The 117,097-nt window shown below is 47.7% G+C and overlaps 26 protein-coding genes across 26 annotated transcripts; 15 read left to right on the top strand and 11 right to left on the bottom strand.

Moving 5' to 3' along the window:
• Window positions 1–6,925: 6,925 nt before the first annotated feature.
• H6S33_002910 (uncharacterized protein) lies at window positions 6,926–8,825 on the top strand (the record flags this gene model as incomplete). Its single annotated transcript, XM_044834501.1, has 6 exons — window positions 6,926–7,119; window positions 7,194–7,284; window positions 7,339–7,465; window positions 7,529–7,681; window positions 7,740–8,084; window positions 8,164–8,825. 6 exons carry the CDS (start codon window positions 6,926–6,928, stop codon window positions 8,823–8,825), a joined length of 1,572 nt encoding a protein of 523 aa, XP_044692117.1.
• A 2,638-nt stretch (window positions 8,826–11,463) lies between these two features.
• H6S33_002909 (uncharacterized protein) lies at window positions 11,464–13,508 on the bottom strand (the record flags this gene model as incomplete). Its single annotated transcript, XM_044834490.1, has 3 exons — window positions 11,464–12,497; window positions 12,554–13,009; window positions 13,079–13,508. 3 exons carry the CDS (start codon window positions 13,506–13,508, stop codon window positions 11,464–11,466), a joined length of 1,920 nt encoding a protein of 639 aa, XP_044692116.1.
• Window positions 13,509–17,017: 3,509 nt separating this feature from the next.
• On the bottom strand, window positions 17,018–18,946 carry H6S33_002908 (uncharacterized protein; the record flags this gene model as incomplete). The annotated part of the gene is made up of 7 exons (XM_044834479.1): window positions 17,018–17,554; window positions 17,773–17,780; window positions 17,837–18,191; window positions 18,257–18,363; window positions 18,424–18,693; window positions 18,746–18,836; window positions 18,884–18,946. 7 exons carry the CDS (start codon window positions 18,944–18,946, stop codon window positions 17,018–17,020), a joined length of 1,431 nt encoding a protein of 476 aa, XP_044692115.1.
• A 969-nt stretch (window positions 18,947–19,915) lies between these two features.
• Window positions 19,916–22,726, top strand: H6S33_002907 (uncharacterized protein; the record flags this gene model as incomplete). The annotated part of the gene is made up of 7 exons (XM_044834468.1): window positions 19,916–20,026; window positions 20,202–20,681; window positions 20,790–21,281; window positions 21,362–21,478; window positions 21,527–21,628; window positions 21,676–22,074; window positions 22,127–22,726. 7 exons carry the CDS (start codon window positions 19,916–19,918, stop codon window positions 22,724–22,726), a joined length of 2,301 nt encoding a protein of 766 aa, XP_044692114.1.
• An 11,210-nt stretch (window positions 22,727–33,936) lies between these two features.
• Window positions 33,937–34,269, top strand: H6S33_002906 (uncharacterized protein; the record flags this gene model as incomplete). The annotated part of the gene is made up of 1 exon (XM_044834457.1): window positions 33,937–34,269. One exon carries the CDS (start codon window positions 33,937–33,939, stop codon window positions 34,267–34,269), a length of 333 nt encoding a protein of 110 aa, XP_044692113.1.
• Window positions 34,270–40,362: 6,093 nt separating this feature from the next.
• H6S33_002905 (uncharacterized protein) lies at window positions 40,363–40,635 on the bottom strand (the record flags this gene model as incomplete). The annotated part of the gene is made up of 1 exon (XM_044834446.1): window positions 40,363–40,635. One exon carries the CDS (start codon window positions 40,633–40,635, stop codon window positions 40,363–40,365), a length of 273 nt encoding a protein of 90 aa, XP_044692112.1.
• Window positions 40,636–42,509: 1,874 nt separating this feature from the next.
• H6S33_002904 (uncharacterized protein) lies at window positions 42,510–43,016 on the top strand (the record flags this gene model as incomplete). The annotated part of the gene is made up of 1 exon (XM_044834435.1): window positions 42,510–43,016. One exon carries the CDS (start codon window positions 42,510–42,512, stop codon window positions 43,014–43,016), a length of 507 nt encoding a protein of 168 aa, XP_044692111.1.
• Window positions 43,017–48,969: 5,953 nt separating this feature from the next.
• On the bottom strand, window positions 48,970–50,182 carry H6S33_002903 (uncharacterized protein; the record flags this gene model as incomplete). The annotated part of the gene is made up of 6 exons (XM_044834423.1): window positions 48,970–49,317; window positions 49,374–49,509; window positions 49,664–49,801; window positions 49,870–49,945; window positions 50,002–50,042; window positions 50,109–50,182. The coding sequence occupies 6 exons, from the start codon at window positions 50,180–50,182 to the stop codon at window positions 48,970–48,972; spliced, it is 813 nt and encodes a 270-aa protein (XP_044692110.1).
• Window positions 50,183–53,805: 3,623 nt separating this feature from the next.
• H6S33_002902 (uncharacterized protein) lies at window positions 53,806–56,006 on the top strand (the record flags this gene model as incomplete). The annotated part of the gene is made up of 2 exons (XM_044834412.1): window positions 53,806–55,222; window positions 55,303–56,006. The coding sequence occupies 2 exons, from the start codon at window positions 53,806–53,808 to the stop codon at window positions 56,004–56,006; spliced, it is 2,121 nt and encodes a 706-aa protein (XP_044692109.1).
• Window positions 56,007–60,179: 4,173 nt separating this feature from the next.
• On the bottom strand, window positions 60,180–61,301 carry H6S33_002901 (uncharacterized protein; the record flags this gene model as incomplete). The annotated part of the gene is made up of 2 exons (XM_044834401.1): window positions 60,180–60,970; window positions 61,034–61,301. The coding sequence occupies 2 exons, from the start codon at window positions 61,299–61,301 to the stop codon at window positions 60,180–60,182; spliced, it is 1,059 nt and encodes a 352-aa protein (XP_044692108.1).
• Window positions 61,302–63,523: 2,222 nt separating this feature from the next.
• On the top strand, window positions 63,524–64,267 carry H6S33_002900 (uncharacterized protein; the record flags this gene model as incomplete). Its single annotated transcript, XM_044834390.1, has 1 exon — window positions 63,524–64,267. The coding sequence occupies one exon, from the start codon at window positions 63,524–63,526 to the stop codon at window positions 64,265–64,267; it is 744 nt and encodes a 247-aa protein (XP_044692107.1).
• Window positions 64,268–64,979: 712 nt separating this feature from the next.
• Window positions 64,980–65,578, bottom strand: H6S33_002899 (uncharacterized protein; the record flags this gene model as incomplete). Its single annotated transcript, XM_044834379.1, has 2 exons — window positions 64,980–65,206; window positions 65,236–65,578. The coding sequence occupies 2 exons, from the start codon at window positions 65,576–65,578 to the stop codon at window positions 64,980–64,982; spliced, it is 570 nt and encodes a 189-aa protein (XP_044692106.1).
• Window positions 65,579–66,452: 874 nt separating this feature from the next.
• On the top strand, window positions 66,453–67,959 carry H6S33_002898 (uncharacterized protein; the record flags this gene model as incomplete). The annotated part of the gene is made up of 6 exons (XM_044834368.1): window positions 66,453–66,537; window positions 66,619–66,686; window positions 66,779–66,907; window positions 66,970–67,465; window positions 67,544–67,771; window positions 67,892–67,959. 6 exons carry the CDS (start codon window positions 66,453–66,455, stop codon window positions 67,957–67,959), a joined length of 1,074 nt encoding a protein of 357 aa, XP_044692105.1.
• A 3,132-nt stretch (window positions 67,960–71,091) lies between these two features.
• On the top strand, window positions 71,092–71,772 carry H6S33_002897 (uncharacterized protein; the record flags this gene model as incomplete). The annotated part of the gene is made up of 1 exon (XM_044834357.1): window positions 71,092–71,772. The coding sequence occupies one exon, from the start codon at window positions 71,092–71,094 to the stop codon at window positions 71,770–71,772; it is 681 nt and encodes a 226-aa protein (XP_044692104.1).
• Window positions 71,773–73,305: 1,533 nt separating this feature from the next.
• Window positions 73,306–74,509, top strand: H6S33_002896 (uncharacterized protein; the record flags this gene model as incomplete). Its single annotated transcript, XM_044834346.1, has 2 exons — window positions 73,306–74,178; window positions 74,249–74,509. The coding sequence occupies 2 exons, from the start codon at window positions 73,306–73,308 to the stop codon at window positions 74,507–74,509; spliced, it is 1,134 nt and encodes a 377-aa protein (XP_044692103.1).
• A 3,866-nt stretch (window positions 74,510–78,375) lies between these two features.
• H6S33_002895 (uncharacterized protein) lies at window positions 78,376–81,688 on the bottom strand (the record flags this gene model as incomplete). Its single annotated transcript, XM_044834335.1, has 2 exons — window positions 78,376–81,172; window positions 81,267–81,688. 2 exons carry the CDS (start codon window positions 81,686–81,688, stop codon window positions 78,376–78,378), a joined length of 3,219 nt encoding a protein of 1,072 aa, XP_044692102.1.
• A 727-nt stretch (window positions 81,689–82,415) lies between these two features.
• H6S33_002894 (uncharacterized protein) lies at window positions 82,416–83,763 on the top strand (the record flags this gene model as incomplete). Its single annotated transcript, XM_044834324.1, has 2 exons — window positions 82,416–82,757; window positions 83,236–83,763. 2 exons carry the CDS (start codon window positions 82,416–82,418, stop codon window positions 83,761–83,763), a joined length of 870 nt encoding a protein of 289 aa, XP_044692101.1.
• Window positions 83,764–84,145: 382 nt separating this feature from the next.
• Window positions 84,146–85,266, bottom strand: H6S33_002893 (uncharacterized protein; the record flags this gene model as incomplete). The annotated part of the gene is made up of 4 exons (XM_044834751.1): window positions 84,146–84,409; window positions 84,464–84,876; window positions 84,933–85,061; window positions 85,161–85,266. The coding sequence occupies 4 exons, from the start codon at window positions 85,264–85,266 to the stop codon at window positions 84,146–84,148; spliced, it is 912 nt and encodes a 303-aa protein (XP_044692100.1).
• A 2,480-nt stretch (window positions 85,267–87,746) lies between these two features.
• On the top strand, window positions 87,747–88,052 carry H6S33_002892 (uncharacterized protein; the record flags this gene model as incomplete). Its single annotated transcript, XM_044834740.1, has 1 exon — window positions 87,747–88,052. One exon carries the CDS (start codon window positions 87,747–87,749, stop codon window positions 88,050–88,052), a length of 306 nt encoding a protein of 101 aa, XP_044692099.1.
• Window positions 88,053–88,477: 425 nt separating this feature from the next.
• On the top strand, window positions 88,478–91,117 carry H6S33_002891 (uncharacterized protein; the record flags this gene model as incomplete). Its single annotated transcript, XM_044834729.1, has 6 exons — window positions 88,478–88,640; window positions 88,728–89,138; window positions 89,201–89,790; window positions 89,881–90,178; window positions 90,250–90,755; window positions 90,992–91,117. 6 exons carry the CDS (start codon window positions 88,478–88,480, stop codon window positions 91,115–91,117), a joined length of 2,094 nt encoding a protein of 697 aa, XP_044692098.1.
• A 727-nt stretch (window positions 91,118–91,844) lies between these two features.
• Window positions 91,845–93,101, top strand: H6S33_002890 (uncharacterized protein; the record flags this gene model as incomplete). Its single annotated transcript, XM_044834718.1, has 1 exon — window positions 91,845–93,101. One exon carries the CDS (start codon window positions 91,845–91,847, stop codon window positions 93,099–93,101), a length of 1,257 nt encoding a protein of 418 aa, XP_044692097.1.
• A 1,765-nt stretch (window positions 93,102–94,866) lies between these two features.
• On the bottom strand, window positions 94,867–96,906 carry H6S33_002889 (uncharacterized protein; the record flags this gene model as incomplete). Its single annotated transcript, XM_044834707.1, has 1 exon — window positions 94,867–96,906. The coding sequence occupies one exon, from the start codon at window positions 96,904–96,906 to the stop codon at window positions 94,867–94,869; it is 2,040 nt and encodes a 679-aa protein (XP_044692096.1).
• A 1,722-nt stretch (window positions 96,907–98,628) lies between these two features.
• On the bottom strand, window positions 98,629–100,380 carry H6S33_002888 (uncharacterized protein; the record flags this gene model as incomplete). Its single annotated transcript, XM_044834656.1, has 3 exons — window positions 98,629–98,784; window positions 98,843–100,036; window positions 100,087–100,380. The coding sequence occupies 3 exons, from the start codon at window positions 100,378–100,380 to the stop codon at window positions 98,629–98,631; spliced, it is 1,644 nt and encodes a 547-aa protein (XP_044692095.1).
• A 195-nt stretch (window positions 100,381–100,575) lies between these two features.
• On the bottom strand, window positions 100,576–105,021 carry H6S33_002887 (uncharacterized protein; the record flags this gene model as incomplete). The annotated part of the gene is made up of 6 exons (XM_044834545.1): window positions 100,576–100,744; window positions 100,800–101,084; window positions 101,144–101,244; window positions 101,310–102,759; window positions 102,826–104,934; window positions 104,999–105,021. 6 exons carry the CDS (start codon window positions 105,019–105,021, stop codon window positions 100,576–100,578), a joined length of 4,137 nt encoding a protein of 1,378 aa, XP_044692094.1.
• Window positions 105,022–109,262: 4,241 nt separating this feature from the next.
• H6S33_002886 (uncharacterized protein) lies at window positions 109,263–111,011 on the top strand (the record flags this gene model as incomplete). The annotated part of the gene is made up of 4 exons (XM_044834434.1): window positions 109,263–109,677; window positions 109,751–110,105; window positions 110,328–110,623; window positions 110,693–111,011. Coding segments are annotated over 4 exons (1,385 nt in total), but the record flags the coding sequence as incomplete, so codon positions are not given.
• Window positions 111,012–116,088: 5,077 nt separating this feature from the next.
• H6S33_002885 (uncharacterized protein) lies at window positions 116,089–116,308 on the top strand (the record flags this gene model as incomplete). Its single annotated transcript, XM_044834323.1, has 1 exon — window positions 116,089–116,308. A coding segment is annotated over one exon (220 nt), but the record flags the coding sequence as incomplete, so codon positions are not given.
• Window positions 116,309–117,097: the final 789 nt, after the last annotated feature.

The following is a 117,097-nucleotide window of genomic DNA, read 5'->3' as shown; positions in this document are numbered from 1 at the left end:
ATAATCTACTTGAATGATCATGACTTGCTTCAAAGCTCTCGAGCGAAAAGCTACTAGTATGATCTTTGTCCCATTTACCAAAAAGTGATCAGAGCCAACCCGATCATACTCACATGCCCAGTAAAAATTCACAATCTCAAGCACGATCACCACGGAAGACAAACTTAGTAACTCGAGAAACGCGAACCAGCAATATCAATACTAAGGAGAGACTAAGCCCGAATTAAAATCGTATCAGTGATTGGCTTAATTTACGATAAACCAGCCCCTCAATGTTGCAACGTTACTCTACGAAGCTTGTTATGATATCAAGGTAGATGCTTATGTACCTGGCCAACATAAGCACTGCTTGTAGTTAAAGAGGATGTTTCAACGCTTTCATACGTCGATTCTATCCTGGGCGACCATAGTTTACCTTGACATCGAGCTAGAAAGTTTTAGGGGGTAGATTACATCACTTCTACTAACGAACATACTGGGGGGTATACAGGTTAAACGCCTAGTCAAGGTTCTTATTAAGTTAGAACCAAGAATTCGCTAGGAGATATACCGCTATGTCCTTGAATGCTTAACTTTGGTGACCTTGGGTGTGCAGTCTGGTTGGGTTATTCGGACGAGTGGAGGGTCCACAATATCCAAGACTTTCTGATTCGTCCGGCGGGAGATAGATGTGACCCAGGGGTCGGGTGTAGCCGCTTCTAGAGCGACGACGGGCCCGGGCGGCGGCGGATGCTGGGGTTGAGCGGATAGGTTAGCTGAGGTGTATGTAGGCATCGGTCTAAGCACCACTCTATCACTGTTCCTCATTCAACCAAGTTCGTCAGTGCTCAAAACTTAAAAGCGTTTGTACAACATAAGGGATGTATTCTTCCGTTGGTCAACCCAGAATAAAATACCTGTTTGTATGAAGAAGGAAACAAAAATATTAGGAGTTCGGTACCCAGGATTCCCACATGGTCACCCACTGCAGTACAACTAGGCGATAATCTTTACAAAAAGAAGCCTCCAAAAACTTGTTTGGTACGAAACGGACCAAGCGACTGGTTTTCAAGTGATTCGTTTCCCGAACTGGTAGAGTTGTTGACACGATACCATTATAGAAAGTGAAATGAGGGAAAAGGCATCTGCTATTGCGGGTTTTCAAAAATAACCGGAAATTTGCGTTACAACCAAGATTTGTATGGGAATGCAACTTCAACGTCGCTTTACACCAGAACTATAAGAGGAATAGGACAAGAGATTTAAGATCTGTGATTCTTTATAGTTGTATTGTATAGAATTTTAATACGGGGTCAAGGGTGGTACTTTCAAAATTTGGTTGTTCAAGGCCATTTGTTTGGTTGCGAGGCTAGTTTCCAGTTATTTTTAACAACCCACTATACCGTACAAAGCTTTCTGCAAACCGTATTTTACCAACCGCCATTGCGCATGGTATTCTTAAGCGGAAAGTCACATGCAATCTGTATGAAAGGTACAACATATCTGACTTCACTAAACTCCGAAGATTCTCTAAACCAAATTCTGGACCAAGCCCGATCGGCGAATTTGTTCTTCCGAGTGATAACCCATGACACGACCCTTTCCACACTGGGTCACCTCTAAAACTCCAACTACATAGTAGTGATAGCGTCCTAATTCGTATCTGGAGTTATTGGTCAAAAGATCATAGATCTATCTGCTTACCACATGGTGCTCCTTGCAAGTTACAAAGTCATATCGTATACGGCTGGTCCATGAGAACAAGGGCATGCAAAAAAAGAATGTACTAACCCCGACTATATACATGTAACAGCATCGCGGGGTAATTATTCACAGACATGGCCTTAGTCTCGTGTACCCAAGAATATGAAGCTAGCACCATGAACCCCTAGCCCCGTAGGTGCTACGTTGGTGTTTGTTGGCCTTTGGGAATAGGACACGCATAGCTGTATAGCTAGGTAGGGTTATCGAACCGGGCTTTGAAACTATTCCGATGGTAGGAAAGTTCGATGGAGATATCGCCGTACTTGTATTGTAAAAAAGTGTCTAAAAGAATGTATCTCGCAGAGTTTTATCCGAAGAATTGCCTCTTAAGCCAGATCTATCTAAGTCATACGTGGCAAAATCGTGTTTCCGAAGCTACATGTAATTTGTAATTCACGTGAAGCAAGGTGGCCAACCTTCGATCAAACTCATAACCTGAGAATATTTCACAATTGAACGCGGCTCGTAAAAAACGCCATCTATCTAGGCCCCGCCACTCCCGTTGCTTTGACGCCCCGATCACCGCAAAGATTTGACCATCGAGATAAGACATATTACTGTCAAATTTTACTGAGAGTTCTTACCAGAGACCTTAACAGTTCATTTTCAATGCATGATTATTTTCTTGGTATAATCTTCGCTCGACAAAAGCTTCAAACCAGGGTGTGTGGACCACGAAGCGTGAAAGGAAGTTTTATAAGAACAAGGTACGGTATCTCGAGGACAAATGTGCTTCTAGCCTCGAAAGACGGATGCAGCCCGGTAGTATTGTTCTCGGATAGAATTCTCAAGCCTCCTAGTACTACGACCCAAGTTCAAAGATAAAGCACAGTGGGTATTCGAGGAAGGCTGTATCGCGACATTTCCTATGCGTTAGAAATATTGCAATTCGAGTGGGCTAAGGTGTGAGTTTTTGCGAGACTTTGTTCGTAAAGGCTGGGGGTAAAGCAAAGAATCTCTGACTAATTATAGGATTTTAAAATTTATTCAAGGACATGGTTCGAGTCCTAGCTAGAGCGGTCCCTAAGTTTGATATATTAGTCTATCACAAAACTCCGGGCGTTTTGAACTTTCCGCAGCATGGTATATATCATAACTCCTTTCTTGGTGAATATCAGAGATTCCGGGATGCTACCTTTGGCTCTTGCATGAATTGGAAATCTCAAATTCAAATCCGTTTATCTTTCTTAGATCTTTTGTCCAAATTTGCTAAGATTTATATTAAAAAGTATCTAGGGGAGGGCCTACTTGACACTGGACTATTGCGAGAATTATATTAATAAATCTAATAGACTGAGTCGGTCCCGTAACAAATATCTGACTTGGAGGAGTAACTTGGCTGAACCCACGAGTGGGAGAGGTTGGGCAACCTTTGAGAATCGAGAATTATGGCGTTGGGTATGTGGGAAAGGTTTCCCAGGTAAAGTAATCTGAGATCAATGGACGAGAATCGATTCTTTTTTGTTGGTGGTCTCAAGTCTCATACTTGGCTATGGCAAGGGGGATTTGCTAACGATATATCGACAGACCTAAGGCCAAGGACCTTTCCTGATTTCTATATAGAGGATTAGGTTGTGAAATGATAAAAGATCGTTATGACATACTAGTGTTTGTCTGCGATTTCCTGAATGATAAAGGGGCATTATGTTACGTATGCCTTAGCAATGTACGTACCCCTGGACCAACTCACGCTCGGTGAGCGCACTCAACTCAGAAGACCGGAGAACAGAGATCCGAACAAGCTGGCCAGGCCGAAATAACCCCTCCCACCACGCGGCCCACGTGGCCATGATCAAGTTAAGCCCTTTTTGTACTGGGTGTTGTTACGGGCCCTGACTAAAGCTTTAGTATTCCCTCTCAACGGTTGATCGCGTGGCAGGGCGGGCAAGGTTTACGTATTGTTTGTACGCCCATGGCTAGTACTTTAAAAATCCTGCCATTGGAGGGGGGGGTTCTTAAAATGATATTTTTTGACGGCCAATTCCCGTCAGTTTACTAGTCAGGGCTAGGTACTCACACCTGATAATCTTGATCGATTTTCTCTATGCAAACCCTATCAAACCTGCAAAAGAGTATAAGCACGTACCTGGGCATTGAAGAACGAATGGTCAATTCAGTCAATTGCAAGAAATACATTATTGGCCTTTATAATTTAACACATGAAACATTTATGACTATCTAAGATAATGTTCCGTAAATACGGATAGAGAGGAATCTCTTCTATCTTGAAAGCAGTCGATCATCCCAATGAAATTGAGCCAGTTACATCAATTTCAATGGAAGAATGCTCTTGGATCACAGGGGTTTATTGGCAGCCGAAACTAATCAATGTTGATAGCCATTGATCAGACTATTGGCTTTATGGGAGATATGCGGGTTTTGATGATATGAGAACTCTCAGGATTGGTGAATATCGCGATAGAAGGCCGAATCTGTGGAAAACAGGCTGAATATCCGACCTTGACCTAGAGTATCGTTGAAGTTGGCCTAGGCATACCAGGGAAATCTTATGGAAATAACCATTGAGCTTTAATGCGTCAGAACTAGTCAGCTGTATGAATTCCTCCAACTGTCAATTCTAATTGTGCTGGAAGTCGTTGAGTACCATATACATTCTAACTGAAAAGCACACACATTCATATATCGGCTTTTGTGGCTTCCATAGTCCCTGCATACGATACTCCAGAGGATATCTCTGCGTCCTGGCCAGAGAGGTCACCAAGGCCGGAATTACCAAGACCCAATCTCATGGGTCCCGCGGTAGCCTGGTTAAATCGGCCTCCATATACATGAAAGGTTTGCCCGATGAGCCCCGACGAAGTTTGATCTAGATCTTCGATCATGTAATTATAACTTACTGTGGAACCCGAGCACAAGTCTTGCGTCTATTCATCCGAGCAAGCCTTGGTAGGAAGAACAGGCCTGCTATCCCACTAGTGGCGGTGATATTTGGCGCTTGGTCGGCTTGGTATTTGAATGATTGGTTGTTGGATCGTGGAGGTGAGATCATGGTCGGCAGGAATGTACTGCTCTTCTTCTACTGTATTCAGAAAGGCGTTGTTGCGGCATGTAGTCGCGATTTTAAGCGTTCAAGCCCACGGCAGGGGCCACCGGATTATTTGAGTTTCAATTTTGGGAGAAGGCTGCAATGTTTTGTGACGGTGAAACAGAATTGGTCATAAGTCATCTTCTCAAACAGCTCAAATAAATCCTTACAGAAGTCAAATCAAATCTACACACAAGGGGAGGCCCCGGATAACGTGAGAAAGGTTACAATATCCTACTACGTACTCTAGGGAGGGCTCCCTGGTAGCTATGCTGTTGTATTATTAGAGGTTTATCAATTGCCGAGGGTGTGAGTATCTGGCATGGGATATCACTCGAACATGCACCCCGTACTTTCAACGCTCCAACCGAACCCGGAACAGCTCAAATCCTCGACAACTGATCCAGTGTGGGTCTACGATGATGATGTTAGATATGCGGCGCTATCAAAAGGCGGGGAGGAACATATCTCACGCGACATTTGGCGAGAAAGACCTGGCCTTCAAACAAAACGAAGTCCTTTCGGTATCTCGGGGTCGTTGTAGCGTCAGCGTCGAGAAATCTTTCTGGATCAAGAACGGAAGATTAGCTATTCCCCATGATTCGAGAATAGGGTCCGAACTACTAAAGTAAGCTACGGCTTCCCCAAAACGGCTTCCCTATTTAAACCTTCCCGCTAGCCACAGTCTTCTTGTGACCCAGCTCGGAATGTACCGGCTCTCCACGTTTCACCCGAGCGCCCCCATACTCTCCTCTACCCGCACGTACGGGCAGCACCCCGACATTTCCCTCCGCATTTTCTTTTGTGGGAAATATGGGTTTTTTTGGTTTCTTGGGACACGTAATTTGGGACATACCATACTTAGGTAGCCATATGTAACTACCAACAGCTTGTTGCAGGGAGACAGAGAGATCGACAGCCCTTGCGAAAAAACTTATTTACCCCACCGCCTCGTTTTTTTTTATCTTCCCCATGGGATACCCCGGAAAAACTAGAAAAGAGCTGGCGCAACGGCCCTAGGTCTAACAAGAAGCTAAACTAACTGTAACTAACGTTCGATCTAGTCATGTAGGTACATACATCGCACCGTTGAAGCCTCACGGGGAGTGTCGGCCTACTGGCCGTGGAATTTCAACCTTGGATTTCGCACCACGGTTTGGGTTGCTGATATGTTGTGAAATCGGACCACAGGCTCGGGCCAACTCGTGGAATAAAGATACACACAGCCTGATCCTTGGCTCCTTACCTGCTCTACTATATTACATGTAGTTACCTTTGTATTAACCGAGAGCTAGATATAGATGCCATGACCAGGGAAATGAATTAATCAATCTCTTCCCCGCATTTATGCATGATCTCATCTGCCTTTATTTATCTTATGATGTTTACTTATCTGATACTGTAGACATGACCTTCAGTAGAGTATTAATGGCAGTAGCATATTAGTAGTATCAAGGCATGTCCAGCTACGCAAGGAAGAGGTTGAGTTAAAAGTCACACTAGCTACATGTAGGTAGGAGGAAGTTACATTTACAAGGGTCTTGTAATCAGCTGAGCCGCATGATACCGATATCGGTACATATCAAAAGCAAAAACGGAGGCTTAACGCCCCTTTACTTACCTTAGAGTTGAGTAACCAGCATGCGTTTGGTGGCGTTCTCTTCCAGCTCGACCTATGTATCGGTACCTGAACCGGATCAGCTACTAAAAAAAAGGAAAAAGAAGGACTAACTACTAGTGTCAGGAATGCCAGGGTAAAGCATTTTGCGTTCGCTCTCTCGCTTGATGAAAAGAAAAGTAACTGGGGTGGCAATTAAAGTGTGCAGTGTGGGGAAGGATCTCTCTACCCAGGCGTGTAACCAAGGACTTGTGTGGAGAAAAAAGCTATGTACCTATCCGTTTTGAGCAGGTATTACTGGCCGGGCCCTAGTTGGAACCAAGTGGGCGGTCATAGAACTTCACCATGACCCCTAAGTCACAAGAGAAGTAAGTGAGACATTGGTTCTGTCTCATTGAATGAAGGCGAGCCCTCCAGTCCGCTGGAAGATAAAATGCAGCCGATTCCCCTGCTCCGGTAACCCTTTTCCAGGCCAGCCCAGCACAAATCAACAATCATCTTCATCGGCAGTCAACAAGATGGACTCCAAAGACCTAAACACCGTCGAGCACATTGAGCGGAAGACAACACCGATGAGCGAGGATTCGAGCCGTGATGCCGCGATTGCGCTTCCAAAGCCTTCCTTATGGAGCAAGAACTCGTTGAAGCTGTATATCTGCTTGGCGGTTGGATACTTGGTATCAACTATGAACGGTTACGATGGTTCTCTCATGTGAGTGATCCTTTTTTCTTACGCGCAATGGTGACGAAATGTCTTAGACTGATTGGTGGTTCGTTGTAATATAGGGGCGCTATCAATGATATGGAGCAATATCAGAAATCCTTTGGTATGAACGGGAAGGGATCCAGCACTGGTATTGTCTTTATCATCTACAACGTAAATATCCCCCATTCTCAACCTGGAGAACTCACTTGTTAATTTCTTGTATAGTTGGGTCAAATCGCTGCGTTTCCTTTCTGTGGTTGGCTTGCAGACGGATATGGAAGACGCTGGGCAATGTTCATTGGTTGTTTTATTGTTGTTATTGGGACCGCCGTTCAGACACCTGCCAACTCAAGTATGTATAATCTTTACATTGCCCCGGTTTAAGCAAGAAATGGACTAACCAATTGATATAAAGTGGGCCAATTCCAAGCTGGACGTTTTATCCTTGGATTCGGAGCCGCGATTGCTGGCGCTGCCGCACCAACCTACACAGTCGAGATTTCGCACCCAGCATACCGTGGCACCCAAGCCGGTCTTTACAACGTTTGCTGGTATCTAGGATCTATCAGTAGGCCCCCCCCCAATACACAAAATCCAGAAAATCCAGGACTAACACAATGTTACAGTTGCAAGTTGGTGCTGCGTCGGTAGTAACCGCCACATGCACAACTCATGGGCCTGGAGAACACCCACTGTCGTTCAGGCCGCCGTTCCCGGAATTGTCGCTATCCTCGTCCTCTTCCTCCCCGAGTCACCGCGTTGGCTCATTTCCCAGGACCGTAACGAGGAGGCAATTGCTATTTTGGCCAAGTACCACGGTGACGGTGACAGGAACTCTTCAATCGTCCAGGTTGAATATCAGGAGATGAGGGGGCAAATCAGTTCTTCGAGCTCCAGTTCCGACAAAGTTTGGTGGAATTACAAGGATTTATTCAACACCCGTGCAGCCCGCTACAGAATCGGACTAGTTAGTAAGTTTATCACCTGCCCTTATAATTAAAGTTGTGACCTGCCAAATAGGTATTAACATCACTTCCCTTTTTTCCACAGTCGCGATGGCATTCTTTGGTCAATGGTCTGGAAACAACGTAGTCTCATACTACATGCCCACCATGTTCGCCCAGACCGGTATCGAGTCCTCCGACACCCGTCTCATCCTCAACGGAATCTACCCCATCTTCTGCATGTTCGCCGCCATCTGGGGTGCCACCCTCCTCGATCGCCTTGGTCGCCGTAACATGCTTATAGGCGCCACCTCGTTCACAGTCATCTGTTTCGCTATTATCACCGCTGGAACCGCCGTCTCAAGCTCTAACAAGGGCGCATCCTACGCAGTCATCGTGTTCATCTATCTCTTCGGCATGGCCTTCTCATGGGCCTACACCCCGCTACAGGCCCTCTACAGCGCCGAAGTCCTCGAGACTAAGACACGTGCCAAGGGTTCCGGTCTCAACTTCTTGTTCCTCAACATCGCCATGTGTGTCAACACCTTTGCCGCGCCCGTCGCCATGGAGAAGATTGGATGGAGATACTACCTGGTGTTTGTGGGCTGGAACTGCTTTGAGGTTTTCGTGATCTGGAAGTGGTTCATTGAGACCTCGGGCCACACTTTGGAACAGCTCACCGAGATCTTCGAGTCGCCCAACCCTGTCAAGAAGAGTTTGGAAAAGAGGGTGGTGCTTGTCAACGAGAAGGGTGGAAACGAGGTGTAGGGGCTGCTGCGGGAACTAAATGATGGATAATGTCATTACTGTTTTTATGAGCGATACTTCCTTTTTTTTTTTTAACTCTCTTTCTGTTACGACCGGTGTTTTTGTCTTGGTTGGCGGCTTGATGATACCTTTATTGAGAGCGGAGAAACGTCTGTATAGTTGTAAATAATAGAGATACTTGATATCTGACTATCGAATTCCAAAGAATCCTAGTGAACGAAAACCATTTTTCGAAGTCAATCAATAACCAGTTATCTAAATAGCCATAAATCTCTGATGGGTTGTCCTGGAGTTAGGGTCAATGATACATACGCCTGTAAAAATCACAAGCCAACGGCCCAACAGCAGCCGGGATCAGCCAATCGACGGGAAGGGCGTTTTGCCTAAAAACTTGCACCAACACCAACGAGGCCAGTGGCTATCCTAGAACGGACCTGGTGTCTACGCATGGTAGCTAGAGTATGAGCAAGGGTACTATACATGTAGTTAGGTAAGTGTACTACCAAGTGCACTGATCTAGTAGAGTAGGAAGTCAACTCAGTTGGTACGTAGTAGGTTGTTTGGCTTTCATTGGCCGGTAAAATTAAAAGATCAACGGGTCGATATCAGCCGGTTGAAAAATACCCCTAGCCCTGACTCGAGATAATTAAACCTGACCCTGGAATCTCGACGTTACACGTTGACGTATGTACTCTATATACACAGGATACCTGTAAGCAGGTAGGTATTCTTGTGCTTACCACGAGGTATTGGGCGACGCGATCGTGATTACTGATATGTGGGAGGTGAGGTATCGTTGGCCGGGTCTGAAAACTTGCGACTCTAACGTAGGTATGTGAACCTTACGTGATAGGAGATGGACACCGATCTCCGCAGGATGTGAATCCTTGGCCATGGGTAGAATACCTGAGCAGACCCCTGAGTGAAGTTAGGGAGTGCTTGGGACTTCCAGTACGTTGGTCCGAAGATTTACGTGGATACGTTCTTGTGGGATATTGCTCGCGAGTTTCTTGGTAGTACGATGATGGTAGGCTCTTGATAAGGCGCCCATGATATAATATCGCTCATTAGTATGGGGTGCATCAACTTCGAAAAACCGAGCTTTGTATGGAAGCTGGGAATATCTCCAAAAGCCCCCTCGCCTGGGCACTCAGCTGATAAACTCGAGTATATGCGAAATGATTTTTGGTAAAATTACTTTTGACACATTTACCGCTCCATACTGGTAAGAGTTGCCAAATTACAACTACCATTACTGGATGTATAGAATAGATTAGTATGCCAAATAATTCAACACCAGGAAAAGAACAGGCCAATATATCTCGGTATTCCCCAGAATTGGTATATGATAAATACTTCACAGACCCGTTATTACACCCATAACACTCCGACCCCACCAAAGCCAACACCCCATAACCCAAACCTGGGCCAAAATTTGCAGAAAAAAAGGGAGATTGAGTTCAGTATCCAGGATTCCCACATGGTCACCCACTGCAGTACTAACTGGACGATATGTTGCTTGTGTATGGCAGAGCAGACGGGATGCCCAATTTTCAACATTCTATGACTGAACACAAAGGGGTCAATGATTGTCGGCTCTTATTTGTACTATAATCTCGTTCTATATAAAGTTTATGGAGAGACTTGAGCTCTAGTAGGCGTTCTGGCTCGTTAGAATCATTAGATTACTACAGTTGTTTAAACAAGTGTTGCCAGTTGCAACAGAGGGTGTTGGTCACGCCCGCTTTCCAAATTTTGAGGTCACATTTCATGTAGTCCTTGGTAGCGGTCTCATTTTCTTTTTTTAATGGGCAGCGCCTTGCCCTCTGTGCGTAAAGATGGGGTTTATGTTGATGGGATTACGGATACGTTGAAGCAACGCTGTCAAAGGTGCGGAGTTCAAATAGAGAATTAGGAACTTGAAGAAAGTAACATGTATGCTGATATCTGTTGCCGGAGCCGACCCCGGCTCCTCGAATTTCCACCTAGTAAGCTTTAGACTTACGCCTGGGGGGCGTCTCTCGGAGCCCTCACACCCGTATACACCCCACCCTATATGTGTGCCGGCCTCTGGAATATTTGTAGACTATGACCTCGCTCTGTGGGGATCAAGACTGTGATGCAGCCTTTGGCCTTGGGCTTGAGTCCTACCTACGTGATAAACTGAATTGAGTTGTGTCTTTAATTGAAAGTTTGCTTTCGCAGAGGCACTTTCCCTGCGCGAGCCTCGTGGTCGGTCAGATACCGGAGATTACAGTGTATTGAGAATATTATTATGTATGTCTCAAGCCACAGTTACTAACGTGTACATAAGGGAACTTAATCATGAAAGATCACTCGCACACCAGGTATGTATTCTTCGCTACCGGGAAGTTACTACTTTACAAAAAAAAAGCCAGATCAAAACAAGAAATCGTGCTCCAACACATGCTCGCTGTCGTGTACTCTCATATATCGTCTTATCATCGTGCGTTAACCCGCTCGCAGTCCCTCATGCCGTGTGTATGTATATTCCGCTCCGCAGAAAACCACGCCGCCACTGAACCCACCATCAAAACAAAAACAAAAGCCAAAAGCCAAAACTAAGAATCAGAAAAGAAAAAGGATATCATACTACAAATACAACTATACAAGCACACTACTCCACCCCCACCGCGCCCGCTGCCTCCTCCGCACGCCTCTGACTCTCCCTCTCCCTCTCCTTCTCTCTTGCCTCTAACACCCCTACCCACTCCCTCAACGCCAGATTCTCCTTCGTCAACCCCTCGACAACACTCTTCAACTCCACAACCTCCTTCATCTCCTTCGACCTTCTCTTCTCCTCTCTCTTCCTCGCCTTCTCCACATCCTTCTGATACCGCGCCTCCCTCTTCTCCACCTCCTTCATATGCTTCTCCAGCAGCCTCTGCTCCCTCTCGTCGTCTTTACTGCGCTTCTTTCGCTCGCGTGAGCGCTGGCGCTCTAGCTTTTCGCATAGCTTTGCCTTTTCTCGCAGTAGGCGGGCGAGGGCTTTGTCTTCGGGGGTGGTGGCGGCGGAGGTGGGGGCGGAGACGGATGTGACGGATGTGGTGTCGTCAGGCGAGGGGGCAGTGGCGAAGCTGGCATTGGAGGCAGCGTCGTCGTCGGAGTGGGAGGGGGTGGTGGCGCCGGGGATGGTGCTGGGAGGGGTGGGAAGGTCGTTGTGTGTGGTGGTCGAGGCGGTGGGGGTGCCGTGTTCGGAGGTGGTGGTGGAGGTGCTCATGACGGAGGGGGTGAACATTGATACGCCTGCGGAGACGGTGGACACCGCTGACGAGAGGAGGCCGCCATGGGACTGGTCTTCGGAACCTTGTGGGGCCTCGTCGCTGTGTGAGGTTTCCGGTGGATGCTCGGGCTCACGCTTCGAGACGTCATAGAGCTCTTGGCCGTGGACTTGGTGTTCTCCCCCGTCGCCGCTGTCGCCGCCGACCTTGCTTCCCTCGGCCATCTCTTCGGATTCTTCGTCCTCTGGATAGCCGTCTTCCAGGTCCGTCTTTGCCGCCGCCCACTCAAGGAACTTGTCGGCGTCCTTCACGATCCCGCCGGGTGTCCCGCGCTCAACCATCCACCGCGGAACACTTCCGCCCGGGTCCGACCGCGTGATCATGATCCACTCCACCGGGTTCTGCTCCGGATGCGGTCCCTCATCCACTACTGTAAATTTACCTGTTAGTTTAACTAGCCTATCCAATCCCGGCGGTGTTCCATACCTGGCTGCTGCTGCCCTTCTGGCACACTCTCCGTATCCGCAAACGTGATAGTCCTCCCCCGTCTCCTCCCCCTGCGCTCCCCTTCCTCCTCCTCCTCCTCCTGCAACGTCGCCACACTCGGCACACTCTGGACCCTACGCAGCTCCTCCGAGCGGCGTGCTGGGCGGGGCTGCACAGGCGGGGCACACACAGACGGAATCTCCCTTATGAACTCGACGCTCTCAAACTGGCCGCGGACGTAGCCCTGGCGCTCCGCACACTCGGGATGGTCCGTGAGCGGCCTCGAGATCATCGTGAACTGTCGAGGCTTTGGTGAGCCGTCGTTGGGGGCGGGGGCGGGGGGGGCATCGTCGGATGGCGGGGACAGGTCCTGCGGGTGCGCGGAGGAGGTGAGGGTTGATGTTACAAAGTCTCGAGGCGCGGAGGGGCCGGGGAATTGTGCGGTGAGGTAGTTTACTGGTGTGGGTTAGGGTTAGTTAGCAACGTAGCTATACAGATATTGAGATTATGGATGGTGGACGATACCCTCTGCCTGCCCCAACGCACACCTCTCCCTCTCAACCTGCCGCTCCCTCCCCATACCACGAACACTACTCCCCCTCTCAGCACCCAACTCAAACTCCCTCACGAGTCCCGCGCGGAACCGCCGAAAGCCCAGCTGCGAATGTACACTGCGCCGGGCGAACCAGGTGCCCTTTCCATCCTTCGCGGTGAGCTTGTAAACGCTGAAGTTGTGCGGGTTATCTTTTGCGTTGAGCTTGACGGGCTTCCATTCCTTCTGGAGGGGAGAGCCTGCAGGGGTGTCGGTGTCGGTGTCGGACGGGGGTAGGGAGTTGATGAGGGTGTGGGTATCGCGGAGGGCGTTGGTGATGTAGCCGGGGAGGATGGCGGGCGTGGGGAGGGCGGAGACGGTTGTGGGGGAGAGGGTTTTGAGGGCATCGTGGAGGGCCGCCATGGTGCTGCCGCTGTAGGTGTGGTGGTGGTGGAGTGGTGATTTTGTTTGAGTAGATCGTCCTCGTGTTCGTGGTGTCCTGTCAGGGTACCAGAATGGTGGATTGAATTGCAGATACACACACTGCGAGTCTTCTCCTGTAGATATATGTCTCGAAAAGTCCCCCTCTGTCTCTGTTCTGTCCTGTTCTGTCCTGTCTGGCTTCTCCTGTCCTGTCGAATTAAACCGATCCTTGGACATGCAGCCAGATGACGTTACGGCTACGCCACACCCGCCACCGACCCCTGCTCACTTAAACACACACACACGTTGTTGGCCGGCTGTTCTTCTTCGACGACGCTACGAATACGAGATAAATCCTAACTTCGACTAAACAGGCAGAGACATGTACCTACATATTGATGATGATCTGCTAGAACGTGACAAAGAAGCTATCTAGAGGTTGCCATGATGTAGACACCGCTCGCGCGCCCAACAACGTCACGGAAAAAGCCATCTGCCGAAAATCTGGGGAAGGAAGGTGCAAAAACCCCCGACCGACCCTTCCTTCCCTCCCAATCCCTTTCCTTCCTTCCTTCTGTTTGGAAGAGCCTCTTCCTTTCGTCGCCCGTAGGTAGCTTTTTGATGGATATCAGTGTGTGGTGCTATTAGTAGATGCACGTAGTTTCGTTATTTAATATTTGCCCTTGTGGAAAGGCTGGTGAGTGGTTGTGTCCTTTGCGTAGCAACCGGTGAGTTCGAGTTTGAGTTCCAAAGCCAGGATCAGGATAAAGAGGTCCAAGCCAGGGTCCTTGGTTGGTGAAGTTGGATAGGGTTAGGTTTATCGGAACGTAGGATTCGGGATCCGGGCCGAGTCAGTGCTGGTGATGCAAACCCGGTTGGCGCAGTGTTGCGAGAGGAGGTCTTTGGTGGCTTTCTTGGGGTCGTTGCTATAAAAGGAGTCGATGGGGTAGTGTTTAGTAGGATTCCGGTGGGACTGTGGGTGGAGCGATTTCGGGTGTTTGATGACGGTGCGAGACAAGACCTAGCTAGGCGAACTGCTTCGAGAACGGTGGTTACCATTGAACAAAGATTTCGGTGACCTTGCAATCTCGCCGTTCTGGCCAGTCTTGTATCTCCAGTCCAAAGACTGACTCAAAACCCATCCATTGTGGTGCCGCTCACTCGATCCGCTGTCTCCTGACTGCACCCAATGCAATGATGCATGCATGCAATAAGACAGGATCGCTATCATGCGGGATAATCACCTTTGAGGGCGTAGACTTATCAATCGGCCGGAGGAACTCCTTAAGATTGCAATCTGTTTCTCGTGCTAATGAGACTGTCTAGTCAACGCTGGAATTGTATCGTGGGATGGGTGAGTGCCCAGGTATTCAGAGCTGAGATTGACTGCTGGCTTCTTAAAGATGATGAATTGTCTTCTAGTGTTATAATGCTAGAGGGAATGACGGATCCGGAGATAAGGCTATATCTCAGTCGAGGTATTGTACATATATACGGCGTATACACCGTAACGCTAGCGATGTTCCATATGCTCTACAACACTCTCAATGATCTACAAAAACTATCCGTCACCGACACAGAGATGAATTCTCCATCCACGGGCTCGGAACAACATCTTTACAAACCCGCTTCTGCATGACCACCGCTCTACCGAGAACGACTCAATGGAAAGGCCCGTACTTTCAATGGTACATAGTATACCGCCATCCGATGCCGCATAATTGCGAATAGTACGTCCGGTATTTTGCAACTTTACAACAGAAGTTAGTGGTGGGGAGTTTAACTAAGCTTTCAGACCGCTCGAAACTCCTCAGGCTTTACTTCTTGGTGAAGAACTACGGCAAATGCGCGTGTTTGAAATTTATCGGTTCCGGTGCTTTCCTCCCAGGGGGAAAAATATGACTGCGATTGCACAAAAAGCCAGTACTTATCGGGCCGCGGCAAAGATTATCTAGTGCCCACTACGCCGAGTCCGTACCTTTACACGTACCTCCTCACTCAAAACGCTACCCGTACACGACACCACAAGCGGGGCTGTCAAAATCGAAGATGCAGAATAGCTTAGATTTAAAGTGAGAAAGTCGGCAGAATATTGGAATCATGATATATCACTCGGTTCTATGTTTCATGCTCTATGAACTGTGGGCTCTGAGTTGGGGGCCCCGGGGGGGGGGGGGGGTTAGATCTATTATATGGGCCGTGTCTAAAAATTTCCCGTTGTGGAAACCATCAGGGTGAAATGATGATCACAACTAAGGTGTTCGACTAGGACTTTTTGGCTCATTTCACCAAAAATGTCTGTAAGTTTAAGATGTAAAGTTGGGTATCTCTGACGTGTTCGGTCATAGAATGTTGAAAGCTGGGCATCCCGTCCGCTCTGCCATACATAAACAACATATCGCCTAGTTAGTACTGCAGTGGGTGACCATGTGGGAATCCTGGGTACCGAACTCGTATTTTTGCACTCTTTCTTTTGGTGGAAGACAACCCTGGCCTGATACCTCTTTCCGTTTGTCCAAGTAAACAGTCTACGATAACCAAACCGTATAAGTAAATCTCCTTTTATTCTAGCTGTACCTCTGTTGCAGGCCGGTATTGAAACTATTTTCCCATACAAGATTGATTGCAATGCCAACGTCCGGTTCTTTATACAAGCCCCCAACTGAAATCTTAGAACGTTTCGCTGCTCAGATCCGTCAAGCTCAGATGTCTTTGTGAACGGAATAATTATACACAGCCATGCTGTTCTGCCCATGGAGTAGACATATTCTGCGGAGGACTGGCTCTGTTCTACTGTGGGTTGAATTATCGCAAAAGGCGTTGCTTCCCCAGCTAGAATACACCCTGATTGTGAAATAAGAACTTCTTGCCTTGGTATATGGTGCTCTCTCGTGCAATGAGTCTTAAGTTACTAAGCCGAGGACTTACACTCAGTATCTCATTAGAAGGCGAGTTAAAACAGGTGAGTGAGCGAGGCCATATTTCAACATTGTTTGCCTAAACCGTTGTGGTCGGTCGCCAGAAACGTTGTATCAATCATTTCGCAACAGGAGCAGGAAATAGAGAGGACGAACAAAGAGACTTGAAGAAATGGAGCATGGTTCTCTACAAACGACTTCTAGCTTAAGAAACCCGAGGTATAAACCTGAACGTGTCCAACATTAATATCACAATAGAATCGGAAGCCATAGTAACTCAACTTGTTGCGTTGGTTTACCGAGTGATAATACATGAACGAGTGATGGAATGTGAGGCGAATTGAAATCATCTAAATTATAAATTATACGGACTGAAATAATTTATAATTAATCCTTTAACGAAGAGGTAGAATTTAATTGCGCTTATATCTTGGCGATAATAAAGCTTTATAGCTTGGCCGACGTCAGGATTAAGATGGATAGGACACTGTCATTTCGTACGGGGTAAACCTTAAATTTATTCATCAATTCATCACACACGCAAAAGACCACGTTTCTCTATAGTACCACATGCCCCCATTCATCTCGTCATCAAGTTCCCCTCCTTGCGATGCCCACCTCTTCCTCCTCTTCCACCGCTAGTTTGGCCGCAACTATATCACTCTCCACCACGATCTCCTCCCCAAAAAGTGCCCCAACCTCCTCCAAGCTCCTCCCCTTTGTCTCCGGAAACCAGCTCCACACGGTCACCGCCCCAAGCACATTCGTGACTATAAATACACTGTAATATCTCCACCCGATGTTTGCAAATGCGATGGGCGAGACTTGGTTGAACAGGATATTAATTAACACATTGCACATGATGGACAGACTACTACCCTGGGCGCGGATAGCCTGGTTGAGGATCTCGGGGACATAGATGATGTGGATACTGTTGAAGCCCATCGAATAGATGATGGAGAAGAGAAATATAAAGGCAATGGCCCAGCCTTGACCGACACGGTTGGTGCCGGTGGCGAAGGCGGCGGTGAGTGACATTATGAGCGACATGTCAATGGCCATTAGGAGACCGGTGATATATAGAGACTTTTTGCGGCCCCAGGTGTCGACGTAAAGGAGGCAAAGGATCTATCTATGATGTTAGCAGAGGCCAGAGAGGGAGGAAGGGGGATGCTACGTTGGCGAGTGGCCCAACCATTCCGTAGCAGCCGGCAAGGAGATTGACCGTGTGTCCGGTTATCCCAACGGATTTATAGAGGTCAGTCTGGTAGTCTTTCCTCTCTCTACTATTAATTCAAGTTCTTTTTCCCGTTATCAATTGGCATAAATAACTCACAATTAATCACGTTAATTCCTACCACCTGAAGTTAGCCACAGCAGCCGCAGCCTCTTAAAAGAGTGTTATCTTACCACTTAGCTGTGTAAAAACCTGGACTGTAATAGCTAGCGCCAATCGCTTCCGATAGCTCTTCTTCGTCACAAGCTCCCTCACACTCCTAACATTCACCGCATTATCGTACCTGATCTGCTCCCTCATCCTGTCAAACTCCATACGCAGCTCAACATCATCCTGTCCGCTGCCGGAATGAAGACGCTTTACGATCTCGAATGCCTCCTCGTCACGTTCGCGTTCAAGTAGCCAGCGGGGCGAGAAAGGAAGCCAATAGCTACCGAGCAGGAGAATGATCGCTGGGACACATTGAAACGCGAGGGGGAAGCGCCATTTAAAAGAGCCGCTAGCATAGCCGGACCCAAAACCGATCCACTGCATGCATATCTTGGTTAGTGCCTAAGATGTATAGAGTCTGGGAAGAATGATCGCATACGTACATTTGCGGCCGCAAACCCGAAACCTACAAATTGTGCATGGAGACCAGTCACCATGCCTCTTTTTGACGGCGGCGCAATTTCGCTATTATAGATGGGAATTGCCAGGTCTGGGGAGGCTTGTTAAATTCTATCTCTCAAGATGTGGAAGGAATTGAGTGTATACGTACTCATTACTCCAACCGCGAATCCGCCGAGGATCCGGCCTACTATTAACATTGATACATTGACTGCCGCTGCCTGTACAATCCCAGAGATCAAGGCCACAAGAGCGGCAAACTGTATGGTCCTCTTACGACCTATAAACTTAGCGGACGAACCCGACATAGATCCTGAGATGGTCTTGCACACACCATATTTGTCGGCTGACCATCCAGCTAATAACACGCCGAAGAAGGAGCCAGCACCGAAGGTAGATACAACAGCGCCTTTGATAGATGCTATACACAAGTGTGTAAGCAATCAGGTGTGTAACCAGGAAGGGATACGTACGGTCAAATGGTGCAAAGTATTCTAGGAAGGTGTCCTGTGCGATTGTAGTGGAAATAATACCAGAGTCGATACCGTATAGCAGAGATCCGACCTGGAAGGTATTAGAGACATAGAATTACGGTAGATACGGGCACTTACAGCGGCGAATGTAGAGACACCCCAGGTGTAGAGGTTGATTGAGTTGTTGCTGTGATCCGTCATGTTGGTAATTCTAGGATTCAAATTGGCTAGATTGGGGAGTATTAAGTATGCCAGGAGGCACTAATCCACTACCTGATTGATTGGGCAGCGGGAAAACGAATATGGGACTTGTGAATGGTTCTTATGAATGGATCTTATGATTTCTACTTCATAAGACACACAGGTACCAACTCTCCCTGAATAATAGACCGGTGTTCCTAGCAGTTAAAACATCCGAGTGACTACATGTCTATATATGTCAAATCATCTAGTAACATGTGGGGAGATAAAAGCTGTGGGGTAATAATCCGGGGGAATACTAGGACAATGATAACCTTGTTCTCAGAGCGGGATCTTCATACGCTGCATCCGTGCTGTACTCAATTATCAACTCGTTACCGGGCATGATAGGATAGCCTCTTCAATATTAGTCAACAACTCAACCATGCCTACTGCGGGGTATGCGTAATAATCAGGGCCTTGGCAAAATCTAAACTTCTAAACCTGGGACTCGGTTCGTCGGGGAATATATAGCGAGAGCCGTGAGTTCTCATTTACCCTGGCCTTTTAACCTATTTGGATAATTCTGTCTGATGATGGAATGTATCATGACTTGATTCGATTGAGCAGACACAGAGCGTTGATTGTCACTCGCGAACCCCGCGACAGAGCTCCTAACTCCTTTTGCAGAAAGATGCGCAAGCCTGTGGGGTATTCCCGCTTCCCCGGAGCTTATCGCGTTGCTTTTTCAACTGTCAATCAAGCCATCGAAAGAAACCCCTCACGATGAGCATCCGATCATATCATTGGGCTGCTCTAATTAGGAATAAGAATTGGAGCTATCGTTGAAATTGTTTTGCCAAAAGGAAACAAATGTTCAAACAGCTGCATCCATTTCAACGGGATATATAACTGGCTGCTGCACCCAACCTTCAATTCGACCAGCGAATCTCAAAATTCCCATCAAAGGCTCTTGTATCTTCTCTCATCATGGTCAAATTCTCCAAGGGGATGTGGCATGCCACACCTGACACTATAATCCGCTGGGCTACTGAATCTGTCAAGGCAGAAGCACTCCCTGAGTCGATTCGCACTGTCGCGGTATGTCCTGACCTTACTAGTTGGAATTTATATGATAGATCCACCAGTTTAGCAATTCCTCTTTAGTGAAGAGCTATACGTTTTTTACTCTAGGGATGGATCGCCTGACTAAATGATCTATCGATAATGGTTTTCAATAAAGATGACGTACATTGATCTAATAGACCGATATTAGTCTTCACGAGCAATAAACCACCGCGGCGACATTCTTAATAACCCAACCTTGACCATTACAGCCTCCTCACCTTCCGACGATATCCTCCTACTCTCCTCCTACCACTGGAAAGCCCAACGCAGCACCTCAATTGGCCCTCGTTTCGAACTCTACCCCGATGGTCTCCCGGAGCGTGCTAATCCCGTCACTACCGCCAAAACGGACGATTTACTAACATTGACTACGGGAGAGCTGACAACAAGTATCAATATCCGCCCTAAATCCTTCAATGTCGACTTCAAGGTGAGAAATAAGCTGTTGACAAAGCTTGGCTGGCGCAGCATTGGGTATGTCCAGAAAGGGACCGATGCTCATCCCAATACCGAACTTGTGAACCCAGATAAGGGGGAGAGGTGGTTCACGTATCAGCTGCAGCTTGGCGTCGGAGAGAAGATATATGGGCTAGGGGAGAGATTTGGACCATTTATCAAGAATGGACAGGTATGTTTAAGCGCTCCATGGATATATGCTCAATTGCAGTAAACTATAAGAACAATTGATCGAGAGATTAGCAAAGTGTTTATATACTAATATAGTAATGCCTCCCAGACTGTAGAAATGTGGCACGAAGACGGTGGCACCTCGTCAGAGCTTGCCTACAAAAACATCCCCTTCTACCTCTCCTCCGCCGGTTACGGAATCTTTATTCCTACCTCCGCCTTCATCTCCTATGAGCTACAATCCGAGCGCACCACTCGCGTCAACATCAGTGTTCCCGGGGAAGCCCTCTCAATGTATCTCATCTACGGCCCAACGCCTAAAGATATCCTGTCAAAATATACACTCCTCACCGGGCGTCCTGCCTTGGTGCCTGCATGGACCTTTGGGCTGTGGTTGAGTACGAGCTTTACGACTAACTATGATGAAGCCACTGTCGATAACTTTTTGGCGGGTATGAAGAAGAGAGAGATCCCCGTGGGAGTGTTCCATTATGATTGCTTCTGGATGAGAGGGTTCCACTGGTGCGACTTCGAGTTTGATCCGTTGTATTTTCCGGATGCGAAGAAACAGTTGAAAAGTTTGAAAGATAGGGGGATAAAGGTACCTCTCCTCTGCTTCGATCTGGAAAAATCTTTTAAAAAGCAGTGTGGCTTTGGGGGAAATATTGACCTGAATTGTAGGTGTGCGTATGGATTAACTCTTATATCGCGCAAGAAAGTAAAATCTTTGATGAAGGAGTTGAAGGAGGCTACTTTGTTAAGAGACCTGACGGTGGAGTTTGGCAATATGACGCCTGGGTACATATCCCCATTTCCACTCTTATGATTGTTACTAATCCCCAGTAGCAAGCCGGAATGGCATTCGTAGACTTCACCAACCCCGCTGCCTGTAAATGGTATAAAAGCAAGCTCGCTGATTTAGTTGATCTTGGCGTTGACGTCTTCAAGGTCAGTCCCTTCTTATTTTCATGACAAAGCAATCATTGACAATCTAGACCGACTTTGGCGAACGCATCCCTACCGGAAACGTCGTCTACCATGATGGCTCGGACCCAGAACTCATGCACAATTACTACACACAGCTCTATAACAAAACCACATTCGAGATCCTGGAGGAAAAGCTCGGCCCTAATAACGCGGCGCTATTTGCGCGTTCTGCAACCGCAGGAGGCCAGCGCTTCCCTGTCCACTGGGGAGGTGACCCGATGAGTACGTATGAAGCAATGGCAGAGACGCTAAGAGGGGGCTTGAGTCTGGGTTTGTGTGGGTTTGGATATTGGGCTCACGATATTGGTGGGTTCGAGGGGAAGCCGGACCCTGGCTTGTTTAAACGCTGGATAGCGTTCGGGTGCATGAGCAGTCACAGTAGACTTCATGGGAGTGGAAGCTTCAGGGTAGGTGAAAAACAGGTACAATTATAGTAAGGTGGCTGACAGAAATCTATAGGCACCGTGGCTACTTGATGAGTCTGGCCAGGCAGATAGGGTACTCAGGCACTGGGTCAACTTCAAACTCAGTATAATGCCGTACCTCTATGAAGCAGCCATCAAGGCCCACACCCACGGCCACCCCATGATGCGGCCCATGTTCGCCGAGTTTCCCGAGGACCCAATCACCTGGCACCTCGATACGCAGTACATGCTCGGTGACAACGTCCTCGTTGCGCCTGTTTTCAATGACGAAGGAGATGTAGAGTTCTACGTACCAAAAGGGAAGTGGTACGGGCTACTAGATAATAAGATTCGGGAGGGCCCCGGGTATTTCAAGGAGAAACATGATTTCTTCTCGATGCCGGTGCTGCTCAGACCCGGGTCGGCGGTGTTGATGGGAAACCGGATGGATGTCGCAGAGTATGATTGGGAGGACGGCGCTAGTTTACTGGTGAACCCGCTGCCGGGGAAGACGATCAAAGTCAATATTCCGGACTGGAAGAAACAGGGAGAGATTAAGTCGACGATGGAGATGGATTGTCAGGATGGTCAGGTCAGCCTGAAAGGGGCCGAGACTGGTATTTTAATTGTGGATGTCTTGAAAAGGTCTGAGTAATGAAATTGCCTTTACCGGAAATTCTGATAGTTGATTTCTGGCGGCCGAGTGATGGGCTGTGAATATGTATCTTTTGAATCCATGTATATCAAAATTAAAGTGTTATTGCAATATTGGAACCATTTTAATCTATAACGCGTTGCAAGCTCAGGATATTAGTATATCATAAAGTATTCTAAAGATCTTATCACCTCTCGAAATCGCCTGAAAAAAACTATTCTCAGAGTATCTTTCCCGTCGTATAGATAGTCACGATAAGTGTATTTTCTGGAACGCTCTAACGCACCGAATATGTATATCCAAATCCAATATGTATATGTATCCAATAACAACAGGCATAACTTTACCGCACCATAGGTAGTCCTCTCCTACTATTTCAAACGAACATAGGCGCCCGACCGTTAGGAAAAAAAAGTCTCTGGACCCTAGCTATAGCTGTCCATTCGAAGCTCGTCCTCCTCCATTCCTAGCTCGTCCAACTATATTAGGTTCTATACTCAGCTGGTGAATATACGGTGCTCTAAGAAAGAAATCTACAGCTTAGGGAGTCTAGTTTAGAAATATCAGGGCTTACAATGTGCACGACGGACACGACGAACACAACAAGCATAAAAAGTGTTACGGACACAACAGGACATCTATCAGATATCATTTGAACAGATAGACCAGAGGAAACATGTAATATCTGGAGAGTATGATCAAGGGAGAAATGAAAGTCTTTTTGAAGGGGCCTTGGGTCATCTTGACTCGATTTTATAAAGCTTGTATCGGGACGGGCAACGACAAGAAAACCTGGGTCTTAGTCTCGTCTCATAGTACTTAGTATCGTAGAGAACGAAAATTTTAGTATGTAAGTATTACTGGCATTATATCACAGATAGGACTATGAAGATTTCATCCTGTACTCAACTGTAAATCTCCGGAGTGCATGTCCACTCCACTGATGGAACTTTAGTTAGGTATCTAGGAATAAAATTCTTTTATTACAGAGCCCGCTGTGTTCAGTCATAGAATACACAAGCAACATATCGCCTACTTAGTACTGCAGTGGGTGACAATGTGGGAATCCTTGGTACTGAACTCAATCCTCTCTTTTTTGCGGATTTTCTGGCCCAGAGCAGATTTGGGTTGTGGAGCCTTAGTTTTGGCGGATTAGTGTTGGAAGTTGTTGATGAAGATCAGTTAAGGCTGTACTCTTAGTATTCTCCCCGAGACGAGTCATCTTGAAGCCTTGTTTCTAGAACAGCTCGACACTAATTAATTTTTCGTCTCGAGATTAGCTTAAAAATTTGCCAAGACACACTAAAGGAGTGAAAACGGTCTAGTTCTCCCCTAGCCAGTCCGCCTGTACCCTCCAGCAAGCGCGGTCCTTCAACGAGCGTCAATCAAAATTTTGGTGAGTAGCAGCAACCGTCGCATACAACGTGCTCAGAGTAGCGGGGAAAATAGCGGGCAATGCTCACTTGGGGCGGGCGTACTGGTCTATCCATGGACCATGTAGGCCGCCCTAGCAACACTAAACCACAGGCAGCAACGAAAATAAAGAATAAGCACAACGAACGCGCACGACGATCGCGAACCGGTGGCGTCATCTAGAACATACATAAGATAGCTTGTAAATAATCGAACAGAAGGGTTATTGTAGCCTTACATACACCTTATTTCACGGATAATGAGAAGCTGGCGCGGTGAAACAACTTGATATGGGCCTATCTGGTACTAAAGAGTAAGAAGTATGTAGGACGTAGGATTCGAAAAAGACTAGCACCTGTAGCTCGATGGCACGGTAAACAAAAAACAAAAGTCGACGGCACGTTGGTTTTGGATGCCTTCGAGTGATATCATATGATTTAGACCATTCCTAAACAGGTTGGGCAACTGCCATGGGATAAAAGCCACCAAGAACGGGAAAAAGTTATAGTAAGGGCGTAATCAAAATGATATTGCAGGGAAGTGGTCATAAAACATTCAGTACGGAGTCTAGGAAATCTAGAAAATCTACCAACGATTTGTAAAAAAAAGAGTGAGTTCAGTACCCAGGATTCCTACATGGTCACCCACTGCAGTACTAACTAGGTGATATGTTGCTTGGGGAATAGTGTGCCGGGATCGATCCAACCCGGAAATGGTTGTGGGGAACCTGTTTAGGGCGTGGAGAACTGCTTTTTGATTATGATTTATGATGTCCTCCTAGACGCCTATTACCCCGCTCCGCCGCAGAAATACCAACAGTGCATATCACCAACAAGTCTGCATGGCTGAGGCAGACAATCCTCCAAGATCGTGAAAAATCCCTTAGATCGAGCTGAAAGTAGCGCTGTTTAGAATGAAACCCAGACATACAGTGTATTACCTTCAAGCAGGAGCTTGAAAGCATATGTAGACGAATGAAGAATTGACAATCATATGACTTCCCACTAAGCTGCTCAGGCACTTTTCTACATGAACTAATGAGAAATAGGCCACTAAGGGGCCTAAGTTTAGTTGACTATTATTCTAAATCGGAACAGCTGGCTACTTTCCTGGGCTGACTACCAAATGGTAGTCTATTAAAGTACCTGAGTTTGACTAACTATTATCCTAAGTCAGAACAGTTGGCTGCTCCCGGGGGCTCACTACCAAATGGTAGTCTAGCAGTCTCTGTGAGTGCCGTTGAACCTATGACTAGTAGACGCTGATAATTTTTTGCCGACCCGTTCGCATAAAAGGTTTATTTTGAGGGCGCAAAGAAAGGGATCTGTTCTAGTGGCGTGCCATATCTGTTTCAGCCCACTTTATAGTGTGTGAGCTTGGCAGGCTTTTTGTATATAAGCATCATCCGCAACCAAAACCTCTCAATCAAATTAAATCTCTCCGTCTTAATCGGCCAACAAAGACTTGTAAAATTATAACTTCAACGATGCTCTCATTTACCATTCCCAAGCTCTTCCTCCTTTTTGTTGCTCTTCTCGTGACACCAATCTTTGGTGATTATATCAAACTTCCTCAGTACGCCAAAAGCTTTAGTGGACTAGAAGCTCGGACACCTACACTTGCATGCAAAAAAGGAGGCAGCTCAAATAGTATATTATTATATGCAATAAATTTGATAAATACTGACTGGTTTATCTCTTCAAAAGCCAATTCAACTGAGACTGCTAGTGCGTCAGGGACCGCAAGCTTCGCACCAAACAACATTATCAATCTCGCTGGTGCCGGTGCTACCGCTTTTGTCATTGGGGCTGCTATTATGTTTTAAGTTGATGGGGTTGTATATTATATTAGTTGTGTAGCTTCCCTTTTGTTTTATTCCAGGTTAGAGATTAAGACTTGTTTGGAGGAGACATCTGTTGTATTTGTTTTGTGTTTGTTTTGTAACTTTGGTTTTGTTTTATTCCAGGTTGGAACGGTATTTATTTCTTATCCACGATGAGATTGAGGCTTCTTTGATGAGGCAAATCTTGTAGTTTTCTCATACTAGTATTTTCAATAGTCTATCCTAATGCATTGAACTATTGACAAATAGAGCATGCCATATCAGCAGACAAATTATCAATTTATCAAAGAGTAATATGTCAGCTCCAAAAAGGGGACACTCAGAAGGGTTCTATAAGCCAATACGGAAATTGTTATAGAGTTATTACAGAGGAGTGTCTATAATGATGTAAAAAAAATGGAGATTCCAACTACAGTCTCATCTAATTACACTTTAGTTTACTTAATTCTTCACAACGATTTTTATAGTGGTTAGATACTAATTACATTAGAGTTAGATAGGGAGTTCTCCGATCTTATCTTATCAATCACGTACTATAATTGAACGACATTTGAGTGAGGGAAAGTAAGTCGGACGGGATAAAAGCCGTCTGGTATATAACCCAGCAGGGTTTTATAAAATTGATTACTAAGCATGATAGAGATATCGTATAAGGGATCAAAACCCGTAGGGGATTGGAGGCCGTAGGCAATGAGAACCCGTAGGGTACTGTAAACCGCAAGCGATGGGTGGCTATCATGCACATGACACAACTTTTTCTGGTTGGTATTGCAGGAAAATCTATACAGTGATTAAGCAAGAGATATACTTCATACAAAACCCGTTACTATTTCATTCATTATTAGACAATAAAAATACAGTCTTTTCATATATAAAAACATATCACATCATGCGCACTAGTGCCAAATTATCTAATAACATGCTATACTCCTCACTTAAACCTGTAACGGGGACTATGGGCGTAGGAACTATGAAGCCAAGGAATACAACCGAGGCGAAGACGTGGATGTAGGAGGTTCGTGGACTATGGACTATGGGGCTGAAGGGTACACCTAAGGCAAGAACGGAGACTGTGGACTATGGACTATGGATGGTTGTACTTGGTCTAGTATACCGGGTAAACCCTATGACGTAGCGCGAACCAAATAGTATTCGTAACCTTAAAGTACAGAGGTTGCGTAAAGAGAAAAGGAAAAGAAAGAAAAACATAAAATCACGAGACAACACCCCTTTATATATCTACCCCTCACTCCAACAATTACTCATACTCCCGTATAACAGAAACAGAAAGAACATAATGGAAACCCGCTTTACTAAACCCAACCACAATACGTAACCCTTCCCGATCGTACCCCGACACCTCGCATAACCAAACTGTGTGGCCGCCGTTACAGACCATCCCCCCTCTAAGGTCTACCTCCGGGTAGACTTAGGCTTCCATGGGTAGTGTTCGTAGAAACGTTTAACGATATCGGGCGAATGTTCGACATCCGATAATGGCTGCCACGAAACTTCATCATAACCAACATATTTTACCAAGTACTCAAACCTTCCCCGACGTTTCCTTGAATCCAAGATATCTTCAACCTCCCACTCTTCCTGTCCTTCAATTTCGATTGGAGGCGGTGGCAACTGTTGTTGACCGGGTAGAGGATCATTCGCTGCAGAAGACAATAGCGAAACATGGAATACAGGATGAACCTTCATAGAATGGGGAAGTTTTAATTCATAGGCGTAAGGACTAACGATCCGTTTCACGACATACAGTCCAATGCGTTTCCAATTGAGTTTCTTCGATGGTCGTTTGGTAAGGACATGGCTGGTTGATAAGAAAACTTTATCCCCCACACGATAGTGAGGTGCTGGAGTCCGACGTATATTGGCGGACTCTTCTTGAATCCTTTGCGCTCGAAATAATTCATCCTTTAGAAAATCCAATATATCCTTCATCTCCCTTGCAATACTATTGGCCTGATCCTCCGCTGTCGTTCTACCATGTTCCAAAGGACCAAAAGTCATGCTTGGATTCCTCCCTGAGTTGGCGTAAAATGGAGAGATTCTCGTCGTTTCAGAAGCATGGTTATTTGTTGCAAACTCGGCCATTGGCAACCATCGAACCCAGTCGTCCTGTTGATAAGAAACATAACTTCGAAGGTATTGTTCCATCACAGCATTGATTCTTTCCGTTTGTCCATCCGTCTGGGGGTGAAACGCTTTAGAGAACTTTGGCGATATTTCCAAACGATCGCAAAGGGACCTCCAGAATTCCGCAACAAATTGTGTTCCTCGATCAGATACCATAGTTTCAGGGAGTCCATGTAATTTCCAAACATTATCGATGTACAACCTCGCTACTTCTTTTGAATCCGCCTCTTTAGTTGTGGGAATCAGATGTCGCATCTTGGTTAGTCGATCCACTACCACCAATATCGCATTATATCCTTCGCTTTCCGGAAGGTCAGTAACGAAATCCATTGATACGTCCCTCCATGGTCCATCGGGTATTGGCATAGGTCGAAGTACCCCATAAGGTGCATTGCGTGGTGCCTTGCTACGGGCACACACATTGCAATTCCTAACGTACTGGTCGACATATTTTCGCATCTGTGGCCAGTAGTACTCTCGATTCAGGAGTTCCAAAGTCTTCGCTCTGCCTGGATGGCCTGCCGATGGTTTATCATGATGTTCCTTTAGGAGTCTTAGCCGAAGATCGTTGTCATCTGGTACATAGAGTGCGCCACCATAAAGTAGCCGACCGTTATTGTCTTCCGTGCATTCGGCAAGCGAAATCTTATTCGAGTAACGGACGCCATTCCGAAGCATTGCAAGGACTTTGTTCGGGAAACTGTCAACTTGGTAAGCATTTAAAAACAACTCCTCTACAGTGGACATTCCTTCAGCGGATTCATTTGAAAAAGAACCCGCGAACAAACTTAGCTTTGCATCTAAATTTTTTCGCTTCAACACCACTTGACTCTGATGGGTCAACCGCTCATCCCCTTCTTTAGGCAGGTCACCCGACCTCCTAGTCAATGCATCTGGTTTCGCCCCTTGTTTTCCTGGTCTAAATTGAATGACGAAATCGAAACGTGAAAGAAATTCAGACCAACGGGCTTGTCGACGGTTGAATAACTTTGTTGACATGAAATATTCGAGGTTCCGATGGTCGCTAAGAACTTCAATTGGGAATTGTGCCCCCTCTAAATGATGTCGCCACTCTTCAAAACATCGTACGACTGCCAGGAGCTCTTTGTCATAGATCTCATAGTTACATTCCACAGGGGAATGTTTCTTAGAGAAGAAAGTGACTGGATGTAGAATTCCTTCATCATCACGTTGGGACAGGATTCCAGCAGAAACATAGTCGGATGCATCGGTTTCTACCACGATTTTCCGATCCGAATTAAAGTGCATTAGTATGGGTGCCGTTGTGAACATCTTTTTCAATGTCTGGAATGCTTCCTCCCTTTCATCCGTCCATTCGAATTTGACATTTTTCTTGGTCAGAGCTGTAAGCGGAGCAAAAATTTTTGAATATCCCAAAATAAACCGTCGATAGAAATTTGCAAATCCCAAAAATACCTGAACATCATGGAGATTTCTTGGTGTGGACCATTCTAATATGTCAACAACTTTCTTCGGATCCATCCTATTCCCATCCGGGGTGAGAATAAGGCCGAGATATTTCGTTTCCTGGACCATGAATTCACATTTTTCAGGCTTAAGGTGAACATGATTCTCATCAAGTACCTTCAAAACCTTCTGGACATGATCCTTATGTTCTGACAAAGTTTCCGAATAAATTAGGATATCATCCAAATAAGCCGTGACAAATTGATCAAGATAAGGCCGTAGGATATCATTAATCCAATGTTGAAAGGTGGCGGGGGCGTTGGCTAATCCGAACGGCATTACTGTATACTCGAAATGTCCATATCGAGTTCTAAATGCCGTTTTCCATTCGTCTCCCTCCGCTACCCTGATCTGATTGTATCCCCAACGTAGGTCCAACTTGGTATAATACTGTGCCTTCGAAAGTTTAGCCAAAGTTTCCTTTAACAGTGGTAACGGATACCGATTTTTGACCGTGATCGCATTGAGGCCTCGGTAATCCACACATAGCCGGAGAGTCCCATCACTTTTCTTTACGAATAGTATAGGTGCTCCCGCCGGTGATTCACTGGCCCGAATAAATCCTTTGGGTAAGTTATCATCAAGATATTCCCGTAATGCTTTCAATTCAGTCTGCAACAGGCCATAGATGGGTCCATACGGTGGTCGTTTACCCTCTTCCAAAATTATTTCAATGTCATGGGAGGGTCGGTGAGGTGGAAGAGCTGAGGCATCATATTCTTTAAACATGTGAAGGCGATGGTGGAATTCCTTTGGTACGAGTTGCTTGACGTCGGGGGTGGACTTATCAGCTACTGAGCTGACAACTGTATGAAATTCTGGTAAGGGGATCGATATGCCATGGACAGTAACCGCCGTTCCACTGAGTGAACAGTGTTGACAGCAGTTCCGAGAGTTAAAAACGAGTAGATTTTCCTTTGGTGGAATGGTAACATCATGTTGCCGCATCCAAGGCATTTCCATCACAATCGGATAGTGACTTAGATGGGTAACGAAAAACAAAGCAGTCTCCTGATGGCCATGGATATCTAACGAGAGGCGAGCGACATGGGTAATTTTTCCTGATTTGACTGGCCTACCATCGATTACCTCGAGTAGGCGTGATGTTTTCAGGGGTTCCAAGGAGAGTCCATGCTTTTTCACAAAACCTTGATCGATGAACGCATAACCTGATGCTCCCGTGTCGATGAGAGTATAGGTGGGAACGAAGGAGTCAGGATTCTGGGAGACGGAGCAGGTGACAACAAGAGAGTCTTCGGACATCTTATCCTCAGACATAGCAGCAGCAGGGAGAACAGAAACAGGTGGCGGGGCTGGCCCCTTTGGTTTGCCATTTTTTACCAAAGCGGCTGACCTTTTAACGCCGGCTTTGGGGACCCATTTTCAAGTGGCCTTTCTGGCCAATTGCTAATGGAACGGGGATCTTGGGCGCGAGGAGCCAGGTAACGAGACTTAGAGACATGGCGAGATTTAACTGTAGCGGTAGAAACGGAGATACGAGAACGAAGGTCAGCAATGATGGCATTGGCTTGGGCCTCCCAGGCCTTTGCAACAGAGGTGATGTGGAGAATCTCATCTTCAGCATCAGCGAGGTTCTCATCAGCGGTGGCGAGACTTTCCTGATGTAGTGCCAGGCAATACCGAAGCTCCTTCTCTGCGGCCTTAGACTCCTCAAGCTCGCCCTTGAGAGCAACGATAACTTCATCGCAGCCCCGGATAGTCTCGGTAGACTCTTCCTGGCATTTGGACAAGGTTTGCAAGAGATCGGCAGCCTTTTCGTCAGCTGCTTCGAGTTCCTTGGTGAGGCCGATAATGACCTCTTCTTGGGCCTTGTCGATAACGGGTTCGGGGATTTCGGAAGGCTTGGTGAAAGCCTCTAAACATTCAGCAATGAGATTATTGGCCTCGGTAAGTTCATCACCGAGGTCTATATCCGCTGGGAGAGGACCATATGTGGTCAAAAATTCTGAAAGACGCTGCAGCAACGTATCTTGAGTGGTGTCGGACATGGTCGCGACCAGAGCTAAGCGAGGCGGTGTTGTATTGGTTGGCTGTAGAGGACGCAACCTAAGTGTAACGGGGACTATGGGCGTAGGAACTATGAAGCCAAGGAATACAACCGAGGCGAAGATGTGGACGTAGAAGGTTCGTGGACTATAGACTATGGGGCCGAAGGGTACACCTAAGGCAAGAACGGGGACTGTGGACTATGGACTATGGATGGTTGTACCTGGTCTAGTATACCGGGTAAACCCTATGACGTAGCGCGAACCAAATAGTATTCGTAACCTTAAAGTACAGAGGTTGCGTAAAGAGAAAAGGAAAAGAAAGAAAAACATAAAATCACGAGACAACACCCCTTTATATATCTACCCCTCACTCCAACAATGACTCATACTCCCGTATAACAGAAACAGAAAGAACATAATGGAAACCCGCTTTACTAAACCCAACCACAATACGTAACCCTTCCCTATCGTACCCCGACACCTCGCATAACCAAACTGTTTGGCCGCCGTTACAAAACCATAAAGGATGTGCCGTTGGTGTTGTACCAAGGTACTATAATAACATTAGCTCTTTAGGTGCACACAACACGGTCAACCGTTCAAATCTGTAAAGGCATCGAGATCTGAACCTGGAAAGGCAGTTGGGCAGGCAACCTTATCTCCACCATAAAAACTCACAAAAGTCATAGTATTTCGAGCAAATAATTTGATATCTTAATCTAATCACCGAAATTACTATTTTCTTCAAGATATAGACTAGAGAGGAGTTGAACAATTTACTATTGGCATTCTCATATAGGGGTAGTTACGAAGAACCTTAGTGCCAAGGGCTTTGGCTAGGTACTAGACAGAAAGGATTTGTACTGTAGTCAATGCTGATGGATCGAGAATGAAGACCGCTTGAAGAAGTACATGATGCAAAGTTAAGTTACTAAAGCTATTTTTCCATGGAATCTTATTTGTTCAAAAAAATTCTGTTCATTTAAGCTTTGTATTCATTTTCAGTGACCCCAAGTATTCCACAAGTGTAATTAACATACCACGCATGAATACTCACTTGCGCACACCTATATTTCCTTTCGGCCAATGTCTGTTAATCGTTTTCTATGGTGCGTGACTGATGAGTACGCGTGAGTGAGTGTTCACACGGGAGACTTTTTAATTATGCCACATGTAGTACTAAATTTATACTTTTCAGCACGAGGACCAATAGGCATGGGAGAAATACTAAAAATAGTTTTATATCCAAAGGACTAACCTATATAAGCTGCTAATAAAGTGAAATTGTCTTGTCTTTTTTTTTGGTTTTGTATATTGTTGTCACCCAAGACTCCTATTTGTGTACAGCCATAAATGTCCAAGAATTAGACTCGGGTTTGGGGGTATGCTGAGTGCAATGTAGAATTCGACGTTGCACCCAACTACAGTATCCGTTTTCTCACCTAAATAATTCTTGTTCGGCATTCCTCCAAATTCGAGTCTATGCAGCAGCATTTGGCAAACCAACTTCAACTGCCACAATAAATCAATTCAGATTTACCAAAAACACAAAATGATTTATTGGAAATGATAGAAAACTCTAATCAAATACTCTATTATTTGCATTTATAACCCGAAAAATATCATTTAATTGTACCTCATAGTGTTTTTAAATCGGTTCTTAAAGAACCTAGAATTACATATATATATATTCACAATTAATACAACTGAACCGCTAAAAAGTTCCCGAACCTACTCTGTAATGGAAGTACATCCATTATTGACCAATCAGAATTATAGGAAGTCTGCACACTAGACAGCAAATCTCTTATAAATATAAAAATTCTGGTTTTTTAGTATGAGGAGCAATATCTATAGAAAAACCACTAAAAATTTATTTTCTATATAAAGAATATATTTATATAGGCTGCAAATAAAGCGAAATTCATCCTTCTTCCCCGCTTCTTCCTTGGTTTTTGAAACCAACCTCCTCTTTTTTACGTGACAACCGTTCTTATACACCAAAAACCCCCACCGTTCCGGCTTCATGTCGATCGCCTACACGACACTAAGGAAGGCCCTCTTCGAGGTAGTCTACCTTAGTTCGCTCGACAATGTCTTTAGCCTCCCAGAGCTCAACCACTCTCTCTCTGCTGAGGGTGAAAAGTCAATCGGATGTAGAGACAACCGCGACTCCCAACAGATGATGACCCTCCTCTTGTTAGGAATTATTCATCAAAACAAACAGCTCACCGAAACAGTCTCCAAGCTAGGAGACGATATCACCTCCCTGAGGGAGTCAATTGCAGCCCCTAAAGCTGCTGTAAAGAACCATGGGCGAGGTAGTAGCTGAGGGGTCGAGGGACATGGTTGGGTTCCCAGAGGGAAGGGGCTGGCCTCGCGCGAGGGTGGAGGACGGTGCAGAGGTATACCTGAAGGCAGGGACGGCGGTCTGTGCAAGGACAGAGGAGAGGGCAGCGACGAAGGTCTGTACGAGGACAGAGGTAAAGGTCTGTACGAGCACAGAGGTAAAGGTCTGTACGAGGACGGAGATAACGGCGGTCGGTCGGTTAACCGAGGAGGACGCGGCGAGGGGTGACGAGGCGGCGAAGGCCATAACAGCGGGCGCACTGGGTAGGAGGGGCAGCAGACGTAACGTGGACTGAGAGTAAAGTAATGTATTTGAAGCGAGGCGAACCCCCCAAGTAATAACCCAAAGTAGAATACAAGAAGAAGGGGAAGAAGAAACTTATATTGCTTAGAAGCCGAAGCTTATCGCACACCTAACTACCCGACTACAACCTCCACCGACTAACCCGAAAACAAAAACGAAGTACAAAAACTAACTACCGCAGCTACGAGAACTACGTACATAAAAAGAGAAAAACAGCGCACGAAGAGGGCGCGAATAACAAGTGGTACAGGTAAGCAGAATCTAAGCGACAACAAAGAAACCTCCCCGTAGTAAAAAGTAAGAACCCCAAACTTCTCCGTCAACTGCATTAGCGAGCACAATCCTAAACGTAGTGTTCAATCGAAACGATATCATTACCAACGTTCCCGGTGTCATATCTGTGGACGAACCTTAACAGGACTGGGAAACCACGCGCACGAAGGCAGAAGAGGCCAACCGCAACAGCGTCAGGTGTGAAAGCGAGGGGGGGTGGATCGAGTGTGGGTCCTCGGGCATCTGGTTGTCAGGCAGCGAGGAATTGAGGAGTGGTGGTGACCGGTTGGTCAAGTAAGGAGTGGGTGGGGTCATCGGTCCCTGGAGCAACGGCTAAAGACTGTGCCCGAGTCGTAGTTGAAGTAGTGTCCTCTGGAGGGGACATGCAAGAGGGGTGAGTCGGAGACTCAGTGTATATGGGGGTCGCAATCGAAAGTGCCGACCGTATTATGTTGAGGGGTGGTCTCGGAGACCGGTTGGGTTGGGGTGAGGGGAGCGGGCCGCCTCGGGTAAAAGTGGGTGGCCTGGTTAAGGCCGATAAAGAGGGGTAAGGTCACGGGACCTCGGGTAAAAAATTTGACCATAGTTTCGCGACCGTAAGGTCGCTAACTTCGCGGGCTGTCGAGCGCTTTGGCAGTAGGTTCTCGCTGACTAGAGATTACTGACAGTGTGCGTACCCGACGTATGGGATCACTCGTGCGATGAGTGAAAATAAGAAGGGGCGAAGGCGGCTTTCGAGAGTAGCCGCTGGTTTGGCGAGGGGTGAACGGTGGACGCGTCCCGTAAGGGCACCGAACGAGCAAAGAATGGGGGGTGTCGAGCGAGGGAAGTTCAGGGACCGAAGCAATTCGAGAATCAGTATAACTCCATCTCGGGGGGAAGAAATCCTACCGCGAGCCAGAGGCGAGCGGGTAGAATACAGAAGAAGAAGAAGAAGAAACTTATATTGCTTTGAAGTACAAGACTTATCGCACGCCGACCCAACCGCCTAAAACACGAACCGAACCGAACAAAAGAAAGAAAGAAAAACAACAAACACAAACGCAAACAAGCAAGAACAAGAACAAGAACAAAACAAGCACAAGCGAGCACGAACAATAACAAGGAAAATCCAGAACAACACTTCGACCAGAAAACCCAACGACAAGGAGAAATAACATATCTCAGCGGACTCGAGCGCTGGATCCATCAAATCAAAGAATAAAAACAATTTTAAAGAGTAAAAGGAAACTCCCCTTCCTAATCCCGTTCCCGGTCATTTTCTTCCATCCCCTCTTCCAGGTCCGCCTCCGCCTCCGCCGACTCGTACCATTTCGAGAGTTGAGATTGTTTCGCAAATTGTAGGATGAGGTCCGTTCTCAGGTTTGTAAACATCCAGTTTTCCCAGGTCATCGCTCCGGGGATCTTCTCTATCAGAGGGGCGCGGATTCGAGCCCATGCTGGGCATTCCATAAGTATATGTTTCGCTGAGTTTTCCATCCCACACTGGCATGGTTCGGGGTCTGTGTATACTGCATGTTTGTCTACTCGGGTAGTTTGGCACCGGATCCGAAATACTTTCTTTGCTTCCGTAAGGGTGAGTTTCGCTATCTTGGGAGGGGGGCGGAATTCCCCCCGATGATGGTAGTTCGGTATTAATCGTGTGTTCCATTCTTCCAACAGGTGGTCGCGTAGTAGTTTGTTTTGGTTCCACTTATCTCTCGCATTTCCGGGGGTCTGGTATGGAAGTAGTAAGGAGGCGATTCGGTGTAAGCCTGTTCCTTTGATATTTGCTTCTCTGTATGGGAGGAGCTCGATCAGAGATTCGTTGTTGGGGTGGGTTGCGTCTGTGCAGAGTATTCTAGTTCCGTACTTTCTTGAGCGATATGTCAGGAGATGTTCTAAGGGGGGTAGGCCTGCTTCTCAGAGGAGTTTAGTTCTTTTGGTCCATCGTGGTAGGCCGGTGATGACCCGGGCCGCTTCATTGTATAGTGGTTCGAGGGATCTTATAATGTGGTCTGCGCCAGTCCACCAAGCCTCGGATCCGTAGAGTAGACTTGGAAGGAAGCCTTGTGTTATAATGTGATGGATTGTTTTAACCGTTATTCCTGGCAGGCGGTCGGTGTATCGAATCTGGTGGAGGGCTTTAAGGCCTTTAGCGATCGCTGCTTCAATGTGGGGCCGGAAGGAGAGGGTCTGATCTATCCAGACTCCTACATATTTCAGCCTCTCCTTGGGGTGTATGTTGGTATTGTTGATTTTGACCGAAAGTCGTGGTTGTTGTGTGGATGATGTAGTGGGCCGGAAGAAGATCAGGTCGGATTTATCCGGGTCGTACTTGATTTGGAGTGGCTCAGCTTTTATTAGTCTCTCTCTCATTCGTTCCTCCATTCTCTTGATTGTGAAGCCTGGTGTTTTGGATATTTGCACCAGTGCATCGTCGTCGATATATGTGGTGTCCATCTCTTTCGGGCTACTTATTGGGTCCAGGATTACTCCAGCATAGATCATGAATAGTACCGGGGACATGGGGCTACCTTGCGGCACTCCAGAATCATAAGGCTGTGGTTCCTCTAGCTCATGGTTAAATTGGAACTGTAATTTTCTGCCGGTATTGAATTCCTTGCACCATTCTGTTAAGTAGGTAGGGAATTTTTGTTGGTACATGATTTCCGCAAGGAGTAGGTGGTCGACACAGTTAAATGCTCCTTGGATGTCGTTGGTTAGGATCGCTGGTCTGTCTCGCCGAGCGACTCCGGTACTGTTTTTCAGTAGTAGGTTTTGTTGTATTGGTGTCAAGGTTCTCAGGAGGGCGTCGATTGCCGAGATCGTTGGTCTTCCTCCAAATTGATTCGCTGAGAGTGTGCCTAGAATTTCTCCAGCGGTGCAGAGTCTTTGGGCCACTATCTTCTCCAGGATTTTGCTGAAACATTGTAGAAGGGAAATGGGCCGGTAGGCTTTCGCTTCATGGTAGTTTGCTTTACCGGGTTTCGGGATCGGGATACACTTAGCTATTTTCCATTCCGCTGGGTGTACCCCGTGCCGGAGCATGGCGGAGAACATGTCTTGGATTAGAGTTGTATTTGCTCTGACTATTGCTTTAATAAAGGTATAAGGGATGCCATCCGGGCCGGTCGCCGAGTGCACTGGACAGGAGTCGATTGCTTTATTAAGTTCTTCGGGGGTGACTATGTCGAAGGTGTTGCTAAGGTCAAAAGAAGGGGGTCTAATGTTTAGGGGGGGATGTTCGGGGGACGTCCGTTTCGAGGGGAAAAGTTGGGCTCTTAAAGCTTGACACTTCCCCGCAAATGTTTCTTCACCTTGTATGGTTGGTATGATTGTGTCTCTTCTCCTTCCTGCGTTTAGGATTCTCCAGACTTCACTACCTTTCGCCTCGTTCATCGTCTTTTCCCGCTGGTCCACTTTTGCCTTCCGGATCATGACTGTCCATTCCCTGCAAGCCTTCCGGTGTTCCTCCACGTGATTGGGTTTCCTTGTGTTTCTCGCCTTCCTTTCTGCTGCGTTTACCCTTGCCTTCATTTGTTTCATTTCATCTGACCACCAGGAGTTGGCTCTTACCCCCTCCTTCGAGAGCGGTGTTACTATGCTGACTGTTGACCTGACCAGTTCTAGGAAGAAATCGACAGTTTGTTCCGTAAGTTCCTTGGTTTCCCATGCCTCTGCAGGGATGGAAATGTTTGACATGTGGTTCTCCAGTAGCTTCCAGTCTGTTTGTCGCCACATTCGTCTTGGTACAAAAGGTGGTTTCTCCAAGTGTAAGTGGACGGAGGTTCTCCCGTGGTCTGAGCCCGCTCCATAGGGTTCGGTGCTCCATCGTAGGTTGTGGTCGAGTGTTGGGCCTTTAACAAATGTAAGGTCGATGGTTGTGGGCCTTTTCCCTCTGTCTCTGGGGAAATGTGTAAAGACGCCTGGTTCGTTCAGGAGGGACAGTTTCTGTCGGGTTATCCATCGTTTTAGTCGTGCACCATTGACGCGGTCTGCTCGAATATTGTTTCTGTATTCATGTGAATTTACTCCGTACCACATTTGATGGTGGCAGTTGAAGTCTCCCATTACTAGACAATTATCAAGGGTTTGGATTGTACTTGCTATTTGAGCGAAGGGGCCACTTCGGCCTGGGGAGTATATGTTTAGGATTTGGGTTTTCTTGGTCTGGATTTCTACCGTAATCGATACTATGAAGTTATCATATGTATAGTGGTGTTTTGGTTTAAGGTTGGCATGTTTGCGGACGTATGTTGCGCATTTCGTGTTGATATTGCTGGCTGTAAAAAGGTAAAAAAGATTTGATTCTGGTGGATATCCCTCTGCTGAGGTCCATGGTTCTTGTAATAATAGGAAATAAATACTAGAATCCGTTTCCGCTTCTTCTACCGCCACCTTGGTAATAAGTTCGCTCCGTGCACAATTGAGTTGGTGTGCGAGCGCGGTAGTTCGAGGCCTAAGCATTATTTGTCATATGTTGGTCGTCTTCGGGAACGGGTGGGGCTCCGACTGGGGCGGTGGCTGGTACTTGAACTATCGACTCTTGGACGGGTGCGGCCGGTGGGTCTTGAACGGGTGGGGCGTTTTCTTTTCCTTTGTTAAGGAATCGGCGTTTGACTCTTTCGGGGCATGCTGGGTCGGAGGCCTTATGGATTCCTTTGCAATTCAGGCATCTGATTGGGGTGTGGGTGCATCTATATCCTCCCTGGCATTGATTGCATGGGTGGAAGCTGGTGAGATGGTCTCCGGCACAATGACCGCATCTCCCGTTGTTTTTGCATTTCTCCTGGCGGTGACCATATTCGAGGCACTTCGCGCATTCGGTGTCTGGGAAGGTTGGGAGGAAGGCCTCGATGTGGCAGCTTCGGTTAAAGAGGGATAGGAACTTAACTCCTAGTGATTCCATTGTAACTTGTCCTGGGAGCGCGATGACCATTGATGAGTGGGTTTTCTCTATTCGAGTCTCTGCTCTGGAGATCCAGCGGGGAACCTGGGCAAGTTGGAAGTTCTCTCCATAGTTGCTTCTAATTTCGGATGCTACCAGTTGTCCTGCCTCGACGCCTTCTCCGACCGTCGTGGGGATTCCGTGAATAAGGAACTTTGACCATTTGGAGTTTGCCCGGATGATAGCGACTGGTACTTATAGGGTGAGGAGAGCCTCCTCAATTTCTTTGGCGTATTCCATTGCCTTCGATGCTGGGGTGACAAACTTTGTTTCCAGGATAAAGTTATCCTTGGGTGTTCTCCTTGCTGAAATGAAGTGGCAGGATTCGTCCTGAATTCTTGAATTGACTAGGGTCCTGATCTCGGAGGGATTGACGTCGGATGGGGCAGTGGTTTCGACAATGATTTCTCTGTTGATTTTGGTATATTCCGGCTTGAAGAGAGGATCCGCTTTTGGCTTTGCAGACTTCTTTCTTCTCTCAACAACCTGGAAATTTCCTTGGGCAGGACTGGGGGCCGAGGCCACGGCGGCCCAGGTGCCTGCTTTCCATCCACGGGGTGGGGCTTGTTGGAGGGGTGCGGGTGGGGGGGCCTGAGGAGCTGCCTGAGGCGCTGCTTGGGGAACTGTTTGGGGGACCGCTGGAGGGGGCATTCTCTGTCCCTGCGGTTGTTGTTTTCGCTGTTGTTGCTGTTGTTGCTGTTGTTGTGGTTGCTGCGGTTGCTGCGGTTGTGGTTGTTTGTTGAGGAGAAGGTGGATCGCCGAGTGCATACTGGTGATCATGCTTGTCTGCGCTTCGATTTGGTGCTTCAGTGTATCCACTGTTCTCCGGAGTGTGGTCGTTTGCTCTTCGAGGATTTCCATCCTGTCGGAAGGTGGGCAGATTCAGCTGGTGGCATGTCTGATGGCCCAGGTAATATAGTTCAGGTCCGTCTGGGTGTGAGTGTCCTGGGGGACAACGCTCGGGTAGAGGTAGTCAATTCTCGGCTGGTATGGGTCGTTGTAGTCGGATTCTGATGCAAAGGTCGAGGAGAATTCTTGTTCCTGAGCTCCGGATGGGGTTGGGTCAGGAACCGGAGTGTTCCTGTTCTGCGGAGGGGCTGTCCCTTGCTGGGAAGACTGGGTAAAAAAAGACTGGAGCGAGGCTTGTTGCGACATAATTGAATGTCCAGTTCTTCTGGCGGCGTAAAGTGATGTTTCGGATAGGTTTCTTTTCCTTCCCTTTGGGAGGTCAAGGCTGGAGAATTCTTCACTAGAAGCCAGTTTTCATGGTGTTTCTTTCGCTAGGAACAACAAACGCGACCGTACGATCGGGGACGAAGTGGCTCAACCTGGTATGATATACCAGGGTAAACCGAGAGGAGTAAAATAAAGTGTTTTTGAAGCGAGGTTTGTAATCAGGGAGTTCTTTGCGAGCCTTAGCGAGCAAGTAGAATACAGAGAGAGAGAGAGAGAATCTTATATTGCATAGAAGCCGAAGCTTATCGCACACCTAACTACCCGACTACAACCTCCACCGACTAACCCGAAAGCAAAAACGAAGTACAAAAACTAACTACCGCAGCTACAAGAACTGCGTACATAATAAAACAAAAACAGCGCACGAAGAGGGCGCGAATAACAAGTGGTACAGGTAAGCAGAATCTAAGCGACAACAAAGAAACCTCCCCGTAGTAAAAGTAAGAACCCCAAACTTCTCCGTCAACTGCATTAGCGAGCACAATCCTAAACGTAGTGTTCAATCGAAACGATATCATTACCAACGTTCCCGGTGTCATATCTGTGGACGAACCTTAACAGGACTGGGAAACCACGCGCACGAAGGCAGGAGAGGCCAACCGCAACAGCGTCAGGTGTGAAAGCGAGGGGGGGTGGGTCGAGTGTGGGTCCTCGGGCTTCTGGTTGTCAGGCAGCGAGGAATTGAGGAGTGGTGACCGGTTGGTCAAGTAAGGAGTGGGTGGGGTCGTCGGTCCCTGGAGCAACGGCTAAAGACTGTGCCCGAGTCGTGTTTGAAGTGGTGTCCTCTGGAGGGGACATGCAAAAGGGTTGAGCCGAAGGCTCAGTATGTATGGGGGTCGCAATCGAAAGTGCCGACCGTGTTGTGTTGAGGGTGGTCTCGGAGACCGGTTGGGTTGGGGTGAGGGGAGCGGGCCGCCTCGGGTAAAAGTGGGTGGCCTGGTTAAGGCCGATAAAGAGGGGTAAGGTCACGGGACCTCGGGTAAAAAATTTGACGATAGTTTCGCGACCGAGAGGTCGCTAACTTCGCGGGCTGTCGAGCGCTTTGGCAGTAGGTTCTCGCTGACTGGAGATTACTGACAGTGTGCGTACCCAACGTGTGGGATCACTCGTGCGATGAGTGAAAGTAAGGAGGGGCGAAGGCGGCTTTCGAGAGTAGCCGCTGGTTTGGCGAGGGGTGAACGGTGGACGCGTCCCGTGAGGGCACCGAACGAGCAAAGAATGGGGGGTGTCGAGCGAGGGAAGTTCAGGGACCGAAGCAATTCGAGAATCAGTATAACTCCATCTCGGGGGGAAGAAATCCTATCGCGAGCCAGAGGCGAGCGAGTAGAATACAGAGGTTGCGTAAGGAAAGAGAAAGAAAGACAACAGGAAACACAAGCGACTCTTTATAACAAAGGAGATGACAATCGATTATTAATCCCACGGAACCTTCCAGACTTCCTAGTAACCCCCACGTTTTAGTATAGTGGTATGGTTCGTAACAGCTGCTCTCACCCCCTCAGACCCTCTCATCGTACAAAAACTAGACACCCTAATCGGGAGAACCAGCCTCCCCCCTCCCACACCCCAAGCCTCCTAGAAACCTACCCCACCTGCCAAGCCTATCCAACCGAGGGCAACCCCCACGCATGCACAAGTGGTTCGATCCACTCCCAACTCACCCAATCCCCCCAGCAAGAAGGCAGCCAAGGCAGCCGCAGCCGCAGCCTCAGGATCCGCCCCGAAGGTGAAGCCCCTACCGTCTGCCCACCGCCGCTTCTTCGCCAACAGGACAACCCCCAGTCCCATCTCCAATGCCGAAAGGCTGTTGGCAACCCTCCTCCGCCTCTTCGGCCAAGCCCTGGTCCGAAGCCACCAAGTCCCCCCCCGTCACCTCCCTCACCGTCACCATCAACAACAGATGCACAGTCTCTGTTACCGCTCCCCCCACCGTCCCATCAACGGTCTACACACCCTTCTTTGAGGCCCTCACCATGATCCTAAACGTGGAGATAGCCTCCACAGAAAACCCCTTCACCACCTTCCACCCCGCTCCCATCAACATCGATCTCGCCATCCATGGCATCCCCCTCTATAAGCTCCCCAATCAGGAATGCCTAGAGGAGATCCTGCCCTCCGCGCTTAAACTAGCCGTTGGCATCACCGCCTCTGCCGTCCGTTTCCTAAACACGGACAAAACCTCCCGCTCCTCCAAGGCCACCATCTCTGTCATCGTCTCTGTAACGGCGGAAGAGGCAGCAACCAGTGGAACCACCATCCACCTCTTCTCCCGCCCCAGACGCTGCAACGTCATGTGGTGAGCATCCTCCACCACCCAATGCAGGAACTGCTGCAAACTCGGCCACGCCACCCAGGGATGCAGGTCCCCCATCGCCTGCCCCCTGTGCACCCTTCCCCACAAGCTCCAAAACTACCGCTGCCCAGTTGCCTCGTGCAAGCGAGCATCGGCGCCTCTTGAAAACTGCTGCGAAATCTCTCCCGCCAAGTGCATCAACTGCAACGGGACCCACCACTCCTTCGCCCCAGCCTGCCCCAGCAGGAAACCCACCACTCGTCCAACCCCCCCCCAACCCCCAGACCGCGATGGAAATCTCATAAAAACGCCGCGCCACACTACCACTACCTCCATGAGACTAGGTTCTCGGAGGCCCCACTAAGGATTTTCCCCCTTTTATATTTTTCTTTTGTTTTCGTAATCTTTTTATAGGCGGAAAAACAGTCGGTCGGGGATAGGTCTTTACGCCATAGTTTATATTTTATGCGATTCTTTGTACCTAGAAACAATAGAGCTTGATATAAAAAAAAAAAAAAAATAAAGCGAAATTATCTGAATATCTATGATATTATATCTTATATTTTTAGAAGAGTTTGTAGATTCATAGAGTTTGGTGTCCGTTGCTATGCAGGCTTAGGAGTATGTCTCTTATCCAATCAAGGGACAGCCTGAGAGATCAGTCATCAGCCAGCACTCGGGCTAGCCGCTAAATACCGCTTACTAAATCATGGACAATGATATTTATTACTAGAAAGATTGACAAATTATAAAAATGAAATAAGCGACGGAACGCCTGTAGTCAACCCCGGTGATACATCCTACTTCTTAAGCTGAAAGATACAAATCGTATAGACAAAAGAAATGATACACGCAAAGTAAATGACAAATGAAATAAGCGATGGAATACCTGTAGTCAATCCGCCCCTATACCTACTCCTCACCGATGATACTGAGACAAAGGGAGTCATACATGCAAAGTGAATGACAAATGAAATGAGGAATAGCCCCCCACTCCTTGCAATAACATGTAATTTACATTGACCAGGCGGGGCCTCGAGGTTTTGCATTCAACAAGGTTCTGGGTGTAGATCCTCCCCTGAATACGTATTCAATTCTAAGAATAATGCATTTCTTGGTGAAAGCTCGTCTGGTTTTGTCCCGATTTTTGGCTGCCTTGCGTATTTTGCTTGATTCCAGGCCCGTATAATCATTGTAAAGCTTAATCACTGGATCCAGCTGGCGAAGATCGACTTTTTTGAGATCTAAGTTTGCCCAGTACAGGAAACTGACTCTAGCCATCTTCACCAGCATATCCGACGGTCGTGAATTCAGTGACAAGTTGATACATCGTTTCCAAACCGCTTCAAATTTGTAATCTGGGTCCAGAATTTCAATGACCGGTATGCCATCTTCGATAAAGTCACCGCGTGCCTGGACTAGAAGGTTTTTTGATTTGATTCCTTTGGGTGCTGGAAAGCTTTAAGCCTGGCAGACGATGCTAGTAATGAATTCCATATCAATTATATAGTGATGTGGGAATATAAAGTGTTGGGAATATAATAGAGAGGGGATGACTTTACAGATAGAATGGTGGTGATAGATAGTTTTGGAGAAATATTGGAATGAAGGGATGGTCTGCAAAATGAGGGTGACCTGCTCCTATTTATCCTCTACAATAAAAAAGGTCGAAGCAAGTTCCCCACCTCGAGCAGGTGGCCTTAATCAGCTGGCCATGAAGCTGAGCGAATTAAGTTCCCATACCCCGAGCAGGAGGCCTTAAACAGCTAGCCACAGACTAGGTTGAGATGATGGTGCCGACAACAAGCTATATATTTTTGCATGAACTACATCCTATGTTTAGATATGGACAAGTCAGATGGATACATAGTGTTATCGATCGCATGAACTACGTCCTATGTTTAGAGATTAACAAATCAGGTAGCTAGATAGTATTCTTTCATGGATCGACTAGTGGATATGCGGGGTTACGAAGAGTCGGATTAGTCAGAAAGGTTCTATTGGGTTCTACCGGGTTCTGTTGGTTGTTAATGTATGAGTCATGTTGGATTTGTCATCGCTGGGATTTCCTTGAGTATATTAAGGGGGGTTGTTTGTACTTCTCGTTCTTTTTCTTCTTCTTTCTTTACGCAACGTCTTCTGTATCTACGCTGTCTACTGCTATACAATATTATCGTCCTCTTCTTTATTCAAGAAGACCCCCGCCTCGCTTTCTCCTTGTCCCGTTGACCCTTACCAACGCTAGAAACCCTTAGGACCCCTATTGCGAGTTCCCATACCGTCCCCTATTACACTCTTCGTACCCTGCGGAATACTCGCTACTCGCCCCCTTGAGATATTCCCGGAGCAGCAGCATCAAGTCTAAACAATCAGTGATATCATTCAATTCAATTCAAAAGAAACCACCTAAAGCTCCCTCATAGCGAACTGCTTGAATGTGAGATGAAATTTCATGGATCGATTAGTTAATACACTGGGTTACGAGGAGTTGGATTAGTCAGAAAGATTCTATTGAGTTCTATCGGGTTCTGTCGGTCGCAAGTGTATAAGTCACTTTGGATTTGTCATCGCTAGGATTTCCTTGGGTATATTAGGAGGTTTCGTCCTCGTTTCTGTTCTCTTTCTCTTCTTTCTTTTAATACACAACGTCTTCTGTACCTACGATGTCTATTACTACCTAATATTATTTCCTCTTCTTTACTTAAGAAGACCACCGTGCCGCTGTTTCCCTTATTCCATTGACCCTTACCAATGCTAGAGTCTCTCAGGACCCCTATTGCAGGCTCCTACACCGACCTCTACTTCCCCCTTCGTACCCTGTTGAATACTCGCTACTCGCCCCCTTGAGATGCTTTCTTTGAACTTCGGTAGTTTGAATAGGATGATTTAGTAGCTTGAAGGTGTAGTGAGCAGCTGGAAGGTGTTGTGAGGAGCTGGAAGATATAATGAGGAGCTGGAAAGTGTATCGTGGGAAATGGCTTCTAATTTATACAGCTTCAAGGCTAGACCCTCAAAACTAATATTGTCACAAGTAGTATATTTACTGTGCTACATTCTTACTACTATAATTACTTTGGGAAGATTCTTCTTCAGGGTACTAGCCCATCGAAACTCACACTATATAGTATTTCAAGGCGGACTCCTGGGGCTTGATGCTTGCATTGTGGTCCGCTAGTTAGTACGGATCACGCTAGTCGGCTCTAACTGTTATCATTCATCGGTTCCGACTGTTGATACAGAGGGTAGTTTGTTGGATCGTTAATTATATTTTGAAGAAATATAGGTCTAGATATATTACATCGAGAGTGTGTGGGAATATATTCTAGCTCCAAAAAGTATCAGGCATTACCGGATCGATCCTTCATGTCGATACACAATGCTTGTATATGGCAGAGCAGACGGAATGCCCAATTTTCAACATTCTATGACTGAACTCATTAGGGTAAATGATTGTGGTTACTTGTTTGTTATGGTAGAGACTACATGTATCATATATCGATATAGCAATGGTTGTGAGTTATTTGAGATCTTTTAAAAACACGCCATTCAATTTTCTATTCTCCGGTTTATCAAAATAAGAAATTTCTTGATTACTCCAAAGGCCTCTTATCGTGAAGGCACCCCTCTGATACGCACTATGGGTCTTCCGAAAATATCATACGAAAATGACTACAGGTACAGACAATTTCTTAAGGTCTGATAAACAAGTACCAATCTCTTAACCTTCACGGTGATGCCAGTTCCCCACTGACCTCCTCGCGCACGCATAAAACAATCGTACTACCGGAACCTGTAGAATGGAGCCATATCAGAACCCCTGATAATAGGAGGGCACGTTTCCCATTCCTGCAAGTATTGGTATGATTATCAGTTCAGGTAATAAACTAACCAGCCTGTCACGACCTTCCCTGGTTTTAAAGATTGGATAAGAATTCTTTATTATAAAGTCAGCTCACAATTCTCGTTTCTCGCAACACAAACTCAACATCCGATGGGATTATAATGTTCTGATAGGGAGTAGGGACACACATCTAGATGGGAAATGAAAGCTCAACGTCATTCACATCCTCATATCCGATTAATCATTAGCTGATAGACCAGGACCTAGGGCGAAGCTTTACCCCGGAACTACTTGATTGACCATTGAGCTCCAGTACACAATATCCGTGATATCTACTCTTGATCTGCCGATACATACCCGTCGTATTGTACCTCCCAACATACGTATAGGCCAAAGTACTTACTAGCACCACCCACCCCAGCTCTCGGAAAACCCGGCAAAAAAACTCCTCAGAGCACCTTGACGATCATCGCAAAAGCTTATGACTGTCGATCGCAATAAACGGGTTTTAGCGAAGTGCAGGCAGGACCGGGGATGAGTGTTATCGGCAGGTGTATCAGGTGATCTAGTCACAGGTTATCACTCGATGCCGTGCATCCCGACTGCGGTCAAAGAACAGCTAATGAACCAACCGATGAAGATGTAGTGGCCATCATGCAATCATACCACTTTGTATGAGAGATAGATATTCTAATTACCAATCATTATCAAAGCGAACATCGCAGTACACCAAACCATAACGTAGGACTGGCTTATTCTCAAACAGGAAGCCGAATTAACACACTTGATTATTGATACTAACTCAGCTCCCTGCTATGCCGTTCTTATCAAATCCAAGACCTCCCTTCGAGGTTTTCATCCACCAACATCCCACCAACATCCCCCACAGTCTGCGCTAAGCGAGAAATAAGCGCTGGCAATACTCTACTACTGCACCCCAGCTCCTCGCCTACTCTACTAATCTAGCTCTTGCAGACTTGTGTTCAGGAGCTATCTCGCTGCGGTGGTGGAAATGATAGTGTCTTTGTGGGGCGCCAATTAAGGGCGGACATGCAAGCCCGGTTCGATTGTGCTCACATTGATGGCGTATTTGGTCTATGGCGCAATCTACTATTGCTATTTAGAACAGAGAATATATGGCTACTAACTAAGTTGAGACTGTTTTGTGTGGTGTAATCTAATGTTCCTGCACCCCCAATTGCAGTTTCTTGATTCAGTTCTCTCCGCAAAGTCTGGGCCTTGCAATTGGTGTGTCCATGCCCGCCCCTTCTTTGTACTGCATCACGTAACACTACATAGTCTAATGTACTGGATATCCGCAATAATTTCACTTCCCTAAGTATAATAGTAATCACTCTTCCCGCCCCATGGCCAATACCGCCCCGCAAAGCTTGGGTATCGGCACTTGATGACCGCACCGCACCGCACCTCTACTGCAGCCAGCAGTTCATATTTTCAACCGGTTTGCACCAGCTAGAGACAATGTAAGAATCTACACATCCGTTTCTACAAGCTTCTACACCAAGGACAATGTAAATACTGAAAATTACCCGTCCGTTTCTGCAGTCATCTGAATTAATGAATTATCAATCAATTAATCTGCAGTCATCTGTATATACCGACTCCGCGGATCCGGTGTAACATTTGCGCGTCCGTTTCCGCAGCCTTGCGCACCCTTCCGCTTTTTACCTGGGGCCGGGTCGGAAGATCATGTGTATGTTTCAGCGGCGGTGCGCTGCGTTGTGTGCTTTCCGGGTAGGGAGCTCTTCCCCTCTCTTCTCCACTGCAATTCTACTGGCCTAGCATCCATTTACGATTACTTTGGATCTATTAAGACTACTATTAATTCGCCGGTAGGGTTGGATGTGTAGGATATACGTATGGTCAAGGTAGAAGGGACTCTTTGCATTGGAGATGAGTCAATGCGTAATGCGTATACTACGTAGGTTATTTATATAGGAAATCTAAAGCGATGCCACCCGAAAGGTGCTCTGGTGGACTCTAGTAGTTGACTATGTAGGTATCATGTCTTGAACTGCTTCTTCTCATGCGGAAAATATGTAATATAACCACTTCTATATACCCACCGCCCCTCCACCTTCCCCCCCCTCCCACCACACTATCCCGCCAGTACCCCCCTCAACCCCTCCACATCCACCCCCACGCTCTCCAAATAGCCCTCCACACCCCCCCACCCCTCCCTCAACAGCCCCTCCACCTCCCCCACCACCTCCCCAGGCGTCCCCGCAAACTCCTCCCCCAACCCCACCTCCACCATCTCCCTCACCATGCCCTCCCGCACACCCTCCAGCCCCTCCCACGACTCCTCGTACTCTTTCTGTACAGCCGGCACCGACGCGTTGAGTAGCAGGAGGATCAGTATTGCGATCAGCCCGGTGCGGTCTTTACCTTGGGTGCAGTGTAGCAGGACGGGGTAGGAGGTGGGGTAACTGAGGATGGTCAGTGTCTAGTGTGGTGTTAGTGAGTTTAGACGCAGGGTTGGAGGGGAGGGGAGGAGGGTACTTCGCGGATCTCGGATTGGCAGTGGAGGAGCGAGTCGTGGCAGAGGCCTGGGAGGCCGCGGGGGCGGAGGACCTTGCGCCCGAGGAGGGAGATTGCGGTGAGGCGGAATTGGAGGATGAAGAGGACGAGGAAACATCTAGATACTCGGTGTTAGTGTTGGCTATATCATTGTCTGATATGGATGTGTGTACAACAGAATCCCAATAGCTAGTAGCAATATGCCGTGATACACCACTACCGGGACCCCACCACACACACAGAGATAGAATTAAATCAAAGGCGAAACATACAGCAAGTCCCACCACGCCAGCCTGCGCAACAACGCAATCTCAAACCGCCTCCCAATAAAATTAATCCGCACCGTCCGCGCGCCCTCCAGCGGCACGACGGGTGTTGCGCGCTGCCGCGCCTGCTTGATATGCTCTGATCTGTCCATATCAGCATGTAGCTCTCACAGATGTAGTAGTAGCCACGGATATTATGTATAAGGACGTACTTTGTGCGCAGGTCTATGACGGTGCGGATGCCATACTCGCTGATCAATCGCTCGCGGTCGGCCGCGGTTGCGTCGTCTGTTAGATGGTCAGTGCTGCGGCGGGGATGGGAGGAAATGGGAGGGGGGACGTACCGGGGCGGGCAGAGCGGTAGAGCATGTGTGGTTTCATGATTCTGCATGCATGCGGGCAGGGTTAGGGTTTGTTGCGTGGGGGTGTGTGGGTGGGAAGGGAATAATACCGTTTCCTGTCATGGCTGTTGATGGATGTGCCGATGTCGCGGAAGTTGTGGAGGGCCTGGAAGGGGGCGGACATTTGGTGATATTGGACCGTAGTTGGAGTGTTTGGGTATTCAGATCTGGGAGAGGATGGGCTATTGGGTAATCATCAGTGAGTACATGTATTTACACAGCTGGAGGAGAGGCGCTACTATTCGCTTACAGAGAGAATACCCCCTATTTTTGATGATTATAACCAGTGGATAGAATATTCTAGGGTCAAGGACAGTGATCGGCGTCGAGTGTTGCTTGTTTATTGTCAGGAACGGTATTTCAATCTCGATTGATTGGGAAGTGCAATTAATTACAGTACTGTAGTTGATTGCAAATATTACGAGCTCGAGTCTAACTCTGCTCTAGCGGAGATGCGGCCGGGCGGAGATCCGGTTTGGGTTCCGAGCTGAGAGGAAAGATGGATGGATGGATGGATGGATGGATGGATGGATGGGGTGAATGGGGATGGAAGCGTGGTTGCGTGGATGCGTGGTCGGGGATAAGTTCTTGGGTGCTGGGATCGGGGATTTGGATGGATGGAAGGATGGATGGATGGGTTTGGCTGGGAACAGTACCAGTGGCGTAGGGTTAGGAATTAATAGAAATAGATGATTACTTTGCCTACTTACTCGGAGTTGACGATGATCTTGATTGCTGTAAGCATACTACCGCATTGGACACCAGGCTGGAGATATTACGGGATTGACACTGTGACAGCAGAATATCTCCTTACTGAGTACGAATACCTATCGTCACTAGAATTCAAAGTCAAGTTCCACCTCGGACGCTGCCCGCAAATCCTGTCCTTACTCTCCTTTGTAAAAGGCTGTCTTGTGCTGTCCCTTCCCTTCCCTCGTATCCCACCGGCCAGACCACACCCCCGGGACCGCCGCAAACCACAGTCTCGACCCGAGCCCACCCCACCCCACCCCACCCCACCCCCGGCCTTCCACTTACGGCCTTATATGCACAGTGGCCGATCTATGCCTTCTTGCATTCTCGACGACTGCACAGTGCATCCACATGTCGGCCGTTACCGAACCAGCCATTGGCGCGACAAGTGCTCACGTTACTTGCTGCGAGAGTGAGCGCTGGACCCGGGGGTGGATAAATTGTATGTGCAGCTGTGCAGAGAGTGAGGGACTGGGACTTGGGAGAGGGGGTGAACCTGGGAGGCGGGGTGCGAGGCGTAAGGCGTTATGTTGCTGGATGGAGGGGAGGGAAAACTTGGGGACGGGGCTTTTTGATGGGATGGGGATTGAGGTTTGGGGTAAGAAGGTATCGTGACCATGGCGGGCGTGTATCTATATCGAATACTTACATATACATAGATATGTGGGTTTATGAAAAAAGAAGTGTAGAAAAGAATGTAGACTATCGCGCGCGGGTCGAGACATACGGCAGGTGGAGGTAGACAAGAGTACCGATAGACACAAACAGACCCAGGTATGTTACGTACTCAGCGCAGAGTATTATTATTATTACGCTTGAGACATCTCGATATCGGAATAGTCACCATACCTACTCTATCTACCAGCTTGTACTCTGCCCCGTCATGACATCCGTAATTCAGCACTTCGTCCCCCCCCCCCCTCTCACCCGGACGAAACAGAAAAGACCACAGTCAGATAGATCCGATCCTGCACATGCCTCTCTCTCTAGCTCTCTGCTCTATCTCGCCCTCTCTCCTCTCTCTGCCTCGCTTGCAGCAGGGCCGACACCGAGGTGAGACCACTGTTGGTTGGCCCCCCCCGGTTGGTGCTGTTGTTTGGTTGGTTGGTGATGAGGGGAAACTAACTCAACCCACATCACACTTTCCTCCGGCGAGGGCAGGAAAAAAGAAAAGAGCAACACCCACCATTACCATCCCGGCAGCTGCTTGTGAAGAATTGAAAATGGGGCGTCATACAACGGCTTGAAGGGTTGCCTGTCATTCCTGTGTGCGTGGATGGGTGCTGGTGGTATTCTGCTTTCCTCTAGTTACATGCGGAATACTGATCTAGAGTTGGCAGGGCAGGGCGTCAAGAGGAATTGCACATTTTGCTAGCTAGCTGCTCTAGCTAGCTTCTTTTCTTTTGCGAGCCCGCCGGGAGTTGAGTTGGACTTTTTGGAGCTGCTCTAGCTGTACTCACGGGATGATCCGTCCGAGCGAGACTCTCGCGCAATACTGATGCTAGAGTGCTCTATTCTAGAGTAGCGGACGGACAGACAGACAGATAGTGCCCCTGACATTGAGCACCCGATTCCCGTGCTCGAGCAATGATTTACATACCGCAGCAGTAGCTCCGTGCTATCATGATGTGTGATCGCTTACCTACCCAAGATAGATCACTGATCACGCCCGTCGGGTGTGTGGTGTCAAGGAGAATTTAAATCCTCCCCGTCCATGGCCGGCGTTATCAGAATATCAAGATCACGTTATGATTATCATCATCATAATGGTTATACGTTAGGTTTCATTATCATTTTTTCATCCGATGTCACAAAAAAAACTTGACAGTCAAGCGCTTGCTGCCCTACGTAATGTAGGACACACAGAATGCTATTCTACCGAAGCTTCCATCGGTTCTATTCCATGGTCCAGGTTATGTATGTAGGTGGGCATGGTTATGGTATGGCCACCAGCGCTTCGAGCGCAGACTGCTGAGATCACGGGTTTCTATTGAATTTTCGTCTGATATTTTTTGTGGGGGATGAACTGCTCCTGCGTTCCGTGCGAGTCTGCCTGCCTGGCTGTCTGTCCGTAGGTACTTTACTGTAGTAAGTAGGAAGGTAGAGTGTATGTGTGGTTACCAGTGGTGTCGTAAAACACCTGTGCTAGGGTCTCGACTGGCCATCCGAACCGGGCGCTTAGAGGGCAGAGTACCTAGAGCAAAGAGCCAGGACGGACCCAACCCATGCACCACCGCGCTGCACGAACAGGGTCTGGGAAGGTCCCTCGTTGCCGCTGTTCCAATCGTTGCGTCTTCGCGATGGAATTGATGGCCCAAGCTTGCGAAATAAAAAAAATGGTCATTTCCGGAATGGCCGCAATCCGCTTTTGTCGTGTGAGGAAGTGGGCTGCGGGCAGGTATTGGCTGGGCCCTGAAGTTGGTGGGTTCTGCTTGGGGTTAGAGGCGTGGGAACGCAGGGGCAGGAGGTCTAATATTCGCTTCCCCCGTCAAGCTTCTCGCTTGGGGGGATGCTTACTGGCAGGGGGGGTTGGGGGGGGGGGGGGGGGGGGGGTGGAAGTTGAGGAGGAGGATTAGGATGAGGAGGAGGAGGGAAAGACTGTGTGGGTGGGATCGAGTAGTAGGAGGAGGCACACACAGCCACACCCACACCCACACCACTACAGACACACTGGGAAAGAATCTGCAGGCACTCACGGGCCAGGAGCAATATGAATAAGTAGAGCCGGCATGCCCCCGTCGCCCGTGATACAGAAGAAAAGACCACTCTCCAACTGGCCTGGAAGAAGTACGTACATAACATTAACGGAGCAAGAGATATATGTGAAGGACTGGACATGCTCTGAGAGCAGCAGCTACCCAACAAGGAAACACCCCTCTCCAGCACCCTCCCCCAATCGGCCAGCTCATCTTGTCGAACCGGACACTGCAGTCGTCCTAAGGGCCCCGTGTAGCCTGCCGGATCACAATAATAGAACAGAAGAAACACACAAAGATGTCATTACCCCTCCGACCCGGCGATGTCCTCAACCCAAACCTATACAACAACTCGGACCTCGAGGTGATATTCTACCAGCGACGGAAAGCCCTGCCATGGACATCGGCAGGACAGCATGCTCTGGCATTCGTCTACTTTGCGCTGGCACTCCTAGTCCTGTTTGGACTGCTCAACCTGCACGATATCCTGCTGGACCGCCGAAGGCTGTCGTACACACACGCCAATGACCGACACAACGAGCAGTACCTCCTCTCGCAGGAGAGATCAACATTCGACCGCCTCCTGCTGCATCTGAGATCGTTCGGCTACACCCGCAGCTCCTGGAAACGCATCGGCACCACCAGCTTCGGACTCGGCATCCTCATCATACTGGGCTTCGCATACCCGAGTCTGTATGTGTTTACGCAGCACCCGTACTACGAGCGTGAGCCCCGATTCGGGCCTCCACCGCTCGCGGGAAGAGGCGGCATGACTGCACTGGCAATGACCCCGTTCGTGCTCATGCTCGGCATGAAAAGCAACCTCATCAGTGTAATCACCGGTGTTGGGCACGAGAAGCTGAACGTGCTGCACCGCTGGCTTGGCTACTTCCTCGGCTTCTTCAGCCTTGTGCATGCAGTGCCCTTTATTATCGAGCCGCTGCGCAACGGTGGCTCAGGCACGCTTGCAGCCCTGTTCCGTGACCACATCGTCTATTGGAACGGCGTGGGCGCGCTGCTGTGCGTGCTCTTTCTGTGCTTTGGGAGTCTGCCGTTCATCAGGAAGTGGTGCTATGAGGGCTGGGTGCATCTGCATATCTTTTGCGGCGTGGGGTATATTGCGATGCTCTTCTGGCACTGCGCGAATATGCTGCAGTCGTGGCACTTTCTGTATGCCACGGTGGGCATCTGGGCCACACATCTGCTGTTCCGCTTCACGATGCGCACAAACTGGTTTATCACACGCAAGGTTTTTGGGGGTGATACTGCACGCTTTACGGCGCTCACGAACGATGGTGTCAAGGTCACCATTCCGACGAGGATGAAGTGGAGGGCAGGGCAGCATATTTTCTTGAGGATGCCCGGGATCAGCTTTTATGATAACCACCCGTTCACGGTGTCCAGCGTGATGAGCGATGAGGCGGGCGGCGACGGGTATAATGATTTGGTGCTGGTGTTCAAGCCGCACCAGGGGTTCACGCGGAAGGCGTTTAACATATCGAGGAGCATGCCGGACGCGACGTTTACGGCCTACCTGGACGGGCCGTATGGAGGGCTGTCGAGGAAGCTGGAGGCGTTTGAAACGGTCCTGATGATTGCGGGTGGGTCGGGGATTACGCCCATTGTGGCGCATCTGCAGCACTTGGTGCAGAAGATCAAGAAGGGGGAGGCACTGACGCGGGATATCAGGATTGTATGGACGGTCAAGCACTTTGGTATGTCCCCAATATGCATGTCAATGATTGATATTCTGCCGAATGAGACTTGGTGAAGTAAATAAACTAACAACATGCAGAATCACTCGAATGGTTCAAAGACGAGATCTCCGCCGCCGCCCGCGCCCTCCCCCGCAACATGCTCCTCTGCCAATACTACGCCACCGAGGAGACTCCTGTCGAGCTACCCAAGCACGCCGTCTCCGCCACCCGCGAATGGCCCAATACCCCCATCACGCCCTCGTTCCGCAAGCCCCCGCCAGCACTGCTGCGCCCGCCGACCGCAAACTCGGTCGACTTTGAGGAGCGCCCGTTCGGCTGGGGCTTCGGCATGGAGAAGGAGATGCACACGATGAGCAGCGCCGAGCCCGAGAGCAGCACCACCGACGGCAGCGGTGCGAGCCCGATCTTCAAGTTCCCGCCCAGCCCGCGCCTGCAGCAGCGGTCGAGCATGGGGAGGCGCGCGAGCGTGGGGCAGAGGCTGTCGGGCATGAGTATCAACACACAGCGGTTTTCGGGGATCAGCACGGGGAACGAGCCGACGACGCCGACGGCGCTGCCGCCGCTGGGCGACGAGGTGCTGCTGGAGTTTGGGAGGCCGCCGTTGAAGGATGGGTTGGGCCCGTGGAGTAGCACGTTTGGGAAGCGCACGTGCATCTATGTGTGCGGGCCCGAGCAGATGAAGGTGGATGTGGCGAATGCGGTGGCGAAGATGCAGCCGGATATTTGGGCGTGCGAGGAGAGGGAGGAGGTGTATTTGCATTCGGAGACTTTTGGGTGGTAGGGGAAGGGAGAGGCTGCCGACGGAGACGTTCGTTATTGCGGGATTGTTACTATCGCGAACCTTATAGACTACGCTATAGATGTTTTCACCACTATCATCATCATCATCATCACCATCATCATCACCATACTACGACGTTCGCTACAATCACTTCTTTTCTCTTTCTCCTGGCTATGGTTGGGGTTATCGCAGTGCGAGAGGCCCGTCTTCTTTCCTTTTCCTATGTGGTGTCTCTAGTTTTGTATTGTAATATCTTTTTTCCGTTTCTATCTCTTTTACTGTGCATGATTATATTTACGATACCATTACCCCCTCCCCATATATATAATCTACCTTTTTTATGTATAAAACAACGACCCTTCTTTTGCTTTCTCGGCATAGCTATCTTTCTGTTGTATTTATTTTATCTTGGTTCCGCTGTCTGGCTGTATTTATAAAACTGGGTGTGGGGGAGCGAGGTGGGGACCGGGGTCGGGGGCGTAAAGTTGGGTCTTTTTGGGGGCAGCGCAGGCCTAGGCCTAGGCATGGGGCTTTTACTGGTGCTTGTCGTTTTTAATTGAAATGTGCTGTATGGATTTTTTATCTTACTGGGGTTTTTTTTCTACTTGCGCATATATTTATATTGTGCTCAGTGTTTTAATCACCAACAATGGACGGACCTTGTATATAATAACGTCGTGCACCACCTTCCTGTTTAACAGTTAACGGTGTGATTGTTGGATCTTATACCTACAAGTATACTACTAAAGCGACCCCCTTTCAATTGCCCCACCCACCCACACACACCTTAAATAACCGAGAGGCAGGGTGCGGTGGAGGAGCGTACCTGCCTAGGTGTTTGCATGTTTATACCTCATGGCCCACGCGCGACACGCGACAGGAACAGGCACTGTCGTCGATGTCCGAAGGTGTGTAGCACAGATAAAGACCTCTATCTACATACCCTACACACCCTATCTACGCTCTCCACCACCACATCTATCCTACAGACTCTACTACTGGCTGCCACCAGATCCTTCGTACTGATGCTACTATATATATCCCTATGTAGCTGTAGTTCTGAAAGTGCAACTCTCAATGCTGTTGGTTAGTTACTCCATGAGCTGTTAGTCCGGTTAGTAATACCCTCCTCCGCCCCCCCTCCACCCTCCTTCCCCTCCGTCACCACTATTAATAGCAGCCCAAAAAGAAACTCTGCATCTCATGGCATACACACACGCCCCGCGATGACGTCCCTGCAATCCTCCAATCGCTGCATTGCTAGTAGCAGTAGAGGAGAGCACCACGGTGGCACAGTGCAGAGGGCGGGCCGAGTGACGGGTTATGCTTATGCACCTAGCACCACCCACACACGTTTCTGCCTGATCGATGGATCTTCATGCATGTGTGTGTGGTGGTACCTGAGGTGTTGTGGCGGCGCAGGTTGAAACGGCGGTCAAACAGTTGTGGTGGGATGATTGGCGGCTGTCTTTTTCGTACCCGGGGAATTTAATTGTTAATTACTGAGGAGGGCAGTCGAGACATCCAAAGGAAGAGAGGGTTCTGAGTAATGTAAGATAAGCATAATGGTTATAAGATTACTTCCAGCTGCCCCTCCATCTGTACCCCGCTCAATGATACGCGGTGCGTCTCATGAGGCGGAAATGACTGGATCGCAGGTAGGAAGCTTAAGGCAGGACAAAAAAGACAAAAATGATTGTATGCTAACAACCCCACGCGGGGCTCGAACCCGCAACCTTCAGATATCAAGATAGAAGTCTGACGCGCTACCATTGCGCCAGCAGGGCTGCTGTTGTGCAAGGATCACGTCGCTGTGCATTTGTTAATACTACTAGTGCAGGACCGGGGAGAGGGAATATTACTAAGTTTGCCAGTACCTTGCCGAGAGGTGTTGTTTCGAGTTGTCTCTCCTCCATATGGCCGCATCATGCATTGGACGACTTTTAACCCGAGATGTTTCGCGCCAAATTTGCTGTGGTTTGGAACGTTGTTTGGTGGTGATCAAGCAAGGTGCGGTTTGCCAAGACCACTAGGGAGTTGTAGCCTGGAGCGTGGGATGAACCCTTGTGAACAACAACGTACTGGCGATCCCATACGTGGGCAACATGGAGAAGTGAGCAGGGCGAAGCCAGATATAGGTCGTACCTATCAAATTCTTATATTGTAGGCATCCTATGAAATGCAATATTCCTAAACTTTACCAGGAGGATGATCCGTCTCGCAAAAGACAGGCATACTATACTTAAGTAGATACTCAGGTTTCTTTGGAAGAAAGTACTTGTACCTATGCCCGCTACACGGTGTTCCTAATACCCGCCCATACAGATGATCGGGATAAAATTCTGAGCAAAGAATCAAGAAACTGAAGGCGAAGCCTTTCAAGCCTTATAATCACATCATTATTCACGTCATCATGATAACGTACTGCTGAAGGAACCTAGAACGAATGATATTTGCGAACGTTAACAGAAATAAACGAGTGTAAATGAACACAGACGGATGCCTAGTACGAGCGTGGGTAAGTTCCAAAGCTGATGAAGAGAGTCTGTATCAATTTCTAGTTTCTCCTGGAGGGCCTGCTCGGTGAAGGTGAGGGTACGTGTATACATAAGTACTAGTAGTGGCCCACCTCGCGACCGCGAGTTGTATTTTGGATTATGGGTATCAGTTTCAAGTGTTAAGGCCTTCAATGGGGGGGCCTTCGGCCCCGTTCAATCGTGAATGCTCAGAATTTTGATGTGTCGTGCTTACTAAACCGCCCGTATCGCTCTCGACTAATCAAAGTGCAAGGACTTTAGAAAAGTCGAGTTTCAATACATATTAGATGGTCGGCGGGCAATTCGAGCATGGATCCTAAAAAGTACTTAACCATAAACAACCCCACCTACATAACCCTAGCGGGTCTCGCGCCAGGCCGCAAAGGGGGCGTGGGGTAAGTATCGGCCTGTTTTTAATAAAAAACAAGGAGCTACAATCATTGGCCCTAATGTGTTCGGTCATAGAATGTTGAAAGCTGGGCATCCCGTCCGCTCTGCCATACATAAACAACATATCGCCCAGTTAGTACTGCAGTGGGTGACCATGTGGGAATCCTCGGTACCGAACTCACTCTTTTACTTCTCTTTTTCTCTGACATATCGCTGGTGGGTTTCCTAGATAAATGATAAACCCACTAGGCCGTCAGGTTGGTGATCGTGAGGATGCTGGCGTCAAAATGTTGTTCTGAGCTGACTCTAGAAACCTTCTTGGCGTTAAAATCACAGATCTTATCATGCCTGGGTCGGATGGGGGTGTGTCTGTCCTGGCGGAGCAGGCTTGCCCAGAAATCAAATAGCTTGGCTCAACACTGAAGTACTACGGCATTCTTATCAAGCAATAGTGTATGGAGTGAACCTTTCAACGAGTTCGGTAATGATAAGAATCCCGTAATAAAGCTGGCCTTACGGAAACGATATACTGCCATGATCCGAAACACCCTGGTTTTACTACTGTAGTTAAGGGAAGTGCGTACAACTGACACCCGTTAGCATCATGGTATATCACTCGGACGATTATTCCAGTACTATAAAAAGTAAACACTAATTTCCAACGAAACATTTACCATCTCTACACTTAGGCTTACACTTTCTATGACGAATTTGCCTCTGAACATAATTGATCCAAGTTTCCGCACCTCAGTGGTACCGCACATGAGTGGTGTATAATGGTTTCTCCACTTTTTTCCATAGGACGCCATGAGTCGAGTTTATGCATTCTCGATATTTGGGTTTCCGACCCAGGGCTTCTCGAGGAATCAATGAGCCGGGAATAGTTACTAAAGATGTCAAGGCCTCCCATGTTTGCTTCAGGCGTGAAGATTTCACAGTCTAGTAATGGATATGCATGGACTATAAATAAGCCGTTTCATGTGCTACGTGAGAATTAACGATATATATATTATGATACTTCCAACACCCTAAACAACCGCAATACATAACCGCAATCCATCCCTGGTGCCTAAGAATCGAAGCTCCACGGGGTACACACATTCCAAGATAAGGTACCTCCGATATATCTGGTTACGTTCTGTCAGTATCTACACAGCTAAATCCTACAACACTTCTGGGCAAGGGTATCGAACCTCTATTAATCTTCTTCCTATCAGCTTCCACAGTTCCACCTCCTCCCACCCACTTATTCGTCTCTCTCTCGTTTCCGCTTTCTGTTGAGAGGTGAATATAGAAATGTCCTGGCGCCACCATTAATCGAGGTTCGCGGTCTTTCGTGGTCACCAATCGCGAGCTTGCATTCGTAAGTGAAGACACCGTCAGGCTGGAAAAACTGTAAAAAATCTCCATTGTAAATTCTGCCTATATAGCCCTTGATCTTCCTCTCCCCATTGATAAAGCAGCCATTGCATGCTTCAATATTGATCCAAGCCCGCATGGATGGCCGTGCGCGCCATTTCTTCGGGTCCATGTTGTCGAGGGGCCATGCATCATCCGATTCGGCCAAGATTATCCGAATATGGACCCTGGAGACTGTCAGATAGTTGAATCTGTATGTGCAAGATCGTGACCGCCCGATGGAGGTAAACGCTGCGAGAAGGTACATGGTGTTGTAAGCGTGACACGGCGCATCACTATGCTCCGTCGCGACAAGCTTTCCCCATGCCCTAGTCACAGTAGTGTCACGAGGATATTGTGCGGGGATCTTTGACGTGTTTGTGTTTGTCTGCCGGTGGTGTTTCTTGCGGCGTAGGGGCCTTTTTGGTGCACGTGAGCTGGAGGCCTTCTCGGGCGGTAGGCCGCAAAAAGTGACCTTCCGCGCTTTCTTGGGGTGCTGGTCGATATCATCGCGTCGAGGTGGGGTAGCTGTTGCTTCGCCTGAGTATGGAACTTTCCAGACTGCTCGCCAACGAGGTAGGGGTTGTGGTGGTGTAGCAGGGACCTGAATAACTTCATTACCATTGGCCTTAGAACCTTCTGTGTTTGGATCAACATAGGTCTTGAGGGCTAGTCGTGGGGCTTCTTCGATAGTTTGTGTACCCTGGGTCTTTGAAGCTTTTGTTTTTGAGCAGCTAGCGCAAAATGTGAGAGCTTGGGAATCTTCGATAACTTGTGTCTCGGCCATTGAGGCTTCTGTGTTCGGATAGGAATAAAGCGTGAGAGCTTGAGAAGCTCCTTCTTCTTTAATAGCTTGTGTATTGTTAATTGAGGGTTCTGTGTCTAGGTCCATAGGTTCGGGAGGATGATCATGATCATGAAGCGTGGTAATAGGAGGAGGAGATGTGGTGTTAGCTGTAAAACTAAACATCCTGCTGGAAAGAGGACTGAATAATGAGATATCGAGATCAATCCTTGATTTCAGTAGAATAGGTGGGCTCTGTGGGTTTAGATATATAGATGGGGGGCCTTTATCGATATGGGGTCGACGCGAATAATATATAAGCTCTTGACGTCGACCGGTCCTAATTGCAATGCCAAAACCAACCATGTCTTTGAGACCTTAAGGCCAAATAAGAATATGTGCAGGGCCGTAACGTAACGCAAAGCGGAAATCGTGATGTCTAGGAGCATGCGCAGAAATGACACGGCCCTCTCTATGACTTCATGTGATTCATGATTGGTTCCAACGCACACAATGTGCGTCCCCACACATCACAACCCCCGCATCTATCAAACGAGAAAGAGGCTTCTAACATTTGATGTCGGCCTGACAATCGATATGCATCGGAATTACCGCCTTTGGCGCTCTCTCTACTCACTTATATGACTACATGTATCTATTCGTACTTTCGTTTGACTGCTAGCTGCGCTGCATACCTGAAGTGACTATTATACTCAAATATCGACTAGGCAAACGGAGATGCATACACTCTGGCCTGGTGCAAGTAACGACCTGATTGAACCAATTGATATATGTAAATTTACCAGGCTCAATTTGATAGGTATAAGAAGTAAATGTACTTATAAATTATCTGATATAAGCGCGGAACTGATTATTGAGAGTAGACGTATAGTAATCCTAAATCTATTCAAGATGCTGATCATACTGTAATGATAGTACACTTAGGAGAGTTCAGCAAACGAAATGGAATATTCAAAAAAAGAAAAGAAAACGTGCTGTTCAAAAGACGGGAGTCAAGGTGTAGTTATATCCTTAGGATACCATGTAGTCATTCTTGGCATGATTAGTACTGTCAGTAATCAAGTACTTGAAGGTGGCCTTAGGCAGCTCACTCCTAACGCCACACTCTCCACATACCTCCACTCCATCATAGGATAACATTCGGCCTGAAGTCAGGTTGACAACCATCTCTTGTATTCCGGTGATTCATCCATCCGATAGAAGCAGTCGATCCCCTACTTATCTCAAACCACATTTAATTTCTCACCACTAAGCGATTTCCTCTATAAAACCATGGAAGCACCGCCCTGTCACCCCCGGCCGCCCCGCATGTCCCATACCCCCCCGCCCTTACCGCTTCTTTCTCGATGGTCTATTTCTACGCATCCCCGAGGCCATCTCCCGGAGTGCGTACCAGGCATACATGAGTTTATAAAGAGAGACGGCCCTAAAAGAGCCGTATCTCATAGTTTGGATGATAAGTTTAGTGTTAATTTGGTTCGTGCGATTGTGTGTGTTGTTGGGTGACTTGATGTGGGAGTTGGGAGGGATGCCCTTTATACGGCCTGGAATTCTGAAAGGCGTGGAACATACGGACTGTTCTTTGCTGGGTATTGGTTGGAGGCATGGGGACTTGAACTTTGCATGGTGGAGGGGTGGAGAATGTGGAAGTGTGTTCTGGAGGATGTGCAGATGGGTCCTGATCATGATGGTTGTGAGGGGTGCGTTTTGAAGTTGGGAGTGAGTTCGAGGGTGAGTTACGTTGCGCTCAATCTGAAAAGAATTTGATGGGACATGATGGTATGCGCGGGAAACATCTTATCGTCTTCTATATTGGCAAGAGACTAATCTGTTTCAAAAGCGATGCGGTGGAGCATTCTGCAACGGTTAATAACTTTTGGATTGGATCTCCAGACCGGAATAGAGGGGTATCCTTGTAGTACACTTGGAGGTAGCTAGAATTTATAACTACGATGAGAAAAAAGTCTGAGGGCGGTGCTCTTATCGAAAACTAATATTTATAGAGAGTACCAGTATGGGGAGTTTTCGCTGTATCGCGAACCTACCAGATCAATTTTCTACCACAGACCTCAAAACTCAACATCTTCCTTACTGCCATCTTCGCAACTACTAGCCTTGGCGGTAATATCACAGACTCATCCGCATATTTCATCAAAATTTATCAAGAAGGGTCGCATTCAAAATCCCACCACTTTCAACCTTCTAAAAACAACACTATGAAACCTACGTGGTCAACTTTCAAGGTCGCCACATTGGCCATCATAGTTTTCAACACGGCTTTCGCTTTCGCGCAAGTATATAATCATAACCACCCTCCAGGACTATCCATTACATCCACATCCACATCCACAACATCTTCAATACAACCAAAAGTAACTAAAATCACCATGTCATCCCTAGCCAGCAATTCCTACTTGAGTGTATCCAACTCCACCGGCTCCAACTACTCCAGCAACGAAGAAACACCGCGTACCCTCAACCGCCCGCAAAATCGTATCTCCAACGTCAGCTCCACCGACAGCGAAGCCGAATACGACACCCTCGTAGAGCGTGTGCGCTCTTGGCAGCTCGAGAAGCTTCGCACTCCACAGAAACCCGGTGCTGATACCGATAGTGACAGCGAGGGGTACGAGAGCGATACTGAAGAGTCCGAGGATCAAGAGGAGGGCGGCGTATCGGTCTTTGTGAGGGATGATGGAGATAGTGATAGTGATGGAGATAGCGATAGTGAGGGTTATGAAGCAGATGATGAAGATGGAGAATGGGATTTGGAAGAGGGGGATGAGATGTTCGTCTGGGTTAAGAGTGACGGGGAGGAGGTTTATCATCGGGCAACCGTGGGTGAGGATGGTGGTGAAGGTATCGATGTGGAGGTGGGAGAAGGGAGTGACAAGGAAGAAGGAGGTGAGAATGGGGATAAATCCGGCTCGGAAGACGGGGAGTCAAGCGTTACAGGAGATAAACCTCCCGCCATCGTCCGACCCAGCGTTAAATTGGTCGGCGAGGAGGAAGCACTAGATGACGATTCTGCTGGCGAGAGATACAGATGGAGAAACACTGACAGGGCTCGTCTTGTTGCGTTCCGGAGACAGAGGATGAGGGGGACGAGGGATTTCGAGATGATGTACTAACTAGATTGGCGGATCCATGGAGTTGTGCGTCGAATGATTGGGGTATTTGTTAGTTGTTCAGAGATTTGGTACGGCCTTGGATTTTAGATTATAGGTTATAGGTTATATGTTATTGGTAGAAGGATTGATTATAGATTGCGTTGATAGGCCCTTTGACCATAGTTTAATGCCTCCCAGAGTTGTTTTCTAGTGCGGTGCATGGATTCGAACAGCATTATAATTGAAATCGACCGATTAAAAATCAAAGACATTCCGGAATTGTGATCAAGGGCATAGCGATTAGAACCATCGCCCTGGAACGACACCGGGAGGCCTCCGAGACAGAGTGTGAATAACAGCAGCACATATAGCTGCACCAGGAGCCTCTTAAGGGTAGAATAGTAATAGTAGCAGATACTCGAGCCCTTGCAGATGATTATTATTAGCGTAAGGCACACACCAGTTCCGATTGGCCACTGTCACTAGTGTCGATCAGCGCTATGCCTATTCCAGAAGTGTAATAATGCGGTCGTGAGTGACGGTCTGTGATTCTACTGCCCGCAGGTGATTTGTTTATTCATTTACTCAGTCTACAAAGCAAACACAGTCATAAGGAGTGTCATAAACATGAAATAAAAAAAAAATTAAAAAAAAAAAAAAAGAGGAAGATAGGGAGAGAGGGATACATATGTCAATCGTCCTAGTACATACAAAATCTCATTGCAAAGCTCGCTCACTCTCCATCCACGCCATAAAACAGTGACTCCCTCCTGCGTCTCACGTGATCATCCACCCTCCCCTCGCTGTTCAACTTGTGGAACTGCTCGCGATACTCCGTCTCATACTCCATCTCAAAGTCCATCGTACTCCCCACCACCTCCTCCTCCTCCTCTCCTTCATACTCCTCGTGACCCTCGTCGTCTTCACCACCGTCCTCGGCTTCGGCGTCCTCGGCGCCCTCTGCGGCGTCTTCACCACCCCCTTCGCACCCGCCCCCTTCTTCTCGGCTGCCCCGTCTCTTGGGGCGGCCTTCACCTTCGCCACCTTCGCGCCCACCACGCTCTTGAGCGGGTCCCACGAGCTGCCGCCGAGCTTGCGCTCCTTCACGATGGGGCGGAGCACGCCGTCAAGGCCGCCCGGGCGCTTCATGGCCGCTTCGAGGGCGTCGCGGTACGTCTTGATGGTGCCCTTTGCGGGCGCGGACAGCTCGTAGAGGAGGCATTGGGAGCGCCACCAGTCCCTGGGGCGGGTGAGGGAGGGGGAGGAGAGGAGCTTGCGGAGGGTTGTGGGGTGCTCGCGGGGGTGGGAGGGGGTGCTGCTGCTGCTACTCATTGTGTGTTTGTGGGGGAGGGGGGGGGGAATTAAGGGGGGAGAGATGATATCTATCTAGCTGGGTGGAGGTGAGGAATGTGAAGTGCAGGTACCGGTATTGTACTTCACTGTGTTGAGGGAGAGACCGCGGAGGGGGGTCGCTAGTCTATTTAAGCGCGTCCAGTGTGCAGCAGCAATAGAATTGGCGGCTGCGCCTTTCTTCCTCTCGTGACATGTGTTTCGACAACGAATCGGAGATAGGAAGGTCGCAAGGCCTTGATTAAGGGACCGTTGCGCATGCTATTTATACAACTTTCTACCGGGATGGCTGCCTGCGGCTTGGCCTTGACAGGCAGCCACTCGCATGAGCGAAAGCCACTCCGCTGCCCAGCCAGGAACCGTATACTACTGATACATCCAGAGAAGCTCTAGGGACATCGGGATATATAGCCAACTACATGTATCTATATAGCATCGTTCTCTCTCCCCCTGGTTATATCAGAAACAAGCTTTGATTTGCTCCGGCCGTTCGAGATCTCCCGCCCTCGGGTCCTGCGTAAACCCCACCGAAAGCGTCGGAAGTAGGGCCCGCGGGTTACGTTGAACCGTTGCGACCGCAGATCTAGAATAGCCTATGTAATATATATACGTACGCTTCATTATAATTATATTACCACAACAAGTACAGGGCCTTTGGAATACATGTAGTAACCCTGGGGCCACTCTCATATCCTTCCCCCCCTTTCCCCCCGCTCCGTACAGCCGATAGCATTGTACGTTGTGGGCGGAGTTTATAAGTGGTGGGCTTTTCGCTGTCTGTTGGTGGGCTAATCGGCGACTCTCGAGTGTAATCAATTGCAATTGAATCGAACTAGACACTTACCGAACGACGAAAATGATTCTGCCAGCGATTGCGATACTTGCGGTGGTGCCCGCGGTGATGGGGCAGGTGGCGCAGTGGGGACAGTGTGGTGGTTCTGGTGGGTGTTGACTTCAATCAATTGGAGTGCGATTGGGCTCGTGAACGGGGAGAGATGCCGATTGACTGGTGAGGACTGTAGGATACACTGGCGCTACAACGTGCGCCAGTGGCTCGACCTGTATTGCGCAGAACGAGTGGTACAGCCAGGTATGAGAGACATCCAGCCATATAGCTTTAACTCCGGTTGATATCTCGTGGGTGGTACTGGGAATATCATTGACAGTGAGTGACCAATTAAGTGCATCCCTGGGACTGCCTCGACGACTACTTCTAGTACTCTGAAAACATCAACTACCACTACTAGTACTCTGAAAACATCAACTACCACGACTTCCGCCTCGAGCACCAGTACTTCTGCCGCCGGCGATGTAAAATACATATTCAGCTTGTAAGTATATATATACCCCCCCAATCTCCCAATTGTCATAAGAAAACAACTGTTAACACCTCCACCCCCACCCCCACCCCCCCCAGCGGCGACTCCTACTCTGCAACCGGCTTCTGGGTCGGCGGCACCGCCCCCAGCGCCTCCAACCCCTTGGGCAACCCCACCTTCCCCGGCTCCACCACCTCCGGCGGCGCCAACTGGGTCGGCTACCTCGTGACCGAGTTCAACCCCGTCGTCGCGCTCAGCTACAACTTCGCGTCCAGCGGCGCCGCCGTCAACAACTCTATCGTCTCGTCCTGGGGCACGCCGCTCACCACCCAGGTCGCGACCTTCTTGCAGTACCTCGGCACCGGCGGGCCGTGGAGTAGTGATGACTCTGTCTTTGTCTTCTGGATCGGCATTAACGATATCTGGAACTCGTACTCTCTGGACGTCGACCAGGCCGCGCTGCATGCAAAGCTCATGGATGAGATCTTTAACCTCGTACAGCAGCTGTATGACGTTGGTGCTAGGAAGTTCATGTTTATGAGTGTTCCACGTACCTCCCCCCTCCCCTCCCCTCCCCTCCCCAGCTTCCTCTCACACTTCAAACACAAAACTAACCCCCCATCTGCAGCGGTCGAAAAGACGCCCTCGCAGCTCGTCTACTCCGACGCCGTCCGCGCCAACGAGGTCGCCCAGATCGCCGACTACAACAGCCAGCTGGTGTCCCGCGCCGCGACGTGGAAGGCGGGTACGACCGGGACGACGGTGTGGCAGTTCGATACCCAGGCGCCGTTTAATCAGGTCATTTCTAACCCGACGGCGTATGGATATGCGGATGCGACCACCGTGTGTCAGGCGAGTACGTGCATGTGGTATGATACTTTTCATCGTGAGTTATCTCCTTTCTCTCTTAATTGCGCCTGTTTTTTTTTTTTTTTTTTTTGGTTGGGGAGCTGGAGAGCGCTGATTGTGGGCGTAGCGTCATCGGCGTTGCATAAGGTTGTGGCAGAGCAGGTGGCGGCTGCGTTGGACGGCGGGTTTTGGTAGTGGGGAGGGGGCCCACGGTGGTGAGTTTTGGGGTGTTGTAGCTGTTGAGAGTGTGCTTTGTAGGTGTAAGAAAAAGCGGGTGTTCCAATCATTTCCATACCCGCTCCCGCTGTTTCCCGCATTGCATTTGTTTACATGAAAAAACTTGAAGGCCCATTGTACTGCATGAGTTTGTCTGGGTTTAGTAGAAATCATACCACGCACAATAAATAATCCTACTCTTCGTCCCATACCCACCAATAGCCCGTGATACCAAGACTGGTGATATAAATCCCCTTAGACCCTCCAATATCACGTGTTCAGTCATAGAATGTTGAAAATTGGGCATCCCGTCTGCTCTGCCATACACAAGCAACATATCGTCCAGTTAGTACTGCAGTGGGTGACCATGTGGGAATCCTGGATACTGAACTCTATCCCCTCTTTTTTGTGGGTTTCTGGCCCTGTTTTGGTTGAGGGGTTGTTGGTTTTGGTTATGGTGCAGTTTGAAGGCGTTGGTGTCGAGCAGTTGCCGTTGGGGCGTTACCAATCTCAGATCACTACTCCTACTGCTGGGATGTCATTACCCACTGTTTAAAAGCTATTTTTCTAATGTTGACACACCGGGTATTATCAGAATCTTGAGCGAAACATTAATCCTGGAAATTATGTAGGATATTACCAGTAGTGGCGTTGGGTGTCAATGATCATATTTACTTGAAATCGCTTGCTGCGGTGCGTGCCAAGAGGCTCTCTCCTCGGACCTCCAACCTGGCGCGCCAGGTAGAGCCTCAAGACTAGATTTTCCGAGCACATTTTCATCCATGAGTCCATGCTTGTAGCCGCTGCACGCGTCGCACACCCATTTAAAAAGGTTTCATCGACGGTTCAGTCGACGGGGTGGATTCGAGTAGAAGTGGGGTTGGGCCCTTGAGATTTGATATCTCAGCTGGAAGGATTCTTGGGGGTGTGGGAATGGAGAAATACTAAATGTAACAATAGGGGTAGAGTGAGGGTATACCTCAGCATGGTGGAATAGGTAACGGAGGGGCTAGCTGGGCGGACAGGAGCGCCTCGCGGGAAGCTGAGTTACGTACGTCAGAAGCTCCGGACAACGTAGTAATGGCAGTATCATAACGAAGACGCACTTCCGCCACTGGTTCTTACTCTACCGAGCTTTCTCGACGATAGTAGTGATGGTCCTCCTCAGTCCACTTGCAAATTTCTCTGCTGACATGGAGAGGGTTGGTTATGGCTACAACGTGCTGTCAAGACAAGATGCTTAGGCTGTTCGTTAAACAGGGGGTCCTTCACTCAAGAATCCAGCCGAGGAGTGCGACCACGGGATCAATCGACATCGCATGCTTCACAGTACTACCGGGAAGGATGGAGTGCCTGAGATTGAAGGGACAATATCTAGACTAAGAGAGCTCGCTCCAACCCCCAAAAAGGTAGAGTTTGAATCACGGAATCGGCTGATTTTCTAGGTGAAGGCATCGCTCGAAGCCAGTATACAACGAGTGGATGATAGACTGAGCATGAGAAAAGTGTCAAAGGTAAGAGTTGATGCCTTTATACAAGGAAAGACAGTGTTTTTAATTATGATCTTGACGACGCACTGCTAGGATATCTACGAAATGGGAAGGAATCCTTGGAATTATTGTAGCTGGAGGCGGATTAGTAAGTGGGAAATCGACAGTTGACCTTTTTTATATCGATTGCTTATAGGTCTGTTTTAGGCCTTTCTGCCTGGGGGTTTTTCGTTGGGAATTTTGGGGGGGGGGGGGGGGGGGGCGGACTAGATAGATTATACCGCGGATCGAAAGGTACTAGAAATACGAGTGCGTAGGGGTACCTTGTTAAATCAAAGACGGATTTCGTCGTGGTTATTTTTGAGTTCTTTTATCCGGATTTCCCAGTCCGATCGCATCTGCAATTGCAAGCTACTGATTCCCATTAGAAGCGGCTCTGGAGTGAGATTATGAGTTCCGTCGTGCTAATAAACACACCAACCATGTTCGAAGGCAATTTTTAGGTTGTAACCTGTAGATTTTATATGGTGTGTGTTGTCACAGGAGTATTTCATATATTGTAACAGTATATCTCATACTGTCATCGTACTTTCTATACTGCCCACGTGTATCTCATACTGCCAGAGTATCCCTTAAACCGCTAAGCATATCCTGTCCTTATTACCGCATACCTTCGGTTAGGACGTGCATAGCGGAACTAAGGTACCGAGTGATGGCTTATGTCGTTAAATGGCATGTTATCGCAGAAAAAACAAAGCATAAAACTCATATTCAAGAGCTGAGATATTAATCGTGGCTTAATTGAAAGTCAGACTGGTTCAGCCGGCGAGCTGAAATAATGCGCTGGCGTTGGGCTTTGCGTATCTCATGTCCCAATATTAGGCTCCGTTTGGATGACCCTGTTTATTGGGTTTATTGGGTTTATTGTCATAGAAAGAAAAATAAACTGGGTGTTTGGAAAACCACAATAAACAGGTGAATCTTGAAAAATAAACCGGAGCAAGTGGCAACACCACGCACCCACCCCCATATCACTAACTTCAATTGCAATATTTGAAGTTTCTCACAACTGTCGCCCTCTTTTATTAATATAAAAGCCAAAAAAAAAAAATTGTGGATATTTTGGCACTAGGCCATTACAGGTAAAGTTTCTCTTATTTTAAACTGACAACCAAACAGGTTGGTTTAATGTCACCTTCCATGGATTCGGTTTATTCTCGGTTTATTGAAATTTTCTACAGAAGTGAAAACACAGCAAAATAAACCAGGGTGCGTCCAAACGGAGCCTTAGTATTTCTTATCGTAAAATTTCATATTGCACACTGTAGAGCACAATCTGATAGCGATTCTACCAGGAACGCCTTTTGGAGCTTATCTGCTGTGTTCCTGCTATGTAGTATTTAAAGTGTGGAAAGATGTTTCATGCTCATTGGGTGTTGATCTCGAGCGCACGAAAAAAAGCAAACATAAAACTCGTATAACTTCAAGCCTCAAGATCTTAGTACCACAGAACGATGATCACAAGGCGAAGCCGCAGTCTAAGCGCAGAAAGAAAAACAATGATTTTGGAGAATATAAAATCTCCCCGCTATATCTCGAAGGTGAAAATCCCCTCCAGGCCATGCGATTCTACAACTGCATCGAAAAGCTCAAGTCATACGTCGAAAAGCCACTGAAAATGGCAACTACAGATAACTTCACGCCAACCCACATCCTGCATATAACCCCTCCGCCGATGCTCCCTTCTCTAAAGTCATGCTCTGCCTATGATCTTACCCCAAACATTACTGCCCCCCTTGCAGACACGAAGAACTTCAAACGGGAAGTCGACGCTTCCGTCAAGACCGTGCTGGCCACCAGTCCCCCGTTCTTGGCATGCACAAAACCTACCCGGTTCTCCAGCACATCCCTGGTGTCCACGCCGGCGGGGACGAACATCCTAGAGATCCATGCGTCGATCTGGGAGACCTATCTTGCGACGGTCAAGTGGGTTGACGGGAACACGCACCCAGAGGTGGCCGTCAAGCAGGAGGCGATTATGAGCAGTACGATGAGCTTTGTGTATAACAGCAGGATGTACAAGTGGAAGTGGGACTTACTGGCCCCGACCAAGTTGGTGATTAAGGATGCCGAGGGGAACGAGGTGACGGTGGCGAGGTATGTCTTGAGGGGGACGTGGCTGCTGGGTGGTGTGTTGGCAGTGGATGGGGGAGCTGGGTTGGACATCGCGTTGGTGTTTGCGACGCTGGTGATATGTTTGAAGAAGGAAAGAGATAGGAGGGCGAGGAGAGGAGGGAGGTGAGAGTCGACCTCGAGGTATGTAGTGAGGGGAGGTAGTATGGTGTTATTGAAGAATTCAAGGGGAGGAACAGTAGAACAAGGCGTTTGAGGGATGGTTGCAGAGGGGCTTTGATTTTTGTTTATTAGTGATTTTTCTTTTGGTTACATCTAAACAGTATAGTCTTCATCGGCGTGGTCAGGAACATTTATGATTGGTTGAATAATCTGCATATATACCACAAAGAACTACTACCGATACCCGGGAAGGGAAGGGAGTTGATATATTAGAAAGGGCAAACTGCAGGTAGTCTTATATATATCAACCTTGAACCATCTCGAGGAGAGTAAAACTACATATACCTTCTTGTGAGCTATATATTAATATATATTTAAAGCTCTTTATTGAGAAGAAAGAACTGATATATATATCATAGACAATTGACTTCGTAGATAGATTTGACAGTATTATTTCACTCTCTCGGGCTTTAGCAAATCTAGGTGGGCAACTTGAGACTGACATTGTATTAGAATTATAGTGAACTATGGAATCCTATTTACTCACTACATGCATATTGCGGCCGGAGGTCGCACTACACTTGTAATTATATATAATATATAGATCTATATATGTATCGTACTGAGAGCGCCCCGCACCTCCTACCCTGTGTAATAATTCATCTATCCTCTCACTGGAACGGTAGGAAAGGTACTGTGTAGTATATTCTGGGATGTAGGATCATATCCTCAGTGCAACGTGATATAAGCTAATTAAAAACTGAAGATTTCCCGAGCATGAATCTCCAAGTAGATCTCATTCATTTGTGACTAGTACCAGGAAGTGGGTGTAGGGTTAGGTTTGCGGCCCTCTTCCCAAAGCGGAGTCAGTTGTTAAACCCTATAGTAGCCGATGGCCAGATTGCGGGCTCGTCCAAATAAATGCGGTATATAATATTTGTACGGCCAGATATCGATTGTTGTTCGTATCCCATGGCTCTTAATTCAAGGGACCGCGAATATATTGTTGAGAACGATGAAAGCTTTTATTGATTTGCTCGTACTTGATACAGAAGTGAGAGAGAAGGAAAAGACAGAAGAGATCGAGAGGTCGTGACCACAACCCTTGTAAGCATCACCCATCCTCACTCGTCCTAACCCGTTCTTCCTGCCCTAGTCAACCCGTTCGTACCTGATATATACTGATAGGTAGCATGGACGCTCGACTTCAACATATATATGTACATACAACAGACATGCATGTAGGTTTCCTTTTCATAATTGACAGCGCAGTAGATCTCCAGCAAAGCACCAACCCCCAACCCCCGCCGCAGGCTCTGAAAGGAGTCGGCTGTGCAGGCTGGGCAGGCTGGGCAAGAGATTAATGGGCGGCCTGAATAGTACTGTGTAACCCTAACCCTAGATACTAACAACAAATCTTGGTGAGGGCTATCGCCCCTCTAGCTACACGGTATACGCAGCTAGCAAAGGGAGTACCTTTGCAATTCGATCTTCCCTTTATAGACATCCAGAAGTTTCAAGCGTTCAGACCCACTGCCCAATGTTCCAATTCCGCTCTTTCTCAGTTTCGGCGTTCTTCAGGTACTCCAAGGGCAAGAAAACAACGTCTGCCAGCAAGAAAGTAGCAACGTCTACCGATAAAAAACTAACAACGTCTGCTGGCAAGAAAGCAATAACGTCTATCGTCGCCAGGAAAGCAACACTATCTGGTCCCGTCGGGGAGATTAAAAAAAAGTCCGCAAATCACCCACTACTAAAACCCTTTTTTGCAGCCTTCCCGAACTTCGTCCGCGACACGGAAAAGCCACCCGAAACAGACTTTCGTCGCCTCCAAGAAGCAGAGAAATGGGAAAACTCAAGTGATGAATACAAAGCGGCCCGGAGAACGTTCCTCAAGACGCTTGTGGACGAAACAAAGTCTCCTGTTCACAGATATTTCTTCAAGCACCACAAAGATTTCATTGAATACGATAGCGACGGCTCACCAAGATACCAGCTCGACAGGTTGAGGACGTTGAAGGGCTGGGATGAGGCAGACACTCTGGCGGCCTTCCATAAGTTTCAGCAAGCTTTCGAGCTGGAGTTCAAGGGGGAGGTGGACCTGTTCTTTGCGCAGTATCCGGACGTTCCCTATAACCCTAGGGGAAATCCAATGGCAGAATTCAAACGCTTGACAGAGCACAAGGGGTGGGATCTCAAAGATATCAATTGTTTCGGTTACGGTATTGAGGAGAAAAACACTCCTGAGCTCAGAATCGAATGCGAAGCAGCACAGACCGAGTTTTTTCTTGCATTTAGAGACGAGTTTGAAATAACGTTTGGCGCCGACGATGAAGATGTTGGAACATGGCAGAATCTCTGTCTCTTGTTGGGAGTTGACCCCATCCCGGGAAGCATGTTGTTGTGTCGAAGGGTGAGTAATGAAGGCCCTCTGACATATTCGATCGATGGAGTATTGACCTCTGAAATCTTGACCCCTAAAGAGACTAGCACCGCTGAACGTCAATATTTACGACTTGCTTCACTATATGCGAACAGGAAAGCCCTTCACCTTTTTCCTGGATTTGCAAGCCCTGAGAGATTATACCATAGAGAATGAGTTGTTTTTTCCTCGCGATATGGCAAAAAGAGGGCCATTGAAGTTCCTGCTACGGGAAATACTAGTCATTAGGCGGCGCCGTAAGCCCCGTAAGTACCGGCAAGAGGCCCCTAAGGAAGGCAATCCTGTTAGACGTATACTTTAGACAAAGTGTATCTGAATTTGGTGATCTTGTTTTAAAGTTTGTGAAGAATTCACAGAGATTCGATTTTGTCACTTTATGTTTATTTCTCATTTTGTCGAACATCCAAATGGCCTTCCAGAGAAAGACTGACACTTAGCCAGCCCGTCTGAATAAAAGATTGCCCTAGTCTAATCAAGCTTATTCCTGTGAAGTATATTTAATGGGTTCAGTAAAGGTAAGGGATACAGGGATACACTGCCTAACAAAGCAAGCCAATACAGAGGGGTTTTAAAGAGTATATATACAGATCTACGGGACAGCCTCCCAATCAACATTCTAATTCAAAGGATACATCGAATGAGTATGAAAGACCATGTAAGGAAATACATGACCTTCTCTGTGAGGGCATTCCTTTCACATAAAAGTCTGACAAACTAAATAGTAAATACTATTCATGTCAAATTTGCAAAGTGCTCAGAGGTTTAACAGCTGGTGGATAATCCAAAGCAACAAATTGGATTCGACACTAGCAAGAAGTTAGCTAATATCCCTACCAAAGGCCTTGGGAAGGCCGTAGGAAATTAGAAGAGCTTTGCTACGAATTTCTAATTAAGATTTGTGTATGTTTCCATAGTAACGAATCGGAGCAGGCATAACTGAATTAACTTGTGTAACGGGCTAGAATAAAATAAGGAGATAATTCAGGTTATAAAGTACACTATGTTACGGATAAGATAGTTCAAACCATCTAACCGCTAAAGGGTGTAAGCATGTGTTCTTATTGGTTTATTTCAACCATAATTCACACTAGGGGGTATAATATTGTTAATGTCGTTAATCGCACTATACTTTAGGGCAGAGATTCTTGGAACCGGAGGTTGGATATATCTGTTTGGCTGCTAAACCCCAGCTAAGATTAGTTGTTTTTTGTTGGGCTTTGAGGTTGCAATTTCGCTATAGCTACAATAGCGAAATGGAGAGGAAGAATGAAATGAGGTTATGTGATTGCAATACAAATCTGCCTCTTATAACTCCTTTTCGACCGGCAGCCAAACGCGCCCTTCGTGGATTGAAACGGGATCACGCACAAGTAGTTTGGACTTCATGTAGAAACACATCATTTTTATTTTCTCGCGCTCCCAACTGAAATTAGCCTGTTTACGAAAACCAGCAATAGTACTCAAACATTCAGAAGTACATGTAGCTCTAACGCCTCAAAATGTTTGTTGAATGCGGTACCAAATAAAGATGATCTATTCTTGTTTTCCTCGCTGGTGTTCTGATCGTTTTCCTTGTAATAGTCTTGTTTGGAATTCTCCTGAAACGTAACTCAGTCGATTAGCATCTGCCTAGCTCATGCCCAGCCCTCTCCTGATTGGCCAGTAAGACTCAAGCCTTGGCGTAAACTACATGTACCAGGCGTTGAGGGTAAGTGATCAGAATCTCATAAGTGAATGTTGCGGTGAATACTTGTATTTGTCTTATCAGATTCTGATCACTTTTCGCTACACCCTACTACTTAGTCAAGCCCTCAAGAAACAAGCCTAAGGGTCCGTTTGGCTGCAAGTCGAAATGGAGGCAGATTTGTATGACGACCACACATCTCCATTTCACTTTCTTCGAAATTCGGTTTTGCCAGAAAGAGTTTTGTGTTTGGTCAAGTAATTTATAACACGGTTAGAGCGTTGAAACAGAGTTTTTGAAAAGAAGGGGGCATGTAGGTACCTAAATACTTTCAGGTCCTAAAGTTTTAACTCGTGTTTAGCAGCCTAACAGACTCTACTACGGGAGTTGATGCATCAAATGATGCATTTCTGAAATCCTACAGTGGAGGAAATCGATCCATGGATTCATTTACTGTCGAGGCTTTTGGTAAATGAATCAGCTGATGCATTTACTTTGACCAGTGACACATTTATTGTCGAGGATTTTAGTAAATGACTCAGCTGATGCATTTACATTGACCGGTGATGCATTTACTGTTGGGACACCATTCCTGATGCCTTTTCTGATGCCTTTTCTGATATCTTTTTTGGATTATTTTCCGGATGCTTTTATGATGCCTTTCATGATGCATTTCCATGATGCATTTCTCTCCATATTTGCTGGATATATAGCACTCTTAAAGGTCAAAGGTATAACAAATGTTATATGGCTGATATGGTGGAGTGTCTGCTAAGGATTAGGAGTTCACAGGTTCAGATCCTTTTTAAGTCAAATCATATTTTTTTGAGAAAGTCGATTCATTTGACACATTTCCAATTCATTACCAGAAGCATTGCCGATTCATTACCAGAAGCATTACCAGATGCATTATCAGAAGCATTGCCGATTCATTACCAGGTGCATTACCAGATTCATTGACCTCCTATTGCCGATGCATTGCCCTCCCGTTGCCGATTCATTGCCCTCCCATTGCCGATGCATTACCAGATACATTACCATATACAATATATAATGGAACACATTACCCTACACAATTCCATGATCAGCACATTACCGATGCATTGTGCTAACACAATCTACGGATTCATTTCTCTCCGGTGGTAGAGAGACCCAAACTCCATTAGCAAGTAGCTGGTTATCTTGTCTAACGGAGCCGCTAATAGATGGAGCTTCGATACCGACATATATACCAGCCAAACGGGCCCTCCGCCAGTTCGACAGTTCATGATCAACCCCACCGCCGACAACCGCAAACTCATGAACTGAGGTTTCCTGGAATCTCAAAAGATTAGACACTTGTGCAGTATGCACAATATGGGGCTAAGACTCCACTTTGTAATTGGAGAAAAAGGCAAGGTTCAAAAATTATATGTAGTAATGAGGGTGCGGAACTTTACGTCAATGAGAGGGTAGAGGCGAATTAATGAATTAAACAAAAAAAAAAAAAAAAAAAGAGGGTGGAGGCGGTCTTGATGAGTGACGAGTGATGAGTTGTGATTAAGAAAACGTGCCGAAAGCCTTCGACATCACATGTTACACGGTGTCCTTTTTAGCCACTTAGTAACCATAAGGACCAGTGATAATTCACTGAAACCCAATGGTTTTCAACTCTGATTATATATATATATATAAACGGATGATATACAAAATGCATATATATAGATGAGTAGATGAGAAACAACATTTGCTATAATCGGACGAGAATGCTAGTAAAATCACACGTACAGATACAACAGCATCCAGAGGAGACTTATTGGATACCTTAGCAGTTTTTACACTCTCCCCTCCGGGCTCAACCCGGTCCTTCTTGCTTGGAAAAAAGGAAATCGCATAAATAGTGCTGGAGGATATTTGGTAATGAGGAGGAGGAAAAGGAAACTTCATATATTATAGAAAATGAATAAACGCCAGTTAAAACATAACAAACCAACGCCCCAAAGCTGACCAAACACAGCGAGGAAACCAGCTTGAAAGAAAATTGTAGCCACAAACAGCGGGATAGTCCCTAATGATCTGAAATCAGCGGTCGGGGCACAGAGGGGAAAGCTAGATATGATTGCTAGTTTCTAGAAACAGATAGGCGGTAATGAATATACGAAGGGTTTTCAGTTGCTTTACCCGTAGCCGCCAAAGCTGATTCCACACTTGAGCAAGAAAATGATCAGAGACCAGAAAGATAATAAGCCTCCCGCGATTAGCTCAAGATAAACAGAATTATTATGCTTAACTTGAACTGAAAGGGAGGTAGAGAACACGAAAAAACATGTAAGTATCAGAACATACAAAAGAAATAACTAAATCCGAACAATATATCATTTCTTTGGCGAAAGTTATAGCTGGGCGGAGGGTCCTGGTAGGATTGAATTAATTTAGGGGCCAAATTGTTGTTCGGCAACTCGCAGTCATAAGCTGGGCAGCCGCTAGTCGTATATATATATACCTCAGGCTACATTTGAGCGAGCTGATGATGTACCGGCACTTGTAGCTGGTTCCGAGCGCAAGAGGAGCCGCATAATATCATTGTTCCCAGTCGTGGACGTTGCCAGATCTAAGGGGGTATCCTCAGCGTTATCCTTCGCCCTTACATCTGCTCCACGACGAAGTAGAAGCTTGATAATTCCCTCTTTATTAAAGCTGACGGCGAAATGTAACGGTGTTCGTCCGGTCGGGGATCTTGCTTCGATGTCCGCACCTTGATCTAGCAGGCGACCTACGATATCCGTCTTTCCATTTAACACAGCAGTATGCAGAGGCGTATATCCATCTTCGTTTGTCACCTCAATCGCCGCACCTTGGTCCAGGAGGAGCTCCGTAATGTCAATATTCTTGGACGCCACCGCCAGATGTAGAGCTCTATCATGTGTATCGGTTTCTGCCTCGATATCCGCCCCTCGGTCTAGCAGGAGCTTTACGGTATCCTTCCTACCATGTTTCACCGCCAGATGTAGGGGTGTGCATCCCTCTTTATTTCTTGCCTCAATCGCCGCGCCTTGGTCCAGTAGGAGCTCCGTAATTTTAGACGCCGCCGCTGGATGTAGAGATCTAATATATGTAACGGTTTCTGCCTCGATATCCGCCCCTCGGTCTAGGTTGCTATATATCACCGCCAGATGTAGAGCTCTATCATGTGTATCGGTTTCTGCCTCGATATCCGCCCCTCGGGCTAGCAGGAGCTTTACGGTATCCTTCCTACCACGTTTCACCGCCAGATGTAGGGGTGTGCATCCCTCTTTATTTCTTGCCTCAATCGCCGCGCCTTGGTCCAGTAGGAGCTCCGTAATTTTAGACGCCGCCGCTAGATGTAGAGATCTAATATATGTATCGGTTTCTGCCTCGATATCCGCCCCTCGGTCTAGCAGGAGCCTTATAGCCCTCCTGTTGCTATATATCACCGCCAGATGTAGGGTTGTGTGTCCATTATTGTTTCTTGCCTCAATCGCCGCGCCTTGGTCTAGTAGGAGCTCCGTAATGTCAATATTCTTAGGCGCCACCGCCAGATGTAGAGCTCTATCATGTGTATCGGTTTCTGCCTCGATATCAGCCCCTCGGGCTAGCAGGAGCTTTACGGTATCCTTCCTACCACGTTTCACCGCCAGATGTAGGGGTGTGTGTCCATTATTGTTTCTTGCCTCAATCGCCGCGCCTTGGTCTAGTAGGAGCTCCGTAATCTCAAACTTATCCGCCGCTAGATGTAGAGATCTATCATGTGTATTGGTTTCTGCCTCGATATCCGCCCCTCGGTCTAGCAGGATCCTTATAGCCCTCCTGTCGCTAGATATCACCGCCAGCTGTAGGGGTGTGTGTCCATTATTGTTTCTTGCCTCAATCGCCGCGCCTTGGTCTAGTAGGAGCTCCGTAATGTCAATATTCTTAGGCGCCACCGCCAGATGTAGAGCTCTATCATGTGTATCGGTTTCTGCCTCGATATCCGCCCCTCGGTCTAGCAGGAGCTTTACGGTATCCTTCCTACCATGTTTCACCGCCAGATGTAGGGGTGTGCATCCCTCTTTATCTCTTGCCTCAATCGCCGCGCCTTGGTCCAGTAGGAGCTCCGTAATTTCAGCATTCTTAGACGCCACCGCCAGATGTAGAGCTCTATCATGTATACCGGTTTCTGCCTCGATATCCGCCCCTCGGGCTAGCAGGAACTTTACGGTGTCCCCGACCATGCCATATTTCACCGCCAGATGTAGGGGTGTATATCCACCTGTGGTTCTTGCCTCAATCGCTGCGTTTCGGTCCAGAAGGAGCTCCACGATGCTTTCGCTATGTATATAGCGCACAGCCAGATGTAGTGGTGCATATCCATCTCCATCAACTCCTTTAGCAGCCGAATCTCTATTTGATAGGAACCCTATCACATCACTTCTCGCATCTTTAATCGCTACATCCAGAGCCGTAGATCCACTTGAATCCCGTGCTTCAATCGCCGGACTGGCACCCCTTTCTAGTAAGAGCTCAGTCTTTTCATTCTGCCCGTGTTTAAGCGCACTCAGCAGCGATGATCCCGTAAAATGACCGATTACTCTCGATGACCAATGTGCCCCTCGCTCCAGCAGCACACGTATGACTTGTGCGCACCCATTCACCACCGCCTCGTGTAGCGCATCATCCAGGTGACGCTGCGTTTTTTCAATAGTCATATCTGCTGTGTTGTCTAGAAGCATTGTCACTGTTGTATCAAGCCCTTTGCTAGCAGCTTTAAGCAGAAAAGGGCGGAATGAAATTAAGTGGTAAGTATCATTCCTCGGAGTCAGTCTATCGTGATCGGTGGAGCCACTGGGACGGGGAGAGGAAGGGTCTCCGGGGTCTCTGGGCTTGAAGGGGTCCCGACGAGAGTTCAATAGGGCATCAGGGGGCACCCGCAATGATAAGTTACAAATAGATGGTATATCAGCAAGGCTCGTGCCCGAGATTGCTGTGACGGATACTGGTAAAGAAAACACTGAATCGTTGGACTTTGCGGTATATAAAGACCACCACCCCTTTGGCCGCTGTGACGTTGCAATAGAGAGCGCCGATTGAGCATCGTCGAATCTCCTCCCTCTAACATACGGACGACTAACAAACAGTGTGGACTCGAAAGCATGGCGGTATAACTTCCGGGAAAGGCTGGAGTTGCTCGTGACTGAGCTTGAGTCATCATCAATAAGCATGGAACCTGGAGCATCGGACATTGTTCTGGACAGATGCGTATCAAGACTCTCTCGACTGCTGGCTACTTCGGTGGCCGATCCGCTGCAGAACGTGAAAAATTAACAAAATCAGTCGGGCGCTTTTTAAAATCACTCAGCGCACAAGGAAGATGTAGAAAATAAACTTGAACACATACTTCAGGATAGTGAGAATCAGCATCAAGGACATTTTGTGGTTCTGGATGCGTTGGATGATCAAGCCAACATCTCGCTCTATGAAGGACCATTTCACACGATCCAAGATGCCAAATTTACCGCTAAGCTTCATGCGCTGAATCTCCTTCTCAAGTTTTGAAAACGTGCAAACACATCCAACCAGTGTCAATGAAAGATGGTTGACATCAATCATTGATGTCCTTGACTGGTGGAGCGCGTTAGCTTGTGGTCCTACGACTAAACGTTGCAATTTCTCAAGGGCGTAGCCAAATTCGAGCGTTTCGTGAAGAATCGACTGCGCAAAAAGTGGTGCATTATTGCAGCTAGTTACGAAATCGTTTATCGCGATGGCGATGCTCGCCCCTGCCGAGAGTAAACCGACTATAGATGCGCCAACTTCCATTGTTACTGTGCATGTGGGGTAAATAGGCGCCGGGTTGATATTGAAGGGATTCTGGAAGGTAGAGCGGGGAGCCTCCACACTCCATATGATGAAGTGTTAGGCGCTGGCAAGGCTGAGCTTAAATCACAGCCCGCGAGAATTAAGCGACTACGATATATCGCTGCAACCCTAACCCTCGCTGTCTCCGTTGGTTATCTACGGCGGCTCATAACTACCAAAGTGCAATTAGCGAATTCGGGGTTTTGGCAACCAGCGCGACACTCCACGAACGACCACCAACCACCAACCAACCACGAACGACCACCAACCACCAACCAACCAGGAACACCACAGCCCACGAACACCACCGCCCACTTCACCTAACCTCTGGTAGGGAAGTTTATTGCACGGCTTCACTTTACCTCTGGTAAGGAAGTCCGCTGCTGATACCAGGCCCCTCCACCAGCACTCCGCCCTTCCACCAGCATCCCGCCCTTCCACCAGCACCCCGCCCTTCACCAGCACCCTGCCCTTCCACCAGCACTCCGCCCTTCACCAGAACCCGTACACGACCACTTCACCTAACCTCTGGTAGGGAAGTTTATTGCACACCGGCTTCACTTAACCTCTGGTGAGGAAGTCCGTTGCCGCCAACTCCAGTACCTGTCCCCACCAGCACCTGTTCCTGACCACTTGTGAGTTTTTATTGCATTGCAAGACTGCTGCCGGTGCTAATTTGACTACAGCAATGCCTAAGTTCACCAATCCCGCCCTGATGCACACCAAAGCCGGCGCCCTCAAGTCTCCTCCCTACCTTCAAGGGCAAAAGAAGGCTGACTGTGTCAAAAGCCACCGGCTGGCTGATATCATCACCAAACAGTTCACACCATTCCTTGACAGGCAAGCTGCCGGTCAAGCTGCCGGTCAATCTGCTGAACCCAAAAAATCACATAGAGATCGGGAGTTGGAAAGAGATATCAACAAGTGGATGTGTCTCTCTGAGTGTATGAAGACTACTTGTGAGGAGGCCAAAGCCAAAGGGGCCAAGTCTTTTAAGATTTTCAAGGGCAAGATTGGGAGTGTCATTGAGGTATTCTTTGACATTGATATCTCTCAATCTTTGAATAAAGTTGGCACTCTTGTTATTTCATGGATCGACTAGTGGAGGTACGGGGTTATGAAGAGTCGGATTAGTCAGAAAGGTTCTGTTGGGTTCTACCGGGTTCTGTTGATTGTTAATGTATGAGTCATGTTGGATTTGTCATCGCTGAGATTTCCTTGAGTATATTAAGGGGGGTTTTGTTTGTATTTTGTGTTCCTTTTCTTCTTCTTCTTTCTTTACGCAACGTCTTCTGTATCTACGCTGTCTATTGCTATACAATATCACTGTTCTCTTCTTTCTTTAAGAAGACCACCGCCTCGCTTTCTTCGTGCTCCGTCGAACCTTACCAATGCTCGAGTCCCGTAATACCCCTATTGCGAGTTCCCATACCGTCTCCTATTATCCTCTTCGTACCCTGCGGAATACTCGCTACTCACCCCCTTGAGATGTTAACAAGGGTTTGAAGGAGATCAATAAGGCTGCTCTTACTTATGAGCAAGTTGAAGTTCCTGCAGTTTCCGGTGCCTTTTATCTTGCCATTGATAAAAATTACACCCGCATGTTTGTCTACTTCAGCAAGGGTTTTGAGATGGTCTACGGGGTTGAAATTGGGAACTGGGTTCTGAAGTCTACAACTTACAACATTGAGGAGTATGCTGAACTCCAACCACCTGATATTCCCAGTGTTAAAGATATTAGGCATGCTGAGTACAAGAATTGGCTTCTTGCCAATCCTCATCTTTGTTGGGCTGATTGGTCATGGGCTGGTGTTTACCATTGGGGTATGTGGATGGAAAGAGGTTATAATGATGATGCTGTCATCACCAAAGATACTCTCAAAACATCTCAACACATGAATCTCGTTCTCCCCCGCCTTTTTACCTCACTAGGCAATCTTACCAGAGCCAAAAGAATTTTGCTTGGTGCCGTTGACCAAGATAACAGAGATCTTTGGGTCAAAATGATTACGGCCTTGCCAAAGGAGGAGAAATAACAGTGGGTAATAGATGATCAGGAATGTTTCTCATTGAGATCATGTTTGATTAATCTGTTTACTGAACCTCATTATGATATTGGTGATTTAAAAGATGGATGGGCGGTAATGGCACCAATGGGTGAGTTCACGGGAGCTGTTTCTGTATCAGGGAAATGAATAGGAAGTTTGTTTGTAGGCTTGGTGGAATTGGTTTTATCAGGGGAACAAAGTTGGAACACTTTACTACTAACTGGTACGGTTTTAGACATTGTCTGGTCTCAACAATGTATGAAGCCATCAAAAAGGAATATCTTAAAAGATTTCCCGAAGTTGTTTAGATTAGAATAACAATTAGTAGTTAGAGAAATAAAATGATTGTTTTAACTATTGACAAAAATGTTTAATCACTATCCTCATATAATCTCCTCCTCTTCTTTGGTTGCCGATTAGATTTTCTGGTCTCTTGTATAGCATTCCCTTCAAGTTGTATTGAAGGAATATCTTTACCAACTGGTGACGGAGAGGACTCTAAATGGCGAGAGCTAAGTAAATAATTTGACTCCTCAGGTAGATCAGGAGTCAAAGCCGTTGAATCCCTTTTTAATGTAGGAGTAGAGGGCAACGGGGAATCACTGGTAAAATGTTGGTCTTCTGAGGAAGGTGCCTATAGGATAATTAATATGAACCGGCTGCCATTCTATAGAATTAAATAACATACCTGTTCTCCTACTCTCATAGAAAGCTTCTTTTTGATAACCGCCGGTGAATCAAACCTGTTTCTTCTTGCCCATATAGCAGTGAGAAACTCTTGTGTTTCCTCCTCCTCTTTTTTGATCCTGATTGCCCGTTGTTCTTCTGTTTGGTATTTAACTAAGAAAACAATTTTTGTAAACGGCCCTCCAGGAAAATTCATCAGAAAATCTCTAACGGTTATTGGCTTGCTCCTGACCTCCAACCTATGGGGTCCATCTTTAGGGTGGAAATGTGTTGCCACAAGGACTTGATGTATATCTAATGACTCTGCGGTGATAGCATCCTGCCAATTAGGAGAGGAGCTCAAGAGACAGAAAGCAAAATCAGAGTCATCGATAATGAGCTCTTCTAAGTCCTCAAATATCTTTGATAATATACCTATATAACTGGTTAAAATAAATCAAATAAGACATTCCAACACTTAATTGTTTTACCTATATTCTTGTATGAACTCCATTTATCATTTAAAGAGCCAACGTATATCACTAACTTGCGGGAATCTCTAGCTGTAATTTTGAGAGTACTTTGTCTGCTAGCGGGGGCTGGTGATGTGAGGGCAGGCACTAAACCAAATTTTGAGTTCTGTTTTTTCGATTATGTAGAAGTTTTACTAATTGAGCCTTGACCGTAAAGTTCCACAATCTGACGGGCTGTTTACTGACCTGTTTTGACAATCCTCTCTGGTAAGTTTGTCGGGCTGGAAAGAAGAAGAATTGTTTCAATATTTTGTGAGGCTTTACCCTTCCCTTTATCCCTTCTATTTGGCATGGTTTCTGTTGATGGTGCAGATGCTGAACCACCGGCTGTGGTTTTTATTGGTTCCCTTTTTACTTTTGTTGAATTACGGGAGACTGGTAGAAGTAAATGTGGTGGTACCCGTTCTCGACAACAACGGAAAACTTTGTCGGTGGTCTGCAGATGGATAGTCTTTTCTCTTTCTGAACAATATTCAACTGCCGACATCGTAGAATGATTGATGAGATTAAAATTGATATAAAATCAGAAGATATTTCATTTATTATTGAAAATAATTACGGGATACAAGGTGGGGTTTGTCGGTTATGTTCGGCTTCTAAAATATATCCCTGTGAATACAGAACACAATAGAATTTCAAAGAATTTCATATTTATGTATATATAAGACATATTTTTACCATTTCCAATGTATTTGACTGTTCCGAAACTGTCAATTCTGATTGCCATCAATTTCATATAATTTTTATTAAAATACACACCGTCATCATCTATCACGCGAAATGTCAACTTTTCGTCAATCACCAGTTGCGACTGCACTATCAGCAAATCAAGATTTGATCCAACGGCTTTATTTTGAACAAGATCAGACAATTAATCAGGTATTGTCATTCTTGACTGAAATGGGTATTAAATCCTCCCGCAGGTCTCTTATGACCAAGCTTGGAGAATGAAATTTTAAAAAATACACCCATAGCCAGGACACACCTTCTATGCGGGTTGAAATTGCCTACCTATTTTGGATTAAGTGTCTGAGTGATAAAAGAATTCTACCGGTATGTATTGCAATCTCAACAGTTTAAAATAATATCTTTTGCATACTGATTTAAAACCAGATTTTAAAAATTGATGGTTATCAAATAGAATTCAAGAGATTATGTATCATACGGAAATCTATGAAGATGTATAGAAGGTTAACGCAAGCTGAAATAAATGATGACACAGATCAAAAATTGCAAGAAATAATTGAGCAAGAATTAGAGAGGGGGAATATTACTTTAGCCGGCCGGAGATCAGTCTGGATGCATCTACGGAATATGGGTGTTTTGGCCTCACAGTAAGACTTTGCCAGTGTGATATTCCTTTATCAAACTAAACTAAACTGATTTTGAAAGTCATCGGATAGGACAAGCTCTAAAGATTGTTGATACAATCGGGGTGGAAAACAGACTAAAGGGAGTCAATAGACATCATGCATATTTCATCTGTCCGGGACCTAATTGGTGCTGGTCTATTGATGGGCATCTCAAACTGCGAATGTTTGGCATTGAAATTTATGCTGCTATAGATGCATATTCCCGTTATGTAACCTGGTTCTACTGTTGAGTTTCTGGCAAGACGGGGGTCAGTGTATTAAGTCAGTTCTTCGAGATTATGCAGACACAGAATTGTTTGCCATTGCATATCAGAGCAGACAGAGGGACGGAAACAATGTTACTGGCAGAATCTTTCTGGGAGTTACACAAAGATCATAACCCAGATATTACATTCCCGGAGGTATTTTGGTATGGAACATCAACAAGAAATGTCCGTATAGAAAGTTGGTGGGGACAGATTACAAAGGGGGCAACAGCCGATTAGAAGGTAAAGTGAATCAATTCTATTACATATAGAAACATAACTAATCGGTATTAAAAAGAAATATTTCCGTACACTTCAACAGGGAAACCTATTTCAAGAAGACAAATTGGAGGATATGATAGCTATTCTTTACAGCTATATGCCTATCATACGGGCCAAGCTACATCAGTTTGTGTAACGGCAGCTAGGCGGGTTGGCTATGTGAGTTGTCTGGGTATAAGGGAGAAGGATTATGCAGTGTGGTTGGGTTTAGTGAAGCGGGTTTCTATTATGTTCTTTCTGTTTCTGTTATGTGAGGGTATGAGTCAGCATTGGGATAGGGTATGGATATATAAGGGGGGTGTTGTCTCGTGATTTCCTGTTTCTCTTTCTTTCTCTTTTTTCTTTATGCAACCTCTGTACTTTACAGTCATGAATACTATTTGGTTCGCGCTACGTCATAGGGTTTACCCGGTATACTAGACCAGGTATAACCATCCATAGTCCATAGTCCACAGTCTCCGTTCTTGCCTTAGGTGTACCCTTCGGCCCCATAGTCCATAGTCCACGAACCTCCTACGTCCAAATCTTCGCCTCGGTTGTATTCCTTGGCTTTATAGTTCCTACGCCCATAGTCCCCGTTATAGTTTGTTGAAAACTGGAATAATCATAAGATACGGAAACAAAGTAACAGACCCAATCTTCCCACCGGAGAACTCTACTACAACTACTATTTTCCACCTGATGGTGTCAACAATTATGAGCAAATACCTTCTCTAAATACGATTGAAAATATTAGAGATAAGAAATTAAAAAATAGCTACACAAATGAGTACTACGGTATGTATGTTTCTTGATACTTAAAATTTTTTGTTTGCCTAACTTTTACTGACGGAAACACATAAGATCATGATTCCTATCTCCCCAATTCAACAATGGACCACTGCACCCGTATGCTTTCAAAAGGAAATCTACCTGCCAATGGGGTACAGTATGAGGACACCATGCCTGATGGTAAAAACACTCATTTTGTTATTTATACCTTCCTTAAAGCCTATCTAGGAAGACACATTCAGAAGGGAAATCAAAATCCCGTACTCTCATTGTTGTTAAAGCCCCGGGAGGTATCTTCTATTAGGGGACGGGGTGCAGCACACTTGGTTGCAGAATTCCCTAATGAAAATTTACCGGACATAACCGATAATGAACTAAGTCAAGAGGAAGATTCAGATTGGGAGTAATAATTTTTTATTTGTATTTAAAGATATTTAATATGTCTACAATTGAATCACCGGCAGAGTTTTTTTTTTTTTTTTTGTGTGGGCGGGTTGTTAGGTTTTCGTTGTCTCGTTGCCACCGAAATCCTTAATTGCACTTTGTTAGTTATGAGCCGCCGTAGTTATCGCCGATCGACTCTTGATGCGGACAAGGATCTGATAAAACTGCGCACGATGTATAATGTTGGCTGCTCTTTGTAGATACCCGTTTTTAATATTTGTTCCTTATTCAGCAAGCACCGCCATCTAATACGGCCGACAGAGCAGCACTCATGCATAATTCAGGCAGACCAAACCCCGCAATCCTCAATATTAAGGCACCCAGAGCTCTCAATTCCAAACCACCTCTCAGATCATCATCAATCCACCGTGGACAGCGAGCCTAGAAAATGCGCCGCTCACAGAAACTAGCAGGATCGGCTGCGCCGGCCAGAAATGTAAAGGTCCGCATCTATGGCGACAAGAGGAACTTTGGGAAGACGAGTGTGGATGTGGAGCTTCCGCTCGACATGCCCACCGAGCAGATCGTCGCTCACTGCACGGGAAAGCTCGGTAAGTTGCTACATCTAGTATGCGTATATAATAACGATTTCCATCCTGAGCGTTAATTCCTAACGAACCTCACAATCAAATGATCAGGCTTCGCAGCTTGCGATACTGTAGTGCTCCATAACCAGAGCTCGATAATCAGCCACATGTGCTACGAGATACCCCCCCTCGCCTTCACCGTCACGCCGCACAAGGAATCATACTACGACACCCCGCTCGCCGGGCTGAGAGTCTACGAAGACGAGAAGCTGATTACCGGCCTGAACAGAGGCTTCGAGAAAGAGGTGGAATGCAGCATCAAGGGCACCAACGAATGTCTATCGTTCGATAACGGCAACCTCGAGATCTCGTTCAACAGGACAATCAGGGTGCCCGACGACGGGAGAGAACACCCGCTTCCGCCGGGTCTGGGGAAATTCCCGATCTTTAACATTGCGGATTATGAGAAGAAGCTGCCGGCGGATATGAGAGAGAAAGGCGGCGTTTTCATCCCGATGTACCGTGGGTATCCCCCCCGGCCTCTCGGCTTTTTGTGCGTAGCTTTACGTACTAACGTAGTATAGAGAGAGAGGCGATGTGGATGTCCTTCCATGCAAAGAGACAGTTCGCGATCAAGATATACCTTGGCGGCGTCAACGGGATCTCCGGGGAGCCCATGATACCCAACATGGCAACCTATCTCAAGCGGGCAAACAAAGCTACCAGAAAGCAGGACTACATCGTGGTTCCGAGCCAGCCATGGCTCGACGGCGTGGCAGTCAGTCCTGGGCTGGTGAAGCAGTTTGTTGCGATGCCGTTCGGGTCGGGATACTCTGTTGAGAAGCAGGTTACGGGCGAGGAGAGCGTGGGGGGGATGCAGTTTGAGGTGATTCCGGCATATGATAAGGAGGAGTATTTTCTCAGCAGGGATCAGTTCTTTGAGGAGATGGTGGCAAAGAAGTCGCTGGATGCCATGGTGACGGCAAAGCGTTTGGGGCTGCAGCCGGGAGAGATGATCTACTGCAAGAGGATCAAGGAGACGAAGATGAGAGTTCGGACGGTGAAGGACCTGCTGAGCGACTCGGGTGCTCTGCTGGAGTTGGACCTGTGTAAGATGATCAACACAAATCTCAGAGTTCGGATTTTGGGGAAGGAGTCGAGCTATTCCGTCCATGTGAGTATGATACGTGCCCACGCGGCAACCCTTATATAATTAGAATCATGCCGTGTGGTGTATGTATTGCAAAGGACTAATCCCTTCAAGGGCGACTCCACGAAACCATTCGAAAGCATTGGCATAGAGATGGAAAGGAGGGCCGGCCTGCCAAGGGCCGGCCGATGCTTCTGCATTGGCGGTAAGGAGGTCAAAACATGGAAGGACATGTATCGCCTCATGCAAGCGTCGAGCGAAGGCTTCGGTGCCGGTGCCGGTGCCAGAAGCGACATTCCGCTCGACTGGGCCCGCCAACTCACCCTTGAGATCGAAACCTACAATTGCTATCCTCCCTTCTCATGCAAGGTTGCGGAATCAGAGACGGTCATGTCACTGAAGGAAAGGATTTGTGCGGTTTCCATTTTAATTTTCCGTTCACCGAACAATGTGGTCATGCGCTAACGGTTGTTGCAAGTCAAGGCGAAATGGGAATTTTCACCACCGATCTAGAAACGGTGTACGTGACGTTTGGGAACCAGTGGCTTCAGAATGAACAAACCCTCGGTAGCTCTGGCGTAGTCAATGGAGATGTGCTCATTGTAGGGAAGCATATGAGGGGGGGGTGTTCGCTCGTCTCGCCCGAGAATAGGCAAATGGCCATAGCCGTCGGCGGCACGGTCAAGCAAGACATCCATCCCGACTACTGGCATCCCGAGTCATGGAACACCGAAAACGTCAAACTTCTCAACGTGCAGGTCGTCAACTCTGTCGCCTTTGAAGGGATCACGGGGATGGCAGCGCCCAAAACACCAATCGGCCCAGAGACGTATGCGTCGATGGGGCTGCCCTTCTTTGAGCTCTACCGCGAGCAGCCCTCCACGGTCGGCGGAGACTTCAGCAAGGTCAAGACGGTGTCGGAGATGGATGCGACGCTGCAGGCGGGAGGGAGTGCAGCATACAACCCTGCGGTAGCGCAGATATGCACCGTCTGCAAAACGAGAATTCGGGATTGTTTGTGCGTTATATATTCCTCCTTGATGCATCCGAGACAGGATCGACATGCATACATGGTGCGGGGTGGCTAACCGACCGACGTGATGCCAGAATGCGGCCGTGTAATCATCGTTATTGCAATCAATGTGCCAAACAGATGCTAATAGCCAGCAATACATCCAGCGGTCGGTGCCCTCAATGCAGGAGGGGGATTACTCATATCGAGCAGATCTCCGCCCCGATGAACGCTCCTGGGCACGAGGGCCGCAACAGGCCGTTCAAGGTCATCACGTTGGACATAACGGACCGCAGGGAGAGGTTTACTAGCATCAAGCAGCAGGTGGGGAGGGGCTAGGAAAAGCATCAGATTGCAATTGCAATTGGGAATAATGAACTGTGTTTAATCTTCAAGTAGTTGTGAAACCTCGAGCGAGTACATGTAGTTTGGGCGTGTGTCTCGAGGCTGCAATCAAAATGTTGCTAGTGGCGGCTTGAGAGCTGAAGCTAGCTCGATCGTACACGTAATCACGAGCGTAGATACATGTGTGAAGTGCATGTGGCCAAGCCATTGAACCCATCGACGTTGCGTAGTAGTCTCAGATCTCAGATGGATGTACTCAGTGACAGCCAGGGCATGGAACATCACTCGGCTGCCACGACGCCCACGGCCACACAATCATCGACACCCCCACGCGCCAAGACGCGTGTGCCTAAGCGAGCATCTGTTACGGTATCGTCAACGCTCACAGCATCTCGATCCGGCGGGGATCTGCGCCTGCCTGTTCGTAGGCTGTTGTTGCTCGCCTCCGAGGATTGATTTGATTGTGGTGCGCTGGCTGCCTGAACAAGCAAGAGGGCCAGTGGGTAAACGTCATCCCTCTCTCCCTGTCATGCTGTCATGTGAAGAGAAGGTCTGGTCTGCAGCAGATAAGAGGGGTGACAGGGCTACAAGTAAACCCCCCTCGCCCCCTCTTCTGCTTCGCCCTCTTCTGCTTCGCCCTCTTCTGCTTCAACCTCTCGACATCCAACCGTGCTGCCTCGACAAGCACAGTTCCAGCTGCTTCCTTCGATCAATCCCAAAGATGCTACGCCCATACCCGCCCTTCCCCCTCCTCTCGCTCCCCGCCCCCCTCATCCAGGCGGTGGCCTCCTACCTCCCCGCCCCCTCCCTCCTCTCCCTCCTCCTGGCCTCCAAACGCCTCCACTTCCTCGCCCCCCTCCTCGCCACCCACCGCACCCCGGCGGTCCTCCTCCTCCACGCCTCAAAGACCAACGACCTCCCCCTCGCCCTCTCCTCCATCGCCGCGGGCGCCCCCCTCGCAGCCACAACCACAACCTCCCTCTGCACCCCGCTCCACCGCGCCGCCGTCTACGGCTACGAGGACCTCCTCACCGCCCTCCTCGACGCGGGCGCACCGCTCAACGCCGCCGACAGCTACGGCCAGACACCGCTGCACTGCGCCGCGGGCGCGGGGCAGGAGGGCGCCGCGCGCGCCCTCGTCGAGCGCGGGGCAAACATCAACATCGTCGACAAGGTCGGCCGCACACCCCTCCACTGGGCGGTCAGCACGCCTGGCTGCGACGGCATCACACGGCTGCTGCTTGACCGCGGGGCGAGCGTTGACGCTGCGGGCCACGGCGGGATGACGCCGCTGCTGCTCGCGGTCGGCAGTGGCGAGGCTGTGGCGGCGAAGCTGCTGGCCGAGCGGGGCGGGGACATGGCCGGTGTCGACGAGAAGGGGCGCGGGGTGCTGCATGTGGCTGCTGCGGCGGCTGGCGGGGCGGCGGCGATGGTGGGCTGGCTGCTGGGGATGGGGGCGGACGCGGACCGGAGGGATGCGGAGGGGCGGACGGCGCTGATGGGGGCGGTGGTGCGCGGCGCGGCGGAGGTGGTGGAGGTGTTGCTGGGGAGGCGGGTGGACGTGGATGCGCGCGACGGGGCGCGGAACGAGACGGTGCTGCACATGGCGGTGAGGCGCGGCGACAAGGAGGTGGCGGCCATGCTGCTGGAGTGCGGCGTCGACAGGAACGCGAGGAACGTCGACAACGAGACGGCGCTGCATGTGGCGGTGGGGGCGGGCGAGTGGGCGGTGGTCCCGCTGCTGCTGGACGCAAAGATCGATGTCAACGCGAGGAACAGGGAGGAGGAGACGGCGCTGCATGTCCTGGTGGGCGCGGGGGTGGAGGGCGAGGCCGAGCTCGGGGCGGCGGACCTGTTGCTGCAGAAGGGGGTCGATATCGATGCGAAGGATTGCCGCGGGGAGAATGTCCTGACGATTGCGGAGAGGGAGGGCCTCAAGTCGATGCTGGCGGTGTTTCTGGACTTTTGTAGAGGGTGAATTACAAGTATATGGGCGTTTTTGTATGCCAACAGGATGGATCGAAGACATGCCGTCCGTAGTCAGAATATATATGCCTTTGCAGAGATCAGTTGATTCAATCTCTGGTCCGCTACAAGCTAGAACCATACTTTTACTTGTGATATCGATATATATATGTTGCCATAACTCTAGAACCTCATGCTCATGCACCTCTCCTTGGGACTGATCGATGGGACAGAGGCTTAGATCTCCTCAGGTCCAACAGCCACATTTTCTCGTTAAAAATCAAATACTCGTATCAGCTAGGAGATTACGGTATTTCCAACCCTTATATATGTTGCTCTGGGCTAGCCACGTAAGGCGCTACGGGCAAATCGCTTCGCAAATGGTCTCCAGAATCATACTCAGCTACACGTAGTGTCAAAGAGGACGAGGGAAGGTAGAAGTCAAGACGACTTTTTGATTTATTTCCGGATGATGATTGTATATTTTCCTTTCTGACTCTCTATTTTACAGTTTAGAAACCCTTCTCTCAGAAGAGTTCTAGAAAGGGAAATATTTGCAGCCTTTTGTGGAATTACCCGAAAAACAAAATAAATAAAACTTGCATGAAAGAGAATCTATGCGGCAAGGCAAAGAATAAGGAATTTCCCAAATGGGAGGAAGAATTCCCGAAATGAATACAAAACTCCCAAAGTGGGCAAGTGCGTTCCCGAAAAGAATAAAGAAAAGGAAAGACTGAGGAGTGGGCTTTCTACCGACGGGAACCCTGTTCCAGCAGGTAGTACTACGATGCCCTTCACGACAAATTACATCGAGGGAGCGGAACATAATCAGCTCCAGTATGTGGGGGTGCATTTTCGGGTCTGTTGCCTGGTTGTGAAAGGTCTTTAGTTCCTGGAGTCATTTCTCCTATCTTTTGGGGGGGATTGCAATTGATAACCCTAACCCTGACTTACACTGCCTTAACCTCCTAGGAAATCAGTAGAGAGTACAGTCCGGTGTATGTTTTGAAATCTCCTCGAGCTAAAGATTTCGGGTGTGTGGTCCATTAACCTTCTCGAGTCTACCCAACTGCAAGATATAGCGCCTTAATAAATCTAAACATTCGCTTTCCTGACTCAAACGCAAGCTGGTGATGGGTGCCGGGCCCAATGCAAGACGAGCATAGTATTATCTCGTCCTGCAATAGTAGGGTCCATCTTTTGTAATTGCCAACGCATGAGAGTTGGTCTTCTGTGCGAACCCATGGTGATAGGGTTAGGGTTTGATACTTGAACACCGAAAAAGCTTGAACCAACTCCTCAGTTGATGCAGAGATGTTAGATCACGTGAAACCTTCAATGATAATACTTCCTGATGGCCACGCGCGGACAAGCCACCTACATACCTCACATTCACTGAAATTCTGAGAGAATCACGCCAGGTACTTATGTACGTATGTACACGTCACAGGACCTATGGTTGGTGTTCTCTGTCCAGACCTTAATGCTGTGACTTGATAAGATAAATAGCTACATGTCCTTGAGATATTATAACGTAGAAAAACATGTACACCCCCCCCCCCCCCCCCCCCCAACTTTACGAGTTCTTCAATTTGTTAAAACACGAAACACAGTAACTATATATAGGATAGATATACACATCAACACTGATCAATTGCGATTGAGATACAAATTGGATGACCAGAAGAACCCGCTGGAAGGCAACCTATAACCATGTGCACCCCAAGCCGCATACCACATTGCATCATACAATCTTTGGCCACGTAGGAAAAAAAAAATCAATAGTAATTCCTGCCCTTCTGCATGGTGCTAACCTCTCCTTCGACGCCCATACCCACGTGGCGAACACCATCGCCATAAACCCCCTTGCCCTTCACAGAAAGCTCCCCATATTTAAGCTTTAGACCACTAAATTTCTTCCGGAAAGAGCTACCACCCAAGCTCCCACCCCTCAACGCTCGGTCCAGTGTTGGATTTCTTGTCGTTCGGAGGAAGGTCGAGAACGAAGTGTCGCTCGCCACGCCGTTCTGCACAAGAGCCAAAGCTCCCAACACCGCTACCAACGCGGAGAAAAACATAGCGGTTGTGTTTACCAGAATCAAAATGAATGGCTTATAGACGTAGGTGTTTTGCATCTTTGTTGCGCGGCATCTTGTGCTGACTTTCTTGGCGAGGGTGAGACCGTCATCCGCAATCAACGAGACAACCATCTTGTGGACCATTTTCTCGATTGAATCGCCCAGGGGATCAACCACGTTCAGCCCGCTCTTGTCCATGAGGTTTGTTGAGCGGATATTCGTGCGGTTGGAAGCAATGGGTACTGTGATCGTATAGTTCTTTGACTCGGTCTTCTTGTAAAGGGGTGGGTCATACGTGATTACCAAATAACCCCCGAGGATTTCGCGGAGAGCCTGGAGGAGCACACATGTGGCTCTTTCGTCCAAGCTGAAGGTGGAATTGTCAATCGGGTCAACCTTTATGTGGGGCTGCAAGAATCGGTCGGAGATGGACTGGTTGATCCAGTACCGTGCGGGCCCGAACTCACATGTGTAGGCATGCAGACTACGACTCTCGCGCGGGAGACAAGAATCATTTGCGGATGAATAAAAGGCCCACAGACGCTCGGGCGAGTATAGCCTGTCGTCGGCCGTGTAGGTCGAGTCAAGGCCCGTCGAGTTCAGATCCGACCCCTGCCCCGCGCCGAACAAGATGATATTCTGGTCGCTGATGCCTTGGTATATGTCGGACAGCGATTTTGGAATGGATTCGAACTCGGTGCAGTTGATTGAAGGTCCAACGAAATCGTAAGAGTAGGTGCAGTTGACAGAGCACTCCTCCGATATAAGGTGATCGCGAGTGATATCAGGAGGGAAGATTACTTCACTCGAGTATGCCGACATTATGAAATATCGAAGAACCTCAGCGTTCACATAGCAATCCTTGCTTTCTGCATCAATCGTTATTTCGTAGTTATTGATGGAGACGTTTTGGTTCGTGTATGCGGCGGGGTCGTAGATATCCGCCACGTACAACCTTTGGTTCGCGAATGCGTTTGCCCTTCTCATATTGCGAAGAGTAGGAATACCGCTGGCATCACCATTATCGCCATATTCACCACCATCATCACCACTATGGTCGGCCCCGCTATAGGTGAGGTCGTGGCCTTGTGTGGTGACAGTGCTGCCGAGATCGGTACTGTTACGAGGCCCCGGGAACGATAGAGCGGGTACCTGGCAGTCGAATTCGGTGTCGAACGGGGTCAAGATGACAGAGATGGTACTCGGGGTGAAGATTGTCACCAGCGGGAAAAGCCATTTCAAAGCTGCCAGCATTGTCGAGACTTTGGCGTTCCAAACCATGGTGATATCTAGGAAACAGAAAACATTGGAGGTGACCCCGAATAACGCATCTATGCTTTCCAAGGGGAAGAATCGGGTGCGGAGGGTACGCCAGACCCACTGATCCCGTGAGATTCCAACAAGTGCAGCCATTGAAAATCCGAGGAGATAGGCGAGACCTGTCCCGACTCGAATTGTCCACTCCTGCTGCGTGGCCAGAGTGCCATCCTTCATACTGTAGAATACGTGCTGGCCGATGGCACAACTCAGCCCTATCAGAAATAAGGACACGGCTGTGGCTGGCTTGTCATGCCAGCAGATATCCCATGGGGCTATAGGGTATTGAGATTTGTCGTGACCATGTTCTGACTCTGACGTGGAATCCGTATGTGTGGAATCATGGGAGTCCCAACCGGGTTTAATAAGGGAATCCGTAGGGCCATCAAGTGGTTCGTGGGGAGTAGAAGCGCTATGATCCATCGCTGTTCGAGATCCCGGCGCACGTTTCCGGAGAAATATCTGAGTGGGGGTACGTTTGATAGTCCCGGACCACCTGGGGTGGATGAATGACGAAGTTAATTCTGAATGGTAAATTAAGGCAATCGGTGGAAGTGGGGCAGTTTTATCACTCTAGTTTATCAGTACTGGGGTAGGAAGTGTATTTTGAAGCTCGTCGAGAGAAGTAGACGAGGTATATATATATATATATATTGCACATTATATATCTTATCCAAGATTGAGGGGAAGATGTGATATTGGGAGCACGGAGTACAAAGTACTCGACCTATCGTATTTGTTGTCTGCGATGCACGTCGACAGCAAAGGTTCTCCGAAGTGAAACATAAAGTGCAGAAACCATCGTTCAGATGAAAATGATGGATGCCTAAAACCAAACACCACCATTGGTGCAGTATGACGATTTCAGCTGATAATTGCACTAATGGTACAAAAGGTGCGAGGAAATCTCGGTTGCCAACCAGAAAGCCAACTTCAGCCAGAGTTGGAAACTCAGGCAGTCGCCGTTCAAGTGTGTCGATCACTCACTAGTAAATGGAACCGGACAATCCAGGCGTCTGACCCTCCAATGAGTATGTGCGTTCTAGCGCTCGACGATCGGCAATGTCAATATTTTCAGAGGCAAAACTTGTAAATATTGTACGTTTTGGAGCTGCCCCAAGTACATACACACCTAGTAGCGCTTTCCCGTACGTTTGTTACCAACCGAATAGTGGATGAAACTCGCAGACTGTGTCTTTTAGCTAATGAGAACCGTATTTGATAGCTAACAGCAACCTTGGGCGGATCGAAATATCGAATTCGTAGGCTGGTTCTGAGCATCCTGCATACACCTATATGTAGCCATTGCTTTTTACAGGTGATACCACAGTGCCAACCAAGGAATATTCTAGAAGGTGTAGAAATACCAGTAAATACTCCTTCATACATGAGGCCCCATCATGTGTATAATTGCGATTTCCACGACTTTTCTATCGACCCTTAGACGGATGACACGGTCAAATTCTCAGCTTGCCTCTTTGAGTTAATATTAACTTTGTTTAGCAATTATCACTGGATTTGATTAGCTTTCTGGCTATTGTTATTTGAAAAGAAAGAAAGTTACCCAATGAGGTGCGTGCACGGACTACGCTGCGAATTTGACCGTGTCATCCGTCTAAGGGATAAGAGTGTAATGTAAGCTTGCACCGCAGCGTAGCCGGCACGCTACATGCGCCAAATCCTACTTATTCACCAAACGACAACTTGTTCGGGTCATTAACTATCTCTTCACGGCACGAGAACACCAGGAAAAAAGTAGAAGAGGTCTTGCTCGAGCAGAGAGAGAGGAAACGAGGTGCTACTTCTGCGATCATCTTACCAATTAATATCGATACCGTTGGAGTAAGCCTTCGCTGTACTGCACGCAGTTACCCTTGAAACGCATTGAGAAGACGTGCGTACTAAACATATATTCTTACAAACAAATAATGTACAACAATTGGTCAACCTGGCATTACTTGTAGTTAACAATTTTTCCCCCTACTCATTCTTTCCCTCCATAAGCGTTACTTAACAAATGTAGGAAAATCAATCGACCTAATATGTATCCACCAACAAAATAACAACGTCAACGAAGGAGAATAGATGCTAAGTTCAAGTCCAAAATACCTCTCCGCTACTACTGATCTTGTCCCTCTTAATAACCTAGATTCTTGTCCGGCCCATTCGCTGATCAAGGGCGACAAATTCAGCGGCGCGATTGACTCCACCTGCGAGCCCATAGTGATCACCTCCGATCGGTGACCCACATTCTGGGCACCTCGTCAACTCATTTGGAGCTCCACAATCCCCGATAGTAAACTATGGTACGAATATCAGTAGTACTCTATTAGGCCAATTGATCTGAGATTTAACTTACTGGATGACCATTTGCGCAAGTATACCACCGACCCGTGCTACTGAATTCTGCTGACATCGCGAGATGTACCAACCGCTTCTCTTCGGCAGACACTGTGGTGTAGAATGCTATCCCTCTGAGTAGCCTTCGCGCCTCATCAATCTGGGCTTTGAGCGGCCCTACCGTTCCTGGAAGCCTTATGCATAGAGCGTCACAGATATCCAGACTTCTCTCCTCCTCTTGCCGACCATTCTCGTCAAAGTTCCCTCCCATTGGGGGATTTGGTTGTGTATTACTTCCCTGTTGCTGCTGACTCTGCACATTGGATTCCAACCGGTATAGTGCGAAAAACTGCGCTCGCCGCAGTCTTGCTTCGACCTCATACTTCGAGAGCCTTCCTATCTGGCATTCCTCAATGACCTCTGAGCATAGCCCATGCAAATTTCGAAGCTCCTTCAGCATTTGTTTCCTGAGAGGAACAACAGAATTATCATTTTCGGGAAAGCTTGCAGCGACCAAGTGTGTGTCCCACAGGCTTTCCCATCTGAATGAGAGAAGTAAGTTCTGGCTTTTCAAACGGAACCCCATCTGCACCGCAGAGCTATCCACCACAAAGTTGCCTTGGGCATTCCGCCTTCTTTGGGCGCTAATGGCCATTTGTCGAACTTTGGAGTAGGGCTGTTCTTCCTCGGACACAGTTCCGATAAAACGCTGGATCTTTGCTCCTAACATGAGTGTCCTACGAGTCCGGTCCTGAACGGCCTGTGGAATCTTGCCTTCTCTTCCACGTATCTTGGGAGCCCCATGAAGCCTCCTAATGAACTCATCCCGGTTTGCTTGGAAGAGATCCTGGGCGTCGGAGACCTCCTGATATATTTCCAGAAAGTTGGCTTGGGAATTCGTGCAGAACCTTCGAGTCGACTCGTCCAGACAGGCCACTTTCACGATGCGATTATATCGATGGATGTCTCTGAGAGGTGATCGACAGTCTGGGCAGTTCTTCACCACCAGCCTATCCGGTGGTTCTTCATTATTGCGCTCACCGGTGGTTCCGCCACTTCCATCCAGTGCTTTTGGACCAACAATCTGCCCGAGCTCGTTGATCTCATATGCATTCTTCATCCCCATGATCTTATCGTACGTCTCCATGGTGTAGAAATGACCACAGGTTGGCACAATGATCGGATCCGTATCGACATTGATCTCAGAGTACGGCTCAAGCGTGATCAGATCCACCAACCTGCCCAACGCGTCCTCCGTCCCACACTCCTGACAGAACTCCGCAGGCGGGCACCTCTCTCCACACACAGACGGACACTGGTGGCTACAGTCAAGTTGCTTTTCACATCGCTCAGAGCACGGGTTGATGTCACACGGGACGGCACAAGGCATCTCGCAGCGTTCCTGTCGATGAACACATGTCCACGAGCACCGTTCCGCACAGGGAGCACAGGGTTCGGTGCAGGTCCTTCCGCACCGCGAATGCTCACAGCGAATTTCGCATTGCTGCTTGCAGGGCGGGCATGCCTCCCCCCCATGACAGGAGCTGATGCAGGCATGTGGGCAGTTTGTGTACTTCCTTCCGCATAGCTTCTTGCATTTCCCATGGACTGAGATTACCGTGGCCCCTTCTTCGCCCTGGTTCCGCACCCTCGTGCACTCGGTGCAACGAGACTGACACGGATGCCCGCATGGCAGAACACCGCCGCAGGGCTGAGAGCACCGGTGGACATCGGGGTCCTGGTGGCATTCCATCATGACTTCGTGGCCGCACGCTGAGAGCTTCCGTTGAACCCTTTGGCGACAACGAATCTCCGAGAGTTCCTGCAATTGATGACACCGCAGAGAGGACGGTGCATGGCCGCAAGCCAGACGCACTCCGCGTACTCTCTCGTCGCACTTGCCGCAGGCCACACCACACGGCTTGGGACATATGTGTGTGCAGTGTTGGAATGTCCGATTGCAGGGCTCCAGACACATTGTACTCTGGTGAAGCACCTCCGAGTGGCATTTCTTCAAGCATGGGTGACCGCATTTTAGTCGCCACTCGCAGCGCTCACTGCAGCCTCCCTCGGGGGAGAAGAGATGGAAGTCATCCGGTTCGGCGACAAAGATTGGCGTTTCAGGGTGGCGGGGGCAGCAGAGCTCCAGTCTTTTGTCGATATTTTGGCCTCTTTCAAACATGGTAATCACCTTTGACCACATGTCGATGGGACGGCATGTCTCTGCATTGCCAATGATATACATCCCATCAATTGCTCGGCTGTGGCGCAATGTTAGCTGGATGTGCATCGAAAGCCTTTGGGCTTTTGGTGTACGAACCTGAGCAATACATTGATCCTGTTTGATGTTTTCAAAAACCCACACTTCTTCTCCTTATTGCTTCTCACCAACGAGATGATAATGATTTTGGCTTCCTCTCCCTAAAACTCACATTATTAAAATGGAAACAATCTCTTGCGACATGCCCGGGCAGGATTATGCAAACCTGAAAGTTGTCTACTGTAGCAACCCTCACTTCATTCAGAAGACTCCCCTTCTTCACCTGCTGGGATGGGACTATCACTGGTACTGCTATTGGTTGCATCTCTTCATCACCGCTCATCTCCTCGTCCAGCTGCTCCTGATCTCGATCACCAACCACAACCTCAAACATCGATGCCAGTTTCCGCCGCAACACAAACAGCTGCCTTAGGTACGGCGAGAGAACTGCAATCTCCCCACTCTTGTAGACGCCCTGCCTTGAAAGGTGTCGTACCAGCTCAACAACCATATCGGCTTCAAACTCGTTCGCATGCGATGTCTGGATGAGCTCCAGCTTATCCGCACCATCCTCAAGCACCCTGTGATCCATCCAGAACATCCTCCGAGCCATCCCCTTGACACTGGGACGATCCGCAGTATCGGGATGGTCAACTAGATATGGGTATAGCGTATTCCTAACAAGACATGCAATCGTCGGGTGCATGCGTCTCTGTGTATCAAGGCTCGCAACGGGAAACTTCTTGCCCCCATATGTCTCCACATCAGCAGTCCTCTCAAAGAGTGATGTGTCAAGCCCGTACGCCTTCCCCCCACGCGGGTTTTCCATCGAAAAATCATGGTTCATAATCTGTGGTCGCAGTTGCAGATGGTCCCCGATGAGGATTGCATGTTCCACGGTTGGCAACAGGGCACTGAGAATATGTGCTTCGAGGACCTCCGCCGCTTCCTCGCAGATTAGGACCTTTGCATTGACTGAACGGATTAGGTCTGAATGTGAAGCAAAGCCGGTGGTTGTGACGCCGATGATATGGCTTTCCTGTAGACACCGCCGCTCCTGCTCTTGATACTGGCGGGTGAGATTTAAACGCTCCACAGTATGGTCCTCTGATCCTTTCAGGAGCTTCGAGCTGGCAAGTTCCTTCATCGAGTCGTACCAGTAGTCCAAGAGCTTCAACTTCTCTATTCGAGACATTTCAAAGACACTGGTCGTAAGTAGGGCCTCAACAGGACGGTTCGTTCGCGGGATACGATTAGGATCCATTGGCCCCCGGCCCGCAATCCAATCACCCAGGATCTCCCCCGTGCCCGAGCGGCCTCCTCTCCTCCCCCTCTTTCGTACCCATCCCTCCTCATCCGGCTCATTACTGAACAGCTCGGTGAAGGCTGTGGGATGGTGTTCTTCAAGGAATTCCTTTAGAACCTTTGGGTCCTTTGGGTTGAGGAGCTGCCTACATGCCTCTTCGATGGATGATTCGATTTCCAAGATACTCTCGCGGGCTTTGGCAACTTGATATCGTTCGAGACGTGTGCGGTCGGCCCTCTGAGAGATGTTTTGGAGCGAGAGCGCAGCGACGGCTTCCGACTTTGAGCGTGACCCGATACGGACGATGTTGGTGATCCCGTCCGCGAGCAGGTGTTCGAGAAATTGATCAAGAGCATGATTCGTGTAGCAACTTGCGTGGTGGATCAGCTTCTGTCGTTATATAATGATACAAATGGAGAAGCCTGACAAGACTTACACACAGATGATGGGGCCAATTTTTGTTTTTGCCCTGTTATCCAACAAGACCTTCACGATTTGAATACCAAGATAAGACTTTCCTGTCCCCGGGGGACCCTGGATCAATGCAAGTTCTCTACTCAAACTCGCAATCAAGGCCTCGCACTGCCCATGGTCCAGGGTGGTCCTCTGCCGAAGATTCACCATATTGAAGTCTTGTCCTACCGAGTAGCTCAATGGTTGGCCTTCGCCGGTGATGCTCTTCAGGTCTAGAGACACCCCGGGCTTCGTCATGTAAAGTGGAGGAGCAACATCCACCTCTTTTGAACCTGGTTCCGATGCGTACTCGTACACTGGCGATGGAGCCAGCCACTTTGGGAAAGGAACATTTCCTGTTTTTGAGACCTGTTGGAGGCACTTTAAAACTGGATCAAAGGAAGTGAAGAGGAGCCCCGGAAATTCGACAAGCACTTGGGTGGTCCCTTCCATGCTGTCAACGTCCTTGAATACATTCTCGATATCAACTTCCGTGACTGTCCCAGCGAAGCGGAGAGTTATCATTGCCCTTTCCTTATTGCTCCCTAGGTCTTGGATCCCTTCCTCCATCTCCGCATGAGGGGGGACCGGCCTATTCTTCTTATTATCCGCGATGTTGGCAGTACGCTCACAGACGACCAAGAAGGTGCTTCTCTTGAAATTATCCACCAGACATAGCAGCGATCCAACCTGAAGATACTTTGACTTTGCCCACCATTCCTTCCTCGCTTTATCAGTCAATGCCTGCACTTTTGATGGCTGATCAAAGGTGGTATTCAAAACTAGTCCATCTCTCTGAGAGCACCTGATCCTCTCGATAACCGCATTCCGATAGAGCAGTGTCCGCACCCCCGAGTTCTTTCCCTTCTTCTTCCCCTTGCCACCTTCCTCCACAAGCTCCACCCACCCGTCTTGAACGGCTCTTACCGCCTCTCTGATCTGTCCGGCGGTGTCCTCTCTGAGTAGTCTAAACTGGAAATCCAGAACTCTGGCGATTCCCTCCAAATGGTGGGGATACTCGAGCGCCCTCTGGGGAAGGAATTCGTTTCTATGGGAGCTAATCTCCTGACTCGTAGGCAGAATCTTGATCTTTGCTATATCCGCATGATCATTATCATGCCTGGGCCCCTCCCTAGATAGCTCCCCGGGAAGGTCCACGGAATGCCTCGCAAAGCTCTGTAGGGGCGCATGCGACGCGACTTGCATTCTGGAGCCCGCGCTCGGTATTGCGTCCGCCATTTGCAGGAGCACCTTGATGCGGTTGAGCTCTTCCTGCACGCATCTATAGGTGTAGTTGAAGGGACCGCCCGAGTCTCCATGTCTTGTGCTCATGGTGATGAGGGTATTGGCAATCTTCTTGAACTGGTCCTGTACTGCCGCGGCGTCGTTCAAATTCAGTGTATTAAAGAGCGCAGTCGCCGTTGGGAGCAGCGCACCCTCAAGCTCCTCCCTCGTGTCTGTTTCGGAGAGTCGTTCAAGCTGATCAACTACTCTCGTGAAGAAGTCTATCCCCCGTCGTCCACCCGGGCCATATATAAAGTTGAAGATCGTTCCAACCTCCTTTTCGAGCACCAACGATGCCCGCATCTCTTCGTGTGCAACCACCTTCAAGAATACAAGACAATGTCTCTTGAATCCCATCCCACTCGGCGAGTACCCAAGCGCAAAATTGGACTCCACCAACTGCAGAATTCTCCTCAACCCTCGTTCCGACCCTAGGTCACCAATAAGCTGCTGTACCGACTCTGATGTCCCAATCTCCAGTATTTTGTGCGCATCGGCCAGGAAACGTTCCATCTGGTCTACAGTCAGGTCAGAGAGGAGTCCGCGTGCGGTGCGAGCGGAGGTGCGACTTCCGAGCAATTCGGACCAGCCTTTATACAGTGAGGTGGCGCTGGCGGGATCTTCAGGCGGACGAGTAACGCTTGTATCATGGGAGTATTTACAGGCATCACCGAAACGGCAATGACCGCGCGCGAAGAAGTAGTTGCATGGAGCCTTCGGGGGAGGGGGGCCGGTGGAGGTGTGCGTATAGCGACAGTTGGGGAAGGTACATGTACCGGTACGGGAGAATTGGTTGCAGATTCGTGTGCTAGAAGGTGTTTGTTAGTAGTGCTCTGCGCTGGAAATGATCATAGAGACATATGAATGGGTACTTTTGTCTAGATGAAGATGCCATCTTTGATTTTACATGAGCAATGTGACGCAAGTAGGTAGATTCCTATCCACTCCAAGAGGATTGCTGGCCTAATGCTATGACTGATTTTGAGAGATTAGGAATAGCTGATATCGAGACTGGTAATCAATATCGCACTCAAGAGAACACTATGGAATATGGAGGATTCGATTCGAACACAAGCGACGAGATACTTGATACAGAGGTAGTAACAGGCACAGGAAAGGTGCTCGAGTAAGACCTGTAGAGACGTGTGTTTCCGGGCTGACTTTTAGGGTGCAAACAGCTTTCAGGCAGCTCACATCAATAATTCAGGCAACCCACCGGTTGCTTGGTGCGGATAGCTACATCATATCGTGTGGTGCGCGTGCAGAGATATACTCTACCGTGGAGTATCCAATATCATGTATTGTACTTATGCGCAGCTAGGCAGGCATGGCACACATGCGTAGTAGATCATGATCGGTAAGTCACGTGATTTGCGGTTTCTTGAACGAGCGGGGTATATGTAGATTGTTATGTGGTTAGACACCAGGCAATAAATAATAAATATGGTAGATTTCTCACAGCTTCGGGACCATGTCAAAGAAAAAAGTTGTTCGGCATACTAAGCGATCTGACCATATTCTCCCAGTCCAGCACCCTCGCACACCTTCCGGGAATGCATCATGATATATCACTCGGAAACAGAAAGACAGAAGAAGAGTCGTGTCTGGCCTGTGGCATGCTCCACTATCTCACAAAGTGATTTACAATGGGGTTCGATGGTAACTTTTTATTGACTTGTCACTTTAGGCAAGCAGTATCTAAATTTGGCCCCCCTAAAGTATGTAACCTCATATCAAAGGCGTCTACCATGATCATCCTAGTGATAAACCTGATACAGCCCTTCGATAGAAAGCCAGTAAATATACGCCCCACATGTTGATGCTTTTCCCCGCCTCCAAAGCACCCCCCCCCCCGCCCCTCCACTCGATGGGAACTGTGGGAAAGTGCTGTATACATATAACCAGTCGGGTTTCGCCTGTGCATGAATATTGGTGGGCAGCCAGGTCACGCGAGAAAACAAAACATCAGTAAGATCAATCCGATTGTCGCAGAGCAGATGATGTCTTAGAATTGAAAGGTTGTGGTAGTTTCCACCCGGTGGAGTGGGAAAACACATGCAGAATTGTAAGACCGCTTAGTATTATCCTTTTTTTTATTTTTTAAAAAAGAAACATGTATCATTACCAGGGCATTCGTTTTGGAACCAGGTATGAAATACTATATCGATATAGTAGCACGTGTGAAAACCCTAACCCATAGCTCGATTTCAAGGATGGAAACTTTTCCTGTCGCGAGAGAGCTTTCATCTACTCCGCAGGCCGGACGATAGAACGAGTATGCATGTACTCGTAGTTTTTTGACGTTTCCGGACGCGACCACTATTGCATGCCATATAAAAGATAGCCTTGGCGGGTTTTTTCTGTGTATGCAATAGCAGTTGCGTCCGGAAACGCTGTGAAATTGCGAGTATATGGCGTGCATGTTCCGAGGGATGAGACGGGTGGTGTAAAATAGCGCAGTACTCGCGGTAGGCTTTTCATGTTTCCCAGCTCGAACTGGATTTCACGAGATCTCAAGAGTGGGACTGGCCATACCTTCCGACTTTTGCTTTACATAATACAATGGCCATTGCGCCCAAAAAACACTCTTTGTGTAAAATATCCTACTCTTCCACATAGCGACCACCTCGCAGCGAAGGCGCGATGGGCTGACAGTGAATTTTTGCTTTGGCTACAATTTTGAGTATTTGGACAGAAACACCTGCACTTCCTATTTGCATGAATTGCTGCCCAAACTGAGTTTCTGTCGAAACAGCGCAGGTAAAATGCTCTAATACCATGTCAGTTCTGGAGATTCTACATAGAGTAGATGATTGTATGCAGGTCCAAGCTTTCTTCTAGCTCGTTGGGGCTATCGTTGATGGGTTGCCGAGAGCGAAGCATTTTCAGCTCGCCACTCGGCTGTCATTAGATCTTACTGACATGAACACGAGTGCTAAGCAGCGGGTATGAGGGGGTGCGACATAGAGTAGGCACACCGAGACACCAAAGCTCGGTTCTGTAGTGGGTTTGTTAATGACGAGGCTGGCATACCTCCAGATAGCCTGACCAGGATCTAGTTCAAATGTTTGGTTATCTCGCGAAAAGAAACAAGACCGGCCTAACTTGAGTAGGTGCAGCTGGTGTTTGAACCTGAAGTCTCCAGCTACAGCGGTATGCATGTCTTAGCCATGCGCATAGTTTTCCAAGTGAGACACTGCGCATTCGCCAATCATGGCCAACCCAACTCTGCCGAAAAGTTTCTTTTTCGGCACACATTGAATTAGGCGCCACGTATCAGTGCCAGTAGCTAGGTGTCAACACTTGTAACTCTCTCAGCCTATTGCCCGAGGTATTTACAATAAAAGCATTTTTATCTCTTGCTTAGAATCTCAGTAAACCTTTGTTTATACTAAGCATATGTACCGCAGGAGAGCAAACTGGTCTACTACAAAGTACCTATAGTAAATCTACTTGTACTCTCGTATTGTACATCTAGGGTGCTTAAAGTACACGTTTGTACAGTGACGATTGGTGCATCGTGCACCAGAGTACTCGCAGCAGGTAACAAGTACCCCGAAATGCAAGCCCTAATCTGCAATTGCCATTGGAGTAGAAGTCAAAAATACACCAAAACCTTGCAGCTGCATTTCCGGGTACTTCAGGCCTCTTGCGCGTAGAGCACTCTACTCTAGAGTACCACTCTAGAGCGCATCATGTAGGTGCTTTACTGGCGCCAGTACGTACTGACCTAAGCAAAGCTTTCGGAGGGGTTCGATACAAGGCGAGAGACAGATATCAACCTCTTTGTACGTTGAGTGGGATGCCTATTGAGAAAGATTATCGAGACAAGCAGCGGTTATATACAAAGCTTAGCTTGCAAGGGTTTGTTCTAAGCGGTGGTCGGGCATGTTTCTGCGCTCTCTAATCCGAGGCGGTCAACGGGGTATACGAACACCCAGTCAATCCTGAAGAATCGCCATCGGAAGAAGTCCTTTAAAGTGCTGTTTATTGCTAGGTAGAGGGCCAATCAAAATATTCCGGCCGAAATGAAATACAGCCAAAATGGCCGGCCTCAATCACAAGAGAGCACTCGCCTCGCGGTGTAAACGGTATAGTCTGGAATATCTCAAAATTGCCCAGGCTAATGCTGTTATCGTGTCCGAAAGTTTACCTGGGTGTGTTACCCGTAATGTTTACACATATCGAAGTGCTTGTGTGATCACTCGATGATGTGCAGCTGCGGCAACCTGAGACATGCATACTAAGTGCTCGAGCAGCTATGGGCAATCGCGTCTTGAAATTGATTCCCCGCGTCTGGACGAGTAGAGGTGTGGTGGTTTCACGAAAAACTAAGTCTCCTAAGTATTGAATATTCTAAATATTCAAAAGAGGGGATATAGTAGATATACAGTACCTAGTTACATGTACGTACCCGCGTATTGGCGCAGCGCTTGCTGCCTGTGGTGTTGGTCTGGGAATTTAATTACCAAGGTCACGCAGAAGTCTTATTCACACGGGTGGGTGCCTTGCAATCTGACCCTCGAGATGCAGAGTACTTGTGCGACATGCAGGGCATGTTTGGGGGGCGGGGGGGTTAAAAATCACTCTCCAATAGGCGCAGGGCTCACACCATTTGGCCGTGTGGATATATATATATTGTGGATGACTTGGGTATGTACCTTCGATCTAACAAATAGTCTGTCGTCCGTCACCATATTTAACACCTTTAAATTCTCTCTTCTCCAGGTCTCTACACTGGAGTGATCCTGATGCGAAGTTCAACAAAGCCAACACGTTCTATATATATATCCAGGATACTCGGTAGTACGGGAGTCTATACTGCCAAGTACCTGGCCTCCACGCGAACAGAACTAGCTCTACGGATCTGCTCCTCGGCGATAGCTCGAAAGATTGGGTTGGTAATTTCAATTGTAGGTGCTATTTTCGGTAGGAACACTTTTCACTCTTGTCGAAATCTCCTAATTTAACTTTTTGTCAAGTACTAGTACTGGAATTAATGCCTGGACAAGATCTAGGGCCATCTCTTCACAGCTGTATCGTGGCGTCAACTGCAGCTGTACCATGACTTATTCCCTCCGAAGCGGCCGGGTGCTCTCCAACTGCTCTTATGCGGTTTTACTGATCTTGTTTTCAATGTTCGAGGGCACCAGCGCGCAGGATGGCTTTCTCGACCCGCCCTCCTTATCGCCTAGGAGACTTCATCTTGTCAAAAACGAGACTGGTCAGTACGTTGAGAGGATTTGGGGTATCTCGATTGGAAAATCGGATTGCCAGGGTGCCTATCTCCAAATTCTCGAAAACTCGGATGAATATGACAAAGCGGCCTCCTCTGCTGCGACCACAGTCATGACTCTCGTCCCTGCTATGCTGACCTTTGCGGCGATGCCGATGGCGAGTATCAGATCACTAAACTTCATAAACACAAGATTAGCGCTATTCACCAGCGCCTTGACATTAGGCCTGACGATGACGTACAAGAAGACATTGAAGGATGAGAAGATAATGAGCGTTCCGGATCTTTGCACAGCCGCCCAGATAACAAAATACGGTATATAAATAAATCTTCAGCTGCGCGATAGTATTTCTGTATGTCCCAATCGCTTACATTCTGTCACTGTTAGCAAATCCTGGCGAAATCATGGGTGAGCACGAGCTGGCGAAAGAGATTGAGGAGTTGGGCGCACTGTACAAAGTGGGGGTGGGCAATCCGAAGCTTTGCGCTCTCGCGTCCAGCACATCCGGAAATAAGCGGTCCATTTACATCAGTATAGTGATAACAACATCCAACGTTATACAGATTCTCCTGTTTGGCACTCTTGTTCGAGCTCTTCCGCAGATTGAATCCATACGGTTCATATGGGGTTGTCCAGAGACCACAACGATAATATTTAACTCTTGGTTGTCAGTAACTGCCATACTCTCCGCCATCATTCGCACCATTGCCGTGTCCTCGTTCACCAAGCACGACGAAGTCCTGTATATATCACCTATACCGGATCAGCCTGCGGACCCTACGGATAGTAGGACCGCATGCCAGAAATGCTCGGTGATGCATGTAGAAGTCGCTCCGGTGAAATCGTCTAGAATCACGCGGGCCATAGCGAGGATTGGTGAGATGGGGGGCTTTTTTTTCCGCTGCAGGATGTATGCCATACCAAGCTTCATACCCCATTTCCTTGGCTGATTTGAGATTTGTAGCCCTCGTTTGTCATTTTTCAAGATGAACTGGCTGCACCGCACGATTGACAGGCTAGGACAACCGCACCCACGAATAATCGTGGTGAGAAAAGCACATCACTCCAACCGCTCAGATGACATCAAAACCGCTTTGGATGGTATGATACAGTCCGCATCAATTTTGGCACTCACCTTTATGTTTGGAAGCATCTGGGGAGGTTCTCTCGAGTGGACCGTGTTATTCGTGGCCGCTTTTATGTGCGTCATGTGGGTATCCAGGACTGTCAGTTTGGTTGTGGGAAGATTTCTGGAAACAAGTACGGGGATAACCATGATCACCTATGATTTGGAAGAGGAAAAAGCTGCAATGATACGAATCTTGACAGGGATGCCGGAAGCCATTGTCGAAAACAAATCCAACAGCTCAAAGTACTGGCATGGTCACAAACTCAGGAACAAATGTGCTGATTGCAAATTGTCACTGGAGCATCAGTGGGAGGATAGAACCGCCCCTGGTGTGTTCTACGGATTTGTATTTGCTATAATATCAGGAATCGGGATTTTCATATGCTTTCTGGCGGTAACCCTTCCATTCGACGCACCGTTTATGCCTCATCCATCTGAATGGATGGATTACAGAGTAGCAACCTCTATGTCTATGACTCTCGCAATCACATATGCCGTTTGTGTGGCTTTCGAGTTTAGGTAAGCTAAAAGATTGATGGCATAAGTACCTTTAATTATATATCAGCTGACTGGTGGAATCAAGGAGTGATTTTATTTCCGACCTCATCCACTACGAAATAACAAAGGGAAACTCTCATGGGAGTCCTACGCGATCAAGCAGTATACAGTCCAGAGGTATCACAAACACACTGACCGTATGATAGAGATCGGCATATGACGGAGAGAGGTTAAAGAAAGGTGTGTTCCAATCCTAGAAAGATTCTGGCTTAAGGTTCGTTCCAACTCATGCTAAGCGATTTCACAGGATTTACGAATAATGTTCATGTCTCAACGCTTATATTGATTTATAAACATTCGACGCTTTTCCAATTAACATGGATATTTCTACTGTCTTTATTCTGCTCTTATTTTGTAATATAAGGAGAAATAAGTTTTGCCAGCTGTACTAGCGCTAGCAATAAGTGATATAATTATTTTGAAATGCCTCCTACACGTTATCGTACTGCCGGCGGAAAAGGGCAAGGCTTAGATGGGCAATCTGGGTGAGGGGATGAATAAATGCTACAGGTCATGTCCAACAATATCTCGTACCATTAAACGTTCCTAAAACGCAAAACGTAGGCCCTGTCTCTGGAATTGATCTATAACCCCGTTTTGTGTATTGCAGCGTGTAAGATAAAATCTGGCAAGAGTTCATCTAGAGACTTCGGACAAGAGAAGACGATACAATGTAAAGCGGAATGCACAATGTGGGACCATTATGCAAAGGTCTCAAGACTTTCTTTTGAGGGAAAATATTTATTAACCCTAACTATACAGTCTTGTCTGATCTGACGTGGCACTGATTAAAAGAGATTGCAATCTGATCAAGCCATTGAAGGTCATTTTCGCCGGAAAGACCTGGCCACGAAGCCTGGAGACTTTGGAAAGGCCGACCTTGATGTATTGGCAATTACAAAAGATGAAACTTATTGGTAGAAGACGAGAGAAGACTACTCTAGTCTCGTGTTTATTGGAGTGACGGTCATTAGCGTCCAGTGGAGGAAGTATCAAAGGGGGCTCTCTGTGACCGTTGCTTACCTGTACCTACACCCGCACCCACTGTCATTTTTCCTGTCTTCCTCTTTTCCTTCTCGTGTCACGAATCATCACTGTACTTTGATCAATCAATCAAGTTTTTCATCACGAAACCATCTCAACAGTGTTGTCTTGTTTATGCCCATTATGAACTAGAAGCGATGAAGGCTAGCTGGAAGTGCCGGTGTTGTTTACATGGCTTGTGGTTATTATGTAGATATACAAGTGCAGTGCGGCCTCCGATGAATTAAACAAAAAAAAAAAAAAAAAACAGTGCGGCCTCCTGCCGCGCCACTATAATCAGGGAATGGAATATCCATTCTGACTTAAATATTTATCTGTTTGTCCATATAGATTTGCTAAAGCCTAGGAGAGGAATAAATATACTGTCCAATCTATTGACGTTGATCAATCGTTAGAACCTCTGCCATGAGTATGTAACTAGTGCTGGAGACTTCAGCGCTGGGTATAGACCCGTCCACGACCGACTGCGCTGACTTTCACAGACTGGCGGAGTCGGGCGTCCCTTTTTGATGGACTGCAGTCGGACTGTGGTCAACCACGGCCCTCAGGGTTAAGGTGACGGGTGGGTGGGTTTTGGGGGGGGGGGGGGGGCACCGGGGCGCGAGGAGCGCCCCCGAGAAATTTTGGGCATTTTGGGTAGGTTTTTACGGGTTTTCTTCATGATCTATGGTTCAGAATTGGTTCTATGTACACCCGCAGGAAAAAAGTGAGGAAACAATGAGTAGCGTGACAACGAGTTCGTCTAACTTGACATTCCCGCACCCGCAATACAGCCCCACGACTATTCCCTAGCCATGCCTTTTGACAGGTCCGGAAGGTGAAGAGAGGCTACTCTTAATGAAAACATAAAAGTTATTGAAGCCCAAGCTAGGGAAGAGTGGGAAAGGCTAGATTGGGAAAATGTATGTTACGTAGACCTTTGGACGTGGATGGAAGTATAAACAATGATTGCCAAGGAAAACAACTGAGGCAGACGACGTGGACTTAAACTATGGACTGTAGAAATACTCAAGTGGGCTATCTAAATCCCAGGATTCAGGTGACCTGACTCTGTGTAATTTAGGACAAAGATAGTCTTGTAAGCTAACAATACAAAGAGAACGAAGAAAGTTGAATAAAGAGAAAAGAGAGAAACAGAACATCAACGAGAGACAGAATCCCTTTATGGATCCAATAACCCCAGTCTGAGTATGACTCATACATTCGTACAATGGAAACCCATAGAACCCAAAGGAAACCCATATTACTAATTCTAATCTCGTTGTCAAGTACTTTCTCTTTAAACCCTAACACAATATCCGACCGTGATGCCAATATGTCGTTACAGATCAAGTCCCCCTCCGAGGTCTAACACTTGGTAGGTTTTGGTTTTGCATTGATAACGTTCATAGAACTCTTTGACTAGGTCTAACAGCAAGCTCGCATATTACTCAGGGCGTAGCCTCTTCTTCCTGCCGGGCGTTCCACGCCCTGAGTACCTAACGGCCTGTCGCTGCCAGTGTACACTATTCGCGCCCAACTCCATCCCAGGAGTGCCTAACCTTCCGCCACTGCCAGGAGATATGGCTTACGTCTGGAGGTCATTCACCAAAGCTCTACTCACCTGGGCCACTCTCAAGGGGGCGGGTAGCGAGTATTCCGCAGGGTATGAAGGCTGTAGTAGGGGTCGGTTTGGGAACTCGCGATAGGGGTCCTAAGGGACTCTAGCATTGGTAAGGGTCAACGGGACAAGCGGAAGCGAGGCGGTGGTCTTCTTGAGTAAAGAAAAGAAAGATAATATTGTATAGTAATAGACAGTGTAGATACAGAAGACGTTGCGTAGTAAAAGAAAGAAAAGAAGAAGAACAAGAAACGAATACGAAACCTTCCTAAATATACCTAACGAAATCCTAGCGATGACAAATCCGAAGTGACTCATACGCTTACAACCCACAGAACCCGATAGAACCAAATAGAACCCTTCTGACTAATCCAACTCCTTGTAACGCAATGTATTCACCAGTCGATCCATGAAAGCCACCATGAGATTAGCTCCCCGTCCGGAGAGGCTAAGATGAAGTGACCCCGTCAATAGCACCTATAGAACCTTTGTTTCTTTTGATTATGTCAGTAGTACCATGTGATCACTTTCCAATGCTCTCAAAGTTTTCTTGAATGCAATCACGGCACGACGAATGCTCTTATGGTACGGCAAATTTTCTCACGGCACCGCGAATGCTCCCACGAATAGTCCTGTGAATGCTCCCGCGAATGCTCCCGCGAATGCTCCCGCGTATGCTGGCATGAATGCTAACCCGAGTGATACCTGTGAGTGCTCCCAGAGCACTTACCAATGCTCACTGAGCTGAGGCATTCATCATACCCATACAAGGTGATGCAACCCTCATCTTACCCCCTTTGTATTGATACGACGTTGTCAAAGGATAGGAAGATACCAGTCCCTCAAATGATATATAATGTGGATATCCTCAATGCTGCTGTACGGTCAGCTGCGGGATACTGATATGAACATTGTCCTGTATACTAGAGATGACTAGCCAACCTTTGATGGAGGTGTATGTTTTGGTCGATTCGTGAAAGACATAATTAGCCTTCAGGTCAAAGCTATGATACAGCTCACCTGAAAAGCTCAATGTCAATGCATAAGCAGCAAAAATGGATAGGCATTGCCATCTTGGGGTGAGCTTGCTGAATAGCCAGACTCATATACTGAGCGGCTGAAACGTCACCTACTCCTTTCAATCCAAATCGATAGCAGAACGAAACGAATTTTGAATTAGAGAGTCCAATTGGGTCTAATGTTTCCAGAGCACTCATGAATGTCCTCATGGCTTTTCAAGCATTCAACTAAATTCAACCCATGTTAGGGTGAGGGTTCTAGTAGTGGAATGTCGGACAGGATTTTGAGGTTGCCCGGGAACCGTCGCCCTACAATTCCGGGCTCCGTGGCTATGAGTTGAACAGGACGATCCGAGTCCATTCCCATCATCAGGTATGCGCGTACAGGGGGTCGTGGTCGTGATTGCGGGGGCGGAGGTGGTGGTTGGGGCCCGTTGAGTAGGGTAACTCACCGTGAGTCTTGGCGACACGTCCTGGTTCACTCCCGGCACCGCCACTCACCGCGCGGGTACAACGATCGATGACTGCATGGCACCGAACGCACCGTCTCGAGCCCACGATCATGACGGCGTACGAAATTCAATGATGCCGCATTTCCCCATCCTCTGCTTCGATGGAATACATAAATTTCGGATTCCGAACAGCGGGTTACCGTATCGGGCGAATCCCACTTTTTGTCTCCGTTGTGTGTTCTTACACCAACTCGGATTCTGACCTCCAGGTTACCACCCGGTGTGTTTTCTAACACTAATTCGGATTTCAATCTCAAACAACGCTATGTGCAATACCTGCAACCCAATATGTGAGTGACGATCCATGACCGACATTCCATATTGTGTATTGTTGCAGTCTGGTTTTCCATCTCCCCTTGTTAGGGTTGGTCAAAATTACTAAGCAAATGGATTACTTCTCGTAACTTACTGGATTATATTTTTCCAATCCACAAACTGAATTCTTTTGAAATATGTTAGTTTTATCTGAGAGCCGCTAACCCAGAAACCCAAAGAAAATTTTCAAATATACTCATAAACTAACCTCTAATACATAACATTAACAACTTATAATCCTATCAAAATCAATAAAATCATTTTGCAAACACGATCCTGTATGTCCATAGACCAAATAATATACAAAAATCTTATCGCACATCTGTTTTTATATTAAGTTATTGTCACTCTGGTCCCTGAATTGTGAACCCTTATCCCCCCCAAACCCCTTGCTTAAGAAAGGAAAACAACCTTCGTTACCGTAGCAAAATACTTATAACCTGGTATACTCAACCCCCTTATGCTCCTCTACCCCACCGAGGACTGCAGGCAGGAAAAGAAGACTTTCACAGGTCTCCCCTGCCCCCAACCGATCCGGGATATCCGTCATGTCCCAGCAAGGCTTCCTGAACTTCCGCTTTGTGAGACCCCTACCCACAGGAATTTTTGCCCCCTCATCTTCCGCCGAAACCCAACAGGCTCAATCAACTCAATCTACTATCATCGAACAAATCCAACTGAACAATGAACCATTCTTCATCTTCGCAGAACACGCCCCATACAATGAACAATACAAACCCAGATATGACTACATTTTACTCAAGGATTGTCCTCCAGGAATCAAACGCCAGAATAGACCTCAACTATATGTATTGGGTAGTTAGTAACGCCCTCAGCATCGCTATTGAACCAATCAAACAAAACACCAACCAGATCAACCGTGATAACACTGCCAATGAGACAGTAAAGGTTATCTACACGGTCAGCTGTTTGGAGGGAAGAGCCCTTGATCAGGTTAGACCACTTGTTAATGCCAATCCTGTTGACTTCTTTTCCTCCGTCACCTTCTTCGTCGACCACATGGAAGGCTCATTTAGAGAACTAAACACCCGAAGTACCACCCACCACCAACTCGTCCCCATGAGGCAAGGCAAAGGAGACTTTGCCACCTAGTACTCGCAGTTCATCAGAAACATGTCCCACTTGCATTACAACAAAGGAGTCAAGATTGGCGAATTGGCGGAAAGATTGTCGGACAGACCCAACATGGTGGAAGCATATGCGACTATGTCAATGACGATCGACAACCACATGTAACTGACGTACTATGATGTGGCATAACCGTGACTTCCTTTCGAATAGTGTAAATAAAGAGAGTGAGTTTTGATGATACTCGTTCAGAAAGAAGAAAATGCAGTTTGTATGTTTGAACGTTCTCAAGTCTAGAAAATGATAACTTTAAAGGGTCTTCTCTCTATTAAAGATCCGGTGATGATGAGAGGCCAACCTGGGGTAACACCGAGTAGTTTATAGGAATACAGCATGGTTGCTCAAGTTCTTTTTCTGACTGACAGTCTGCCTGTTGATAGTCGGGGGTATAGCAACTATTTTCTATCA

The sequence above is a fragment of the Morchella sextelata genome (genome assembly GCF_020137385.1).
Source record: "Morchella sextelata strain SCLS chromosome Unknown scls_14, whole genome shotgun sequence".
In the NCBI taxonomy this organism is placed as follows: Eukaryota; Fungi; Ascomycota; class Pezizomycetes; order Pezizales; family Morchellaceae; genus Morchella; species Morchella sextelata.
This window is presented reverse-complemented; position numbering and strand designations above follow the sequence as displayed.